General features: G+C 40.9%; 6 protein-coding genes across 13 annotated transcripts in view; 4 read left to right on the top strand and 2 right to left on the bottom strand.

The window, feature by feature from the left end:
• Positions 1-14,517: 14,517 nt before the first annotated feature.
• On the top strand, positions 14,518-59,011 carry LOC118793158 (lymphoid enhancer-binding factor 1-like). Of its 6 annotated transcripts, none has more exons than XM_036551194.1 (11): positions 14,518-15,453; positions 17,636-17,702; positions 19,617-19,744; positions 40,574-40,706; positions 44,258-44,348; positions 45,565-45,684; positions 46,700-46,862; positions 47,536-47,643; positions 49,303-49,342; positions 50,047-50,087; positions 58,634-58,711. In XM_036551194.1, exons 1-10 carry the CDS (start codon positions 15,250-15,252, stop codon positions 50,079-50,081), a joined length of 1,089 nt encoding a protein of 362 aa, XP_036407087.1. In that variant the 5' UTR covers positions 14,518-15,249; the 3' UTR covers positions 50,082-50,087; positions 58,634-58,711. The 6 variants fall into 6 exon arrangements, with proteins under 6 accessions (XP_036407087.1, XP_036407086.1, XP_036407085.1 ...); XM_036551193.1 differs by having other exon boundaries at positions 49,300-49,342; XM_036551192.1 differs by having other exon boundaries at positions 49,294-49,342.
• A 3,875-nt stretch (positions 59,012-62,886) lies between these two features.
• On the top strand, positions 62,887-65,566 carry LOC118793466. Its single transcript, XM_036551660.1, has 2 exons — positions 62,887-63,675; positions 64,204-65,566. Exons 1-2 carry the CDS (start codon positions 63,012-63,014, stop codon positions 64,755-64,757), a joined length of 1,218 nt encoding a protein of 405 aa, XP_036407553.1. The 5' UTR covers positions 62,887-63,011; the 3' UTR covers positions 64,758-65,566.
• Positions 65,567-65,666: 100 nt separating this feature from the next.
• LOC118793342 lies at positions 65,667-74,161 on the top strand. 3 transcript variants are annotated; one of them, XM_036551482.1, is made up of 5 exons: positions 65,667-65,863; positions 66,450-66,510; positions 68,865-68,999; positions 71,494-71,910; positions 72,291-74,161. In XM_036551482.1, exons 1-5 carry the CDS (start codon positions 65,783-65,785, stop codon positions 72,842-72,844), a joined length of 1,248 nt encoding a protein of 415 aa, XP_036407375.1. In that variant the 5' UTR covers positions 65,667-65,782; the 3' UTR covers positions 72,845-74,161. The 3 variants fall into 3 exon arrangements, with proteins under 3 accessions (XP_036407375.1, XP_036407374.1, XP_036407373.1); XM_036551481.1 differs by lacking the exons at positions 65,667-65,863; positions 66,450-66,510 and adding an exon at positions 67,646-68,179 and having other exon boundaries at positions 71,497-71,910; XM_036551480.1 differs by lacking the exons at positions 65,667-65,863; positions 66,450-66,510 and adding an exon at positions 67,646-68,179.
• A 355-nt stretch (positions 74,162-74,516) lies between these two features.
• On the bottom strand, positions 74,517-77,485 carry LOC118793341 (cytochrome P450 2U1-like). The gene is made up of 5 exons (XM_036551479.1): positions 76,902-77,485; positions 76,168-76,821; positions 75,510-75,671; positions 75,118-75,285; positions 74,517-74,963 (listed from the first exon to the last, which is right to left on the bottom strand). Exons 1-5 carry the CDS (start codon positions 77,344-77,346, stop codon positions 74,785-74,787), a joined length of 1,608 nt encoding a protein of 535 aa, XP_036407372.1. The 5' UTR covers positions 77,347-77,485; the 3' UTR covers positions 74,517-74,784.
• Positions 77,486-79,215: 1,730 nt separating this feature from the next.
• Positions 79,216-87,445, bottom strand: LOC118793381 (phosphatidylcholine:ceramide cholinephosphotransferase 2-like). The gene is made up of 6 exons (XM_036551541.1): positions 87,384-87,445; positions 82,292-82,920; positions 81,354-81,471; positions 80,862-81,015; positions 79,953-80,119; positions 79,216-79,509 (listed from the first exon to the last, which is right to left on the bottom strand). Exons 2-6 carry the CDS (start codon positions 82,768-82,770, stop codon positions 79,333-79,335), a joined length of 1,095 nt encoding a protein of 364 aa, XP_036407434.1. The 5' UTR covers positions 82,771-82,920; positions 87,384-87,445; the 3' UTR covers positions 79,216-79,332.
• Positions 87,446-124,593: 37,148 nt separating this feature from the next.
• Positions 124,594-133,555, top strand: part of LOC118793633 (dickkopf-related protein 2-like) — an 11,502-nt gene continuing 2,540 nt past the window's right edge. Inside the window, exons 1-3 of the mRNA XM_036551861.1 lie at positions 124,594-124,782; positions 131,779-131,929; positions 132,969-133,103. Of these exons, the coding sequence (XP_036407754.1) occupies positions 124,594-124,782; positions 131,779-131,929; positions 132,969-133,103 (475 nt within the window). The remainder of the gene's footprint in view (positions 124,783-131,778; positions 131,930-132,968; positions 133,104-133,555) is intronic.

Raw genomic sequence — 133,555 nt, 5'->3', positions numbered from 1 at the left:
TGTTGACAATTCTCTCAGAATGTCTGTATTTGTGTGTTGGGCACAGAACAGGAATGAAAACTATGGTTTGGGTAGGTATTGAAAACCAGGATTAGGTTTAAGGATTATGGGTTACAGTTAATGGTCTACTTTGGAGTGTACAGTAGGAAGCAGGCCTTTTAACGTATCTAGACAAGAAATATTCAAGGAGTAATAAGGCAGACAGGTTGTCAGCAAATGATAAAAAAAACATGAGTTGTAGTTAGAGTTAATAGTGTCATATTTGAGAAATTACAGGGTTATGAAACCAAACAAATAGGGAGAGAAACAGGCAAACAGAAAAAAAAAGAAAGTTGGCGTCCTCAAATGTCACAGCGCAACCACTGCGATACACAAAGGCATGCCAGCATCTGTGATCACAGCCTTTCTGTGGTGACTCTGGTATACTTTGCCTATTAAATGTCAATGTATTTGAAGGGTCTCTGGCTTAAAAGCAAGGAAAAAATGAAAACAGAAAACAACCCCTTGGCCCGGGGCTTCTGGAAATGCAGGCCCAGCTCTCGACTCCTGACTGTCACTGGCTGAGCTGATGCAGAAGGGCACTTGCCCCTGTCAGGGATCTCAATGGAGCGAGCTGAAGGCACAAAGACCAGATTAATACAGCTGCCAGTCATCTTAAGATCCTAAGCAGTACTCACTGCAGATCTCTTAAGTCTTCCTCTTGTGTGCTGGCACATCATTAGCCCAGAACAAATAGGTTGCTGCTGTTAAAAGTAACTGCAGTCATATATAAAAAGCTGTCAGACAGTAAAATACCATATACAAATTGCTTTTCCTCGCAGAGGGAGTAAGCAAGGATCGTCATTTTGTGATACTTTTTTAGACTCTTCCTGTAGGTTGTTATCACTTTTTTCACATGGTAGTTTTGCAAGGTGCATGCATTCAGGCTAGGTTATTTATCGGAAATACATGCTCAATTCATCTTCAAGGAATGTGTTTAAGATATTCAGATTGACTAATCAAGCACTACAATCATATCCATTATCTTCAGGAAGAGGAGCAATGTCCAGAAACCATAACTCATTTTTTACACGAATATCCATAAAGTTAAAAAAATTTTAACTTTTCAGTGGCTAACTCAAGCTACAGCAGAATTGTGCCATGTTTTATACTTTTTTCAGGAAGCATGTCTTTTATGAATAGATTTTCCACTGGGAATCACTTCTGAAGACATGGTCTGCTACATCATCACTAAATCATCTGTAAGTCATCTACCATCTGGGATCAGCCCAATTCCATTACCCTGGCTACTCTGGATGAATCAGGGTAATGACCAAGTACATTAAAAAAAATCACCATAAATATATGTTTACGACCAAAAAATGGAGTGTTCAGTTAGGGCTGATAGGGCTTATCGAAGCAAGTGATGGAGATGACGCCGCCGACATTAAAAAGATAGAGATGAAGAGGCAGAAAGGGAGAAGGGTCAAACATATGGGCGCATCACCATGATACACTCCTATCACCCTGGGGGGGGGGGGGGGGGGGGGGGGGGGAGGGGGGCGAGTGACATCCCATCATAATTTTCACAAGCCGTTTTTTTTTTTTTTTTGGACGGGGAGCAAGGGGAAAAAAAATGGCAGGTTTTTTGAAGCCCACGCAAATGTTTCCAGAACAAAGCCTCGCTCAGACTCCGCCATGCTGTGTCAGTCCATAAAAGCGGGCTCTCACATCTCTGTTCCATTGGGGGGGGGGGGGGGGGTAATGACGTAGGGAACTGGTTTTATGTTTTATGATACAAATGTCTGGGAGAGGAGCGGTGGGGGAGGGGGGGGGGGTACGTGGGGGAGCTGGGGTTGGGGATAAGGACATGTTCTGCTTGGGTGTGGAAAGGGAGGCCTGCCATGGTATTTTGTTTTTTCTCTCGTCAAGATTCTCTGCTGGATAAAACAGTTGTACTGTACTGTTGTACATTTATTGAACTGATTCTACAATTAAAAGCAGGGATTGTGAGGTAAGGTCTGTTATTCCCGTTTGAGAGGACGAGAGCTCGGGAGAAAAGCTTCAATGGTTTCTTCCAGGATTCTTTGCTCAAAAGGCTCATCCTTACTCAAAGCTATTTATCTTTAACCAGTCATATTGTCCTAAGTAGACAAGAGCTTCCTTTGTGCTTTAATGTATACAAGCTGATGTTTTTGGAGCAGGCACTAATAAAATACATCTTCGGTGTACAGGCAAACAAAGACTATCAATTAGAAATTTTAACAGAAAAAATTAGAAATTAGAAATATTTTTATCACTGCACTAACTCAGATTGCTTACAAGAAATTTCACTCAATGAACTCATAAATGCTGGTTTATTTCATGGTCTTTCAAAGGTCATGGACAATTTTACCTTGTGAGTTGTTCATGAACTTGTACATGTGATTTGTGAATAAATCAATCAAAATAAATTTGTTATAGCATATTTCAGGATTAGACTGCATTGCATTGCATAAGAAATGATGAATAGATAAAGATTTAAAATGCTATGTATTAATCGTGTCTATATATAATATCAAAGAAATATAATAGAGAGTATTTACGGCAGATTGCATTCATGGAAATTACATGTTTCTGTATTCTATCCCACTATGCACCAACACAACCAGTCCTTTTAAACCCTGGTGATACCATGAATAATATTAATACTATGAAGAGAGGATCACATTATATGTGAATAAAGAGAATATGTACAATTAGAAACTGAGAGCTGTGTAGCTGTGTGTTGCTCTTGTATCACAATAATGTAAATGTATCATTTTTAAGAATACTGAAAAACAATAAGTTACTAGTTAGGTTAACAACTGAAAATACAGTTTTCCTAGTAACAACTCAAGGGATTAAAGGAGTTTACGTTAAAATAAGAAAAAAAGTGAATTAGTGAATAAGTTTCACAGTCATTTCATTTTTATTCACTTTTCTTCTTTCCTACACACATTAATAAATGTTGGAGTATCTCAGAATAAAAGTAAATAAACAACCCAAAAAACCATGGAGTATTTCCTTGCAATCATTTTGCCAGCTGCAAGGACATAATTTCAGGGAAAAAACTCAAAAACACACATATTAAAGATAAGCTGAAAGTGGTGTGCCCTCTCAGTGGTGGCACAAGGCCCTGTAAGCGTACATGGGGAAGAGAATCTGATCTATGGGGTGGTGCTAGGGGGAGAGGGTCAGTGAGCCAGAAGGCGAGATCACAGTCTGGAGCTAGTGACCTCTCAGCGGGGTCACGGCTGACCTGTAACCTCACTTTTTTGCAGATCAGTACTACTATTGCTCTTTTCTCCAGCCGCATCGCAGTATGAAAAGACCCAGACGGCCCTGAGCAGCATGGTAGACTGGAGCATTTCCTCTTTCTCCCACACCCGTGGGTGCACAGTCAGAGGCTTGGATGGCTGCTTCTGTCACGGGGTTAGGTTGTATAAAGATACAGGCAAGGATTCTGTGCCATTTGTTCTCTAACTGGTACCTTATGATCAGTGTAAATGGGGCAACTGAAGATTGATTTTGATTTGAAGAGCTCAAAAGACAATATTGCCAAAATAACTCCCTCCTAAAATATCAAAACACACACAAAACTGTGGCTTTCAGTTATTATATGTTCTATTGTGCTGGAATTTGCTTTGGATAAGAGCATTTGCTAAATGCATGTAATGTAATGTAATAATAATATATAATATATATTTCATAATATATTTTAATCTGGGTCACTTTGGCTTAAAATGTTTTGTGAACCATGAATATTACTTTAATAAAACTTATTTTGCACCATTTATTGAATATGGACAATTGATCAATACAATATTGAAAAAATGGAATCAAAATAGCACCTTTTTCAAAATATATACCTACATTATTTTGATTCCATATACATACATACATATATATATATATATATATATATATATATATATATATATATACACATAACTTCTTCCTGCAACGTCTGTTATAGAGAAGACTTTACTTTTATATTTTTACTTTTATGCTTATAACTGAAAACCATAATACAATTTGGGAACACATCAGCTGTTGAGCTTCATAGGTAAATGCTCTCTCCGCCTTCTCAATGTACTCCTGAAAGAAATGGGGTCAGCCAAGTTTTAATCTCTGTATTCATCCTCATTGATGACATAAGTGTAATGAATGTGTCTTTACTGTGCGTTATGCTATACCTACAGCAGTGCTCAGACTAAAGAGAATTGTGCAGCTGTGGACATGCTCTGTCTGCTCCCCACAACACAGCCATGGTGGCGTGCCGGTGTTCCTGTCTGGAAGATGTAAGCCAACCTGTCCTGGGACAGAACGCTGGGGCATGATGGAAGTGATTCTTGCTCACACACGCACACACACATACGCACTGACAAAGCTATCTCAACTCTCTTTTTTTTTTTCTTCTGGCAACATGCATCATAAATGGGGTTTTCCAAGCTTTGGTTGGACTTCAGAGTGGGAATTTTGAGGCAAGAGCCTTTAGTTGTCTTTTGTATTTCTTAAAAAAAAAAGAGCTTGAGAGCTTGGTTGGCTGTCAAAGATTTTTGTATATAGTATTTCTATATAAAAACACTATAATGCCCAGCATCCTTCACTCCACAAAGGGCCAATAACATACTCCTTCTCATTGGATGGTTCTAGGAGGGAGCATGTGTAGAGGCCCAACAAGTTCAGAGGTTGCTAGGAATGCTAGCAGCAGCATTAGAAGTTCCTCTAGGCCTGTACACAACCTCTCCAGGTTTGGTTCCTCAGCCACAATCTTCACTCCAAATGTTACCTGAGACTCACGGTTCAGGTGACAAAAACCTGTAGCATGGCTCTGTACCCACAGAGGAACAGGCACCCCATCTTGCAAGGAGCTCCTCTTGGCAGGCTACCCTCAACAAAGAAGGTGGTAACTATAGACTCTTCCCTCATCCTTGAGAAATAGTCCAGGAAGTCAGATGTGGGGATGTGGAATTCAAGACTGTGTTTCTATTGGCTATATGCTCCATTAACCATGTACACTGCATCCCATAGCAGGTTTTGGTGTGGCCCTGTGGCCTAACTCAGCTTTCCTGCCAAAGGTCCTACAGTTGTTTGAACTGGAACTGGTTCACCATTTCACTCTGAGAAATATCAGGCTTTGAACTTGCTGTGCCCTTTTAGGGCTCTACAGCTATATATATATCTCAACCACACAGACACTCACATACACAAAGCTATTGATTTTTCATGATCAATGAAAACTTTCCAAATAGTACTTGCCTCAGTATGTGGCTGATTCCATATCACAAGACAATGGCCAGGCGTTTCTAACAGGAACGGCGGATCACTCTTTTAGGAGTGTAACTACATCCATACATTTGTAACTACAAATGTGTGTGAATGTGTACATGGCTTGTATTCATACACATACAATTTCATTGTGTGTGTGCAACAGGTTTGCTACTTAGGCAACTTGTGTTACTATTTAAGCATTTGAAGGGGAGCTCCTGTAAGCTGCACGGCAAAACCAGCCAGGACACCCTCTGTTTCCATCAAGCGGATAATTTATTTTTAATAACACTGTGTTTCTCTCCCTTTCTAGAGCTTTCATAAATCTGCTGATCACAGGGCAGGCCGAGATCTGCCTCACAAAATCATCCCCTGGAGTCACTTTCCCCAGCTTCAAAAGACTTGCTCGCTGATAAATTTCCACCTATCTTCTTTGGAACAAAAATGATCACTCACCTTAGACCTCCATGGTCTGATTTTTATAGCTGAGAAATTGCCTCTTTTTAAGTAACTTTGACTGAAAACCATTTTTATCTTAATTTGATGCTTGTTTCCTGTCTTTTATCAGGATACTGCTCGGAGCATGTGGCTATAAATTTAGATTACGAGAGATGTCATAATTGCAGCAGGTGGAATCCAGCCCTGGTAGTCTGCCAATACTGCACAGGGGGGGAGGAGGAAGACAGTTGGCAAAAGATGTGATTGACATCCTGGATCAAATTCACATTGCAACTGTGGCATTTTAACAGTGTAATATAACACCGTGTTGTAAGTATACTTATAGGGTGGCACATAATGGTCTCACTGTTGAAAACGCAGTAACAACTTAATATGAACATATTGCATGCATCAAACATATATGAAAAAATGCATCAGAAACCTTTTTTCTTGACAGTCCCAACATATCACAAAGACAGTGATGCTTACATTGTTATTTAATATTTCTAAATGATTTCTAAACCAGGGAACAATATTACAACTATTAAGGTGTATTTGAAAATGAAAGTTTATGTTAGATATTAACATGATGAGAAACAGACATACATAAATTTGTATAAATTATGTAATATTTACATATTATAGAGTAGTTTATGAATTAGACAGCATGCATTTATTATTTAAGGCATTTGTAACAAAGTTTATACTTTACTAGTATAAAGTATGCAGATGGAATATACCGTAACTATCATAATTAATAAATCATTACATTTCTGTGAATAAATTGAACACAATAAATCATTTACTAAATCTTTGTAATCCTATGCAATATATGCTTTGCTGAGGTAAGTTTGCAGTCACCCTATGTAGATGCATCAGTATGATACATACAAAATGCAATTAGGCCAAAATCTAACTCAAAAAGGTACTAATGATATTAAATTAAGATACATATACACATAAATGTTTCTTTTTAAATTATTAAAAAGAAGCCGTTTTGTTTGCCTTTTTTTAAATTGTTAACAGAAAAAAATGAGACAGAAGAGATAAAATATGACAAAATACCCAAGCATTTTCGAATGTACTTAAATTGTGACCTTCTCCATTTAGATTACATTCAAACTGAATTCTATGTGCCAAAGCTCACTCTTGCTCTGAAACTGGCATTACCTGTAATCTCAATAAACGTTCAGGTTCATGGATAAATTTATGATCTACATGCCTTTTCTGCAGACGTATTTGTTGTTTTATGACTTTTAAAACTCTTATGACTGTTAAAATGTGATAGAGCACCGTAAGGCAAATATAAGGTTATACAGTGGACCACCAATTGCTCTCCATGAACTGGAAAAGGAGCTGCCGTGACATAATTAATAAAACAAATGCAAGCAATTGATCTCCCCAGTGAGATTTGGTATTGATATGATTACAGTAACGTTTTAAACCAACAGCGTATTACTCCTCAGTTCCACGGAACCTGGAAGCTCACAATGGGGCATCCCGGCGCGTGTCGTTGTAAAGAGAAATATAGAATGGGGGGAAATAAGGAGGTATTATAAAACTCCTCATAAAGCTGAACAGGAGCGGAAATTATCAGACTATAAGTCATGACATGGAAACAAGGACGATGAACAAGCACGCTGCATTGTGTTGTGTGTAGATGTACGCCCGCGAATTCAAGGTTACACCGCACTTAATATTCCGCAGCTGAGCCCGACAGACAGAACTGAATTCAGGTCAGTGCGCAGCAGGCAAACACATACTTTTGATGCGAGATCCAGAGAGGTCATTCTTGTGAGCTCATTAAGCAAGGCAATGTGAAGGTTTTTTTATTATTATTATTGTCATTATTATTAGAAACCTTTGAAAATGGAGCAGCATTTAGACATCATTAGTCTGTAATCCTCAAAGGTGGCTATATTTTGAATCTTTTAACTCACATATGGGTACTGGATAGAAATACTCACAGTAACTAAGCAGAACTTCATGCCCTACTCCCAACCACTCATTCAATTTTTATAGGACACGAGTGTGTCTTTTTAACTGGCTCAGTGTTAATGGACGGCATTGTGCAGCGCAAGTGTCACCCTGTTCTTTCACCAGTTTTTAAATCAAAAGTATCTATTATATACCTATTTAGGCATCTATAAGCAACAATCTCTCTTCCAGCTAAACTTCTTTGCAAACACCTTAGCATCCAGACATCTGCATCACCATGGAATTACTAGTATATCAAATTTAAATAGTACTTTGCAGAAAGGTCATTATACGGGAGAGTGTAGTTTTCGATGCCAACTATTTCATTTAACTATTCTATTAGGCCACTTGAATTTGTTTGTTTGTTCGCGTCTTTGAAATCATGAGCTTTCAGCTCAGAGAAATCAATATTTTTCCCCCCAAATAATAATACCACAAAAGTTTAAATGGCTGGACTGTAGTTGATGATTTCTAAAAAACTTGTCTCGTGTAAACTATTTTTGTTTTGATTCAAACAATTCATCCCTTTTTATTGTTAGGTAGCTGACAAACACAATAGGCCTCTGTGTCCTCTTGAAAATATTCTGATTTGCCTTTGTAGCCCATTTCAAAATAACCTTCTGTGACAACTGTTAATAAGCATAAGGTCTACATTTTTGCTGAGCATAATGAATACAAGTGATACTGAACTTGTATGGGAGTAAGAATCACGCTATTCCAGGAATAGGCATTTCCGGCCATGTTGTATCTTCCACTCAGAAGAAAAACTGATACAAAATCCTTGGACAATACATTTATAAAAGTTCATTGATCTGAACATTACATTTAAATCAGTGGATAGGTAACACAGCTGAATCTCCAAATACGTCTTTCATAGCTGACTTTTTGTTCTAGCACAAATACTAAATACTGGTAAGTCAACATCCAATAAAAGTCTTTGTCACAGTCTTCTCTCAATCAGTTCTCAGTCTGAAAAGAGCCTTTCAAAGGATTTAGAATACATCCTGCACATGCCTTTATTCATACACTACAGCACTGAATGCCCCATTTCTATTTTCAGGTCACATCGGTCAACTTTGAAGTTGTGCATGAATAAGAATCCTGTGAGGTCATTTTGAACTCCACCTACACTGTGTTACTATTCAGTGTAAATCAATAAGAATGGACAGGCTTAATAAAATTGGACGCAACATCAGATGCAACAAGGTTAATTTAATATAAGCTGAGGTGTAACAGCAGTGGTGCACGAAACACACACTTCTTATTCACATTTACATCACTGCAACTTAAGCTGGTATTATTTCTCTGCCATAATCCCCACAGGAATGGTAAGAATCCAGAGGCACAAAGACAAAGTAATGGTTGAGTTGGGTGAATGAGCGGTGTGGCCGCTCGCGGGTGGGGGGTCGTCTTCCTGGATCCCCACCAGAAGCCATACTGTAAAAATAGTCTTCAACAGGGAGTGTCCACCACACAATTTTTCGAGAACAAATAATAAACCATTGCTGCAGACCTGAAGGGAAAGATAAACGGCCTCCACATACTTCCTGAGTGGGGAAAGGAATGCACCTCTCTGAAAAGTGCCCGCTTCCATTCCAAAGAAAACTAGGCAGGCGCAGCTCAAAACCAAAACCAGATTTCTGTGTTTTTTTTTTTCTGAATTATTCATTTAAGTTCCAGCACCGTGGAACTGCTGTGGCGAGGCTGTTTGGCTCCTGGCAGAAAGGTCATGAGATCAGATTCTGGGAGGGACAGATTGCTTGTTCTCTTCAACACAAATCTTCACATGGATCTCAAGATGTCTGGTTATCTAGCTGTGTGGAGGGAGTATTGATTTCAAATATTATAACAACAAATCACTGTGTTTTTGGGTGTCTGTTATGAAAATGAAGTTGAATTGAGGTGTGTCCTGAACTATGAATACAACGTTATTTATTTGTGTTTTTTCAATTCTTCTGGTCGACTAAAAACAATACCCTTGTTAAGACTAGGAAGGCACTAAAATTGACTAGGAACAATTAGCATATACTAGCCTAGCCTAATGTATATATTAGCTGTATGTAGATGGATAAAATAAACCCTAATGTTCCTGCCTCAGCTAAATAAAGTCCTCATCTTCCACTTCTGTTCAGCATGCACTTTTTTAGTTTGGCACTAGCATCTTTGCCACTGTTACTTTCTAACTAGCAAGTCTGAAAGGAAGATCGTTGCACTTTCTAAATTGTTAAATATTAGGCTAATTTTAAATTACTTTCTAAATTATGTAGCTATACTGTTTACAAGCTGTATTTCATATTCTGAAACAATTTCATGCAATTTGAATTCTCACACAATGCATGCAATACAATTGAAGTTAGGGATTCAGCAGTTTCCCTGACGATGAATATGCAATAAGTAAAAGCATTACATTTCCAGTTTTGTAAAAATATAAAAATGATCAACACAAGCTCTGTTAATTGGTAAACCACATGCTTATCACTTTGTAACCTATTCTAGATATCAAACAAAACTCTCCATACCAGGGAGGTTAAAACCATAGCTACACAGCCATGTACATTTTTATTAATTTCCTGCTATGATTCAATTGTTACACTTGGACTGTCTCCTCATATGCTTGACAAACCTAATTTCAATGCAAACTCTGGGGCAATACTTTGCCCTTTAGCTCAAAAGAAATTGTACACTGCACAAAGTGTCCAATTCTTTTTTCCACAGCAGAAAATAATTACTTAATATTGCCTCTTTTAAACTATTTCATTAGTATCAAATTCAGTAAGAGTGTTTGGTTGTTACTGAGGCTTAAACAAACAAATAAATCAGCATCTGAAAACCCTCCAACATGGCTGAAATAATCTCACACCCTCCCCTGGCTAAGGGCATATTTGGCAGCTGCAGCTGTTGATGTTTCCCCCTAACAGGATGGAGGAGGTGGTGGTGGCTAGCGTCTTTTTCAGAATCAAATATGCTCCTTTGGCGAATGTTCTCAAATGAAAGTCATGTATCATGCAGAAGAAAATGTGATCTAATCCCTTTACATTTGGAAAAAAAACAGTTGATGTAACAATGTTGTTAGCATCACAAGGAATATGCATTTTAAATTGGAATGGAGATGTGTGCTACATTTTGCCTGTTTTCCATCTGTCACAGAATTGTGGTCTTCCTTGCTCAGAAAGCCTTGTGAATAGTTTCCACCAGCTTTGTACTGTGACTTTTACAAACCAATATGCTTCACCTCAAATATTTAGCAGAATAATTAAAAAGGGAGTTCCAATACAAGAAGGAAATAAACACACATAGGCCTAACCTTTAAAAACATATTTCTTCTCAGAAAGATTCCTCCGTATTTGTCATAGCAAATATTAATATTTGGTGAAATACAAGACACAGTGCGGGGGTAAAAACAAGATAAAAATATGTTTGTGGATATGGTGGATGTTTGACTACTGTGTTATTCCTGCCTTCCTTGAGCTGGAATCATTTTCTTGTCAGCCTGTGTGTGTATGTGTGTGGTGGGCGTATTTATGGCGCGGCTCCCCGTTAAACCTTGGAATGTAGCCAGCCCTGGCTCTTTCCAATCCACATTCAGATCAAAATCCCAAGTCTTTGATCTTTTTCGCTGTCTCCTTACCCGGAAGTGAACCCTTGCCTTCTCAGCTGAGATGAAGCGCACGTGGAAATGCTGGCTCCTTTCCATCTTCTTACCAAATCTAGTCATACAAAGCCAAAGGAAGGAGAGAGGGGGGGACGCGGATGAAAGAGAAAGCCGCCAGACGATCAAAGGGATCCGCGGCTCCGCCTGCTAACCCCACCTCCATGCTTTATAAAGATCTACCGCCTGTACAAAGTTATTCTCACGCAATGTCTCCTCAGTCTCCGAACCGCTACGTTCGTCTTTTTTTCCCCTATTTTGTGTTGTCTTAAAAACGTATTTGTTTTTTTGTGATACTTACACATCTGCAGCAATATTTGATAAAGGATTCGGCAACTGCACAGCGATTAAACTGTTGTAACTATTTAAATTACACGCATTTTTGTTTTAAACCAACAAATCAATCTGAAGCTGCATTGCTGAAATTTGCTTATCGATTATATTCTCTATATATTTTATATGATTCCTTTTACCTATACGGGTACATGCTAGCTTCGTGTGATATAGCGTGTAAATAACCGTTGGTGCTCAGCGACTGTTTATAATTCTGATAACCGCAAAGCTGTTGTAAATTATAGATTTTTAGTCCAAACTGAATCACTATGTGTGCGCATTCATTTATTCATTCATTTATTGTTTCAAGATTTGGGTAAGTGAGGACCCCCCGCCCCCGCCAACACCAAAAAAAGTTAGCTTTTTGGAGTTGAGGTTTCATGCGTTTATCCTCTTGTCATAAATCATTATCCGCCTCCACGATCTTCTCTCCTTACAAAGTTTGCGCCAAAAAAAAAAAAAAAAAAAGACATGGGAAGTTGTCCAACCCACATAAAGGGAGCAGGCAGATGCAGAAAGAAAGGGAAACATTAAAAGGGACATATCTCTTAAATTAAATGCTGTGTCTGGAGAATAATTTGGCAGTAAAATGGTCTTCAGAGGTTCCTTTTTATCTTCAGGTTAAAGATAATAGACAGAATACGTGCGCTTCCTTTAAATTAGGGAAAAAATCCTTTAAAAGGATTTTGTCAATACGGACTCATTATATGAAACCAGTATTAACTATCACTTGGATGCCAGTAGCTCCACGGACAATAATGGTGAAAATTATTCGGTCGAGTAAACTAATTAACATATAACGATGCTTTATTAACATTAGACGCCTATTATGTCATAATAAATTACGAACCTCATCTTAAATATAAATATACCGGCTAACAGCTCTTGCTGTTTTACTTAAGACGTTTATTTCTTTCAAAATTAAGTTACTCATCTTCCACCAAAACGTGGCAATCTTGTATATTTACTATATGTCTGTTATTGAGATAAGACATATTAATATCCACATCCCCAGACCCCCAGAACAGATACATGAGAATCTCTCTCTTAGTTTCCTTGTAGGCTATTGGTTATATTGTAAAGTGAAAATGAAATTTCACTCAGATGCATTTAAAAATCCTAAGTAATACGTTGAGAATGCAAATACACAATGAAATATCGCTGTTTTCCCTTTCTTTTGCACAGTTTGCAAACAATGAGTTCACACTTGTCATCGTTGATGCTGTTTTATTTTCAGCCAGTAAAACAGCATTAATTTATTTCTGATACATGTTATAAAAATAACCACTCCCAAATGTCGACGGACAGGGGATTATAAAGTATTGATTTAAGTTCTCTGTAATTTCCACATAAATACCATCTAGCAAAGTTCATAGGCCTATGCGTTTGTTTTGCAGTTGCTTAACAGAAAAATCTATCACGCGGTCAGCAGTCATATGCACAGCCAATACCCATTACTATTAGATTGTTGAGTTCTCGCGGTGTGGCAACGTTTGATGACGTTTTTGGCTGCAAATTAGCTACCGTCGGCATGCACCTGGTGACATTCTGTTGTATTCTTTCTGAAAAAAAAAAAATGACTTACAGTGTTATTGGTTTACAGTGTTATTGACCACATTTCAGCTACGGTCCCATTAACTCCACACAGTCTTAGTCTTGAGCACTATTTCGATCTCACAGAAATTAGTATGGGTTTGGCGTATGTCGTGTATGTCCATCAATGTATGACGAAAAACATGCTTTAGCCTACTCATCCTTACTTTTTGATTCTTAATTGGATGTCATTAACATAGTCTTCTCTCACTATATTGTGATCAGGAAGCAGACACATGATTCCTGGACACGTTTTATGACATCTGATTGGATTTCAACATGGACTTTAATGATCCACTGTTCTGGACAGACCATAAAAACTCAGCTCAACACTCCAGTAAATGTTTTTGGCTTACAAGGATCACATGAGCATTCAATTGATTATAAAACGACGTTAGGCTATTGGACTAGTTAGGATTAACGTGATGTACCAACATAAAAGAAAGTGAACATAAAATATGGAGCCCGTTTCGCTTAGCCAGTGCCAAAAATACATTTTGGCGTTGATTTCACATTCACATCAATTAAATTCTAACTGATGGTGGTCAGTCAGGAAAAACAGTCAATGAGTCATTGTACGTGATGCCATCACACGGGGTCTTAGACAGACCACAAAATGTTCATTATGTGGAAGTGAACAATTTGTTTACGAAGGACTAACGTATGAATCACATTTCAGCTCTGGGTATAGATGACTAGCCTATTTTTTAATGATACTTTCAACATCACTCTCATACATTCAGTGAGGAGAGATGTGTTTAACTGCATTTTTTTTTCCAGCAGTCTCCTCAGTCTTCGGCAAACATAAAAAATGTGTGATCATCGACAAATAAGTGTCTGAAATGTGAAAACGGTGATTTTATAACAAAATGAGTTTACCGTAGCTTCGATGTTACAGCTGTGAGTGATGTTCAGCCTAACGTTGTCAAATCAAGGTCACTGCCATCTTAACTTGAATACGCGGTATATAATTTCCTGTCTAATGTACGTACACGACAGCCTAACTATCATATTCTTACCGTGTTCTTGCTACGCATCGGTATCAGGTTCAGAAACACTGCTGCTCCCGCCCATCGCCCCTTTTCCCCCTGCCTATCCGTTTTCCGTATGCGTTGTATGTATCTTTCTCCTCACTCTCTCAAGAGTGTCAATCAGTGCGGTGTCAATCAGACCAGCGGCTTCCCTTTCATCTCTCCCCCACAGTCATAGCAAGACAGAGGGGAGGGGGGAGGAGAGTTACATTACTAACACACACATACACAGACGCGACATTACCCACGGAGCGCAGCTCCAGCTTGGAACTCTACGACTGCGTTAATAACGCAATTTCATTTTTGCATTTTTTTGGTTTGCTTTACCGTTTTAGAAACAAGGCTCTGTAAAGATTTTGACTGCTTTTCAAGGACGTGTTGTACATGCAAAAAAACAAAGCCTAAGACACGCCACGCTCTGTGTAAAGCAGCGAAGAAGCGACAGAAGAGTTCGGCTACTTGCGGTAGTTATTTCCTAGGAGTTCGCACACACAGTGGGGCACGCTACACGTTGTTCTCGCCTTTTTTCTCACGTTTTCACTGAGAAGATATTTTTTAGAATCCGGACCACTGAAGAGGGGAATATTTGAAGCATCGTTTGTTTTATTGGTTTATTTACTTAAAGCTGAAGGCTTGCGGAAAATCCAGCGTGTTTATTTCTAACTTAACAGCACTTGCCAGTGAGGAGTTTGCTGAAAGATGTTTCTATTTTAAAGTCCTAATCAAAACTGGAGTTGTAGCAGGAAGAGCGTGAACTCTCAGCTGGTAACGGTAATTGCAGTTTAACTGAAGTTTTCAGTGTCTGAATCATACTTACACGTTTTTAACTAAGTAAAAGCAGTCTTGACTTTGCCGCTTGCGGTGAGTTACAGTTGCCATTGGGAATAAAAGAATTTGCCATTTTTACACTGGAAAAAGGTGCCTTTTGAAAGGGCGCTTTGCGGTACCTGGACCAAAATGCCACAGTTAGCAGGAGGCGGCGGCGGGGACCCGGAACTGTGCGCGACCGATGAAATGATCCCGTTCAAAGACGAGGGGGATCCAGAGAAGGAACAAATATTCGCCGAAATAAATCACCCAGAGGAGGAGGGGGATTTGGCAGATATCAAGTCATCGCTAGTAAACGAATCGGAGACTAATCCAAACAGCGGCAGTCACGACGTGAGTGTCTTTTAATGGTCGGATTTTGAGCGTTTTAGTGTTGATTCATAATATAATGAACTATGGCCAGGAAAGTGGCCACCGGGGAAGATGACCAACATCCGCGTCCCGGTCACACACTGGAAATTCATAGCATTAATATGATGCCCGTAATTGAAGATGGTCAAAAATGTAGCCCAATTGTATCGACAGGGTAGCCAATATAAACACGCACAAAAAATGCTGTGAGTATGAGATTTTTCACATCCACTTTAAAAAAGAAGCAAAGACAAAACTTGGGAAGAAAGTATAATATGGTATAGACATTTCCATAAATGTCTGGTTTATCTTCTGCTTTGAAAATATGCAGACACAGGGTATAAATGCAAGTGCAAATAACTGCACGTGATATAAATTGAACAGAACTATAGTTAATTGATAACACATCAGTCTGCTGCGTGCTCTCAAATTAAAGTCCGTCTGCGCAAACGTTTTTTGGGGGGGTTGACCATTTCACGTAAAGGTTTTGAACTGTGTTACCCCGCGCCTTTACGTAAAGGTACGGTTGTGTTCGCTATTGGCCTCAAGTGCACTATGGGATGCTAACTGCAAACAACACGAGTAATTCTTTTACACTTTCGGTGGGCTCGGATCATTCAAAAAATATCATTTTGTAATACATATGTTCAAATATTAAGTCCAATGTTTAGCATAAAATACATACCTAAACGAAGGAACAATGTAGTATTTTTTAATTACTGGAAGCTGCGTGGTTATGTATTCCCAAGTTCATATGATAAAAATGTATTCTTATTAATAGAAAGGGGAAAATGCTTGCAAATAGATTAACAGTTTAGAAAATTTGAATGGTATTTCTTTGTGCACATGGGGCCCATATTCGTCAAGCATCGTTTAATATTTGCAGTAAAATGCATTGTTTCATTTATAACTTATGCCTTCTCAAGCCATGGACTTTAATATCTGAAAATATGACATGGCATCCCCACTGAAGGATATGAACATTAGAATAAAGTAGCCAAGAAAGTCTTCATACGGCTAATGTATAAAAATAATGAGAATTTAAGATTTCATCGTTCCTCGCAGTTTTGAGAACCAGCATTCTCTCCTATGCCACCCACATGTCAGCATGAACCAGTCGACAGTATTTGTTTATGCTTCACATAAGCATTGCATTATAGAAAATATCACATACTTTAATAAATGCCGCTATTCTTTCTTGTAATAATATTACACCTGTTCGTACAACCGTTAATATGCCTATGTCGACCTGTTATTTCTGGTTTCCGATTAGAGAAACATTTCTGTAAAAACTGTCCTTGTAAATATCATTTGGGTGTCAGTGATGGGAAGGGCAGTGAATCTATTTGTATGTATTTATATTTATCAGCCATATTCCGTAGGTATATTATATATAATTGTCCCCACACGTGCATGTACGTCTGAGGACAATTTCATATAAATTTTCACAATGGCGGAATTTGAACTGAAATAATGATAATACCCACATTTTTTCTTTTTATTTTTCTGTATGCTAGGTAGCAGTGGGCTACTAGACCATTTATACTTTCTGCTGCTGTAGAATGAACAAAATTATTCTTGCAGTCTTTGTTAATGGAACATATCTTTTAACTTATATCTTACAATATTATATTGGCAAATGACTGTGGCACAACAGCATCGATGAAGTATAAAGTTTAAAGTTTAAAACCCGGGTTAAGGTAAGTATTCTGGAATCTGAAGAAATTTGGTGTTAATACATTCTGACTGTGCATGAAGTCAAAGGACTGATCAGCTGGTCTGTGTGTTCAGATGATGATTTTTTTTTTTTGCATCATTCATCTGATGCTAGAGAGGGAATTTGATCTTATTTCTGCATTCTGCCTTACCATACTTGGCTCAAGAACAGAATAAAAATTAAAATAAAAGGTCAAACAGCATCTAAAACTGATCTTTATGCTTCCGAAAAGCATCTTAATTAAGAGCATCTCTTTCAAAGAAGTTATGCTGTACTTGATCACTTGATCACGCTATTGCTGTACTACCATGCCATCTTTTTAGGCTTTAATGGGCACGAGCAGATCAACGTATTGTGTGGTAAAGAGGCAGGATTGATTAGTTTTTGTCATCTTCCCCCCATTTTCATTAACAGATCAGCTGGTTTCTCCTCTCTTCTCTCTGACAGGCAGCTAGGCAGTCCCAGCTACCCCCAGACTCATACCATGAAAAGCACAGAGATCACCCCGATGAGGGTAAGTGTGATTCAGGTTGTGGAGCCATTTCCCAGCAGCCTGCCTTACTGATGTGTGTATGTAGAGGGTGGTAACAGTGTTTTTTTAAGTGTATTTTATTCAAATCAAACCCTGCTTTATCGATATTGCTCCAAATCTGAATGCATGAAGTGCCTCTTCTCCTTCCAGTTTTCTTGTGGAATCCAAATCCAAGTGCCCGTGTAGCTTTACACATAGGAAGGGGCAATGATTGGAAAATAATAACATATTTATTCTTTATTATTATACTAACCCTTTAGTTTGTAGTTCAGGAAATAAGATGCTGTGTGGGTACCCTTTGACAAGTAAGATGTTGTGGGGGTAAAAGTCTTTTAGCTTTATTCCTGATAAAGCTGGTACAAATCTTCTAGAAAATCATGCGCTGGACAAAATGGTGAATGTGCATTTTCTTGAGATTTGGCAGGGTGATACATTAAAGTTAGAGATAAAAATTAGAATTAGAGAATCCATTCTATTGTTTTTGTGCATATGTGGTAATGGAGATAATTTTTCATGTTTTGGCTGGAGTTTTAAAATTTATCAGTGTTGAGGATCGTTTATCTAAACAATACCATCAGAGTAGTTAATAGTAGTTATGATGATGATGTAATACTACTGTAATACTGGAAGTGTAATTTTGCTAAACAAATTAATAATTAAAATGATGAACAGCAATATATCCGAGTCACATTTAATAAGGATATAGTGTTCATGCTGTTGTTTTGTAAACATATTCATTTGAACTAATTATGGTGACACCACAAACAGGCGCTCGTTCTGTGTGATGACATCACTGCCAGTGTAATGAGAATACAAGGTAGCAGCATTGTCTCTCACTGACAGAGCAGCCTGCTGCACGGAGGAGACAGCCAGGCAACACCGTGTCCCTCCGAAGTGTGCTGTTACAGACACACGCAAACTCCGCCGGTTTTTGTTGGCGACAACAAGTTGCTGCCGAGGAGGAAGGAGGTTATCTCTCTATTTCTCCCTTATCTAAGCGGAGGAGAGCAGAGGATGTGGATGGAGGCTTGGAGGGAGAGAGGCTGCTCTTTGTTCTCCTCTGAATAGACCCGCAGCACTCACCCAAGACTTGGCTTTGTATAGACCCACAGCACTCGCCTAAGACGCGGCAGTGAATAGGGTGGGCTCGGCTGAATGGCTCTCCTCCACCACCAGTGCAGCGAGTGCCAGAGTTAGGGTGCTGCCATCAATTTTCCCCTGCTCCTGGGGGCCAGCCTCCAGAAGTCACGCTTGCCATCTCTTTTAGTCGCCGGGGTGACCTCCGGGAGCGTGCCCCTGTCAGGCCAAAGGTCGACGCAAACAGTGGGGCGTCCTTGTTTGACATAATCTGTCTATTCTTCTTAATTGCTCCTAATTGGCATGGAGGGGGTTCCCGTCTGCCTGAGAACAAAAGGGAAAGGTTAAACAATGGGGCCATCGCGTACAAAGAGCGTGTGTCAAACAGATGACAAAAAGATGTTCCAGTGACACCTAACACAAATCAGAACATTACTCTTAACTAATGGATACGCTGCCGACAAAAAATTACATTTTTTCAGCTTTAGAAATATGCACTGTTTTCATTAGGTCTGGTCTCTCCTTATGTCTTGGCATAAAAATTGTAAAATCTTTTTTCATGTATTATACATTTCATTCAAAATAGAAACACATACTTCCACTGATGAATCTAATAATGATAAAAGCTATTAGTTCATCTTATTTCTAGAGTACCTCAGCTTTTAGATATTTTTTTCATCTGAAATGCTATCTCTCTGAGGGCCTACTTGTCAGTTACCAAAATGATAAGTGGTTTCCGCTCTGACCAGTTGTGATCACAGGTGCTGTGTTTGACTGGGCAGCAGGCCAGCGAGGCTGTGATGTTCTCATGTCTTGCAGGGAAGCATCACGATGCCTACAACAAGGGGCATCATTACCCAGGGTATCCCAGCTACATCATGATGTCCAACATGAACAGCGACTCCTACATGAGCAACGGCTCTCTCTCCCCTCCCATGCCCAGAACGGTAGGTTCTCTAAGATTTACCTTATAACATCCATGCAATTTTTTCCTGTAGTAGTCTCCCAGTGGACAAATATTGGCCAATAGGCCATCCCATCTCATGTATACAATACTGATATCTGGAAAAGGGCTGGTTATTTTTGTTATACTTACATCTGAAGTGGAACTTTGTGTATTGTGGGTTTGCAGCTGTTAAGGTAACCGAGACTTATAGTCCTAAAACATGATAAAGAATAATGCAGCGTCCTCAGAGCTGTATACAACACTAAAACCTCTCCTGTCAGTCTACAAAGCACCCTGTGTCTAGCATGGAGAAGCAGACTGAAGTGTTCCTTTTTCTATTCTCCTCTATTTTTCTCTCATTATGTTGACCCCCAAAGTTGTAAGGTGTAAATTAAGGACAGACTGCCATGCAGGAGGACCGAGTGGGAGTGAGACCGTAGTCCAATGCAAGTCTTTGTGAAATGCGTTTTGTGAGGTTGCTGTCATCGGGTGTGTTTGCTCTCCCCTCATTGCCTGTTTGCGCGGCTCAAGTGTCTACTGCCTGGCTTCCTAAATGCGATCCTCGCAAATGAAAGACAAAAAATAGCACGCTAGCAGCTGTCCGCCCTAATCCTTTTGGGTCCAATTTTATGTAAGGAAAACACCCAGACTTCTCATGACCTGGTGCTTCTGAAAGCCAGATCTATGCCTTGTCCTTACCATCCAGGCAGTTGAAAGCTGCAGAGAGACTTGCGCTCAACTTTTGACATATACTGTGAAATGAGCTATTTTTGCTCGGCTATTTGCTCGACATCCAACCGCCACAGTGTTGCATCTGGGCAGCAGTTTATTGTAAGTCTGCTCTGAGTTTAATTTGCAACGCTGTTGTATTAACCTGTGACTGGATACAGGTGTGTAATATGCAGGTTATCACACTGAGGCCTTTCGGTACAAAGACCGAGAGATGAGATGGCGCTAATTAACACCCATATGTCATTCACAAGCAACTGTTAGAGCGCCAGTCGGCCACTGCTGGGCATGGCACACTGTGGCCATGATCAGATGCCAAAGAATGGAGACCGAGAGCTGTTTTGTCAGGGAGACGCTCGATATAGCTTTGTTAGTAAGGTAGTTCGTTCTTCAGTTTGCCTTTTTGGAAAGTGTCCATACCTGCTTATTTAGCTGAGGTAGCGACAGAGCAGGGAGGCCGGGGGATGGGAGATGCTGTGGGAATGTGGACTGCTTCCTCAGAGGGGTCTAAAGTTGCTGAATCAAAGAGGAAACCCCGCCTTCCTTTCACTGCTGATATGCTATCTGATTTTTACTTTTAAGTGAAAGCTCTGTGTCTAAGCTCCGTAGGTATAATACATGCTGCCAAATCTGTGGTAGGTACAGGAGAGTATATTTCTGACTCACAGATATTAGTAAATGCTATGTAGCTGCTGTAACCAAAATGTTTTAAGATATTTCTGTGGGTTCACAGTGACTGGTTTACTATGACTACTTCAGCGTATGTCTTATTTCTTTTTGCAGTTTTTGATATCCTTCTCCCCACCTTAAATATGTAGTTTTTAAAATACATTACTTAGTTATACATAGTACTGCAGGTGTATGAGGGTGTCTGCTATTGGGATTGCATTTGTGTCAGAGGCCTATTTTGATTTATTGACATTTAACACAAGTATTCATTAACATTAGAAAATATTCAAACCTTACTTAATGAATAACTGGGACTTTAATAGCTGTTATCTACACGGATATCAACCAGATCTCCACTACTGGGCATGCATATGTTAAAACATTGAAATTTGTAGTTCAGATTTGGTTTAGGCTGTTGAAAAGTTATTTTGTCATGTGGCCTAATGCAGAAATCAGTGGGTGTGCAGTCCTTTTAAAGCTAATAATAATTTGAAGAAAGCAGACGTGAAATATAAACAAAAAATATCGGACAGATGCTGATGGGAAGTGAAGTCCAGAGGTAATTTAAATAGACAGCTAACTCCTGGACTTGGACTTCAACTCCCTTCACTTCCTGTCAGTGTGACATTATGTAAAGTGAAAAGGATTGTAAGACACTGGACAAAGAAAAGGGTAACTGGAAACAGAAAAGAACACAGTCCTTTAAAAATATGCATCTTTGATGATCCCATTTCAAAGAAAAGCTTGATTGGTCAAGTTTCATATTCATAGTAAGCTGTGTAATAGGAGAATAAGACCTGGCGGTTTCCTTTGCTTGGCTTCCTGTGTTTTCTTTGATTTTTTTGATTCAAGCTTAACATTTGAAGTGTTAGGAGTTGAATCTCATTCAGAGGCCTCATATGAGATAGCATATATATTAGAAACATGATGTCCTTAGTTCAGAATAATAAAGCAAAATTTAATGAAACATATAAATGGATTTTTGGAAAAATATATCTCATCATATCATCAGGTAATGTGGAACTAAGAGGCGCATGACCAATTAAATGTGTCATCAGTTTCAACCCATAGGTTGGTCATGTCTCTTCTGACCTTATATAATGGTGAACACATATGGGCTTTTTTGCGGTGGAAATGGGAAATGCATTTCGCTGGTTTTTCGTGGTGAAAGGCAGCCCTGCGGGACAGGTGGCATGTGTGCGGGGCGAAACCCCCCTCGCCCCTTTGATGTGAAAAATGCCCCTGATCCTCGGCCTTGCCACGCCGCGGAATCCGATGCTCCGGCTTAAAGAAAGGGATTTCCACGACTGCGCTTTTCCCTCAATGTCTGTGATGGATTTTTAGGGACCTTAACACTTTCCCAGCAGCTCTCCACAACGGCGCGCGCCTGGGTGTGTAGTATTAACCAGCGTCGCTCTGTGTATTTGCTTGTTATCTCTGGGTACAGGGGGTTTAACTCTAATTGCTGACAGTGGCTTTAGATATAACGGCGCGCTCAGAGGTGGCTGGATCCTGGGTATCCTCTATGGCGTTATTACCTGATCTTTGTGTGTGTGTGTGTCCGTGCGTGCTCTGCCTCTTTTGCCCCACTTCACATTACTGTATATCTTTTGCACGAATGTCAGTTTCTCCTCTTTGTTGTTGTCCAAGATCGCTGGGAGATTATAGCAACAACCTTGATCAGAAATAGGGGATCAGACCATTTTTATATACGATTTTGCTTCAGATTCTATCACACATGTAATTAGGTTTGAATATCCAACACTAGCAATTAACGAAACACTCTTCCTCCAGTCAGAGCGTTGATAACAAACTTAAGATTTCAAAATCTTTTAATGAGGCACTGAGTTCTGCTTGGACTGGTAAATTTCCCTCTTTGTACCCTCTCAGACTTCTTTTAACTACACACAGTCAACCTACTTCATGTCCACATTGTATTTGCGCCTTTTTATGGTCATAAACTTGGAAAGTACCACTGGGGCTGTTATATTTATGTGAAGCAGACTTCACTTATATTTTATTTGTAACTTTTGATGTCTTTGAAGAGCAGGAGATAATTGCAACCCCCAGATCCCCGTGATGGAGGCGTTTCCCTACCTGTAGCAGTCCGTGTTTGTGCAGATTAAGGTTTGCGCAGGCTTGGAATCTGATCTACGCAGGTCTTGGAAGTCGAGATGTTTTGGACCACACAGCGAGTTTTAAATTCCTGAAGTCGTACTGCTGTTGCCCAAAGCCAAAGCCCTGACCCGGCTTTAATCCAAATGTGTGACACACCGATGTTGAGTTTTATTGATGGGCCTGTTCATTTTCTATCTGTCAAATAAAAATAAAAACGCTCAACTAGATTTGCAGTTATTAGTGGCTGAAAGGACCATCATTACTATCTGTATATAAGAACGGTCTCATTGCAGGTCTTCGCTAGCTAAATAGATGGTTCTTGAAGAAAAAAACATTGATATTAAAGTGCAAAGTGTAAATACTTGGTCATAGAAGCATTGTAAAAATTAATATGTCTGTAGTTCTTTGGATATTTTACTGTGACCTGGAGGTGTTGAAATTAATAAAATTATGCATCCTGTAAAATAGGAGGTAATAAAATGAACATGGTAAAAATGTGGAAAAGCAGTTACTCTCAGGAGAGTCAGGCCCTGCTTCTTAGAATAAGGTGGCATTATGTGTGTGGCTGCTGCACAGACACAGGTTTTCCATAGCATTTATATCATTAGTCATTGAGTAGTATGTTCTCTAAATAATGAGTGAAGTCGAGGAGGGAGAGAGGGGTTTGCAGTCGAGGCTGTGAGAGAGAGCAGAGGCGAATCTGAAAGTGGTACAGTGTGTGACCGTGCCCCAGGCCAGGGCTGCAGAGAGCCCCCCGTGCTGTGTGTGTGTGTGTGTGTGTGTTGCGAAAACAAGCCTCCATGCGCTGCAGTGCACTCCAGCTCCTCTTATCTGGGGGCTTTGGAGAGTGGTGATAGAGCGATGAGAGCTCAGCTCACAGCCTCTGGAGAAAGCCTGCAGATCAAGGGCCCCTACCAAGCCCAGCAGCCCAGCACCTGCTGAGGGGGCTTCAGTCTGCAGCCCCTGCCCTGCTGGGGGGTGGGGGTGGAGGAGGAGGGGGCCGCCAAGCCTTTGTGTGACTGCTGAATGGGCTCTGGTGGGTGCTGTGGAGATGGGGGTGGTGGGGAGGGGTGTAGGGGGTTGGCAAGGGTAGGAGAAGAAAAGAGCAGTTTCTGTGTGTGCGTGTGTGTGTGTGCGCACGCGTCTGTGCAGTGTTGCTGTGGTTCTTGCTCTTCAAAAGTGACCTAAATGAAAGAGTGCAGTCACTAATATCCATTTAATTTGTCCTATTTGAGCTAAGTGAGCCGTGGGCCTCTGTCTCTCATGCGACAGCTCTGAAGTGTTTGCTCGTGCGCATTCACAGGTAAAGTAGCAGAAAGAGCAGGGATGGCTGTGTCAGTGTTCCCCGTTTCAAGTACCAACTTGCTTTAGTGGTTCCAGTCAATGATTCAGCTGCAGTAAACAGTACAGTCCCCTGCAATATGCATTAATAACTGCAATTGCCATCAATTTTGTGTGTCTGTATGTAGTAAAGTGTGTTCCTTCAGAACCTGGTCATTTGCACTCATTTCCTAAACTGACTTAATTAGCCCCTCACCCTAGGGTTTTGATGGAAAAAAAAATCCAGAACTATGGCACCGTGAACCACAGCTGATTATCCTCCTATACAATGTATGGAATAACCTATAGAATATTGTGATGAATTATAGTCCATTTTTCTTCTTTTTTCCTTTCTATTTTTCCTCAAACAAACATTCCAACTTTAACTTAAACTAATACAACATCAAGTTCCAAGATCCAACAGACTGGAATGACTGGAAGGGGGGACTTTAATTGTTCAAGACTTTCCCAGCTAGGATGGATCCCAGCTGTCTGACCTGTGACCTATGATGCTTTTCCAGTGAGGTGCAGTTGACAGTTTAGAGCGTGAGCGGGGCAGCCTTGCCTGATTAGCTTTACGTTATCATTGCAATCGTCAAAGACATCACTGTGAGCATTCAATTTCTGCGGTCCCTTCGCAAAGGTGATGTGGGAAGAGGTGACCCTCAGAGGCCTGTCCAGGTCATGATGTAAGGGAGTCACAGCATAACAAAACTGTGTCATCATGCAAATGAGAAGTTAGTTTGCGTTGCCTCAGTTACGGTGATAGAATAACGACTTTGTTGTAGCGATGGAGCCATGATCAATAGCCATTTTGAAAATGCAACTTGAAGGCTTTTTTTTATTTTCAGAAGCTCATTATTTTCAGATATCGTGGGTGTAAAAGAGTTTGAACCTCTCATGGAATCTGTATCTGACAGCTATGAAATATTAATGGTCCTTTGTGTATGAATGTGGTATACATCATTACATTACAAAGAATAGGGTCGCTTGCCACCAGGGTTTATTAGCCAAGATATTAAATGAGTAGAAGGCTGCTGTATAGATTTTTAGTGTACATCAGATCATTTCTTGTTCTGCACGTCTAGGCGCACATTTAGTGTGTTCTTGTCTGCAAGGGAAGGGGGGTCCAGGATAGCTATAAATTCATTTTGTGTGGTCTGCAAAGTAAAAAAAAAAGAAAAGCCAGTGGTCTTTGCATATGAAAAAGGCCTGCGTTTAATTTTTAGGAAACTCATAAAAGTTTGCTGTTCCTTTTATATCGGCCTCGGAATTGAAAACAAATGGGTGCTTTTTTCCTCTTTCTTTGAACTGCCCAATTATTGAGTTGTGAAAATAAAAAATCGGCCTGTAGCTGCTTTCTTTCTCTCTCTCTCTCTGTGTCCCCCCTGTTTTCCTCTCTCTCTCTGTCACTCTCTTTCTCTCCCTCTCCCTCTCTCCCTCCCTCTGTTTCCCTCTCCCTCTCTGTCACACTCTGTTTCTCCTTCTCTCCTCTCCTCTTTGGAGAGAGAGCAGAGGATCTCTGATGTCAGAGTCAATGCTGAGAGCATTAAGGAAACTGGTGAAATGCAATGCAGCTGCAATCCGACATGACGCTGGAAAATAGGGCCGCGGAGCCGAAAGCCCTTCCATATTCCCAGGGCGCACAACTGCTTGCGGCCTTGGCTTTGATCTCTTCAAAGCCTCCTGCCTCCTACTAGATGGAGAGTCTTGGCTGCTGTTCACTAGAGCTGGAAAGGGGGGAAAAATTAGAGGCGGGAGGAAGGGGAGGAAGGAGGGAGGGTGGCTTTTTTCCCCCCCTTTCTAGGCTGAAATCAATCACTGTGCAGAAGCAATTATGTGTAATTCAGCAGGGCTAGACTGTGGGGTGGGGGGGGTTGTTACCTGAGTGACTGAGACTGGAGTGTGAGGAGGTGATGAGGGGTGTAGCAGGGTCTGTAATCTCGCTGACATGCCGTCTCTCCATTGTGGAGAAGCCAGGGACGGGACGCGGGACCGAGGGGTGGGGGGTGCCGAAATCCGGCCAGTCACGCCGCCCAGCAGAGCAGAAAATCGCCGCACAATAGAGTGATTACACTTGCAGATGCACCATATTTGCCGTTCTATATTTTGCCACTGCTTTGCGCAGGGGGCAGAGGCTGCCACCGCGCTAATGAGGCCTTCCTTGTCAGCAGTGCGTGTGGCGCGTGGCGGTCCCCTCTGCCCCGTCACCCCCCCGTGCCGTATCTCTCCACTGCACGCCCCGCTCTGGTGACCTGAGGTGCCAGGCTGAGCCCCCCGCCGTGGGGGCCGCCTTGGCCCGGAATGCCCGCGGTGAGAGGCCGCTGGGCACTTCACAGTGACCTATGCAAACCCCCCCTCCAGTGCAGTCTGAAAATGCCCCCTCCGCCTCACCACCCCTACATATGGTAGACAAATCTGGACTCTCACGCTGAACAGCAAAAAATATATTTTAAAAATATGCTCTTTGATGTTGTCATTGTCATGGGACTGCACACCAAATTACAGTTGACCCTTTCTTTGTGCAGATGTGTGATTTGTTGGGTACATTCTCTATAGATTCTCCACAATGCCTTGTCATTATTGACAGCAGTCTCCTGCAAATGTTCAATATATTACATGTATTATGTGTATATTGTGTATTTATATGCACATGAGAAGACATCTTTGTAAGTTTTTTAATTGGCAGCTGCCTTTTATCAAGAACCTGTTGGCTTTTATAAGAGGCCATCTCATCATATTGTTCCTAATGACCTACTTGCTAACAAAGCAGTAGCACTGGCTGACAGGATGTTGCGTACAAATCTGTGTGTTTTGGTCAGGTGTGTAGGAAAACACTGTCAGAAGACTGCGCCCACACACCTACAACGGTCGGGCATTTAAAGGGATTTTAGATTGTAGTTCAGCTGGTTTTAGCACAAAACCTAAGCCTATTGTGCTCAGAGGCTATTTAGGTCTGGAGGTTTGTTTCTGTAAGCTGTATGATATTGTAGTTAGGATGGTCTTTGTTGTGGTCTTTGCGCCCTAGTAATGTAGTGAAGAGTAATTGAATAAGTTTCTCTTCCCTAAGTCACTGTTGATTTTTTTAAAAAAGTATTTGTTTCATTTAGTTGCACTGACATGTATTTTTCATAAAAAAAATCCATTGAAAAAAATTGAAAAAAAAACATTGAAAAAAAAAAGCAAAAAAAAAATATGTAAAGCACAAGGACATGTCTGTTCTATGTTAAAATAAGAAATGAAGACATTTTGGGGGTGATGATACACTTAATGCTGATCGTACTGAAAGAGGAAAAAAAAAAAGAACATTTCCCGGAGCCAGTCAAAGATGGAGTCATGATTAACAGGCTTCAACATGTCTTGAAAGAAACGATGGCGGGGGGGGGGAGAAGGAATCTGGAGGGAAGACGGCCATAAAGCTGTCATGTCATTAGCTTTGGAAGTTCCTGTGGCCACCCTGCGTGTGTGTTTGAAAAGGTCCCCACCCCCCACACAAGCCCTGGTGGGTATTTACAGTAAGCCCGGGGGCTGGCCTCTGTGCACGCTCCTCGCACAGGGCCCAGGTGAGGCTTTTCATGTCTCCCCCCGCCGTAGACATCAGAGGGGCGCGTGCCACTTTGAGTTCCCCCGTCTTCAAACAATAAGTCAAAACACAAAAATCAATCTGCCCGGGCCCCATGTGCACTGCACTTTGGAGATGAAAGGGATCGAATAAAAAAAAAAATGAAGCGGCGCTGATGGAGGAGGGGGGGAGGAAACGGAGAGAAGCTCCGCCGAGCGGAGTTTGAGCCGGGCCGAGGAGAGTCTGCCGGTCGAGAGGCGAGAGGCGACATCAATGAAGCTCAATTTATCTGATAGTTTCGGGGTGATTTGATCGAGAACCTGGGATCTTCAATGGCTCTGTGCGGTAGCTGGCTTCACAGGATTTTTTTTCCTCCCCCCTCTCTAATTTTACCATGCTGCCACCTTTTCCTTTCGCTTTGATATTTGCGGAAGCCGGGCTGCACAAAGGTTTGAATTATTTTTTGAAAGGGCAGGTTTGGCCATTGTAGCGATATATAGGAATACTGCTCTGGTATCAGACTCCTCCTCATTAGAGGACCCCTTTGTGATGTCATCGTCGACATCACGGGGCAGGGAAAGCCAGTGATGGGCATATGGGAACACGCACATTAAAGAGTCTGTAAAAAGAGACTGTAAATTGAAGCTGTTTTTTGAGATTGACATAACAAAGCTGAGCCTTGTGAGAGCTCTCCTTCCATGCAAATGGTAGCATAGCTTCGTTTAATTCAGAGCAAGGTTAGCCACCCCTGTGTATTGCTCTGTTCTTTCATCACTTCAGAATAATAAGTATCTTAGCATATTCATTGAACAGGGAAAGTTGTTCAGTGTGCAGTAAACCTCATTTCTTGTACACAGTAATCTCTAATGTAACAGAGTCAGTACCTTCTAATTGTCATTGTTTCTTTTAGCTTGAAATTGATTCTAGGAAAAGAAGCAATTGGCTTGTGAGAAAGGAAGAAGGTTGAATTTTTGTCATGTTACGAGTGAGTAATGCTGCTGTATTGCGATTGGTGAGGGTCTGTTATCTTGGACAGGTACAGTATAAGCACATTTAGCACTGTGATTCACAAACACAGCTGTATTTTTCCAGCGTGGCCACAGAAGTAGTTCTGTAATAAAATGCATGTGGTCCGGAACAAGCATAGGTACATGAGCACCTTAGCGGAAAGCTTCTGCTCCTTCCTTTGCAGTTGTCAGCTGCTACATTTTCAGTTTTCCCACCGATGTTCTGCTGTTTGATAACTCAGTAAAACGTATTGGTGGGGGCGTTCTTAAGATGAATATCACAACTTATCACAGGGGTTTGTTGGTTCTGGTGGAACGGGGCTACTGTTTGCGAGTGTTTGTGGACCGAAACGGGGAGGGGCCTCCTTGTGTAGGAGCTGAAACTCAAGTGGTTGCTGAAGTGCTGTGGCTTTAGTTTGGGGAGTGTTATGTTGTGAATGGCCATTTGTTCGGAGGAGATTACGGTGTGACTGGGCCACACATTGCATTCTGATTTGTGAAGGCAAATGTGTGGTAAGCTGAGAAAACACCGAAATTTGGGTTTCAATGGCTAATGAAAAGCGCTTGTTAAGTGTCTCACTGGCTAATCCGTCTGAACTTTGCTAAGCCGCCGCGTTTCAGCTCATTGGCAGTGATATACAATTGTTTGTGTGTGTGTGTGTGTGAGAGAGAGAGAGAGAGAGAGAGAGAGAGAGAGAGAGAGAGAGAGAGAGAGAGAGAGATAGAGGACCTTTCACATGATTAAGCTGTCAGGATTGAATAGGCGGTTATCGCCTTGGCACAACACTCTGTTGACCATGGAACAAGCTATCAGCAAATAACCCGGAATGTCTCAAATTCTGTGTATAGGTACCTGTCCACCTGTCTGGTTCCATTGTAAAACCGCTGTGCTATGCACCTTTTACAGAGATGCAAGTAACTGAAGTGGATATATGAAACTTCCCCATGTTCTATCCATCAAAAGAGGAATTGGCATAACGTTGTGCCAAGGACATGAGGGATCAGGGGTTTAAGGAAGTGCTTTGGATCAATTTTCTTTACCTAAATTGCTTCAATGAAACAATATTTCCTTAGAAAAGGTAAAAAGAAGACAAGTGATTAAAGTCATTTAATCATTGTGCTGTAATAATAAATGTAAATGTAATATAGACACAAGCACAAACCCTCTTTAGTCACATTTTCCAGTGTGCGATAGACAGTGCTTCACCATCTCTGCTGACTAGCCTGAAGAATTGATTCCAGCTTGTAGCTGCAATGCCTATTGCAGCACTTTCCCATGCGGTGGTTGGAAGTTGTGCACTGATGCGAGAGGAAGAAAAAAAAGAGAAAAAACTAGGTCACTCTGCATCAGCCCAGAAACTCACCTGACTTCATTTTACACTGTGTGAAGGGTCCATTCAGACCTGTTCATGCACACATTTCATTATGCGATTGTTACACTTCCGAGAATGCTGCAAGCTTGCACCCCCCCCCCCCCCCCCCCATCCAGACCACCGCTGCCCCACGGTCTCCTCAAAACGTCCCACAATGCCAGCTTAAAATATTTAGCCTGTCGGTTTTATTCACGAGACCAACATTTTTTTTTTGCTTGTGCTGAGCAGACACAAGAGCGCCACTAGCAAAGGGCCTCCACAGGTAAAGCTACAAAGAGAATGAGCGCAAACCCCCCCACCCCCATCCTCTTTCAAATGGAAACCAACAGCCGTTGATGGGGGAGAATACCTGCCGCAAAGCAGGGAGAATGCAGTCGAGGTGGAGCGGGCAAATCCCCGCGTCCGTGGATTGGAAACGGCGCGTTTCCACAGGCGCTCAGCACTTTTCCTCTAACACAGTGCGGCCATTGGTGAGAGGGGGCGGCGAAGGAAAGATCCGGTGTTGTTTTTGGAAGCGCGCGCTTGCCAGGACAGCACTCCGGCGGACCCCCCTCCTGGATTGGCGAGCGAGCTGAAGCGCTGGCCAGTCAAAGCAAGGCGTTCATTAATGCGTCCTTGCGGTTTCCGCCTCCGCAGTAAGCCCCCCATTCCCCTCTATGTTGATGCGCGCTCTACCACAGTGTGAATTTCGGTTACCGGCGGTTTATGCCACACAGAGTGAGACTCTGAGGTGAAAATAAAACTCAAATGACCTTAAATATAAAATATGTTAAACATCCTTTTGAAAGAGGAAAAAGTTCCCTGGTCTTTTTATGAAATGCTGAAAATTCTTTGTCCTGTTGAATAGTTTCTCTTAGTTTGGTTCAAAATCAACATTTCAGGACTTTCAGTACTGTCTATACTGTAATGTAGATGTGTGAATAGAATAGAAGTACTCAAGTTATTCCAGTCATTAAATTACTGGTATCATTTATCACTTGAATCACCTATAGTCAGACAAAAACCATAAAAGTGAGTCATATACACTTCAGCAGTGTATTCAGTATTGCTGCCCAGTAGAAGAGTTTTGTTTTGGGTTTTGGAAAAGTCCAGAATGTGCATGAATCAGAGTTTCATAAAGGGGTTTGCTGGGTGACCTTTGTGTTTATCTGTGCTCTTTCTGAGAAACCCGGGGCGAGGGAGGAGCTCTCGGTCTCTCTGCATACCTGTGCTAGCGGGACAATGACTCAGCGCTGGTTTCTCCTGGTTTCTCTCAGCCGTATTTCTACAAGTCTGGTGATTCAATGAGAGGGCTTTGTTTACTTTTCACCCGGAGAGAGGGAGTGAAGGAGGGAGGGTGCGGAGAGAGAGAGAGAGGGAGAGGACGGTGGTTCGGGGGGGGGGGGGGGGGGCTGCTGACAGCTGAGTGTCACATCTGTGGAATGTTTGACCTTTCTGGGGGCCTTTGATCTGACCGGATACCCCTGGGATAATGAGCACTCCTCCCAGCCGCAGGTAAAGAGTCCGCCAGGCATCGGGCGCGCTGCCAGTTGCACGCTCCTCCCATCTACCTGGGCCAACAGGCATGTGGTTTTTTCACTGGGGTTTTCCCCATTCATCACACACAGGCACACACCCGCACACCCACACACCCACACCCACACACCCACCCACACACACTGCCGTTTTATTTAATCAAACGCCGGAGCCCCACTGCACTCTCACAAAAACACATGCAAATAAAGGCTTCCCCGCTCTGAAAAAAGCGGCTTTGCTGAATCTCCGCTTTGATTTTTTTTTTTCTGCTGTTTGCAGAGTTTGTGTGTTACTGCTATTAAACCCTGATCCTGCCTTTTCACTCTGTACAGAATTGGAAAGGGCCTCTCAGTGAAGTTGGTAATAACGCACATCAAAAGTGAAGGTCTGCGTTTTTGGATGGCTGGCTGTCGATGCTTGAAGAAAAAAAAAAGATTTTGAAAACACATTTGCTTGAGGCAGCCCTTAAAAAATCAAAATTCATAAAATGAGCTCTACATCTTAATGCTAGGATGTGCCGAATTTTGCTTTACCTCACACTCTTTTTGATTGTAAAATATGAAACCGTCAGAAATGAGTGTTACATATTTAGTAGCTGAGAGCACTTATGAAAGTGTCTGATTTCACTCATGTTATACAAATACCTTACAATATGGTAAAACAGACCAATTAAAGGACAGTAATGTATGGGAGCCAAGACTAATGTTAACGGAGCAATGAATTATTGTGATTTTGAAAAGCTCTTAATTTTTGTGGATTGTTTGGATCGTTGTGGATTAATTTTAGTGAATGGCGCCCAGTAATTTGTATGTTCATTTAGTAATCAGTCATTCATATTGTTAGAAATGGATGTTGTATCTGTTTGCCTGTGCAGACCTCAACAGTGCATAGCCCCTGTTGAGTAAATGTAAGAGAGTTCATGCATTAATGTAAGGTGAAGGTGTGATACTCCGTGTTCTCCTCACTCGCACATCAGTTAAAAAGCCCTTTCAGCACGCCTGCATTCACCTGAGACCCTCACAGCATTTTTACTCTCCGCCTGCGAAACTGTGGTTATTTGACGGCAGGCGCAAAGGGTGACGGAAACATGTGTTTCTGGTTTAAAAAATCCAAACAAAGTAAGGGCTAATGGGCTCTAAGCGTTTTCGCCGAAGGTACAGGAAATATTACTAATGTGCGCTTGGCACATTTGAAAACGGCCCCGGCCTTCGGAGGGCCCGGCTCTGTTACTTCGCTCTCTGCTTAAAACCGTGAGCAATCAGCTTCAGACCTGTAAAATCTTTATTACTTTCTCTTTGATATGCCTCAGCCTGAACCCATTATGCTCTCGGTGATGGGGGGTGGGGGAGGAGGGGTGTACGGAGATGTAAATTTCACCCCGGGGCAGGCTTTACTACCTTTTTTTTTCCACTCCTCCAAAATTTCATGGCCGTCCCCTCTCCCGTCTCATTACCCAAGGCACGTGGCTGTTGCTGCTGGCTGGGCCTTTCTTCTCCATTAATTGGGTTTCGTTACATTTTCATGCCCAAAGGCCAAAAGGCCAGGCTGCTGGCAGAATGTAACATTTGCAATGCTTAATTGAAGGATCCAAGTTCAAACCGTGTTTGAATTAAATGGATGTTTTTAATTCTTATTTACAGACATGGATTATTTGCACATGGAGCTCCATGTCTGTGATTTTAGGACACTGAATGAGGTGAAAGGCATGCGTTTGTGTACCGTCTGAGAAGGAACACCTGGTCACATGTGTGTCTAGTGAGCTTTAACGCAGGGTGTGTCTGGGTAGGGCATCCTTTTGTGCTTTCATATGTACCCTTTACAGGTGACAGTTTACCCTTAAATCTGTAATCTGTAATCTGTAATTCAGGCATTGTTGTAAATCCCCTTTGTACTCCTCATCAGTGAAAACAACAGCATTTCAAATGTTGTTTGAAACACTGTAATATTTTTTCATTTTTTGGCTGTCGAAAAAATCTATTTGAAGCTTTCCAGTTTAACCAAATTTTAATGCCAGGGCTATGCATTCATGGATAGTTTTTTCCCTCTTTTATCTCTTTATATTCTCATGTCAATTTAAGCATGTCAGTGAATGAGAGTGAGGATCATAGGTGTGGTCCATGGTCAGAGTGTCTGTATGTAGGCTGTGGACCGGGTGCAGGGGTAACCAAGACATCCAGGAGGGGTAGGTTTGGACCAGACGGGAAATGGCAGAGCGATGCAGCAGCCATGCCGAGGGGTGATGTGTGTGTGTGTGTGTGTGTGTGTTCCGCTGCGGCCGGGGTGTCTGATCACAGCACAGGGGCCCGGGAGGTTTCCGCTGCAGGCTTCAGGTGTTGGTGAGGGCCCCTCAGCCACCGGCCTCCTTCTGATAAGCATCAGAGAGGCTGGGCAGGGTTGCTCAGCGGCCCCCAGGCCATGCTGTGTCTATCTGTCCATCACACCGGCCCTGCACCCATGGCACCATTGCCACTTCTCTTTCATCGCTCTCTGCTTCTCTTCCCTCACTCTAGCAGAAGCTGATCTGTGGAGTACTGCAACTGCTGTGAGAATTCAGTGTGTTTTGCCTGAGTTGCAAACCCACACCAGTCACACTTGCCCAACGATGCAGCCACGGACCGGTACGGCTCTCTCACGCAGCCCTGCAAGCCCCGTGTCATATCTAGATTGGGCGTATTACTGCAGATGCATGATTAGATAAGAAAATGTGTTTGCATTTTTTACATCTTAACAAAATCCTTATGACTCAACATTTGAGTCTAAACTTTTGAATCAAGAATGCAGCGATTTAAGATTTTAAATGAATGACAACCGGGATGGAGCAAGTGTAGGGAGCAAAAAAAAAACAATTTATGAAAATGTGAGGGCAAGGCTGAAGTATTGGAAATATTTAGCAGTATTGGGATAGGTACCTGCTGTAATTTTCCATTTCCCAGACTGTTGGGAAAATACTTCACATGGTTTAACATTCTCCTGATTGCAGCCACAGGCAAGAGGAGTCCTCATTGCATATAAATTACCAAAGTGGGAAGTAATTATTATTAAAATCCTGCTTCCCATTTCCCACTCTGCAAAGTATGATAATTGAGTCAGGCATAATAGAGTGTTAATGGGGGGGAAAGTTTGAGACTCAGAGGGGCATCTGTGGGAAAAGTTGCCCGGGATTGTGGCGGCGTTCAAGCAGCGGCCGCCCTTCCCGCGGCACGTCTGTGATTGAGCGCCTTCAAAAGAACCTCCGTCAGCTGACCCTGATCCAGTTCTGAGGGGCTTAGCCGTTCTGATCCGCTCCCCTCGGAGCCGCACGGCACTCCCACTCCCCACACCCACTCGGGACCGGTGTGCCCTCGATGTGTCTCAGTGACCGGACCTGCCCGAAATCCTAAAAAATAATTTCCCAGGAACAATCGGCGATCTGCACGCAAACCGATTGGTCAAAAAAAAAAAAAAAACCTGTCGCGGGGGATTGTCGTCCGAGCTCCTCGGTGGTCCTGCAGAAGATTCCCGAAGCATTCGCGGAACAGTCCGGGGCCTGTGTGTGCCCGTCTCTGCGCTGGCCCCGGCTCAAACACTGCTTTGTCTGCGAGGCGGGGTTTCCAGCCGGCAATTTGCCAGCTCGAGTTCCGCACAATGAATTTCTTTTTAAAACCACATCTGAACCCTGAAAAAGGCTCAGCCAAGCCTGGTTATAAAATATGAAACGGAACATTTCTTTTCAGTCTGTGCCACCGCCTCTCTGAAAATATGAATAGAAGAACCTAAGCCTATTATTTTGTCTGGACAATAAAAGGGACCTCCAGTATGGGTGCAGAGCCAGTGAAGTTGTGGACGGGCCTTTTTTTAACATGGTATGACCTCAAGTGGAGGTCTGTTGGACCCATCTAACACCTATCTCTGGGCAGCTCATAAAAGAGTACCTTTAATGTAAAGTTCCTCTGGCACCTCTGGTGGAAAAAAGGGGCTGCATTAGAAGAAGCCTGGGAGAACATCGGCTCCTCAGTTATTGACCTGAATGGTGTTTTCCATCCATTCAGAAACAAATGGGCCCTCATCATTCCACAGCAGTGTGTTATCTGTCCACAGTATGAGTTTCCTTTCATCAGCGATACCTTTTAAACCAAATCATAAACAGTGGTAGCCTGATTTTCAGCGCTGTTGAGCAGTAAAGCATGTTGGAGGATGGGGACTGAGAGAGTGAGAGATCAAGAGACAGAGAGAGGGAAGGAGAGAAGAAAGGCGCAGCAGTAAGGCTTCCTGATTCCTCCAGCTCCTTTAGGCTGTGTTATTCTCAGACTGGTGATGGCATGACCAGGCTTGCCCCTGTAGTGCATCAGATGGCCTGTAGAGGGCAGGCTACCCTGACATTCAGCACTGACAGACTGGCCCGGAGCGAAAGGGTCTTCATCCTGTCATCGCACCAAGACAGCCCCGGGCAGCACCGCCACTGGTGGCCACCAAACCAGTCCATCTGGTTCACATCAGACCGGGTATGGCGGAGCGGGGGCCGCTGGGATAGCACCAGCCCCAGGCCTTCCTCTGATGGCTGACTAGAGTGCTAGAGTAACACCCTGTTTCCTGGGGGGAAGTGGGGAAAGGTCCAGGCTTCCTGCCTGGGCCAAGTGGTTGCAAATGGTCAATGCTGTTATTTTACATCCTAGACCATCAAGGCAATCTGGATGAACTGAATGGGTCCTAGATCCATGATTAATGAGGGTATTCACAAATCATGGTTGAATCCAAGAACTTGAATTATGAGCCATAACATTAATGTAGATGCAAAGTATTGCAATCCCTCTATCAATGTAATGCCAGCTGGTTTTGTGATAGTCATAGATTTGTAAAACCTAAAAAAAAATATGGAATAACTTCAACCATTTTACATAGCCTGGCGTTTGTCCATAACACTAATAGCCAATGTTTGTAGTTTAGGTCAACAGAAGATAATTTGGAGAGCAGCATCTCGGTACAGTGTGAGACTCCTGATGCTAATGAGAAAAATTGATGTAAAATGTATTAATGATGCTTAACCTTTTTTAATACTGTTTGCAACTGTAATGAGCTGTTCAGCATTAGCATGGTGACATATTAATCTGAAAAGCTAGGTGTTTTTCCTCCGTTTGTTCTACGCCAGTAAAATCTGATTGGGGGGGGGGGCGTGGTGGGGGTTGAGTTGCATATTTGTGACCATACTTTTTTTTTTTTAATGCTCTATTGGTCACAGAAGCCTGCAGGTTTGCCGGTGGATTTTCCATAAGTATGGCACAATGCGGGGAGTTTATTAAGAAGTTGAGTAAAATAGGGCCTGACAGCTGCGACGGCCGAGCACAAAAGAAGCCCCCTCAAGATGGTGAAATGTGAGACCTTGAGCTCAGGCGTCGGAGAGCCAGCACCAGGCCGTTATTTTATACTCTGCCTGCTTCAGGTGGGGGTGGGGGGGGGGGGGCAGTGACGGTGCCTATAAGCTGTGTCAAGGTGTGTGTGTGTGTGCGTGTGAGCGTGTATGTTTGTGTGTGTGTGTGTGTGTGTGTTTTCTGGTGCCATTTTATTCGCAACTTGGCAGACGACTGGCATGACGCTGAGGATCATTTGCATGTGTGCTGTTGGAAGCAGAAGTCTCCCTCTCTCCCTCTCTCTCTCTCTCTCTCTCTCTCTCCCTCCCTCCCTCTCCCTCTCCCTCTCCCTCTCTCCTCAAGCTCCCTTTCTTTCCCCAGTCAAAGACAAGACTGGAGCTTAAATTAAAATCCCCAAGGTTCTTATCTCCTTCCCACAGGAAAGCAAATCTGAATTGAAAAGCGTAAAATTGAAAGAAGAGCGAGGATGGTATCATTTAGCCAACTGGAGTCATGGCTGCGTGGCTGTGCGAGTTGGCTGCAAGCGCAGGTCAGACATTAGGGGGAATAGCTGCTGATACATTTTCTTAAGGTAGGATAAGACACATTTAAATCCATTTAGTTTTTAGTTTTGCATAGATCACTCAAACCCCCCCCCCCCAAAACTGGTTCATGAGATTTTGAGTATTTTATCGGCTAGGTTCATAAGTTTCACAGCTTGTTTTTACCTTGCTACACATTTATAAAGGAATAACTTAAATTGAACCCACTGTTTAATTAACATCAACTTCACTCCTCTTTATTGTCCTTCCTCTTCATTTTAGTTGTTTCTGGGATAGTGGACTCTGCTGCACCTGTACTTAGTCACACTATAAAGCTGTACCCCAATCTGTAAAAGGCATCCAGACCATCTGGACTAAAAGCCTGGAATGGGAATGACAGTGTCTCAAATCCACATCTGATTTGGAGTCTGAGTTCTGCTGAGATTCATCTTTAAAGCATCTGCACCCACAACAGTCTAAGAGATAGCGCTAGACTGAAACACCAGCAGATAAGCACAGATAAGCATCTGTGTCTACTGAAAAATTGTTTTAATTATGAAGTATTTTATTTAAAAAAAACTTTTACTGGAGAGATATTTATATTAAAACTGTCCGAAAAGTGTATTTTTACATGTATTAAGAAAACTGTGAAACAGACCTTTAACTCACAGACTACACAACTGGATTTTGACGGGATCAGGAATTTGAGGTGAAGTCATTTCAGATGAAGGATTGATAGAAAGTCAGGTCATTGTTAATCGTTAAAGACTTGCAGATGCAATTGTGAAATAATGGGTCTCTGTACGTTTTGTAGTACTATCATGGAGTGATACTAAATGGCTGTTTTGTTGGGCTCATTCATATGTGAGAAACATTACTTTTTATGGCATAGAGCCGCTTTGATCTGCTGCTCCTCTGAGTCAGCTGTGTCTGTGCTTCTGTGTTGAATCATAACCTATAGTGGAGAATGGTGAAAGGAAATCTGTCTGCCTGATGAATTGAGTGCGTTTAATGATAGCATAGTAACCACACAGACAAGGTGAATCAGACAGGTGTAAATCTCTCCATTTGGTGCCCCAGAGCAGCCAAGGAATCTCTGGCATATTTCAGCTTTGAAAGGAGGGGAAATAACTTAGGTCTGGTCCCGGCCACTTCTTCTTCCTCTTCTCTCTCTCTCTCTCTCTGTCTCACACGCACATACAAACACTCTCTTTCTATTGTCCTCTCTTTCTATGTCACAATGTATAGTTAACAAATAGGGAAATGAAAAGCTAACTGCATAGTTGTGGGCAAGTTAAGTTAAACTAATTCAGCGAATAAGAACACAATAATTACTTTCAACAAATGTGACTGCTGCTCTCTCTCTCTCTCTTGCTCTGTCCTTTTCTCTCCATCTCTTTCTGTCTACCTCTCTCTCTGTTTATCCTGTATCTATCCATATTCCCCTCATTATGTTTGCGAGAATTTCTGTGTGTTTGCCTACACCTCAGCATCAGCATCTCTACCCTGAACTCCATTGAAGGGAGAACTGCCTTTGTCAAAAGAAAGTTGGTGTTTTTCATTCCATTTTTTAAATGCTTAATGTTTTGGGTGCAGAGATTACTTATTTTATAGATGAATTACACAATGGGACATTTGTTTGCAGGTTTGTGCATATCCATACCAGATGTAGCAGTCTTGAAACGATAAATATTTTCTTGAAGTTATCTGTGTTTTTCTCTGTAGTAGATAAGCAATTAAATGTACAGCACTTTTGAAGAATATGTAATGTGACTTATGGAAACCATTAATGTTTCTAGCAGGGTTTGGTGTGATATTTAAGGGTTTCTTGTTTGCCATTCAGCCCAGAGACATCTGAATCTAGCCAGGCCAGGGCATAAATCTTTTAGCCTCCTTAGTTGCACAGGAAACGATCGTTTAATAAACCAGGTCTCGAGTGCTGGACTGGACTACAGTGATCACCATCAAATAACTTGCATCAAATGACCACAGACCTGAGACCTCTGCTGTCGCTTTGTCTTCTGGGTTTTCCCTTCCTCAAAAAAGTTTCATTTTTCGTTTTTTTTTTTAATGGCACCAGTGGAGGGATTATTCTGGATCATGACTAAACATCATTTTGAGGTCCAGGGAAATGTTATTGCATATGTATAGCCTTTACCAGCACACACAGCTGTCGCGGTGTTGCAGATATGTCTAGCCCCTGAAGAAAATCTTTTCAACAAAGAAAAAAAAAAACATTCATGGCAATGAATTCAACTGAATTTGAAAGTTGTGCGTCTCGAAGCATATGGTCGTCAGACCAGAATTTAGCTAGACTTTTTGCTCTCTAGACTTCACTCCTGAAAAGTCTGTCAAATGTTTGATGTGCTGTGTCTGTTTTGGTGCATTAAATTACATTACATTATATTTGGCAGACGCTGTTATCCAGAGGGACTTACATAGGTTACAATTTTTATATGTTATCCCTTTATACAGCTGGATATTTACTGAGGCAATTCTGGGATAAGTACCTTGCCCAAGGGTTCAGCAGCAGTGCCCCTGTGGGGAGTTGAACCGGCAACCCTTCGGTTAAGAGCCCTGCTCCTTATTGCTATTCTACACTGCCCCCCTTGGTGCATTGCAGGTATGTGTACACTGTCTCATGGTCAACTGTTGCTTCTGTGTCTCCCAGTCGAACAAGGTTCCGGTGGTGCAGCCGTCCCATGCGGTCCATCCCCTCACCCCTCTGATCACGTACAGCGACGAGCACTTCGCCCCGGGGCCCCACTCCGGACACCACGCCCAAGACCTCAACTCCAAGCAAGGTGAGCAACACTCAGGCTGGACTTCATTCCAGCTGCGCATGGACCTGTCCTTAACTTTCAATAATGGTCATAATAAGAGTCACTTTTTATGGTGCTTCCACTGCAGCAAAAGGCTAGCAGTCTCCTCTACGAGCAAGAATGATTTATATGAAATGAAAAACGCAACTCCTTAAATTTCTTTTCCAGCATTTGCGAAACACGGGATTAGATGAAATGCAGGCCTAAGCTTTCCTCTATCCCTTTTGCTTCGGCAGTGTGCGCAAGTTGCACTTAATTCTGTAGTATGACAGTCAGGTCTTGGGATGGATGCCGGAGAATATAACTGCATCACAGTTGTTTGCAGTTAGGATATTAAGAAAGCATTAGACACCGGTTTTGAATTTAGGGTCACTGCAAATGTGTTCATTCTGAGGACAATGAAACTGACAGCACAGTTGTGCACAACGCGGAGAGGGGTTGATCATTTAGATGCATTTAAGGCAGAAAACAAACATTTTTTTCCCAGTTTATGGCATGTCGCACGTCTTCATGGAGCAACCCCACATCCCAGGAACAGCATCTGCGGTTTACTGGGCAAAACAAACACACAGGACTTTTCTGTGCTTCTTGTTTTTTTAAAAGCAAATGTCAAGGTGCGCTTTGGAGGATACCAGAGGAGCACGAGCCAAGGGCTTTTTCAGAGTGGTGGAGGGCGATATTTGGCACGAGTTCATACACGCGAAGCAGGCTCCATATGTTCCTTTTCCTTCCGGCTGACATTCAGCAGCACACAGCACTTAAAAGTAGGAGAAGCCCGACAGGATGTGATCTTGCTGCACCGAGGTTCAGCTAGGATGTAAATAACCCCAGAGAGCTGTGTGCCAACCAGACATTAAAAATGTCTTAGATATTACCCAGAGGCCACCAGGCGCTGTTTTATTTACAGCGTATCGTGGGATGAGGCAGGTTTTCCGTGGTGCTCCTCACTGTGTTTAATGGATCGTCCTGAGACATTTGGGCCTGTAATGAAGGCCAAGATGCTGGTGTGGTTTACTTCCTTATCTGTCTATGTGTGGGTGGTGATTAGTGGGGAGGGATCAAAGGTCATCTCTAAATGTTTTACTTTGCCCTGACCAATTATTGCTGGTGTCTCTTCAAAAACATATCAGAAGCTTTTCCCTCATGGTTCATATAAGATAGTATTTCTTCTCTTTACCACAAATACATTCGAGAGTTTGATTACTGGCCTTGAGTAAGTCAGCTTCAGTAAAAAAAAAAAAAAAAAAAAAAAAAAAAACAGAGTTCATTTACCTTAGGATGCTTAATGAACGTTTGTTTTATGTCTTTACAAAGTAATTGGGTAGTTTAAAGAGTAATTCAGATTCAGTTATATTGTCTCTGTTGCTCAGCAGTGTTTAAATGGCGGTCCAACCTAAAGGCGCCATGTTGGAAGTGTTAAGTTTTGAATTACAGGAAATGTTATTTCCCAGGATGTGGTATGTGTTTGCAAAAGGTTTCCCCAATGGTAATTTCTTATTCTGATTGGTGTCTGTAGTCATGGTGATTTCAGAGCTGGTGATTATGAGAACAGGAAGACCCAAAAGAAGTTCTCTCGCTTTTGATCGATCGACATCAGCACAGCCTCAGCAGCCTTCAGCTTCAATCGAGACTTCGTTCAAAAAGTCTTTCATTGGAATTTGCTGCAAATGAAGTCTCTAGATATTTATGTGCCGGGTAGAGTCAAATGATTATGAAATGGAATTCAAAGCCTTTTAAATAGTTAGAGTTCACTTGTTTAGTTTTACTTTTTCATGGTTCTGTTAGCCTTCCTCTTTCAATTAGGCCGAGATTCACAAACAGCCATCCATTTTCCATCCACTTAAAAAGGAGTAACGAATTTGATCAACTGTTTTTTTTTTTCTTTTCATCCACAGCGTTTCTCAGTTAAACTAAAAGGGAAAAAAAAAGGTTTAGAGAGTTGGAAAAAAGTAACTTCTTTCACACGCTAAGTTCAGGAAAAAGCACATTATAATTAGATTGAACAGAAGCCATTCTTATTCATTTAAAGTCCCTCAGCAAATGGCAAGATCATTATGACGAGCATAAATGTCTGTGTTCACTTCCCCCATTAGGGGTGATCTTGACAATCGAAATTAAGAGAAGAAATTCAGGGAACTCCAAAAAGCTCTGGTAAGTTTGAGTCTGAGCGCTTACCTTAAATCTCATAACATAATTAAAAAGGAAATCACTGCTTGGGGGTGATTTAACAAAGCACTGGGATGTAGTTTGAGATTCGGGGGTGGTTTGAGGCTTTGATTTCGTCGCGGGCCTGGTTGCTCCAGTTTCAGACACAATACACCAGAGGCTTGTTTGTGTTCGCTCAGAAGTGGGTTTGGCATTAAAGCCGTAAACAGCTGCTCCATTGAAGCGACATTCCAGATGTCCTTACTCCGTATGTGTAGGTAAGAGCTGGCTGATCGTAATCTAGGGGAGTGTTAATTGGGGCCCTGCACTTGGGAGTTGAAAGACACTGTGACGTTGAGGAGCTTTTTTTTTCCCCTCCATTGAGCCCTGAGGAGAGGCACTGCAAAGCCAAGCTGGGGATTAGCAGGCAGGGGTTAGCTCTGTATGGAGGAATCCTAGGCTGCTACAGTGGCTTTTCAGATAAATGCCCTTGGTATGCCTCTCCTCAGGGGTACGGCCTTTGAGTCAAGACTGAAAGGGAAGGGGGGCTTGGCTCCATTTGGGATTATGATTTGGTGTTAATCTCAAGGCAGCTACTTTTTTTCTATAGCTGTACGGCTTTGTCGTGTCAAGGGGGTGTGGTGGTGGTGGTGGTTGGGGGGTACGCCAGTTGACGGATCCATTCAACGGAGACATTCTTTTTTTTTTTTTTTTTTTTGGTTAAACGCTACAACAAGCTGAGAGCCCTCGACCTTGAAGCCCAGAGGACTGGTCTTAATGAAGAGCTTAGCCAAAAAATGGAGTGACAGTCATGAGCCAAATGAATCATTGCATGGAGAGCGGGCATTACCGGACCGGGACACCACTCTTAATTAACCAGTGATCCGCTTTGGCGATGATTTTCAAAACCTCTGTAGATTTTTTTTGCAGCGGAAGGGGTGAGAGGGCGAGCCGCTGAAAATGGTTGCGTTGTAATTCTCTCTGCTTGCAGCCATTTTGCATGTGAACTCCCCCTCCTCCCTTCCATGTACCCCTGATATCTGCTACATTTGGCTCCAATAGTACTTATCACACCTCGTCTGTGGCAGTGATACAGCTTCTTTCAACACAGGGAATCAAAACTCTATTAACTGTGATTCATCAGTCTGTCTTCAGGAACAATGGTACTGTATGATAACTAAACATGAATGCAGTATGCATTAATGTATCACGCTGGGCCCAGTTAAAGGGTCAGATTTGTACATTATGCAGAATATCACTGCATTGTTCATCCCTCTGGGGTTGCATCTGGGTTGTGTAGACGAGTCCAAATAGCGCATACAGAATACTCAGGTATGAAACTGTGAATCTCCATAGCCTTGCCCACACGTGCTTTTGTCTTCCTGTAGGCATGCCGAGGCATCACCCTGGTCCCGACATTCCCAATTTCTACTCGCTTTCTCCTGGAGGAGTTGGACAGGTCACTCCGCCATTGGGATGGTGAGTGTTGGGAGGATCTCCCAGTTCCCTCATACACAGAGCGACAAGTGGAGTCATCATACCCAAGCAGCTGCAGAGATGAAGACTCTGCTGCTAGAAGGAGCCTGCATGAGCCTAGACCAACGCCCTGTCCATTTGACCTATGTCCAACTGACAGCTTGAGTTAGGGCAGAATTAAATATGTATTTCAATGGCGCAGAGTTAAAATTTCATGCTTAATCATTCAAAAAGCTTAGCTGAAATCTTCATTTCTGCCCTGGTTCCCTCTCCTAGCACTTGTGTTCCCCAATCACAAATACACACACAGGGAGGGGCTGTGGGCATATGACAATGAAGCAGCCTTTACTCATGTTCACACTATACCCAGCTCCCCTTGGTTAAAATTGGTGGCAGATGCTTGTATCAACAAAGGTTCATCATGGACAGTGAGCTGCTTTCATACAAGTCAGAAGTACATACTGTAAATCATCCATTTTACTCCATTCAAAAAAGTAAAGTGGTTTTCCCTAGCTTTCGTTCCACTTAAAGCTGAAGAGTGGCCCATGGTGCGTGTGTGCGTGCCTGCAGGTGTTTGTGTTTGGCTGTGTGGCAGAGAGAGTGAGAGGCTGTGGCTTTTTGAACCTGCACGGCTGTGTTTTGGGTGATACCTCACGCAAATTTAATTAGCGCTCAATGAACTCGTCGCCAGAAGGTGTGAAATGAAGTCCTGGGAGAAGCCCATGGGAAAATGCCCTGCAGGGGGTGGTCTTGTGGATATTCGACTCGGTAAATGAGGAGCTGTTGAAAGATCAGGAAAACTGTGCTTGCAGTTGAAGTTATGCCGTGCTACAAAAAAAGCAAAACACTTGCCTTGAGATTCGCTGGTCTGTGCTTACTTATACTGATACTTTAACTTTTTTTCCTTACCAAACTTACTGCCTGGAGTGACTATTACAATCCGGTATGTGATGAACATGTAAGAACATTAATGAAATTCTAACTAAAGAAATCACAACTGGATCTCTGCTTACAATATTGAGGTTCTTGGCAGTTACATTTATTGTGGTGAAGTAAGTATTATTGTGTATTTATTATGGTCCCCAAAATGGTGTATGTTATATAAGGGGATTATTTACAGTATATAAAGTGAGTGTAGTGTCACGTGTTTTCTGTTGTTTCTGTGAAGAGGACCAAGTTAAATAATAGAAATGTGAGATGACACTGTCTTTTATTTCAGGTTTTCGCCCCACATGGTTCCAGGCCCCCCTGGGCCCCACGCTACAGGAATCCCCCACCCCGCCATTGTAAACCCCCAGGTCAAACACGAGCCCCAGCACGACAGCGACCTCATGCACATGTAAGCAAGCCTCCGCACACACGCAAGGGCATGAGCACAATGGTTTCATTTATAGGCCGGTTCTCTGAGGTTTATTTTAACTCTGTTTTATTTTTGGTTAACACTTCCCATTCATGGGAAATGATTCATCCAAGTTCTCCTGTTCTGGTTAATGCATTGAGGAAAAGGTATATTTTTGGAGACTTAGAACTTTGAAAATCAGTCTTGAATTGTAATGTTATATTCTGGGGTGGCAGTGTAGCATAATGGTAAGGAGCAAGGCTTGTAACCAACTGGTTTGATTCCCTGCTGGGGCACTGCTGCCGTACCCTCGGGCAAGGTACTTAACCCATAATTGCCTCAGTAAACATTCAGCTGTATAAATGTAAGTCACAAATTGTCATAAATTTTAAGTCACCCTGGGTAACAGTGTCTGTTAAATGACAATACTGAAATGTATTCTTTGGTGGTAAGATAATGGAAAATGTGTAGAGAAGAAAGAATATCATTTAATCACACCTTAAAATTCAGATCAAATAAGGATGGGTAGGCTTGGCTCATTATATTAATCTGTGTGTATGCATAGCTTCAGTCACTTACAGCCTTTGCCTGTCAAAGCCAAGAACTTCTGAAATTTAGATTTTGATTTTAATTCTGTTGATGGTGCCAGAAAGGCTTAACTGCTCCGCTCAGCTGATAACAGCTGATATCTTAATTTCCCTACAGGCGTCACCATGTTCCCAGAGATCTGAATCCAGAGATCATTTCTCTGTGTGCAGTGGAAGTCGATGAATAGAGCTCTCTTTTTAAGCACTTAATCTGGCAGCGTTCAATGGTGGAAACTTGCTTGGCGGCACCGTAGTGCACATATCTGTATACACCACAGGGGTGACGCTTAGCTTTCCAGAGCTCATGGGGGTGGCGATTGGGCACAGAGGGACCAGGGCCTGTTTCCCACTGCAGCGGATCCTTGTCTTCACCATTTGCCTCTGTATATTCTATGTACCCCTCCTCCCCCCCCCCGATTTTTCTGTAGGAAACCTCATCACGAACAGAGAAAGGAACAAGAGCCCAAAAGACCTCACATCAAGAAGCCCCTGAACGCCTTCATGCTCTACATGAAAGAGATGCGGGCCAACGTGGTGGCCGAGTGCACGCTGAAGGAGAGCGCCGCCATCAACCAGATCCTGGGCAGGAGGGTAGGCGGAGCCGGCCACCAGCGTGCCTTCTGTAGCCTGATGCCGTAGGATTAGCCTCTGACACTTAACCTGCTAGCAGAATTTGCCGCTAGAACAGATGTTTCTCTTTATTTTGCGTTTTGTAACTTTTCAGTCTTAAGCTGTATCAGATTCATTCTAGGAGGTACGATACGAACTGGACTTTTAATGGTGTGCTTTGATAGCTAGTCATAGCCCCTGTTGTTTCATAGAGCATACTTATGCATGAATTACTTGCTACTGCTGAAAACATGACTAGCATTGAACATTTTTAAGAAATACTTGCAGGAAGCATTATGAGATATGGCTGAGGCTATGTGAGGATAGGAATGCATTTCATATATCCTCAATATTAACTAACACGTTTTAGATTGCATCCAAAATATCTATATAGGAGCAAAGCAGAATTTCTGGCTATGTGTAATAATCGCTCATTGACAGAAAAAAGTGTTGGAATGAAGTTTGATATGAGATCAAATTTTTTTCACTCTGTGTGTTAATCTGTACATCTGTTTCTTTTTTTTTTAATACAAATCGTTGGGAAGTTAAAAAGGATTTTGCCCAAGTACTTGCAGGTTTTTCTTTGGAGGGAACTTGAAAGTGTGTACTGGTAATTGACTGTTTTTTTTTTTCAATCTCTCTTGTATGAAAACAGTGGCATGCGCTATCTCGCGAAGAGCAGGCTAAGTATTATGAATTAGCCCGCAAGGAACGACAGCTCCACATGCAGTTATATCCCGGCTGGTCCGCCAGAGACAATTATGTAAGTATCAACAGAACAGCCTGGCAGCTGAGAGGTGTGTACTGTGAAATTGTACGTAGGCCCCCTGAATTGTGCTGAGGTGCCCCCCTTTGAGCCAACCCAATAAAGTTTGCCTTCCCTGTCCAGACTCCTCCCTCATTGGCCCCTCCCCCCAGAGACTCCTCCCCCCCTGAGGCCCAGAGCACTGCACAGGCTCAGTCTAAGAGCTCCAGGCTGTTTATAGCTTCCCTTTTTAACTGCTTATTTCTGAGAGGAATGATGCTGCCAGAAACAAGGATTGCTGAGCTTAAAATATGCAGAACTTGGAGGCTTTCAGCATATCTGTGAACAGTCTCTGAAAATATAGTGGTCTGCAAGTTAAGTGTATATAGAGAGCAGTTAATTATATGTATTCTGTTATTTCTAATTGCACCAAATTAAGAAAATACAATCGCTCCTGAAGAGGTTGTCCTAAAAAAGTGTGTGTCTGAGTGTGTGTGCGTGCGTGCGTGTGTGTGTTTGTATGTTAGCATGTATGTGTGTGAGTGAATGTGTGTGTGTGTGTGTGTGAGTGTGAGTGAATGACCAAAGTTGTTAAAAGTGTGGCTCCAGCACTCATATCCACTGCACCACTGAGGACAGTTTTGTGTTACGTTTATCTCCCTCTCCTCGGACACCTCTGGCTTTTCCTTCATTCCGCCTTTGATCTGCCGCAGTGTTTTTCACCTCACTGGGAGATGTTAGAACAATTTGGATCCATCATAGCCCTATTTCAAGTTTTGTGTAGTTCATCCACTGTTTGGAGGTTGTTGAAGTGAGGAAAATAATGACTAAACTATCACTTTGAGTCTACCACATGGTAACATCAGTAAGCACTGTTGTGACTACCACTGTTTCCCTGTCTCATTGTGGAACAACATGATGGAGAACATGATGTTAACCCTGGCTTTCTGCAATACGTTCAGTGGAGATCTTTTTTTTTTCTTCAGACTATTTCAATATGGAAGGTGACAAAGTGCAGCGTGGTTTTAATGGCTTTGACTATATTTTCTCACACTGTTGACATGTCAGTACAGCATTAGATGCAGCTCTAGACTGAATCGTTCACATTGTTCCCTGGACTAACTGTCTCTGTCTGACGCATGCAGCTATAGAAACACAGATTAATTTATGAATAAGTGGATTATCAGACTTTACAGCAGGATACCAAAGCATACTTCACATTTAAGGCGATGTGTCTTTGTGCTGTCCTATCTTTACCTTTACCAGTTCCCTAGGGATTGTGGTAAGCTATAAATCTGTGATTGAATCAGGCAGCATAGTGGAAACACACACAGATACCTTATGCAAATGGGTTACTTGACACCATCATTTGCTATTCCGATTTTGCTATGTGGCACATTTGCTCATTTTAAGATTTGACTGGAGGTTTTCTAGGAACAGGACAGGGAGTTCTGGCTAGTAATACAGTACAGGCAGATCCTTATCAGTTTGGTTTGTGGGTGGGCGGCTGTTGTGGGCTCAGTGTGTGAATGGCCAGAACAATAGGGACAAGGCCTGAGGTGTCCAGCAGGGGTTGAGCGGGGGGGTCGTGGGACAGGAGGACAGAAGTGGTACAGTAGATATGAGTGCTGGAGCCACACTTTAAGCGTTCACCTGGATATTTTACAGGGAAAGAAGAAGAAGCGGAAGAGGGAGAAGCTCCAGGAACCTGCGCCAGGTAACAGATCCCCTCGGCCTTTCCTTGTCTGTCTGTCCTCTCAGCATCTCTTCTTGAGGAAATGCACCACACTGACTACACTGCTGCAGGAAAAAAAAAAAAAACATTGTATACGATGTACACTTGCACAAAGGACTGACAATGTAGATTTGCAACAAGCTACAAACTGGAAATGCATAGACTAGGACTGTAGGACTGTATGCAGACATTTTGTGGAGCTGGGTGTGTAAAGTTGCATTGTGAGGTTTCCTTTAGCCAGGGTCTCCCTCCCTGCTTGGCCTTGATGGAACAGGCGCTTGGTCCTCATTGTGGAAGTGCACAGTGACACCCGGGGCGTGGTGACATTAACCACTAGCATGCCCAGCAGTGCAAAGCCGTTCCCTGTCATCTCCGTCCCCCTGTCCCCTCCCTGTCCTCCACATAACACCCTGACTTTGGGATTAGTCTGTGAAGAGGTCACTCAGGGGGCAGACAGAGGGTATTCTACTGCCTCTTGATCTCAAGCCCTCTATATCTCTGTCTGCCTACCATGTTAAACTGAAGACTCTGTATTCAAACTGTACTGTAGCTTAATGTAGATACATAAATTGAGAGATAATTTCATGTCATCATTTCTGAAGTTGGCCTTGCATAAGCAGGATTGGAGAACTGATGTTTTATAATACTATAGGGGGGAAAAAAATTAAAGCTGAAATCTTCTACAGGTACAGGCCAGAGAATGAAAACTGCCTACATCTGAGCTATGGTAAGAGAACTTCTGTCACGTTATACTTTTTATTCATTACTTATGCAAATTATTAAATTTCATAACACTCACAAGTGGGAAAGCTATGTGTTTGCAGACTAATCCTAATGGTCTGTCATTTCCATTCTTAACTGTTTGAGCAGGAATTGTCAACTCACATTTGAAGCACCGGTCACCTTAACACCACAATTTATCTGGATGGTAGTGGGAAACCCTGTGAATGATGGTGGTTGTTCATGAGATTATGGATGCAGGAAATGTGTATGCATGATATTGCAGGGTATCTAGCTAAAAGCTGTCCATCACATTTCATTTCGGCAATGTACAGAAAACTGTCTGTGTTTTGTCCAATAGTATTGAGTATGTAAATGAGAAAGTTGACCATAAATGCAATATTGATAGCGACACTCAGCTCACAACACAGGCATGTACAGTGATCTGTAAAGAAACATTTCTTCATGTTTTGTGGCCTGTAACAATGGCGGTGCCAGCCATTGTCTAGAGTGTCCAGCAACATAATATGTTTGTTTATAATCCTTTTCGTGCAGTGTACCTTAACAGTCATCAAAATGTACAGGCACAGTTATGCACGGTCAGTTCTTAGAGTTTCATGCTAATATTGTGTATTTCTGTCTTTAATGACACTCGTTGGTGTTGCTGATCTTTGGCAACAAATGCCACAGTAGCTGGAAAACCTCCCAGTATATGCTTTTAAGTGTCGCTAAACAACCTTATCTGTGTTTCCATCAGGTTCAGCATCACCATAAACTTTCATGCATACACCCCATTGTGTTTGTACAATGAGGTTGTTTAATGTTCAAATTCCTCTTGCGAATTGGGATATTTTTGTAGTATCACATTTCAGCAGAGCGAGGTCATTTTGTTTTCTTCATTTGGAAATGGTAATTCTTCTGTTGCAAACCGAAAGGATGTAAGCGACTTGTGTTGGTAAAACACAGCCTTCAGGTTAAATTCATTTCAAATGGGAATGTCTGGCTAAATGTTTTTTTTTTCTTACCTTGCCTCATTTACTGAGCCATACCCCAGTATTAAACCTTTTAAACCTTTTGTAGCTCTTGTGCCTGAGATAGAACCTCATTCTTTCCCTTTGCACTGGGCTGAACGCTATGCAAGGCCATGTGGCCTGCATATGTGGTATATGTAATACCGTGGGTCTTGTGTTCCATTGCCAGGATGTGTGTTCTTAGCTGTGTTCTCGCGTAAGAAGCCATGTGCCACAAGAATGGCAGCAAAGCCATAGAATTACTCGCGGCCTGATGGTAAAGTAGTTTAGAAAATTCCTTTCAAACGCACAAAGAATGTTGGGGAAGAAGATCTACTATGGGCCAATTAGTTTGGGAGAAGCCTTCAGAAAACGGTCAAGATTTGGGTTTTATTGTGCAGATTGGACCTCGGCATAGTATGTCTCTCTTATTACAGTCTTTCATTACTGTGTTATTTTAGTATAACAAGCTAACATATTGGCCGTGTTATACAATAACAAACAGCTGAAATCTTGCAGGAGATGGAGTGCGCGGGAGTTGTTCTCTGCAGAACATATGCATTTTTACAGTTGTAAACAAAAGTACAGTAAATTCAACTTACCCAATAATTAGCGGCACCTAGTCGAGGTTGGACTGACACCCTCGCTGATTCGTTCTGACAACCTTAAACTAATATGCATAATACCGAGAATACTGGAGCAATTTAAAAGCACTCAATTTATGCATATCCCATGAGCTGGATTGAGGTTAGCTTAGCTTAGACTCCAGAAAACATTTCTAAATGAACTTATTTGTCGATTCCCTTTATCCTCCATATTCCATTTCTGACTGTAACATGGATTTCATAAGATGTGAATGCATTTTCATATTATTCGTACATCTGGAAAAAGTTTTACATGCCTTTTCCTGGGTAACATCAGTGGTTATAAGCCTGACATTTACGATCTTTTAACAACTGTGGCAAGTTTCTGCCTCAGAAATGCATTGAGCACTGAACAATGGTTCAGCTTATTAAGATGGAACCAGTTAAGACCATTAGGTCTTACTGTGCTTCCATAAAAGCAATTCAGAAGAAATCTCTAACTATGCTTAAAATGTGGAACCATATAGATTGATACAATGCGTTGACCCCTAATGACACAAAGCACATAGCAGACCAATGCCATGCTTTATATCATGGACATATTCACGGAGTTCCATCCTGCCATTGTTGCATATTGATTCTTTTCTAATGCCAAGGACCAAGCCAGAAGTGATTGATTTTAACCCTTGAGCTGCCTTTCCACCTTTGCTGTCATTTAGGAAAATGCAGATACGGGATTAGGCGTGACACTGGGAAAGACCCCATGACCATTTCATGTGCGTCAATGCGGCGACCACATGGGAATGACATGATCAGGCCGAGGGCAGAATGATGTCTTCAGCCTGATCACTCTGTGTGAAAGGCCTCCTCCTCTCTGACCCACCTCTCCCACAGGGTCCGAGTGATGATTTGGTCTGAATGAGCTTTTGTTTTTAGACTGAGATATTTGTCTCCACAGGACATATGCCCTCAAGATCAACCAGATTCTGCTTCTTTTACCTCATTCCACTTTTTCCCCAGTGGAAATTAACACCGAGAGAAAGCTGATTTATTGGTTAAATAACCAATTCATTAGCCTGGGCAAAGAGCTGGAATTAGTCGTAAAACTAAATGTGGAGTAAACCACACCTAACTCCTCCAGATGTGTTACTTTTTATAGTCCGCTGTAATCGGAGATGAACTTCCTTCCCAGTTTATGTTCCACGTCTTCTTTCTTTTATGTGAACTGTGGATGTGTTTCTATTGTTAGACGCTGTCTGTCTTGACTCTTTAAGTTACTTTTTTTTTTCTCTGCCTATATGTCCAAGTGAGTTTGGGCAGCTTAAACATACTATTTTGTTTAGCACTATAAGTGTTTTTTGGTTGCACTTGGTGCCTATTGAGCTCCGAGAAGACATCACCAACGATGCTGCAACCGTGGAAATATGCCCATGTCTTTGAGAGAAAGAAACTGCTGTTCTTGCAAGAACTCTGGCACTGCGTTTCAACTGAGCCGGGCTCCTGTGATGTGTGTGTGCGTAGATTCCGGCTGTCAGACTTTGATGGGGAAGAGGAGAAACAAATCCCTCCTTGTGCGGGAGAATTCCATTCGTTCTCCCTCTCCCTCCGAGCGCTGCCACACACTCGCTGGCTGCTCTCGCTGGCTGCAGTCAGGCCGGGTCCACAAGCCTCCTCCATTTCCCCAGCCTTTTTCAGTTTGGAGCTTTACCTTAAGGACGCGGTGATGTGCGGCCGGCCGTGATCCTCTCCATTTGTGACCTGCAGTAATTGGGATTGAAATGTGTGAACGCACAGTTCTGAGACAGGCTCACAGAGATCTGTTTCTTTGCTATGAGCATTGCCGCAGAGATGAGACTGGGAAGCAGTCAGACAAACACACACACACACACACACAGCTTGCATCTTTCACCAGCAGATATCATCATACTTCAAGCTCCACCAAGACAGAGCCTACATAGAAATCAAAGGATGTATGCCAGTGAATATTACTGATCAACGGCTCAGTGGAAATGTTTTCCTGTTTGCCACTCTGTTACAGAAAGGCTTCTTAAGAGAAAACAAAATGTTTCTCTGGAGTTCTGCAGATTTTATTACGAGCAATCTTCAGTACACAATAAAAAGTAAACCTTGAAGAGTGCAGTGGAAAGGTATCTTGTGCAATCACCAGAGACTGTATAGAATAGATTCAAATAAGTGAAAATCATTGGCTCTGTTTTTGCATGATACTTCTACATTCAGCGTTTGGGGCTCTTTTTCATACATCTACAATAGTCAAATTGTCTGTGTTGTAGGTTTTTGTTTACACTCAGCTCAAATCCAACCACAGTCTCCTAGGGTCTTAATTTTGACAAATTCATGCATAGTTTAATATTTTACAGCAGCATTGTGAAGTTGTTAGTCACTAATGTTCATGACAAAGGTTGTATGAGAGACCTAACGCCCCCCAACCCCCTGTGGTTTGCTAGAATTATCTCCTCTAATCTGAGGTGAAAGCACAAGAACAGTGGGATGAATGTAGCTTTCTCTTCACCCCAGTTTCCAGAGGCTGAGACATATTGGTAACATAAGGCAACACAGTAAAACAGACTGTCTGCACATTAAAGGTAAAGGCCACCGCAGTGTGGTGATGTGATCTGCACCCCCTGTCTGCAGAACACAGGCTGTGGTGAGATGCTGTGATTGTTTCTGCGTGAAAGGTGTCCGGATAAGGTAGTGAGAACAGGGGGACAGGAGTGACAATCGGTGAGGTCTCTGGGAGACCTCTGCTGTTTTTTTGCACCGGAGGTCTCTACCCACAGTATCTGCGGCTCGTGTTGCAAACGCGGGGCCGAGCACCCCTAGTCACCCCCCTCCCCCTCCCCCACCGCTTCCCCTTAGCAACCCCCCCCCTCCCCCTCCTCCTGCCCGCTGCTGCGCAGAATGCGAGTCTCAGCCGCCTCTTTGAAGCCTGACCGCAGCAGAGGGAGCAGTCGCAGGCGCTCTTTGATTGTGCCGCCCCTGGCCTGCAGCTCTGGCTGTGCAGGGGCATGCCGCGCCTGGCCAGACTTCAGCTCCGCCCAACCCCAACCCCCAACCCCCCACCCCCGCTCCCCCCAGCGACGCCTTCCGCCTCAGATGTGGGCAATCCCCCAGTCTCTCCAGCCCATGCCTGCGGTTTGGTGCGCAGATCCTGATGTGACTCGCTCGCCACCGTGCTTATGTTCCTCCGGCTCCAGCCTGGCTAGCTTCTCTTCCTCCATTTTTTTCATTCTGTTGTTTCTGAACAACCTCCCCCCTCCTCCTTTCAAGTCTGGTAGTTTCCAAGTCCCCCAGTAAGCCCAGGATTGCCTTTTCCCCCAAAATTTCAGCATTAAGACATAATTGTACAAGGCTTTCCTTTAAATTTGGATCTCTTAAGGCTGAAGTAATTGCTGACAGAATGAAGCAGTTTGTTTAAAGACTGTGGCCACATCAGATGTGGCTAACCAACGAGTCCAATCATGTTTGCCTGAACAGAGGTTCACTTCAGTACCTCACATACATCCCTGCTGCATGTTATGCTGTTTGCTTACAGGTATGAATATTAAAGAACGTGACACGTTTCCTTATGTGGCTTTTGTGTCAACATAAGTATTTTTCGGTTAATCTTGATGAATCAATGCAGTTTTATAACTGCAGTTTAATCTGTTAACCTTAAACATTCTGTACAAGTACAACAGGGGTAAAATGTGTTGCTGTGTGACCTCATTTTCACTGGACACTTTTCATTTATGCAACATGAATGTAAGAGAAGTTCTGTATAGTACTAAACAGTAACCAAGCAGCATTGATTAGCACAAATAGGCCCAATTTATGGATCTCAAAACCACGAAAGTCCTCTTGTTTCATGTTTCTTATTTAATTGGAACTCTAATAGAATTCTCTGTAGTCTGATTCCCATGATGAGGTGGGATGTGGGGAAATAAACAGACATAAAAGGCAAAGCACCATCGGAATTAAGACAATAGAGGCATATGTAGGACATACAATCTTAAGTGGTGGCATGTAAAAAAAAAAAACGACTGCTCTCTGCATCTAAGCAATGTGTGCGTTTCTAGCCAGTGAAGCTAGCGAGTTCCCCTTTTACTTGCTAAGACCACAGGGTGAGATAATGGGCCTGTCAGGCTTCTGTGGCAGGGTGTGGTGGGGATGTGCTGAGGGACTTTTGACTGCAGATGTTTATAGGAGTTAATCTACTGCTTTTCATCGGTGTTTGGAGGGATATACTGCACAAAGGGTTTCGCCAGAAAAGTAGACTGATGTTCTGGATATGCGTGCGATAGAGACGCAAAAGCTCGCTAAACCACTTCAGTCACACCGCCAGAATAAACACCTTAGCTACCTGGATCCATTGTTTGGTTGTCCTCTGTTTGACATTAGCTAACTGTCTGCAGCATGTGAAATGCTCAGTTAATGTCGTTTAATGGTATCCACAACCGGACCCCCTGCAGAGGAAAGAAGCTGTGCATCACCATCCAGTCATGAATGTGGCGATCTGAAGGAATCGGCATTATTCATAGGTGGCTATGAAAGTGGATTAATGTTTCACATTCCGGAAGTATGACACATTATTCTCCTAAAATGTTTTGATTATGAAAAATTGGAAATGATAGAACTTCTGCTCTGAGTAGCTAATACATTATATTATTGTCATTTAGCAGACACTCTTATCCAGAGCAACTTACATAGGGTACAGTTTTACATATTATCCAGTTATACAGCAGGATTTTTACCGAGACAGTTCTGGGTTAAGTATCTTGCCCAAGGGTACAGCAGCAGTGCCCCAGCAGGAAATGGAACCGGCAACCTTTTGGTTACAAGCCCTGCTCCTTACACACTATGCTATACTGCTGTCCCAAATAATGATATTTTAAGTTTAGAGGAATATATCAATTGATTTATTAAGTTATCAAATTATTTTTTTGTCATTGCAAACACAGTTATTATACTAAATAGCATAGTATTAGCTAGGTCAAATTAGAAAGCTAGTTTAACTTGTAATGATTACCTAACTTAGGACTGCAGCTAGCAAACAGTCTTGTTTGACCAGTTTAATATTTAAATTCAGGTACACAAACAAATTAATTTTCAAAAGCCCACACTGTGTTTTTGTAGCAGGTCTCATTTTGTGTTATAAGCCTTACTTCAGTACTACACCCTTTAATGTATACATCCCTGTGCAGCATATCCAGTGTAGTCGAACTACTGTTTACCATTGAAGAGAGAAACGGGGTAGAGAGAGAGGGTGTCAGAGAGAGTCAGAGGGAGAAAGGGCAAGGGGGCGGAGTGGGAGTCGGAGAGAGGGCCGGGGGGTGGGGTGGGATCCGGGGGGCAGAGGGTAAGGGGGCAGGTGGGGAGCAGCTCAGCTGGCGGCGCTTTGATTTTTCACTGCGAGGTGAAGGCTGCGATCGGGAGACGCGGGGCCGTGCCAGTTATCTTAACCTCCCACACTTCAAAGGAAGGCCCGCCCGCCCACGCCAGGAGAAGCCTGCCCTTGAAACAGAGGAGTGTTTCATTTCCTGCGTGTCCAGTGGACATTCCTGAGTGCTAACGGGGAGTAGCTCTTGAATCCCGGCGTTTGTGTCGGCGGAGGCTGTGAGGGCCCTGGTCTGGCGCCCCCCGGTCTTCTTCCTCGACAGGAAGCCCGCTGTTTTTCATCTGAGGCCGAAAGGAAAAACCTTCCCAGGAAGAGCCGCTCGGAGCAGGGGCTTTGAAATCCAGGGATGAAAAGGGGGAGAGGAGGTAAATAAAAGCGACAGGGTGCTCGCACCGGCGCGGACGCCCTGTTTTTCCTCGGCCCCGGGGTCAGCCCTCCCAGGGAAAGCTGGCCCCGGCCCGCTCCCTTTCATCCACATGTGGTAGAGCAGTCTGCACTGGGGGGGGGGGGGGGGGCAGGACTCCACAGGGCCTGCTGCTGGCCTTGCAGAGCAGACTCCCAAACGCCTGTGCACGGCGGGTGCGCTTCAGTGAATCCGTGCAGACTCATTGCTTAATTACACCAACGTAGCGCTGCATTGTGAGGACGGTTTAATAGCGCACGGTCAAAGCCACAGTCTTCGCATTTGACTTTGATAAAGTATTAAAGTATTCCATTTCATTTCCAGTGCGTTAAAAGAATGCGGCTTAGCTCATTAATTGAAGCCAACTCTATGCTGCATTCAGTGCAGACGGGATCATTAAGGCAGTTCATGGTCCATTTTTTTAAACTCACCAAAACTTTTTTTTTAGCCTCAAGTAAGATTTTATTTTGGGCATTTCTGCCATCACATGTAGGCATGAGGTCAACTTTTGAAATTTTATCATGGATTAGTAACTCTTCCAATACATCTGCTTCTCAGAAATATTCATTATGGTCAATGTATAGCTAGATGCTGAGGATATACATTTGTATGGAGGGAGACTGCTGCTGGGGTGTACTAAACAGCAGTGTTGGTGCGCTTTTGAACCCTCTTTGTGCCTCTGTGACCCACTCTGAGACGCCTGCTGTAGAATCCTTAAACACAATTCCACACCTCTTCTGGTCCTTCTCACACTGGTTTCATCCATAAACCAGACACTGAAGTATGAATGAGAAAATAGGCCTTTGGTTTCATATGATGGGACCTGAGGTGTTGTCCACCTTTGGGCCAGTTATTCTTGCCCCATATTTTGCAGAGATTAAGGCCAGAGGATCTTTGTGACTACAGGTATAATATTTGACGGTGAATGATTGTGAGCACATTCTGTCTGATATTGTGTTGCCCCATATAGTATGCACTATATGTGAGGGAGATTTCAATCGTTTGAAATCTGTAGTTGCAAAACCTAATGATCCCTAATTCACTGTAATTGTCGGGACAGGGGAATGTTATTTAGAGAAGACTTGCATGACCTCAGGAGTCTGTATTTTACAGTATGTCCGATTTTGGCCATTAATGTTGCTGTGGTTCTGTCTCTTGTAGGAGGGAAACGAAACACGTTCTCCACATGCAAAGCGAAGTCAGCAGCTATGGGCCCCCTTTTGAAGATGGAAGCCTGTTAAATTCTACAGCCATCAACCTCCCCCCACCCCTCATTCTCCTCTCCATTGAGGGACTCCAGTTTTCCAGTTCCTCACATCTACAGCCCCCTGCTTCAGACACGGCGAACTGTGAAGGCAGTCACACCTGTAAAAGACGCTCATGTGAACACCGCACTCAAAAAATAAAATAAATCGATAGTTCTCGGTTTTCCTTAGGCCATCAGTCACCGGCCCGCTTGAGCACATTCCACGCACCTGTTTCTGCGTTATTTCTGGCACCTCAGTTCTTTTGTTCTGTCCACACCCCCCCCCCCCCCCACCCCCCACTTCGTTGTTCAAAACCACATCCAGGGAGTTGTGCCCATTTGTATTCCTGACACACGGAAATAGTAAGGGATCACATTGTTGTCAAGGAAATGTCTGCTTAAAAGTGTTTTCGAAAAGGCACGGCGGCGCAAAAATGTTCAGCGTTTGTTAGCTTTCATTTTGGGGAAACTTTTATTTTGAATGCTTTTTATATTTTAAACTGTTTTTTTTTCTTGATGTACATGTTGTGGTGGTTCTTAATTTTAATTTCAAGTTTTATTTTTATATATATATATGAAACTGAAATAAGCTTTGGAGACAGGGAAAACATTTTTTGTCTTTTCCTGTTGAAGCGTCTTGTAGAAATGAGAAAAAATAAAAAGGCTTCTTTTGATAACTATTTGTAACAAATAGTGACCTCTCAGTCTTTGTCAGATGTACAATAGATCTCAATATGTGTACTTTATAAAACAATGTCAGGACATGTCAGTTACACTTTTCTTGATATTTTTACAAACAATATAAGGACAAAGTCACAAGAGTAGGTGCTCTGAAGCCTATATTTTCTTGTTCTAAATGGACAAATGGAAAAAATATATATATATTTATCACAGCACTTGGCGGTCTTTCTTTAATTGCAACGTAATTGTCTTCTGTTTTGGTAGCTAATAGTGTGGTCTTATGCCATTTCAATTCCATGAAAGCATTTCTGTAATTCATTGATTTTTTTTTTAGCATTAACAGACACGTTTTCTTTTATTTTATGTTAAATTACTGTCAACTTGGTAGAGCACTTTGCTTCCAAGTGGCTACATTTTCAATGTGTTTAAACATGTTTTTTTACAAAAATAAAAAGGCAGCATTGACTGATTTTTGAGTTTGAATTTGAGTTTGTAACTCTGTGATATTGAAAGTCTGTGTCACATTTACTGGATGAGTACATTTTGATTCACCAGCACTTAGCAACAACAATGTATACACAAAGTCATGTACAAAGCAGACACTTACTTTCCTAAAAAAAAAAAACCTGAATACAAGTCTATACATTGTGCCATAGTGTATTTTATTGTACTGTATATCGCAGACTTCAAATGAACTAGCAGCCTACAAACAGGGTTAAGGGAAGATTGAGAGGTGTTTTTGTGGCACTAAATGCAATGCATTTTGTATGGAAAGGGTGGGACCTTTAATGAAAATAGAAGTAGTGTGGCATTCATCTTTCACCACTGGTCTACCTCAGATAATGCTAGCAACCATCAGACAGCATGAAACAATAACCTTACCTCTTTCTACTTTTCATCTGGATCAAAAACACACCTGATGCTGAATTAAGGTCAGGTCATGAATTGTATTTGTGTTTATCTTATAAATTGACTAATTAAAGACACCACACTTTTTCTCATTCACATAACATTTAAAAAATAACACCAGAAACAAGCAATAGATTTAAAGTTCTGTTTTGTTTCATCTTGAGATCAGTCACAGCTGAATGGGATAATGAAGAGGTGGAAAGCAGTCTGTCAATAACAAAGGATCTGAGTGAATAATAGGGATTACAGGACAAAAGGGCTGTCGAAGACACAGGATTGGAACAGTGGATACTGGTAAACAAGAACTGAGGCGGCAAGATCCAAGAAAGAGCCAGTCAGAAGGGGCAGGGCCACAGACTGCCTCCATAGGAGTGATGGGAGAAAGTATGTGCAGCACAGAGCCTTGGGGAACACTAGAAGAGAGGGTAACTGGCACAGAGAAACTATGCAGGAGACCTAGTGCATTCACTTAAGGTAAGAAGAGAACCAGTCAGGAGCGGTGTGAGATAGACCACTCCCACCTAAGTGTAAGTTGAAAACAAAATGCACTGATCAAGCTTAAAAACTAAAGATAACTCCCTCAACAACTGATACACTGCAACATCTATCTGTAAGAAACACTACATGTACTGTATTACAAGGATGCAGTAAACATGTTGCAATGTTCAAAATGAGTTCATGCTCACGTCTCATTTTTTGATCAACTCAAGTTAAGTGCTTTACTTTAGAGCAATACATTGAATACAATAGTCATGATAATTCATTTTTGCCCACTATTTTTTACATTGTCATTACATGTAATGGTAAAACCTCAGTTACTGACGGACCAAAAATTTTTAAGTAATCTTATTTTTTGCTGGATTTTTTTGCAAGGATTCTTTGTGGCCATCTACCAAAAGCCTACACCTGCTGACAATTCTACTCTCAGCGGTCAACACTGTTGTACTGTTATACAACCACTCATTCCCCTGGCAATTCCTAGCCGGCCTTCAAAGAGAATAAATTATTGCATACTTACGAGCTCACCACATACAAACTCCAGAACACTGACCTTAACAGAGTTTCTTCCACAGCCTCCTAAAACTTATCCTTCTCTTCCACACACTGTGATCCCAGCTGATGATATAACGATAGAACTCTTTCCAGGGTATACTGTATTTATGGATGCGGAGTTTCATTTATCAAGTGGAAGCAGCTGATGAAAGAAGATTCAAATTCAGCTGGATAATGTGGGTATATTGAATTCATCAATCTTACCTTTCTTTCCAAAAACATTCAACGTATTCTGTTGTACTTCCCAGCTGTGGTCATGTTTTTTTAATGTTTAATGTGTAATGTGACCCTCAACTATTCAGGAGGGTCCAATCAAATCAAACAGTGTGGTAGTGCACAACACGTGGGGTCAAATGCAAAGAGCACAGATGTACTGTATTCTCTCCTACAGATGCTTTTCCTGCTGTATAACTGAGATGACAACATTCTCTGAAGTCTCCAAACAGGAGCAGGAATAGAAGAGAAATATCTGCAGTTGTCTCGGGGGAGATAGTTACATGTAACCATGTACACCAAATTCTAATTCTAATTCACTGTACTTTACAATTGCACATACCCTATATTTTGACTCATTCTTAAGTTATGGATCAATACACTACAGAAACCACCTCAGCAGCTACCCGTCCATTATTTGTGGTACTACGGCGCCCTCACGTGGAAAATGAGCAAACTACATTTACTAAGGCTAACATCCTTTTTCTTTCCTCTTAACCGTTATTGTGTGCTTAGCATAAGGCTATGGAAAAAATAACTGTGTAGGCTACTCATTCCTGTTACCACGCATCCCCAGATAATGAAGAAATGCTTCCTCCTTTGTATGCAAGTAGCATACTATAACAGCTTCACACATCTGGAATGCAGCCTAAACCTAACCAAATTTTCCCCTTTAATTCCAGAACACATTCTCTAATAATGCAATACGCACTCAGAAGGAGCATTGGAATGTATTAGGAAAGGCAGATACCAACAGTCCTGGAACTGAATTATGTTTTCTTCAGCCACAGTGTCTTTAAATTGATAGATTTGGTGTTGGTCTGCTTACGAGCACTCTCAACAGACACGCATAGCTGACATGCATGCTTATTAAGTATAGCAGAGGCCCCTTATTAAAATATAACGTGCGTAAATTTTGCCTTTGCGCGGTCAGGTTTTGATTCACGTGAGATCTAGACGTCCTTTATTGCGCACTGCTGTGCTGGTTATGTGCAGACATTTGTCATTAAATCGTAGACATGATATATTCGCTCTGCCATTTTTATTAGCCGATCTATACTTAACGTCGTTAAATCCGCGCAGCACCACGCCCTAAAAATGACATATTTTGAACAGAATCAGCACAGAATCTGTGCCTTCTGATTCCAAATCCCTTTGTTCTAACATTTATGGCGTGTTACCTTTTGCTTGTTGTAATTCATACTCTTAGGCTACTCCCTTTCCACTGCAAGGCTGAAACCAGGCTGCTGGCCCATTTACGATTCCTTTTGACTTTGCAGTATATTTTTATCTAGGCAAGCAAGAACCAATCGCGAGTTCTGGTGCTGGCCCCGCTACAAGCAGGCCAGGGGCGGAGTTACAGAATTGCGTAATGACGTTGCTTCAGTCAGCGGCAAAGCTGTGGGGAAGAAGGAAACCAGAAAGAAGCAGAGGACAATGGCTGCATACGCCGACTTTACCAGAGAGAAAACGCATTGGTCTGCGTACGAGGTCCAGGTGCTTCTGACTCTGTGGGCAGATTCAAGTATCCAGCAAGAGCTAGAATCAACAGTCAGAAACGAGAGAGTTTACAGTCGGATCACCACAGAATTGGCCGCAGTTGGCATCCACCGTAGTATTAAGCAGTGCCGAGAAAAAATAAAAAAACTCAAACAACAATACAAAAAGTTGAAAGACCACAACAAGAAAAGCGATGCCGAGTGGTATGTCACTATGGATTCGGTGCTTGGACACAGACAGGGATCCAACTTTGCGTGTGACGTCACGTATTACGGCTCAGACACTGCCATGGAAAACAAAGATGCGCTTGCCAGCACGACCGACTTTGGTCCAGACAGCGCTCTGCTCGACACTGTTTCGTCTGTGGAAAATGGGTACAAGACAACCATGCAGCAGGCAGTGAGAAGATGGAATAGTCAACGGCGGCGTATTTTGTTCAAAGCTAAGCAGGCTGCTCTGCGCAGGCGTGCACTACACGGAAGAAATGGTCCAGCAGCATCACACACTACACGTTGGGAGAGGCAGGCGAGGAGGGAACCCCATACACGACAAGAGAGTGATGTGGATGTAGGAACACTTAAACACCAATGTCCTGCAACAGGTCAGTAATGTAAGAAGGTGCCTTAGTAAGTACTGTTGACCAGGTCTTTAGTCTAGCAAGTCGGCAGATACGCTGCCATGGTCAGTTGGGGTAAAGTTGGGGAAATGTAGCATTTTATCTGGATATACTCAAACATTCAGGGCCTTGTGCCATGATAAACAAGTAAGTGCCACGTTTACCTGGCAAAGAAAGTGATTTCTTGGGTTACGGACACATGGTAGTCGCAATGCCTGGTGGCAAAATTGCGAACTTGGACATTATCACTTTGGTGGTAGGTATCTTGTTGCTAGTCTCCATAATTTTGTCCGAATAAAAAAAATGTCATTTTATACAGTATTGGGACACTGGAATAGAGGAATTGTTTTCTGATTTCTTTCAAGAAGAATATTGATATTGCCGAATGCACATTTTTGGTTCCAGCTGTGGGTTAAATGCTTATATTTATCAGTAGTAGTAGTCCTTTCCCTCCTACAGGTAACAAGAAATCCAAAAATGCAACTTGTGAGTTTCTTGTAAATTTTGTTTCAGAAACACATGAAGAAGACACAACAGAGAGACACTGTATGATAAAAACTGAGACAGAGGAGTGTGTTGTCAGCCCACAGAAGACTGATGTAGCTCCCTTAACTTCAGCGCCTATTCCCATGCTGTATGAGGAAGGCCAGGCTCACAGCACTACACAAGACTCCACAGCAGTCACTGTGCAGCACGCCTTCCTGACAACTCAGCGAGAACAGTGTCGCCTGATGACTGAAAATAACGGTATCCAGCGGACGCTTGTCCGGGCGGTATCCCGCAACAACAGGTGCATTAGCGACCTGGCAAAGAGCATCAGGGCTCAGACTGCTGTCGCTGCCAGTGTCCAGGACAGGATTGTACAGTTATTGGAGAGGCAGGAATGGACCAATCAGCTGCTCACTATGAAGGTGATGGGCGTCTCGTCTACACCGTCAGAACGCCCACAGGAGGCAAGAGGAGAGTCTGCCCGGCCCAGCACTGTACCCCAGTCTGTGTGTTCAGACCATTTCTCTGGCAAGGAGGCCACTGAACTCTCTCCTACTTCTGCAACCTCAGATCAGTAACACACATATTTATTGCCAGCAAATTGCTAAATTACTTTCTTTTCATTGTAGCCCCTCCCTTTACAGTATTGGGTTTGTATGCATTCCTTTAATTTCAAATTCTGCATGGCACATTACCTCATCCAAGTGCCCGGGATCCTGTTTACTACCAGCATTGTTAGGAAAGAGAAGTTGTTTCTGAAAAGGGGGAAAGTGGATCAGGATGACTGTATTTATGTTCATCACACTTGCTGGCAATTATGGGAAAGGCTCTTTCCTAACAAGACCTAACAGGTTATTTGTTTTTGTGTTTTTGGGCAAAGAGAATGGATTGAAATGTTGATCTGGGTCCTTGTTGGTAAATTATAAATTAAAACTTTAGCCATGCAGTGAACAAAATAATAATAAATGAAAAGGCACATCACAACGATACACTACTGACACTGAGTGGACCTATGTTTTGATGTTTTGTAGCATTAACTGTAGATATAAAGGAATTGCCAATTGAAAACTACATGTTGTGAAATATCAAAAATGAACAACAGTGGGTAAAAAGTGCAAAATGTGATTTGTTCTTGGTTTAGTATTTTTCTTGAAAAACGTATCCCACAAGGTGCCATTGTTATTCAGTCACAATTGAATCACAGAGCAATATTATTGTCATGGAACGTTCTTTAAAATTATGGTATACTGAGATAATGGGAGGCTTGATTCTCTGGGGAAAATCAGTATGTGTACATATACTAATGAATAAACCTATACATTTTCAAGTTGTAGTCTAGTTTTTTAAAACCACATAAACTCAGCCCTACAACATGTATGCAAATGTACAAACCCCTATATTATTAATTTTTGAAATACTGTATGTAACCATTTCAATGTGAAATAATGTAAAATGTAAAAATCATTTATTTATGTAACTTTGGCTGTGTACAATGTATGTGCCATGTTCTTTATAGCTGTTGGAACAAAGATGAAACATGCTTCCCATACTTTCTCTTTGTATGACAGAGTATTAAACCAAAACTGGGGGGCAGTGCAGTACAATGGCAAGGGGCTGGGCTTGTAACCCAAAGACTGCCAGGTTGATTTCCAGGTGGAAGACTGCTGTAGTACCCTTGGGCAAGGTATTTAACCTGAATTGCCTCAGTAAACATCCAGCAGTATAAATGTTTTATATATGAAAATTGTAAGCTGTGTCACTTGCTCTGAGTAAGAGGGTGTATTGGACCTGGTTATTAATATGGTTTCAAACTGTTGTGAATTGTGTGAAAAAATTGAATCTTCCTGTTTTTAAAATTGTTTTCTTCTTTACATTATATTTAAAGGACTATGCAAACCAGTGAGTCTGTGTACATCCACACAAGTACAGATATCCATTATATACTCTAAAGTATTCCTCTTGATGAATTCTTTAAAACTGTAAAACACTGGATTTTGAAAATATGTAAACTGTTTCTCATGAATGCTGCAGCTGAGCTTTGTTAATTTATAACTTCAAAATTAATCAGATCTTTTGTGTCAACATCCCACTAGAAGCCAGAGACTTTTGTTAAACAACTGTATTTACTATTGCATGTGTCTCATGACTTTGTTGTCTGTTTATAAGATTAGTGCTGTATAGGTTTGGATGTGCCCTGCTAACCTGTAATGTGGTGAATGGCACATTAACATGGGTTCCAATTGTATAATGTAGTTTCTCTTTTCTTACAGGGATGGCAGCCTATAAACTGCATTGTATGCCTGGAACCCATGTTAATGCGGGAAAAAAATGGTGAGCATACAATCTAGAAAACCATTTTATTCATGCTGGAATTATGGTGCCAACAGTTTTTGCATACCATCAGCATGGCTTCATTAACCTTCCTTACTCAGTGACTGTCTGAAAATGAATCCTGAGACGCAATAGTAGATGTCATTGCTGTTGGGTCGCTTGCTGCGAAATTTTCCATATTGGTACTCCGTGAACATTACCTGACGGAGCATTTTTTTTTCTTGCGACCCAGTAATGAGAGGAAGGCGATCCGCAAGAGGGGTAGAGAAACTGCACTAAATCACAGTTGCAGTTCACGTCACGCGTATCTGCTCCAAAACCTGATAAAACCGTGACTTTACATTGCGGAGTGAGAGAAAGGCTGGCGTGAAACAAAGTTAAACAACACACATGGAGCGTCGTGTTGCGCTGTTGGGTACTAAAAAAAAGAAAGAGTCGATAAACCGATCTTCACTTTTAACGCATACCAAACAAACGGACACCTGTTAATGCAAACCGCAGACGTAGCCTATGTGGCTGCAAGCACGAGAAGAACTGAGTGGACTGCACAACTGCTGATGCTGGGTACAAAGAAACCAGGGATTTCGCAAACTGAATGCTGAATTCCAGTTACAGGACAGCTTGCATGTGCATGTACATGTGTTGTGCATATGTCTGTTACTTACGGCAAAACTGTAGATCCCACACATTGTCTTATCTGCAACTTCAAAAAGGCTTAAAATAGGAATGCAAGAAATTGTGGACCTAGGTTGTAGGTATCCAGGATACTGGAGAGATTTCCCCCCTCATCCTCTGAAACATAGCAGAACTTCAAAGCATCATCTTATAGTTTTGGATTATTGATATATCCATTCTTTATAAAAGCTCGGAGGTCAGGATTCCTCGGGTTCGGTAAGAGAAGAGATAAGTACAAGACAACCAGCTATGTCGCTACCTTATCATGTAGGCTAGTATATTTTTGCAGCCAATTCATATTATTATTATTGTTGTAATGGAGATCCTGTCACATTTTAAATTAACAGTACTGTCGGCTCTGCTTTTCCATGGGCTGATTTCCCCACTTGACGTTTTGGGGGAAAAAAAAAAAACTTTGCCGCCCTGGGCGGAGTTACCGCACAGTGCAATGACGCTATGGTAAAGCAATGGTGCCTGGGAAGTCAAAGCTTATTGCATCAAGGAACACTAAAAAATAGCTAGCTAGCTAAATAGCCTACACGAAAGAAAGAAAACTGCTAGTTATAAGCAATCACAACAACAACAAAAAAGAATCTAGAGATGGATTCTTTAAAGGTTTACGACGGCGTGCAGCCTTGGACTCCCGAGGAGATCCAAGCAATGCTGTCCATTTGGGCGGATTCCACCGTCCAAAAAGAGCTCGAATCGTCTGTGCGGAACGAAAAGGTATTTTTGCGGATCTCCTCCGAACTGGCTGCGGTGGGATTTCTTCGCAGTGCAAAGCAGTGCCGTGAAAAAGTAAAGAAACTAAAACAAGAATACAGGAAACTCAAAGAACACAACAGTCGAGGCGGTCCGGACCGAAAAGGGGGGAAATGGTTTAATATTATGGATTCCGTACTGGGCAATGCTAGACCTGCAACATCGGGGGGTGGCGTGTTGAACTCCGCTATGTCGATTCTGGAGGCCATGTCGTCTCCGTCTCCAACCTCGGGTAACTGTACTAACGGTTTGATAAATTTATTTCCATTAACATATTACTAGCTAGCTGTCGATGTAGTGCTACTAAAAAGTCTGTTTTGGCTAGTTGGTTATTGATGCTAGGTAGGTAGCTAGTGAGCTGCTTGCTTTGACTTGGGTTTGCTGGCTTGTAGCCAGCTAATAATTACTCGTTATTTTGGCACAAGTAAAGGCTGTCTAGCTGACATTAGCTAGCAGTTTACAGTCACTAGGTTGCTACAGTTAAGCTTGCTAGCAGGCTACGTCCCCTCTGAAAACAACTGTGAAGTAACTACTTAGATAGCTAAGTTGTCTTCTTAGCATGTGTGCTGCCTATTAGCTAGGATAGAAGGTAAATAGCTTGACATTTTTCTTTACTAGATCGATTGCTAGCTGGCTAGATTTATTTGCTGCTGCCCTTATTATAAAACCGATCTGTTCACATCAGAAACATAACATGAAGTAGCCACGTTGATAGTTGATACTGATAGTGTTGCTTTTATTGGAGACCACTTTGCTAGCCAAATGTTCCCAAGTGAAAGCAACACAAGTGTTCTCCAGTAAAGTTTTTTTTTTTAATTTCTCCTTGTAAATTGAAGGCAGTAACTACGGAATGGATGAAGTGTTGATTGTCTCATATGGATTTCCCTTGTTTGAAACGTATACACATCTTGTTTTAGAGGATTCAGCGTTGACTTGTGACGAACCCATAGTAGAAGTCCAAATCCTTAGTGAAGAACAACAGCCAGTCATGCAAGCAGCACCCGAAGTAAGGCCCCGTTCGCCTCCACCAATCATCACAAGGCCCCACCAAGGTAAGCGCAGGTTGTTCTTAATGACTGATTGTGTTTTGATCATGTCTGCTCCATGTAGGGATGGCCATCGAGAACCTGAACTAAATTGGTACCCGTTCCTGACTGGTCAGTACCGAAATATCGATAAGCTCCTGGACAAACGGTGCTGGTATCGGTATTTATGTAACGTTTATTCATTCTAACATAGCTGGCATTTTCAAATGGCTGGTGCTAGATTGGATCAGCGGGAGGGACGGGACGGGAGGGACCATAGGTATGGGAGGGACGCTCTGCTCCGTGTGACGAAAGCGTTCGCATGCCTCTGATTGGCTAACCCTAACCATAACCGTTTCGAATTCCGAGCGTTATTCTGTGCTCTACAGTCATGGCTGATAGGGTAAAACGTTCAAAAGTGTGGGCTCACTTTACTAAATTGAATAAAAATGCAGCTAAATGCAATATATGTAAAAAGGTAGCTGCGTGTAAAGGGGGTAACACCAGCAACCTCATGAAACACTTAAGAATACGACATTCTATAAATCTGAAGCAGTGCAGCGTGTTTGACTGCTTTAGCAATGCGGCTTCTGCACCTACGTCCTCAGCGGAGCCTCCCAGCTCCGATGATGATGGGATTTGCCAAACTAAAAATGGGACTCTCTCGACCTCGTCAAGTCAAGGTAACACTCGTTATCGTTATAAAAAATAAGTCTGTAGTTCTTAATTAGTGGTGGGCAGTTAGATTTGTTTTAGTGAACCGATTCTTTCGAATAGTTTGAGAAACGGAACCTGGTTTTGAGTTTTGATTCATTTGAACTTCCGGTACGTTTCCTCACTCGTTTCTTCAGCTTACAACACTCGCTGAAGCTTTACCTTGAATGCAAAAGGCCGTGTACAAATCTGATGTTAATGAAAAAAAAAATACTCAAGCACTACCACCGTTTTTTCAATTTCATACGTTTCAAAATGGTAAAATAAATCAATGTATCGATAAACGTGTATAGCCTAAAACACGTCAATTTAACATCATACAATTACGTGCATGTCCTTAAAAATCTTTTTGTTTTACTCATTTGGACAGTGCTATTGTTTAATTGTCGAGCTGTCCGAGGTCGAACTCCGGCTTTTGCACTCAGGTTTTCGAACTCGATCTTCCTGGCTACTGAGCTGCAGAAGGTTGATGGTCGAGACACTACAGCGGTGTAACTAAATCCAGATCCTTTTGTTTACAATACAAAGATTAAAAATAATTATTTCACTGGGGTAAATTTAGTAAGATAATTAGTCTATTTTCTTAAGAGGCGGACGTTACTGCGACCTATTTTTTGGGCGCATTAGTCCACACGTTCTTGCTCTTTGTGGATTGTTATTAGCCTATTGCTGCGCGCACTGCGTAGTGATACCAGAGGTTCCCGACGGATTGCATGCAGTTGACCGGGAGCAGCTGAATTGGAAAAAAAAAGAACGACTCGGTTGTGCTTGTGAACCGGTACGAACGACTCACTAAAAAGAGTCGTTCAAAAAGAACGGCTCGTTCGCGAACCGCACACCACTATTATTAACTCGGGACATAGTTAGCATCGGTTTTAAGCACTTCTAATTTATGTTCCTAAATAATTCCATAGATAACCATCAGTCAAGCAGCACCCACAGCTTCGTCAGTAGATAGCAGAAACCAGACTCCCAAGTCCAACCCATTCTCCATCGCTAGATGAGGGAAAATGACACGGGGAAAAAACAGCAGAATGTCACAGGGCTGTTGCCAAGTTTATTGTGAAAGATTTACAGCCCTTCACTACAGTGGAGTCAAGTTGGTTTAGGTATGCTTGGTAGCCAACAGCATAAATCGCTAACTGCTAGGTAGCCTAAGTTTGAGCTTAGTGTGAGCTGTCCTGACAACCAGAGATGAATAATTTTGTATTGCTTATGGTTGTTAATATTTTCAACTCCAGAAACAATTAAACTTATTTCTGTAAAAAAGTAATAATAAAATAACTGTTGAATCTTTTAACATCTTTAAATGTCATGTCTTTATTTTTGCACCAAATTATGGAGAGTAGTATCAATAAGAGTACCGATAAGTATCGGTATCGTTAAGCAGCAGTATTGATATTGGTGTCAATAAAATCCTAACGATACCCATCCCTAGCTCCATGTTCATATGAGTACCAGCAAACTGTCCCAATTTACTTCGATGGAGAAGCAGTGTTAGGAAGCCAGTAAAGAGTGACACTACTATAGGTGAAGAAATGGGTCTGAAATTGGCATCAGGCTGCATGCCAAATGCTGTTAAACTGTTAAATGCTGTTGATGGTTGACTGGATACTTAGTTTTTAAGAAAGTGGTGTACATAGTTTGCTCACGTGTGCTTAGTAACATTAAAAGTTGCCTCACTAGCCAGTGAAAAACATTGAAAATGCTTTGCAGTCAAAGACTTGCAGTTAGTAAAAGCAACTGTACAGTAGGCCTACTCCAAACTCTGGAAGAGTGTACATGAATAAATATATCTTTTTTTCAGCAGTCAAAAGGAAAAGAGCCTCATGCTCAAGCGACGAATGGAAGAAAATAATTCTGGAGTCAGATGAGCAGTACGTGGGAGTGCTCCACAAAATGCTGGAGAGCGAAACACAGCACAGGAAAGATGAGCTGCTGCTCAAGAGGGAGGAGATCCAGCTCAAGAGGGCGGACGCGCAGCAGACGAGGGACGAGGCCAGCACCTCCGCGGCCATCCAGGGACAGCTAGTCAGTGTTCTGGGGCAGATAGCCGAGCTGTTCAGAGCCAAGCAGGCGGCGCTGCACGCGCGCGTGTCGCAGGGGAGGGGCGGCCCGTCCTCCGCAGCCTTACAGGCTGCTCCCCTGGAGAGGGAGACCAGGAGGGAGCGGCAGCAGGGTGACGTGGATATGGCGGCAAGTCAACACCCGGCTCCTGCAGCAGGTCAGTGATTCCAGAAAGGTAGCCTCGCTACTCTAACAAGAGTTGCCGACTCTTCAGTCCTAAATGTCCTTAATTTATCATTGCGGAAATATCACTTTAAGCATTACATTACAGGCATTTAGCAGATACTCTTATCCAGAGTGACCTACATCAATTGCAATGTTATTCATTTATACAGCTGGTTATTTACTGAGGCAATTGTGGGTTAAGTAGCCCAGTAGCAGTGCACCTGTGGGGAATTGAACCAGCAACCTTTTGGTTACGAGTCCTATGCCTTACCTGCTATGCTACACTGCTGCCCAAAGAGCTGATCCTCTTTAATGGGCAAGAAAAATTACAAAATGAATGTACAGATTATTATTTTACATTTTTTGTTTCAGGATCCCATGAAGGGGCTATCAGAGAGACGCAACACATAATAAAAACCGAGTCAGAGGAGTCTGTTGTTGGCCAACAGAGGACTGATACAGTGCCTTTGCATTTGGAACCCATCCCCATGCCGTATGAGGAAGGCCAAGCTCACAGTACTACACAGGACGCTGCAGCGGTCACCATACAGCAAGACCTCCTGGCTGCCCAGCAAGAGCAGTGTCGCCTGATGGCGGAAAACAACCGCATCCAGCGGACGCTTGTTCGGGCGGTATCCCGCAGCAACAGGTGCATGAGCGACCTGGCAAAGAGCATCAGGGCTCAGACTGCTGTCGCTGCCAGTGTCCAGGACAGGATTGTACAGTTATTGGAGAGGCAGGAATGGACCAATCAGCTGCTCACTATGAAGGTGATGGGCGTCTCGTCTGCACCATCAGACCACCCACAGGAGGCGAGGGGAGAGGCTGCCCGGCCCAGCACTGCACCCCAGTCTGTGTGTTTGGGCAGGGCCTCCGGCAAGGAGGCCACGGAACTCTCCTCTACTTCTGCAGCCTCAGATCAGTAACACACATTTGTTGCTAGCAAATTGCTACTTCATTTTTAATTCCCATTTACTGTACTCCTTTTGCATACATTCCTCTAATATCATTTTATGTTTAAATTAGTTAGTTTTGGTAGGGAAGATAAGTTGTTTCGTAAAAGTGGAACGAGATGTAAGATATCAGGGGTGCCACATCTGCAACCCTCCAGTTCTTCATGTGTGCCCCCTGATGTGAGAGTGAAAGAAAAAAGATTACATCTGTTATGAATTACACCAATGCTGTAATTAAAAATGTCATTGTCTTGCAAAGTATGTACACTTGTTATAGTGTACACAAACTTGAGGGCTCTTTGGCAAGCAGTTTATGGCTGTGATTTCCCCACAAGCCTAAAACAACTAAGTAGCCATTGGTAGATGGCTAAGAAGCCATCACCTTCTTTTAATGTCCTCTTGTGTAACATTAAGATTTTATAAACATATTAACACAGATAACATTTTGGCAGTTCTCAGTGCAATTAATTAATTGGATATAAAACACTGAAAAATGTTGTATTGCAGTACTTTGACAATGACAGGCTCATTCTCAAGACTGTTAGTACTACATTATAGTACACCCCAGTACTATAATGAAGACCCTCACACTTTCCCAGCCTCTGTAAGAAGCCCCCCCCCCCCAGTTATTGGTTTCTTATTACTCAACTTCTTGTTATCTGGTTTGCAGAATGCTGCTTGGTATTCAAAGGTACACACTGTTTAAAAGGTGGTATTAAATTTTGCAGCCATTAAATGATTTGATAAAATAGTCTGTTTCATAAGTGCTCACTACAGCTACTCGCTACAAGCCAGCTACTTGTATCTAAGCAATGATACATGGCAACAGTAGCTGCTACTAGATTTCTTTTTAATCTTGTATCTTGTCTTGCTACATGTATCTTGGAAGCAGAGGTCCTGTATTTAGTACAGGTTGTTTGGTATTCAGCTAGCAGTCCTTATTTTTTATGTAGGTTAAAGTTAAATGTTATCTGATTTACATTTGGCAAATTATCTATGTTTTAGATGGTCAGTGCCAAGGTTCCATCTGTTAGCCCAGATAGTTTGGAGTTGACTGTATTTGGGGGGAAAAAGAATCAATTTAAATGTTGACGTGGTTTCTATAAATTCTAAAATAAAACCCATGCAGCCAGCAGATTAATTGTTCTTCACATTTGTGTACTACAAGAATAAGCTAATAAAATGGAATGGACCGGTGGTTTTATATATGGTTTGTTCCTAACTTGGTAAGGTTTATATGGAACTCTTGATGATGTGATAATTTTATAATATAAGAGACAAACAGATCAAAATGGTTCATAGTTGTGAAAGTACAGCAGCATATTCTAAAGGGCACAGCAGATAATGATTACATTTAGTCACACAGCAATATTACTGACACAGAATGTTGTCCCTCCTACAGATGGTGTTAAACTGACATCATAGAGGGTTCATTGAGAATAATCTGTCCACATAAACCTATTCGTCTTCAGACAAGTTTCAGTATTTTAGTAGTTTAAGTAATAAACGCATAGTCTTTGTACATTTAGGTGTTTCCTATGTTTTGAAATATGTAGCCATTTCAATTTGAAATCATCTGTTTCTGTAACTGCTGTTACAACTACTGTATAATCTGTGTATAGTGAGAAGTATAGTGGATTTTTTTAATTTTAATACTTTTTTCTTGCTCTTTCCTTTCATTGCATTATGTGTGAACTTGAAATGAGCCTATGTTAATTCTCACAATTACACACTGTAAGAGAATGGAGAATGAAATGTCAGAAGAAACAGGACCGGCTGCACTCTGCCAGGGAATGAAAACTGCAACCTTTCTACAGGATACAACAGGTTTCTTCACAGTGTCCCACTTCCACCCACCCTCATTACAGATATAAAGGCCTTTTTGGACCTTAGCCGTGATGTGTCACTAGGGCTCAGCGTGGAGTCACACAGACCGTGTACGGACATGGGGCCAGCGTTAGGCCGAATCTTCCGTGCATGGGTGGCGGTGGGAGACCCTCTGGGAGTCTGAAGGTGAATGCTTGCATCAGGGTGGAGAACATCAAGAAGAGCTCCATCTTGGCCAGCTGCTCGCCCATGCAGACCCTACGACCTGTAAACACACAAAGGATATGAGCCCGATTTCTCTGTGCACTTCAGTGTATTCACCTCCCGATATGCAAAAAATGACTACAAATCTGGTTTATTCATTCATGTGAAATAGTCATTTGTCAAATGTATGGTCATTGGAAACTGGAAAATGTTACCTATGCCAAACGGAATAAAGCATTCTCTTCTTAGAAGTTGTCCGTTCTTGTCCAGGAATCTGCAGGGATTGAAAATGTCTGGGTTGTCCCACACTGTGGGGTCTCGGTGGACTGACCAGAGATTGGGAAGAATCACTGTGCCTTTCGGTATGGTGTAGTTGCGGAACACTAACAACACACAGATTTTGTAGTTAAAATTAGCGTGTGTCCTATTTGAATTAGCAACTTCCAATCAACACAAGTAAACTGTGTTCAGTACAGATGTCATTTACAGACACTGACAAAAATTCACAATCTCGGAGGCATCTTGACACCTCTCACCTGTAGTGTTATTTTGCCTCTTGCACACCTGTACCCTTTACGCTGTCACAGGAGCAGTTGCATGTCCTCACCTGTAGTCTGTGAAGCCATGTGGGGTATGGCCAAAGGGACCACCACTGTCATTCTCTGTACCTCCATGATGGTGGCCTCTGTGAAGGGCAGTCTAGCCTTGTCTGTCAGTGATGGGACCCTGTCTGGCCCTATCACCGAATCAATCTCCACTTGAACCTTCTCTGTAAACAGCAAAAAGGCCACATCAAAATACAAATAAAGAATCCAAACCATGCAGTTAGCTACAATGTGCACTGCTTCTTTGTAAAATGGGGTGCATAGGGGTACTGCTGATTCATGAGATATAGTTCTTGCCCTTGTGCTGAATTGCATTTTCTTTAGAAAGAGAACAACCAAGATTGAAACTTGAAAAACAACTTGCCAACATTTAAAAATCATCAAACTTTAAAGTGTATGGGGATATGGGAAGATTTTAGATTTTATCAAGACCCATAGTGTGCAATTCAACCGTTTATCTTCCCTTTATTGAACTATGAAAGTTAATATTTTGTTCAATGAGTAAAATAAGACCCTCTGGTCTTGTCTGTTCATTTGAAAAAGAAAAACAAAACATTGAGTAAACATGTCGATAACAATTAAATTAGAAATGTATTAGATGAGACATGCCAACTGAATTCTAAAGTGCTACAAGGCAGCGCGCAATTATTGGTTTGATACCTTGAATATCTGGGTACATGCACATGTACAGGAGCGTCCAGAGTATGGTGTTGGTGGTGGTGTCAGTCCCGGCGACGAAGAGGTCACCGATGATATAAAAGAGGTAATCCTCAGAAAAGCTGGTCTCTCCAGCTCCTACTCTCTCCTTCTGCTGAGCCACCTCCACCAGGTACATGTCGATGAGGTCGCGCGGATTGTCCGGATCCAGACTGGAGCTGTGCTGGGCGATGATACCCTTCAGGAAAACGGTGATATCTGCCTCCGCTTTGCGGATTTCCTTGAAGATACCAAATGGTAGGTAATAAAGCAGGGGGCAAACGTTGATTAGGACAGCCGGACCGTCAACAATGATCTGCAATCCCCTGGCCATGAGGTCGAGCAACGTGCGGAACTCTTGGTCCTTGTGGTCAAAGCGACGTCCAAAACTAATGGAGCAGATCACGTTGGAAACCGCATTGCTGACGAGAGGAGCCGGGTTTAATGCCGAACCGCTTGCGTCTTTGCTAAGTCTCAGTAACTCCGTCTTAACAAACGCCAATTCCTCTTGGATGCAAGGCTCCAAGCTCAGTTTGCCCAGCCCAAAATTCCTTAAGGTTGCGTGGCAGAATTTCCGTTGCTGTCTCCACACGGAACCATAGGGAGCAAACACTATTCCTGAAAATTTGCCAAATAAGAAAAACGCACATCAAGAGAGGTGTAAAAAGTTTCAACTTTAGAAGATTGTGTTGACTTACCTCTACGTTTTGTCATAATTGTAATGATGGGGACATCGGGTCTGTCGGAAAACACGTCTGCTCGGTTTGCAAGAGCGTCCCGGACGATTTCATAGCCCGTTAATATAACAACCAGTTGACTTCCAACAAAAATGCTGTACATATTGCCGTATAGTTTGGATTGTTCCATTAGAATAACTTGTGGCAATACTGGCGAAGAGTCTTTTGTCTCGTCGTTTCCACCGTGACACTTTCTTAACCATTTTAAAATAAAACCTGGAATCAGAAAATGTCCACAGTTGCCTACCAGAGGCCACGGTTTAGGACCGGGAGGAATGTTGGAGAAATCTCGGCTGCTTTTAAGTTTATGCAGCGCATAGTAAAAAGCGCTGAAAGCAACCAAGGCCACAACGACAGTGCTGACATTGAGGTGTAATACGGCGCTCTGAAGCTCCTCTCCGGGCATGACGCGCACTTCTTGCAGACGACTGATTAAAATCCTAAATCCGTACGGAATGCTTTTACATTAATAAACCGTGATCCTCTGGAAACGTATCTCCACATAGTCCGCGAACATTTAGGGAGGATTCGCTCAGGTATGGCCACGCTGGTTCCGTGTTGTTCTGACTTTGTAATGACAAAGTAGTTGACAACATTGTGATCTCCGCTTCCCTATTGGTCAGCGAAAAGTGGGTGGTGGCTGGCAGGGTGTTTTGGAAAACACGTGGGTGGGAACTAAAATTCTAAAAGTCTGTGGCACAGATAAACTCGGTCTGTATAAACCGCTTTTCTGGTATTAATTAATGAAACCTGTTTTTTTTGCTGAGCCATTTTGTTTAGAAAGTACGAACATGAATCAATAAATGACAAGGCTGAGAGCAAACATCCTGAAGACAGAAACCTACACAGACAAATCAGTCCAGCAGTTGTGGAATGGAGTTTGTGAAGCACAAAAACATGTAAGAATGTCTGACATTGTGTTGCAGAAAGATTATTGTATGTGTAACAGACATCAAGGTATGGTAAGGCATGGTAAACATTTTATTCTCAAATAGTTTACAGACACACATAAATAGCTTGCAAATGCAATATTTGCACTGACAGCTGTATACATTGAAATAAAATTAAAATATTAAAAAAGTGCAACTGCACAGGTATTTAAGGCACATGATGTGGACATCACTATAGATTAATTTCCATTGTTTCCAAATTCCATAAATATTTCAATAAAATCACAAGCATATCAGTTTCAAGTTAAAGACAGCCCCTCAGAGCACATAACCACCACTAGACATGGCAGACACTTACAGAACAATGTATGCATATTAATTGTAGTTCTGCAAGATGTTCCTCTACACTGAACAACACACACTTCTTAAAAATTATTACAGGTTGTATCAAACACTTAAAATGCCCTCCTTCATTTCAACATGATTCAGATGAGCTTATGACACAAATGTGTTTCTGCTTGTGTGGCAAGATATTGTAGAAAGTATGGCAGTAATGGACATGAAGCGCGGCAGTTCCAGTATCTGCTGGTTTATGTTAGAAGTCATTATTTGATAGGAACACAACTAATCCAGTGTAAGTCAGATGCCTGCTGAAAGGTCACAAAAAACTGTAGGGGAATGGAACCACCCATCCCTGAGTAAAGACCTCAGCTGTTTTTGTTAATGACATTTTTCCCAACCATATTGTTAAAGCAATCATTCCTGACCATGAAGCTGTAAGGGGCTAAGTTTATATATAATCTTGAAACACTGAAAGTGAAGTAAACAGAAAAATTCAACATTTCTGTTGCCGACAAATCTGAACACTCATTTTATTATGTAATGCGTGACAGTAGGTAGAAATGGCCTCCGTGTAAACGTGTGAATAATGCTCTACAGTTAGACTTGGCAAGGCTTCTGCAGAGGTATGTCCAATCTGCTTTAATGTAACAATATCCCCTGTATACCTAAACCAAGACATTATTATATCAGACCAGATATCATGACTGAAAAACAGCTTTGATTATCATGGTCTGAAGCAAGACTTTCATTGTACCTATCCTCGCTGTGCCCAAAGCGAGGATTTGGCAGATGTGCATGGTAAGAGCCCATGAACTACAGTAACTTTTTTTTTTTATCAGGGAGCACAGTGTACAAAAGCATCACAGCATGTTGACTTTGGTTTTTTTCAATCAATAGCAGATGTCTACCTGATAAATGCTCAGATGGACTCATTTGTGCTCTTAGTTGGGAAATGCACAGAACGGGGAAAAGCAGACTTTCCCTGAAATCTACTCGTTTCATGTTCCAGAACCGTTTTTCCCATAGTCTTTTCCGTAGGCCTCAAGAGTCATGGTGTAAAGGTCAGCCCATTAACCCCTTCTTTTATGTGTGAATGTAGAAGGTGGACTGCAGATGGATCGACATGGCTGGTGAATGGTGGGACAGATCTCTCATTACTCTTAAGGGCTCTGCACCATGGTGTACCTCTTGCAGGAGTTTTTGAAACAAGATGGCGGCCAGGATATGGGCCAGCTGAAAGTACACGGCACCTGGGTCTGCACATTTTTCTCAAAGAAGCTGAACATGGGGTTCCACCAGGTATTCATGAGGTAGTTATGCGGAGAGGATCTCAGCTCCTGTTGACCCACAAACACAAAAAAACAATGAACAAACAATGGCTAGTATGGTGGTAGGTGGTACATTTCAAAACAGTATTCATACCTAAATTGATCAATGTTACCAAACCATAAAAACAACTAGAGTAACATAGTCCTGAAATTATAGTGGCATACAAACAATCATCCCTCTTATCCCTCATCAATTGCAAATACTTTACAACTTGCCTTGTGAAGCAGCACAACTTATTTTACTCAGTTTGCCCAATCATTAAACTGGCATTCATTTCTCCTCATTACTATAGTGCAAAAAAGTCATTTCCCTCCTCTGAACAAGGACCTTGTCAGGCAGCCATTTTTTCAGCATATGAAATGGGCTGCACCTCTCTGCTTAGTAGTCCACAGGCTGTGAACACTATGACAGTACAGTTGTAGCTTGAGGTACAGAGGTGCTTGAGGCTCACCTGCACATTGGCCATGGTGTGATACCACCAGAAGAGGCGCGATGTGATGAAGTAGGCCACCACGACATCCACGCTGTAGTGTTCATGGGCCACCAGGATACAAACCACACCCACAGCGCTTAGCAGCCAGCAGATCAGGTGGTACCACCAGAGAGAGCGCGGAGAGTCTGTGGGAAGAACCCATAACCCTTATTCTCAGTTGTCTTTATGTCATCCACTAACACTAATTGACAGCAATTTCCAGTGCTTACAGTTTTACATTGTACTCAACTTTTAGAAGCCATTTTTACATACATTTGACATTCAACAGCTTGTCTTGCATGCTTACTCCATCACCCTCATGTCAAAAGTCAGTTACCCCAAGTATAACTTCAATTTGCTGCTGCTATACACCTGATGACTTCAGTGCTCATTAGAGATAATTCAGATACAGTTTTATTTGCAGGAGAATACAGAACTCCAACTCTGGATCTTAAGCCCAGACCCCCCCCCCCCCCCCCCAGTAATGAGCAAAGTTTGCACCAGGCTTGCTGCACAGAATTACGTCAATATCTTTTAGGAAAACAGGCAAAGATGTCTCACTTTGCAATGATCAATTTAACAGACAGGGCTTTATTGATGGAATGGAATGCGTTGCATAGGTCCACTGGAATTAACTCAAGTATGTGGTATACCCATTTTAGTGTAACACTCCCTGATTGTTGAAAAGAAGCTTTCATGGCCAGGTCATGTCAATCTTAAAAAAAAGAACTTGATTCTAAACAGATACATACCACCCACTGATTGGGCTAAGAGACTGTGAGGTGCACTTCTGATTCATTGAATATTGAGATATTCAATCTCAATATTCAGGCACCCTATTTTGCATTTTCCAAGCTGCAACACAGCTGGGTCTGCTGCAGAACTTACACTCCTTGATGAACAGGTAAGTGAGCGTGAGCATGACGGTGTGGCCACTGTACAGGAAGTCGCCACACATGAGGTTAGAGCTGGTCATGGACAGCCCTCCTCCTGAGATCAGCTGCAGAATACGGTGCACTTTGGCCTGGGAGTCTCCATACACCTTATGAAAGCACAAAAATAACAATTAGGTAAGCTCTGTGTAGGCATTGTGTGTATAAATATATATAGTATATAACTGTGTTAATGGGGCACTTGCCAAATCATACAGTATCATTACAGCCTTATAATGGTTGCTGTCTGAATAAAAAAATCCATGTGAAACAATATTCAAAGACAGCAAAAACGTTTGGTCTTCTCTCTGCATGCAAATGTCTGCAATGTTTTAACAACCGTTCAAAAGAATACCTTTTCATTAATGTCTACATATTAACCGGTTAACCAAATCAATGGGAAGAAGCTTGAATCGGCCCAGCTGCAGTCCCACTGGGAGGTCCTTACCTTGGGGGCACAGGTCATGTGCATGCCTGGGACAGGCAGGGTGGTTATGTACATAGTGACACAGCGGTAGAGGTACAGAGTCCCCATGAGAAAGAAGAACCTTCTGCCTGCTATCGCCCTGTGAATGTGAAGCCAAAGAGGCACATTAAGATGTACCTGTGCAGCTCACATGGTAACATAATATGATGCAAATAAATGATGCAAATCCATCTTCTGGGAAAAATACAAACCTGTTACTGTTTTAGCACAAGGGTGAAACAGTCTTCGGAAATAGAAAATGAACCACAACTGCTGTGATCAGAATGCGTCTCACAATTTCCTGTAGCTTAATGTGCTGGGTTTCTTAAGATGGAAGTATAAGGTAATGGATCCAAGTTTAGGACTTTCCATGCTGTAAAATGTGTGCTTCTCCTCTATTACCATATGAATCCACAGTTCTGCCATAGATACCAGAAATACCCCCAATAGCTCAGAATTGTTTTTCAATCCAGTGTAGGATAGAAGACAATGACACAGCAAGACATTTGTATGTGGAGTCTAGCTGAGCTGCTGTCTGTATTTGGCTAACTGTCCAAAACACTGGACATTCAAGCAGGCCAATGACAAAACAGACCTATTTAGGCAAATATACACTATGAGATATGTTTTAAATACTGTTGATACATTTTAATTAACACAATGTAAAATGTGAAGGGCTGAAGAGTGTGCTTATGTATTACATAAACATTAAACTCAAAAACATACAAGCCATAATTTGGATACTACTCTATAGACTAAAGGCAGGTCTCACAGGCACAGACAAGCTTTTAAAGATCACAAATCTTTAAAATAAGTCACACATTCAAACAACTTAACTGTGCAGCACCTGCTCGGAAGTAATGCTAATGAACAAGCTGTAAAAGTGAATCAAAAAGTCAGGTGAGGAGAGTCACACTTACTTGTATCTGAGGAAGAGCCACTGCACAAACCACAGCCCTACCAGTACCATCCCATTGATTTCAGCCACAGAGAAAGCCCACGGTACACGGTCGATGTAATCAAAAAACTTATCAGGCAAGGGTGGGCTGCTTTCTTTATCTGGGACCCTCTCGTGGACTACTGTGATCATAACCGTGGTTAGGATCAGGTTAAAGGTGGCATAGACAAATGCAATCCCAGTCTTCCACCATTCCAGAGGTAAGCGGTTGTTCTTGGAGTCAGGTACTGGGATCTTGATGTAGTCCCTGTGTTTCTGATTGCCTTTCCGCAGACCGAGAGAGAGACCTCCCCGTTTGGTGCGTTTGACCTTGCGGTCTTCCTCCACAGCTGTGAGGATGGTGTGTTCCAGTCCGTTGGGCAGCTTGCAGTTATCCTCCACCACACACATGTTCAGGACATCTGCAGAGTCTCCTTCGCCACAGAGATGGGTTGTTGCCATGGCTGCCGTCACAAACTGGGATTGCAGGAAGTGGGAAGAGTGTCTTATCTAGCGACCAAACATCAGTGTCTGTCTCCAACACCTGAAATCAGTCTTTATTGATTGGCAAATGCAGGTCTCGGAATCCTGTCTGCTGGTCAGCCAAAAGTCCTGCAAGTAAAGGATCAGACAGCAGTTTTAATAACTAATAACACAGCCATTAAAAATTAAGTAAGCTTAAGCGTAAGCGAGTCAGTCAGTCAATTAGTAGCACTTAAAATAATGATTCACCGCATCAAAGTAGGTCTTCATGATTATATATGACACTTATTGTGGTGGAAATCTGCAAACTGAAACTAAAACTTTGCTCCTTTCCCCCTCCCAATTAATGGAGACATGCAGCTATTTAAACACACTCAACAAGCAAGTTTCTAGTTCTGTTTTGCCTGAGGCTGGACTAAAGTCAAAAAGGCCACACCATTCATGTCTAAGATACAGATCTGTTCCTGAAAAGGAACTGAAGTCTGACACAATGACACCAGCTGTGCTGTCTAACCAGCCCATACAATAACACACTCTCCACCTGGCAGCCACCAACTATTTCTCTGTACCAAAAAAAAAATTATATATATTTTTTGTGACAAAGATCCATGCTTAACGTTATTTCTGTAAATGTGGATAAAAGACTCAAATGTATTGATGTGTTGTTCACTAACAGCAATATGCTGAAACATTACATTTAAATTGGAGCTCCTCTAAAATGTTAAATTGAGTGTAAATATTCATTTGCACATACACAAATGGGTATTTGTTATATCGTTTCTATAGTTCAGTTGCTCTGACAGGAAAGTGTTTTCAGGGCCACCCTCTTCTAGGCTTATGAAGGGAAACATCAGCAATGTACAGCTGCAGCAGGCGTGGCATGAGAACATGCCCTAGCTTGCTAAACTTTCATGGAGTTCATCAGCCTTATTTTGTCTTCAAGTTAGTGTCCTCAATCCCGCTTTGTGAGCTAGATACTCTAGGGTACTCCAATTAATTTTGGTTATAACACACTTCTATTTATTCACATTGGTTAAGGCATTTAACAGTCCTACTTTAAAGACTTTTTACTAAAAAAGGAAAAAAAAAAAAACATTAAGCATGAATCACTGTCATGAATGTCATGAATTTGGTTCCTGCTCTAGGATAAACAGCCTGCATCAAAAATTGAAGAACCAATAAGCAGCTTATGCAAAATCAGACTAGACATATATTGATTCTTTTAAATGAAAGGGTATTTCGACATCAAACAATTCCTCCTCTTAATGCTTTTCAAAAACAATGCCATTCTTGTAAAATGTTAACTGTACTATTTGGACCCCAGTGGGCATTCAGTTCAAAGTAGCTTTCTCCTGCACACAGGAAATCAAAGGCAAGACAAGGCCAACCACTCTACCAAGGAGGCTGCCATTCTGAAACGCAACCCTACAAGAATAATGAGGACCATAACTTTGACCACATACTTATGCAATGGGGTTTCACCTCATTTTCTTACTGATGAATGAATGAACCATTTTCAGTAATTGATTTGACATGCAAGTCACTGCACGCTTGTTACACAAACACTTATACTGACATGACAAATCACATAAAAAAGACGAGAGACTGTGCATTGTCTGAAAATTCAATTGAATAATTACTGATGATAATATCAAGGACGAAAATAATCCCCTTTCAGAATTATGATTCCAATTCAGTAATGATTATTTCTATGCTTCTGGGCACAAACTAGCATGGCTTTGTGTTTTGGCAGCCAGCTGGCAGTAAAACACATTCACTCAAAAAACTGTGGGTAGAGCCAGTCACAATGCTTTCCATTAGGTATGAAATTGGTCTCAAAAGGATTTGAGGTGTTTGGGGAAAAATGAAGCCATTTTCCTTGCAATTCTGTCTATTACAATGCCACAATTCATCATTGAGCTGTTCACAGCTTCTCTTGACTAGTTGAAATTACTTCTTCTAATCTTCACTACCTACTACCTGGAAGGCATGCACTATCCTATATGAAGGCAGCCAAGGACATTAGGTCAGGTGAGCAGCATACCTGGGAGCAGCCAAGGCACTGGGTGGGTGGATGACTGAGAAACCTGAGACGACTGCTAAATGAAACCTGTTGCCACACCCTCAGACACACATTCTTCTCACTACACATCCCAGCGTTAACACACACATCTATTCAGTGCTAATCAACTGAAGTCATTGCTGCGATTTGTTCCCACAGATACCAAGTATGCTTTAGAGCACATAGTATGAAACTAAAAATGATTATTACAAAGATCTCAACATTTCAGTGCAGTTAGATCCATTAGATCACACTGCATGTTTATTTTAATAGCATATTTTTAATGGTTTAAGAATTCGTCTTTAACTTTTGCCAGGCTAAACATATTTGACAATGTAATGTGGCTATTCTTACAGCAGTGAATGACACATCTACAAAGCTAGGTTGGTGTTACTAGCAATTTAAATGATGTATTTGAATAACAAAACATAACACCATCACACTACACAGGTTTCTCTGGCTTGTCTCACTCTGGATTTGCTAGTGCCAAGAAGGCATTTCTAAAATATCTCTTTCTGCTGTTCTCAGAAACATTCCTTCCTTTTAAAGCATTATCAGTATTGAGCATGAAGCCAGACCTCCATTTTAATTTACTACAACAGTAGTGAGATGTGCATCTACAGTAGCTACCCCTGATGTACAGCTTATGAATGAAGCATAGAGAAGCATAGGCATTTTCTTCTTTATAGATCTAAACAGAAAAGCGTCAAAAAAACATCTTGCATCACACCAAGTGGAAACTTCATAAAGACTGAACAGTAACACTCCTCTGTGGTCAAACGGTCGTAACAATGTCCACTGCTTCAGATCAATCATGTTTTGTGAGAAATCCACTACTATAGCTACTTCCCACCCCACACCGCAATACACACTTCCCAACATTACACATCCAGCCAGCCTGTACAGCTTGAATGCAGGGAACTCACACACAGCATTACGTAAATCAAGTAAGCAGTAAGCAAACAGCAGTTTGCTTTTAAACTTTGGGGAGCACAGTATAAAGACCTCATCACCAAGGCAATGAAAATACTCCTTGTGGGGCTAACTGAGGCATGAGTGTAAACTTTAGCAAAGGGTTAAAGGCAACCAAGTTCTTTCCTATGGTGACAGGGGGTGAAGGAAGCCAGGCACTCCCATCAGTGTAAATAGTGTCAATCATATCACAATCTTACCAAATCACAAGCCACCTCGATACAAACAGCATTGACCTCAAGTATATAACTTTTCCTTGGAATAGGTCTACAGTGTAGTCTTGCTTGTCTGATTACACTGCAGCAAGCACCATAGGATTATTATGAAATACTGTAAAGTCTGTAAAGACTAATGACTGTAGCACAGCTTTCTTCAAGCAGATGATGCGAGAAAAACTTTACATTGTTCATTTCTGGGAACAACAGGACATCTTATTTCCGTAAAGTCCCTGATGTCAGTCTTCTGAAGTCACTGACCTTTTACCAGTGACTTACAGTCTCACTCAGATAGTGCTGAGAATTTTGGAGAGGTATGCTGCCACTGAGTTGTGTCGCTATTATCTGTGTCATATACTATAGTAATGCATCAGACTGTTCTAATAAGGTTTTTTTTCCGATCAGATGAGAATGATGTGCAATCAAATAATTCCTCTAAAAGCACCACTAAGAAGAACTCGCTATGAAGTCAGAATGACCATCTCTTTACTGATTTTTGTGTCAACTGTTTTACAATTTACATGACAAACATCATACATATTTATCAAGTGCTACTGAATGCACTTACGAACTTTCACTTCACCTCAGATCAAAGCATTCATATTTGCCTTTGCTGATGTCAATGGGTGCGTTAATGGCTGTGTATTAAAAAGGTTGAGGCCGCGTCATAATAGGTAATATGATAAAACGCTTTACGATAATGGACACGTTACCATGGAACAAGCAATATTTTTCACTCGATGGCTTCCATTTAACCGGTTTTCATGAATGCCACAATGTATCTTGAAAACATCACAAATCAAATATAAAGCGCGTTTTCGACCAAATTCTGTGTACTGTCTCTAGTGTAACTTGTCATGCTATGGAGGTGTGTTCGTATTTTACATTAATATCAAGAAAGGTGCTAAAAGTTGGATACAGAATTATTAAATCTAAGTCGTCTAACCCGTCACCTTTATGTTTTTGTAGGAGGGAGAAATATGTAAACATGCAAATACTCAAACGTGGGAAAAGTAGGCTATGCTACACAGAAGTGGGGATAAGCTATTATCGAAATTTCATTTTCAGGGAAGTGAGGTGAATAAAATATGTAAAAGTACATGTCAAAAGTGCATTGTCTTACTGTAGGGAAACTATATCACATTTGAAATGTGATATGTGACGAGTCAAATGCGAAACCTTGTCATCTTTATCCGTCTCCCTACTACTTCGATCGCTCAGGTCGCGTCCACACAACTCTGCATACGGTTCCCAACGTGTCGTACAAGTACGAAAGACCATAATAATAAACAATATTGTACCTAAAATAATAGTTACAAAAGAAAAACATACAACAAACATACCTTCTATTCTTAGGGTCAAGGCTATGGACCCAATCTTGATTCTTTCCGCACTCACAATCCTACAACTCCACTTGTTCTCACTCCGCTGTAACAAGCGTGCACTTATTTGTTTCGGCGCTCCTCCCCGACAATTTGACATCATTGTTATACACACCCCTGAAATAACCGATTACATCAGGAAGGCTGATGAACCGCATTGATTGCATTAATAGCAGAAAACTAATTGTAGCGCGTTTTTAGTTTCTCACCCCCATGTATTCCCTGACGGCAATGTTTATAGAGAGGCTGATATTTAGACGAGAATAAAAATAAAGTTACTTAGACAATTATTCAAAATGATCCCCTCCCCGGTCTGAAAATAAAGTGCCAGTGTAATAAAATGTTTTAATAGTATAATACAGCACCCGCTCCAACAGCCTCTACACACCTGATAAAAATGAACAATTAGGATGACTAAACTGCTATAAAGGAAGCACCGCGCAGGGACTGGGATGTGTGTTTGCGGTGGTGTAGCGAGAGTTAGAGGGCCCTAGACTACGATCAGCATATGTCAGGCTCTAAGTGTGCAGGGATGTTTTAGGTTTATTGGTGAATGTTAGAGTTTTTCTTTCAAGAGGTTATTACGTTGAAGTTACAAACTCGTGATTGTGCTGTAGGGTTGATGTTAGCCATTGTTTCCAAATCCCCCGCGGTTAATGGGCGGTAGCTTCGTTCCGCGGTGCATACCAGGTGCACGTGTTTGGTACAGGTGTGTTATGTAGAACTGAGACAAATCAGCCAACGCATCTGAATCTTTACCAAAATTCAGACAGATGCTACTTTAAAGCTCATCTGCCAAATACGTCTGAGAGCACACCTAATTACAAACGACAATTTTTATACTAGATCAAATGTAGGCATAGTTTAACATTCTTGAGGTCCCCCCCCCCCCCCGTGCGTTTAAGCAAAGAAACCACCGCAGAAATGTATGCAAGTGTGTACATGCATCTTGATTGCCTTAATACTTTCAACACATTTCAACACTTTAAACATGCAGGTTCAGGTGTGGTTTTTTTTTTTTTTTTTTTTTACCACAAATTTCAGACAGGGTTCATCCCGTTTCCGGGTAGAGTTCAGTGGGTTGAGTCTGTTTCTCTCAATACGTCCAGAGGCACTTGGGGAGCTCTTGCCCTCTCCTGTATATATGCATGCGACACTTTATTTTATCGTTTAGTCATGAGTCTGAATGACTCTGAAGAGCCACGAGATGGCGCAAATATGCACCTATAGACAAAGTCCATTTTTCCTTCGGGTTTACAAGCTGAACGCCTCCTGAACATCTGTAATTCAAACATTATTCACCTCCCTTATGAACCATCTACTTGTTTTATTCATATGTGTTGAATTACAAATTTACAACAACTAAATGCATGTTTAAACAAATGAGCAATACTGAATAAACAAATTCCATGTAATGAATAAATAGCCATTCCTGTTCATTTTACTTGCTATTATTTATTGAATAAGGCAGAGACAAGTGATTATACTAACTTATGACACCAGTGCCCTGAACATACAGAATAATGTTTTACTGGTGTTTCAAGACATGGCAAATTGTGACACATATTAAGTGTTAATGCATAACATACAATATAATTTATTTGTTATTGTTTGTTAATCATCAGAGGGCCAACATGAAGTCCATGGAGGGCCACACTGACACCCAGGCCACTAGCTGAGTAGTAATATGTAGAATTATTTTATATTTATGCACCTGTACTTTACACTAGAGGGTGCTCTGAGCTCATAAAAGGCCAAATTTGAGAAAACATAGGCCAAACAGAAATGTGCAATATTACAGTGAGAAAAAAGTATTTGGATGTTGAGAGACACGGGATGATCATTATTTGGAATACAGATATTCCTCTGGCTTTAAGGCACAAAAACAGTGTCATAAATCTGATATTAGCCATGACTTTTAAAAGCATTTTTTAAAAAGTACCTTTAATTGTGGAAACTCATACTCAAAGCCATTTCTGTAATCCTTTCTTTCCATTTACAGGGCTGTGTAATGGCAACAATTTGCAAAAGTGTAAATGCCTCAAATTAGTCAGTTTTGATTTTATTGTCCATTAAGTGCTATACTTCTTCGGAATTTTGTATTGCCAACAATGATGGTACAAACACCCTGGCGTCCAGTAAAACTCTAAGCTAACACCCATGTTTCAGAGGTGTTAAAGCCTTTGCTTTTTCCTTCCCAGTGCTTCATTACAGTGTGGCAGAAATCACGCAAATTTAAATAATATACTAACCCATTAATCTTGTGAGTTTCACTGAGTTTAACTGTAGTGCAGTTCTTTGGCTTGAGAAATATCCAGTGGAAAAAAAAATGGCAAAAAGTAATATGTTGCATGCTACATGGGGTGCAAGGGCATCCATTTAACACAAACAGTATTTTCAAAGTCTGTGTTTCTGTGTGAAATAGACATTAGGCATTTTCTCTAATTTTCAACTCACTATACAAAAACTGCATCTACCTGTGTTTAAGATGCTAACATTATATTTCTCATTGTGCAATCATAATTATTGACCCCCCCCCCCATATTTTGCTGCTCTTATAATTGTAAATATGTTAGCATTATCCCATTTTTGTATCGCATGACTGAGATACAATAAAGTTTCTGAAGTATGTGTCCAATGAAAACCATCTGTGTGTGCTATTTTGTCATAGGAGATAGAGATCTTTTTTGGCTAAATGTTTAAATTGGATATGATGTGTGGCTGTATTACTTTAATCTAGGTGTAGTACAAATAAATATGTCTGATATGCAAAGACTGCTGTTCAGGGAGGAGTGAAGGAATGTTCACAGGACAGTTTAGACTGGTGGCCACTGCTGAATGTTTCTTTCCAAATTTCATTTGGCACTTAAATACAGAATCGTTTAACACCTGTTTAAAATAATAATGAAAACAATGGCCATGTTTGTTTGAGTGGGGTCATCTGAATATAGCTTTTTGCATAATATGTCTGAATAATGGGAGAAAGTGCTGTTTCTCCTCTCTGACATTTAATGCATCTTGATGGGAGTGCTTGTGCAGCCTCTGTAAAGATTTCTGTGTCTGCTTCTGAAGCTCATCTCATCCTTCAGATTAAGAGAAGAATCCCCTCCACTAATGCTGCCTCACATTCCAGGAAGTAAATCCATCAAGAGAAGATAACAGAAGCAACAAATCTCCACTAACTATATATCATTTCCAAAATACATTATAAAGGAGGCATAGTCTCTTTAATTGTAAAGACATAAAGAAAATGATATGTTAAATGTTAAAGAAATGAAATGTTAAAGAAAAACATTTAAAAATGTTTAAAGAAAATGCATATCACATAGTTTAAGATTTTTTTTGTAGTGCTTAAGTGGTGATATAAAGGTGTTAACTAAATTGCTCATTAAAGAACAGGTTGCAACTTGGAGGACTCCTTTTTTCTTGTAGAAAAAAGAAAGCAGTGGTTACCCAATCATACCATAACACACTCTAGGCCTAAAAGCCCTGCCATCTCTGTTATGGTATTATCCCAACTGTATTTAAATGTAGTCAAACTGCAAACCATGACAAACCATTTGCTGAAGTTATACAAATATTTGTCATTTGCAGCAGGGAAGCCAAATAATGGTTTTAAGAGTGTTGCATCTACTGTGAACTTTGTCAGCTACCCTCTGTTGGTCATTAAGTGTAAAAAAAATACATAAATAAAATCTCTTTGGCATGTCTTTAAAGTAAGGGAGTAACATCATGTTTTCACAACTTTGGGCCATTAAGCATCATTACCTTATTCCATACTTTTTCTTTTTTAATTACGTGTTGGCATTAGTTACTTTACAGCCTTTTTGCTGCAGAGATCTAGGAAATTGTGAAAAGTAGCAACATACAATATGGTCCATAGTACAAATTTACAGAAACAACAATTTAAGTGTACTAATTGCATTGCTTAGACAATGTGCTTCATGTGCTAATATTTTAGCCCCTCAGTGGTACTAGTCAATCTGAGCAATTACAGTGGACAGGCAGGGTGCCTGTGCTGATCTCCCATTGGTGTATGGTAGCTCAGGGGCCCGATCTCTGGAGCCTGAGTGATTTGAGTATTGGAAGGGGGAAGTGCTGCTCCAGATAGTGGAGGATAGCATGCATGGAGCTCTGCTACATCAGGGTCAACACTATACTCACACAAGCCCCATCAGACGCTGAGGCTGGGATGCTAACAGCCCTTATTGGCACCAGATGGGGAAGACTGTATTTTTGTTCCATCTCTAAGACCGTAATCTCTATCCCAGCACTTTTGTTTTTAGAGATTATTATGTTCTTCTGGCTGAGATGCTAATGTTCCAAAGTGTGTTTTGCCAATAAAACTGCACACCTTCCCACTCCAAGTATACTGGAGCAAATACTGTGCGATTGTTTCCATGTGCAAACATCTACTATCAGCTTAGATAGGCTTGAGGGCTATTATGGGCCCAAAATGCACCAAAGTTTGTTCATGTTATGCCAACGTAGGAGGCGTTTAAGATCTCAAGATATTGTATCGTTCCAACCTCAGCAAGAGGATTCTGAACAGGAATCCCAATGAAACATTACTTTTTGAAAAAGAGGTCTATCACTAATATATCATTTTTGCTTTTATGTTCTCATGAATCTAGGGCTAATTTTTAGGTCCATCAGTTGTATCATTTATAAGTAAGCACATGTAAAGTAAAAGGGAAAAAAGATTAGCATCACTGTAACTTGCATAAAATTTAAGGAAGCCTCTCTGTGTTATTGGCTTGTCACATTTCATTAATTAGATTTTACTTTTGAGCTGCACTTTTATGACTTAGGCCTGTCACTGTTGAGTACATGTACAGCTTGGCATGATTAAGGTGTCATTCTTTAAGGCGGTTTGTTTTTAATTCAGTGACCAGATCAATCAGTCTGCGCTTAGCAAAGCTGCACTCTGGCACAGTGACTAACCTGGTCTATATTATGTGGTAGATCCATTTTCCTGTTTACCAGCCTGTCAGTGCAATGGGTGGCATTCAGCTGGAAAGCCTGGTGTCAGAAATATTTATTCAAAGAGTCTTACATGTTACGGGAATTCCACAGAAGACTGGAAACGGGAAAGTCATGCATTTAAATCTTCTACATATGTAGCTTTCTTAAATGCCGCTTTTGGTTATTCCAGAAACCAGGGACACAATCATTTTCCTTTCTACTATGCTCCAAATCCATATTGTTTATCTTTGATACCTCAAAACATGTGACTATTAATATCTACGTCTGATCTCATGCCAGTGTCAGTCAATTTGGATATGTGCTGCAAAACCCCAATTCAAACCATATTACTGGGAGCCATTATACCTCATATTTTGGCAGTAAATTATTAAGACTATAAGCATCATTGAGGCTAATTGACTTCTGTAGTGTACATGATTCTAGAACTGTTCTGGACAGCTAGATCTTTAAAATATGTAGACTTCCTTGTCAGTTGTTGAAGCAAAGTAGTGATTACTTTTTAAAAATTTTACATGCACTAACAATATGAGAAGGCATAAGAGGAAGCAATCAGATCTTTGCTGCTGCAGTTTGTTCATATAAACTCAGCGTTTGGTAAATCCTTTCTGAACTGTTTCATTGGTAACTGTCACCAGTGTTTAAATGGGCCAACTGGGAACGCTGAAGTTATAGATGACACTGAAGATTGACTCAGACCCAGTGTACTGCACAAGTTCCAGTGTCTGAAGAAACCCTCTTCAGAGTGCTTTGGCCATGACTGTGCACACAATGTGTGAGTAATAATGAATACACTTTTCCACTGTGGTAAAGTAAGACTCAAATTCCCACACATTCATAATCTGAGGTTGAAACTGTGGTATCTCTTTGTAAACTGTTGAATGTACGAACATGTTTAAATGGTTCATAGAGTGCCAATTAAGATCTTTAAAGTGCTCTTTAAAGACCAACAAGAATCATATTGTGAAACAATCAGTGGCATTTTCTGGATTAAAAGTGCTGTTTGGGGACTAAACAGTTTTTGTGGGGGAGTGTTGCTTCCCATGTAGTTATGACGTCATAATATTATGATTATGTGGAATGTGTTTCTTGTTTTTCTTGAAGACAGAGGTGTAGCCATGGACTAGTTTTAGAGTTCTATCTTTATTTTAGGACATGTCTCATTCTTCTTTAAATGTCAGTGACAGTGAATATGAACAGGATGAAATCATCCCCTTATTATCAAAATCCTAGATATATCAGAATCATGGACTTTTATACTGACTAAAACTGTCATGGTGCAAAAATTAAAACCTTTTGTCACAGTTTTGGTGTCATTTGGGTCCAAATGTGACTTTCTAAAATCAGATTCAAGTGAATCTCACTCGATTTAAATGTGGACAGAAAAAGGCTGCTTTAACTACATGCCATTTTACCTAAGTACTGAACGTAACTGTTTAAATAGTAGTGGAATGGGCCAATGCCAGTCAAGGGAACCAATATACATGACTTCTGATTTGGCACTAATATTCCCTGTGGTAAAGGCCCACAATCAGCTCTGTTTTCATTCTAGGTCTGGCAGTGAAATGCTGCTGCCCAATTTTGTCACTAAGCCAGACAAACTTCTGTTCAGACATTTAAAGGCTGCAGACTGTATTATGCTCCCAGATGATGGCTGAACAAGAAGCTGTTTCAGTAACCAACCAGCAGGAGGCTCTTGCTCACTCATTTGCTAGTGCACTACTACACTTCTGTCATGACTCCCTCTGTAGATGATGATAAATAAATATGGTATTGAAAATATGGTTTTAGTAAAATGTAATTAGAGCCCATATGGTGATAATAGATTCCATAACATATGCTATGGTCCCACGTACAAAATGTGCAAATACAAGAAGGAAAAAAGAACATGGACCAAGAACATTGCTGTTCAGTGGAGATCCATGGAATTTCTTTCAACAGAGTTTTTTCAAATTTTAATGAAAAAACTCCATTTTTTCTTTAGAGCCACCTATTGGATGGGAACACTATCTACTAGTTCTAAGCGTCAATCATCACCTGGTTGAAAGGCATCTCTAAAGTCCTTGGATATCTCTAAAGTCCTGGAGTTGTCCGGGAGTGAACAACTCCATGAAAGGATGAAGTTGGATTCACTGGTACATATGTACATCACAGACGTTCTACAGCAAGGAATGTCTTCACTGTGTACATTTGATTTGTTCATCTGAAACTCTGAGATCTCCTAAACAAAGCCAGCTTGCCCAGCAGATTCCCATCAACAACACAGATAACGCTTTTTAGAGTAAAAAAAAAAAGAGCTGAGCTGATTGATCGAGTTCTTTGATTCTTTGTGCTCGAACATTTCCACTGACACAAGCCCATGCCAATAAAGGATTGAATCCGTTTTTGAAGTCTGTTGTCCTTTAATCATTTACTAGGGGTCATTTGGAAATCATTGGGACCAGATTTGTTTCTGTTGGACAAATGGTGTACAGAAAAACAAGCTATTAGCCTGTGTGATTATGGGCAGGAAGAGCGGCCAGGCTGCGCATCCGAACGTTTAAGACACACATGTGGAGGAGCAGCTGAGGCCGTGTTAGTCCATGTCTCTCTCTCACTCTCACTCATCTCTCTCTCTCTCTCTCTCTCTCTCTCTCACTCTCTCTCACACACACACACGCACACATACTCTTGATGCCTAACCTGGCAACTATTGACTGTATTGCAACTTCCTTATACTGGAGTTTATTCAACAGACTGCTGAACTGAACTGAAGATCACAGCCTAAATATGCCGACTTGACTGAGTGACCGCACTATAATTATTGCTCAATGACACTCTTTCATTCAAAGGTTCACACTTGGTGCCATAGTGAGTTCTGCACACTCTATGGATGCTGTAAAAGTACATGAGACACACTGCTGACGTATTGGCACTGCTGCTGCTGCAAATTTATTTACAGCCCGCACCTCTGACTCATTGATTCAGGCAAAGTATGAAAAACTAAAATGTGGAATATACTTACCCATATAATCTAGAGATTAAATTGCTTCATTTGCAGGGAGGAAGGGATGACAGATGCTCTCTTTCATAGCTTGCAGTGATGCTGTCCTTTTCTTGCACCGAGGATCTGAAATAGCATCCTATGGTTAATGTATCCCACATTGTTGAAATGCTGAGTCTCAACAGCGTACAGCAATTTGTGCAATGCAACATTTCCTTTTTATACGACCAAGTTTCATATTAAAAAGTTTAGTATGGAGCCACACAGCACACAATTTTATGTTCTTCCGGCCATAAAAAATGCAACCATCTTTCCAGACATTGTAGTGTCTGAACTTTTAATTTCTGTGAGCTGCAATCTTCCCAGGCCGTAAGGGATGCAGAGGAAATGAAAGCTTGATCGCATAATTAGATCCATCATCATTTGGAACCTCCTAACACATTTTTTTTATTTACTTATTCATACAATCACAAGAGGCATAGTAAAATCTGAGATTTCCGTGGTAATAATGGGGGGAACTTGGTGTGCTCTGCAAACTAGTAACTGACTCCTCTTAAAGCTAACACGGCAGTCTGAGCGCTTTGTAATTATTGTAAATGAGACCATTATGGGATGTAGAGAGCATCGCCGAGTTTCATTCATGCAGGCAATGTGTTTTGAAATTTCTCCCTAAATCTAAAACTAAAGCCGCATTTCATACAAATGAGCCCATCTTAGTCTTCACATTTTTCATTTTAGACAAATAGGTCCAGTAGCACTGCTGCACTCCTATAGGTGCTGGGGCCAATTTCTCCATTGTGGGTTGTGGGAATTGTGTATCTATTTAAAGCTCAATGAGCTGAGGCCTGAACAGGGTGCCACTGTGAAGGGTTCTATTTATTTCATGCCCCTGTGAATCCTTACCACTTTATTGAAATACTGCTGGAAAATGCCTGCAGTGCACACATCAAAGGCATTACACAGTATAGTTTAAGACAAAAAAACATGCCAAAATTATTCTTTGGCTATGTTTTCACACCAGTGTTCAAAGTGCAAGGAGTCTCTTTGGCCTTCAGTGCCAGACCCAGCAAGGTCTAAACCAGACCAGGCTACCACGTGCTGCCGTTCAAGTGCCTGTTTTTTATGTGACACACCATTTCGAACGAGCAGGGCAGTGCAGTTGCTCAGCGTTGAACTATTTAAAGAAGACTGAAGCTGAAGTTCTGTTGTCAGCACTCATGGCTTCAGCTAGCGGTTTCTTCCATGTCTGAGCCTGGGATGGTTAGAGCAAAGGCTAATGTACAATTTGAATTTCAAAGCCTTCAGTTGGCGCCTTCGGAAATTTATGGCAGGCCGTCTGCTTTCAGCTGCCCTGGTGCACACTGCCGGGCTGTGCCAAATTTAAAACGTATATGGATGCTAAGTCTAATTGCCAGGGCCTCCCCCTTAAGAGACTCAATTAAAGTGTAATGGCTCAAATCAATGCAAGCTGTTTCTCATTTGACCACATATTATGTTTTCTTTCAGGAATATGGTTTCTGTATGATGGCTTAACCTAATAAATACGATCTTTATAATATACTGGTGTCCACAACATAACCCTCCTTTCAATTTATTGACATTGTTTTTTTTTTTAACAATGATATTGCTTCTGTAAGAACATCAACACATTTTTAATTAGCATGTACAGTTTTTTCTTAAAAAACTTGAATCTTTCATTGCTCATCCATGTTCAAGTTAAAGCAGAAAGCACCAGTTCTGAGCAGCATATACTGCTTAGGAACTGGGCATCTTTTCCAGTTGAAGCATTTGGAAGTGCAATACTTTAATTGTGAGATGCGTAAAAATTTCCTAGGGCGAGATCAACTTGAGGAATTCACAGACAAAAGCCAGAGACGGTCAACAGACAATGCCTCACACGGGATATACACAGCAGAGAGCGGAGTGACTGGGGTCAAAACGAAGCCCATCATTGTCAGTGTGGGCAGGAGTGATTCTCATGTGGGCGCTGTGATTGCCGCGTATGAGTCATCAGTGTGTGTCTTCTGGCACCCCCAACTCTGCCTGTTATGGGTGTGGCCTGTTGCCTGCTGGAGATACGGAGGATGAAGCGATTCTCGGGGAGCTCTGCGGATCACGCAACAGCTGACAGATCGCTGCCATCTGTCCGCCAAATCTGCAGAGCAGCCCCAGAGCCCAGAGAAAGGCTGTTTACACTGTGTAGAACATATTAACACTCAGTTGTAATAGCAAATACAATATGAATGGACTGACAGGAAATGCTGTCGTACCACAGTTCTCTCATTAAAAGGTCATGCCATGTTCACCGCGCTATATACTATTCTGCAATGGAATATAGACTTTGGTGTGGTAATATTAATGAGTTTTTCCTTTGTTTTATTAAAAAGGTGCACTTGACAGTATGTTCCACATCTGCATCTTAAAACAGTAAAATAATATAATACTATGTTAATATTTACACCTGTGCAGAGTTAGGTGGGAATTTATTTAAATTCATGGGTTTAGGTGGTAGTTTCTAAGTTGTTTTCACTTAGTGTAACAGAATGTTTGAATTTAATTGGTTAGAGTCTGAGTTTCAGCACCTTTTGTATTGCCTGTTACTTTAAATATACAGTAAATATGAAAATGATCCCCAGGAAGTATCTGGTCAGATGTAGCAGGTACACACCAAGTCAGTGGCCCTTATGAGGTAGATGAGGTATGGTATGCATTTGGTACATGCAACGAAACTCTTCCCTTTGGTTATATTTCCTCCCAGAGCCACCCTGGGTGCTTTTTGAGTGAGGCCCTTTGTTCTCAGAATGGATGCGTTTCCTCACTGTGAAAGCTGAGTAACCACGCCACTCACAGCCAGCTGCGCAGAGTCTCCTTCATGAGAGAACACCCATTTTGTCTTGTCTCTCAGCCATCGGGACTTTGGCTTCACGTCGGCGATCGGGCGCTTGCAAGAACACTCTTGCAGGCTGGGGTCCTCCCTGAGGCCTGTGAGGAGCCCTTAGCCTGGGCGGATCTGCGGGAGTGCTACAGGACTCTGGAGACGGCTTAGGTTTTATTAAGTGCAGAGCAGCTCTTTAACAGCCTATGAATTAAAACGGGGGACCACACAATTACTGTTTCCACTGCTTTGTTGTGGTCGGTGTCAGGAAGTCATTCCCAAATGCAGACTCTTGCTCACATGGCCGCGATGGCTGTTCTCAGTCTTATGGGTTCTATTTTATACTGGCGTGCTGTCATTTTATGGCTTTTCTTTGACGCACCATATCATTTTTTCATTTGAAAAACAAAACTGTTTTAAGGGTAAGTTGAAAGTGCAGCAGGGTTCTGAATTCAGCAAAATATGATCTATTGAAGGAAATGGATGATCCATGGTGTATTTCAAGTCTTCAAAGCAAATAAATGCAAGATTTATTTTAATCAAAAATTAATGGGAAATCGAGCTGTCTCATTATATGAAGAGCTTTTATAGCATGGCTATAATAACCATGTGAGGAATTGAAAGGTCTGGTATAACACAAGTGTTTATGTTTCAGCAAGTACAAAAAATACCCTCTTTCTGTCTACTTAACTCTCTTGATAGGATGATGTATATAGCAAATCCCTTGACTGATGAATAAACAACATTTCATAATATAATTTTAAATAGAAACAACTTCATGAAAATGTTTTTTTTTTTTTTGAAATACTTTTTTTTTGTGTTTTTGTGAACTTATTTTTTCCATCGAGAAAAGGGAACATTGCAATGGCTGTCATAAAACACGTAATTCTTGGCAACATGGAGTGTATTCATTGGAAATCTTTGATCGCTTGATTTCATATTTGATGTCATGTTATGTTAGCCTGTGAACTTTTATAAAAATTGTACTCATCAACATCTTGAGCACAAATTCTTTGCAAATGTCCTTTTTAACAAGTATTCATGCTCTTTAAATTCAGGAAGAATTTTTGAAGTAGCTGACATTTTGTATGAGGGATCAACACAGATGGCAACCCAAAAGACCATTCAGAGACACCTTCATGCCCTTGCAAATTTTTACACCTTTGTCCCATTTTTTTCATTCAGACATCATTTACAAAACTAAATCATACACATATAGTGCAACTGACATTCCTGTCTCTAATAGACAGTCACATTCTGTTGAGGACTCAGACACAGTGCAGAGAAAGGTTTCTGTGTGACCCCCCCCCCCCCCTACTGTAAAACCAATGCCCATCATATAGGCCTGGCAGTTTAGATTAAGCGGGGGGGTCCGGGCTAAATGCTTCCAGCTGGCTCCCACGAGCGCGGTGACTATATGAAAGCAGAACAGCGAGGGTTAATCTCACGCATTATGCAACCTGCCCTTTAAAGAATACCATGGATATGGATATAGCTTTCTGTCTTCCTCTCTTTTTAATCTGTCTCCTAGATGTAATGTAGAGACATGCCAGCAGCATCGATACTTGTGCCAGATCTTGTTGAATATCAAATCATAATCAAGCTTTGGACCTTGATACCACTTCAAAAGGAGTACTTTGTGTCCTGAACTGGGGAGGGAGTGTGGGGGGAGGGGGGGGGGGGGGGTGCTTCAGGGAAATGTACTTTTTCACTGTCCTTTCTGATTGCGCTGTAATAGGACACATATTACTTCCTTTCAGATTAAGCTTGTCACAGGAATGCTTTGCTGTATTAGTGCTGATGCTCAAAGACATTGGACAGGCTACTCGGATGAGGAAGTGGGCCATGAATTCCCTCAAACGATTTAAATATATATATATATATATATAATGTTGAATTCCATGTAGCATATTACGTATTACGTGATCTTTTGTAATTGAATACTTCCATTCAGAATGTTTATTAAATAAGTCTTATCTCTTGAACCATATATTTACACAGCCATTGGTTTTGAGGTAAACATATTACTAGTGTGCAGAGAACTTTCTGTTCTATTGGTAAGTGTCTTTATAAATCTGTACTGGTACACTATCATGCTATGATGTACATTATTATATTTATTTGATGCTACAAATCATTTTGTATTATTCAAAAATCAAAACTACTGAAAGTATAGTTCAAAGAAAATGGATCCATGATGTATTTACCTCTTGACTGAAAGAAAATTGATGAGGTGGATGCAGAATGTCTTCTTAAGCCATGGTGTGATATTCTACATTCCTCTAACTGGCATTGCTCTCACAGTATAGGATATTCTCCAACCTGTGGTCAAACTGTATCAACAAAAGCTTTGGGCTGTGTCATTTGAAAGATGAGTCACTATGTGTACAGTATAAATCCTGATTATGTGAAAATGGCATGTTCAATATGTTAGAACTCATTAATCTGTGTAAAACAAATGTCTAAAAACTCAAAATATGTGGTTACTTCACTCATGCAACTTTGGTTTGATACCTTATTGGTAAGGTAAATATTAAACATTAAACATTAAATATTAAATATTACATCTCAAGTGAAAGATGAGAAGTTTTCTGTTGATATGCACATATGTGAGTCAGAATTTTGTTTGAGATCAAACAATCCTACTGGTGACTCACAATTGATCATCACTGATGATGTGTCCCAGCGCATCTAGAAGATGTATCTATATACCTCAGTAACATCATTCTCAGGTTCAGAATGCTTACATAAAAATGGACCTCATTAAATACACAAATTATTTTACTGAGGTCTGTCAGTTGCTGAAATTAATGATAAAATTAAAAATAAAGATCCAATGGATCCACACAATTCTCCATGCTAATCTCTTCTTCACAGCAAGATGGTATGATCAATGAGAACTCTTAATGCTTTGTAGTAGCAATTCATGTACTTATTGGTCATTGTCTCATAATTCACAAGTTTTCCGACAGGAGCTTAACTTCACAGACTTAGAGGGAAGTACCTCCTTGATCACTTGGGCCTCACATGTTCCTGGTACGATCAACGGCACGATACTAGGAACACAAAGATACTTCCATTTGGATGGCATCAAAGCCTGGTCACGTAGCAACCTGACTGATCCCCCCCTTTCGCAGTAATCCTCGTTCGCCAACGGGAAGACCATCCGTGCACTTGCGATGTGACCCATGTGTGGCACATACGATGACATCATCCCCCCGCTTATAGGTTCAGTGCTTACATGGACTCCAGCTGCATTTATCTCCAATTTCCCTCCATCTGGTTTGAATTGCATTCAAAGCGACTCATGATAAAAAGAGACTTCTTCGGCAAAATGCAATACAATGGTACATACCAGGATGTCTGGATACAAAAAAATGAAGAAAAAAAAATCAAAGAAAAACAATGAAAGGCTTTAAAATAAAATAACTGAATGATCACCGTCTCCTTTCTTGATTTAAATCAAGTCCATACCATCTAGTTTCTAATCTCAGCTCAGACCTGTGGTATGTGCAATCAGACTTTTAATGAAAATGAAAGTTCTGCTGAAAGAGTACTTTAGCTGCAACGCAGGCCTAAACAAACATAGTTTCTGAGTGCACTAATAACGCTTCATATGAACTAATGATGACAGAAATGAATGTATTTGACATCTCCTTCTTTAGCCTCATTAGCAATAAGTGTCAGATTTCTTTTGAGATCTGCTGGATGGATGTTTTATAGCTACAAGAATGTTTTCAGTTAGTGGTCTAGTCTGTTGATTGCAAATTATAAATTTCAGAGCAGCATACTGCAACAGCCAACATTGCCATGGATTACAGTCACCAACATGACTAGGCCCTCCCTTCCTTGGTGAGAGTGTTGATTGTTGTAAGAGTGGGAGTGTTCCAAGGGAGTCCAGGGAGTCAGAACTGGCATTTCTGGAGAAAGGCCACAGTGTTACCTGGAGTATATTATAATATGGAGTTTGGGGTGTGAAAAAACTTAGAATGACCACCAACACAGTCCATTCCCCCAACAACTGACTCCCTGCTCCCCGGGCTGTGAGTATGTACAAAGCAAGCTCTCAGCAAGCCCTCAGCCCACCTTTCTTCATGCTCAGTAGTGTAGTGACAGCTAGTGCGCACATACACACATTGGAATTTTGATGGAACATGGCAAGTGACTCTACTGTTCTTACTGTTATGGGGAGTTCAATCAAATTTACAGTATTGAAACTCTTGAATAAGCTATATCTTAGTCTGTAAATATCGGCCAGCATTTTTGATTCCCTTGACTTGCTCAGCCTTCCCTTCTTGTCTGTATCTGTCCATCTTTTACAGCTTCTGTACTTCAGACATGCCCTCCCACTGAGAATAGGGCTTTGGTCCAGCCACTCCAGCCCTTCATTGCTGGTTTGTTCCAGCTGTTACCCCACTATGGAGGTCTAATCCACCGCTGCCGGTTTTGACATGCACTGTGGTGGCCCAATCAGTCAAAAAATGGTCCAGATAGTAGCTCAAACATTGGGCTTGTTCAAACTGAGCACTGAGTTCACTGATTCTGTCATCATAGATGCACTCAGCTTGTTCTGGGCACTGCTATCACATATCCAGACAATTTAGCAGATCTATATACAGGTTGAGAATGCTTTACAGTTCATGTGCCCTCTATCCAGACAAATACCATAGTTACTGTGACCTCACTGGCAAGTACAAAGTGTATTCCAGTCTAACACAAAGGTTTTACTAGATTCATACAGCTGAATATTCAGGCAGCAATCAAACAATTGTCATAACATGTTAACCTAGTTAATTAGATTTGACAAAAATGTAATGGTTGCTAGTTGATGACATAATTTTAGTTTTGATCTGCATTACTTCAAGAGCATTGTATTAACTCCATTGTGCCTCTGTATTGCTTTCAGTGTCAAAAGAAAAGCTAGTAATTACTTTTCAAGGAGGTGCAAATGGTTTCCATAGCCATGTTAACATCACTGAAATTTAGAGTATAAAACAATCACTGGAGAGGAAAACGAAGTGAAGGGTTTAACAGATCTCCTAAATCACATGGAAGGAACAAATGTGAAGGAGTAAAGGTGGCGGCAGCAGGGGGCAGTGTGGAAGATGCTCTGGATTACAGTGGAATGCAGTAGTATTTATTTATTAAACCTTGCCAAAGTAAATTCCTGACATTATATTTTCAAAAGCCTTCCAAGGATTGACCCAAGTGCTTCATAAATTTGAGTGGAAACAAAACAACAAGTTGTATTTCATACAACTGCGAGAAACCTTCTCTCTCCTTTGACATGGATGTGAGAAAAGAGATCTTTATTCCACAACAGTCAGGTGCATTCCCCTGCATGAAGCACAACACAGACCGACAGCATGCATAGTGGGGTAAGGAGGCTGGTCTCTCTGCAGTCTCGTGTCCTCTGAGTGGTCAGTTTTCTCTTTAATGCACCTCTAATTTCTCTCCAACCCCAACTACAGGCATTGTGTTCAGTGTGTACAAACCTGATGCAGAACTGTTTCCATTTGGGTGTGACAGCCACAATCTTTGATCATCTATGGAGGTCTTTAGAGAAGAGAACCAAATGTGGAAATAAGGATGCAACCTGTACAGGGGACATTTATCAAAAAGTGAATTCCATGTATCAACTACAAAGGGCTTATTAAGGTAATACTGTAACAGACCTACCACATGAGCCACAATATTCCACTACAGCACTGCAAAGGATATATTATATACTAACCAATGGGAAACAAAAGAGAACACAATGTATCCTTCAATCCTTTTGATGCTTTGAAGTGTGACATTTCATTCACCATGTCATTTTTTCATTGCATGGTTTGACTTCTAAGTAGGCTACATACAGTTTGCCAACAGTCAACGGTGCCACCATGAGTAGTTTCATTTATGTTGAACCCAGTGTGGCAAAGGATATTAAATGACATGATTATTAAATGCCAAACCTGTTCTGTGTTAGTTTTTTTCAAGGAAAGATACAATGATGGTGTTATTTTCAAGCAGCAATCATAAATAGTTATAAAGCTTGGTTATAAATAAAGTCCCTTTTCTGGCACTCCCACCCACCCTTCCAAACTTACCACTTTGAAAGGAAATTCACAATTTATACGGGCCTTGTCATATTTTCATATTTATATCGGTTAGTAGAATCAAGTACAAGGTAGTTTTTCCTTGCCATCAGAGAAGGGGCTACTTCTGAGTTTCCCTAAACTTTCAGCTGCTTGCAGAATACCTCTGATTTCCATTTTTGCTGATATGCTCCAGACAAGCACTAGCCCTTTGCATTTGTTTTAATAACAGATAACTGCATAATGCAGAAAAAGTAAAACAAAAATGTTTTAGGAGATGTACTAATGCCCTCTGAATAATTTTTTTGAGACTTGTCTGATTTTTTTTTTTTTTGCATGTATTTTTGACATTATTGTTTTCATGTATTACAATCTCATTCATGAAAATCCTTGCACACCACAGCCATCTTGCAATTCCCCGCTTATCCTCAGTCCCACAGTTTCTGCCCTTGTGGTAAAAAGGCATGCCTGTCTCGGGCAAGCTGTTACCATGTGCTAATGCTATCAATTGTCATTGTCATGATAAGGTATTACCTTCATGTGTATATTACATATTTTACTTTTATATCCCTTTGCCATCCCCATATCTCAAACAATCTACTGTCCAACTAAAGCATTTCTGCATTTGTGGTACTGCTGCCTATGTCATAACCTACTAGATAATTCCTAGAGTATACCTGAGTCTGAAGCATCCTGGATAGGTTGGAACTAGGGTACGTGGAAAAATTTATGTTCTGTCAAATTCACATGACCTGGTCTCCCATTCCAGCGAACAAGATGTATTATGTGTAATGAATGAGCAGAAAAGCTAATCTGATGTCTTATACGATAATCACAGGTCAGGGGACCAACATGCGGGGGAAATCACTCTACAATCAGAAAACATTCCCTGCTTTACACAACGGGGCTGCAGGTCGCCTGCTTATTCCCCACATTCTTCCCACCGGGGGCTTTTTAGGTCCCGATTAACCTCTGACTCGGGCGTCTCTGCAAACAAGGAAATGCACATCAAAGGGCAAATGAGCTCAAGGCTCAAGGTTTTGATGCAGTGTATATGTTGGAGGGGGGGGATTGAATTAGGCCAAGCTGCACTGACCCAAAAGCCCAGAGAGAGAGAGACAGCCCTTGTTTGCGATCCGCATTTCGTCCTGTGAGGGCTCTCAGATCGTGCAGCGCATGACACCCCTTGCCAAGGGTGTTCGTTACCGATGCCGGGGGTTTGCCGGAAAGGCCAACACACTCGGAGAATATACAATAAAGTAGCTGCACAGGTTTCATGCTCTTCCACAGTCAATCAAGCGTTCATTCAGCCAGGCTGTGGCCTGGGGCTGTGGATGAGATAATGTTGCCTCCTCGGGTCACCTGACAGTCATTTGAAAGGAGATAGAGAGGAAGGGAAGAATACCTTTCTCAAGTATCGTTGGAAATTTCCCAGACGCTGCTAAATATGTATTTGTACATACCTCTTTGATGTTGGCTCTGTTTAGTGTTTACTCGATGGGGAAATTGAGTTATACCTCTCAACATCAAGGAATAATGCAGATTACTACTACTGATGTGTTCCACCAAAGCTTTCTTTGTGTAAATGTACACATCATTAGTTTTGGCCCACCTTTGCTGGTGGGAAAAGCTATAGGAAACCACGCTATAGAAGTCGTTCAATTCATTTGAATCCTTATCTGGTAAAGGGTAACACATATTTGTCTGGAATTCAAGACAGTAAATTAGAAATTAAATATGAAGGTAATTAACCTGTTGTTGCTCACATTTTAGCAAAAGAAGTAAGTTATACAAAATGTTTACAATTTGAGGGGCTCAGTCAAAATTTTTCCTCCCTGAACAATTGTTATATCAGCCTTATTTGCCCCTCAAACAATCACTGGATTAAGTTTTATCAAAATCCAACCCTAATCTTTTGATGTATTTTCACATATAATTCCATTTTAGAGAACACAGTTTAAAGTGAAGTGAATACTAGAGTGGAGAAAAAAATGCAGTTTTTTGCATTGACATTGCAGAACTCAGTTCCTCTTGAAAGAAGTTATCTTTGAAGCCTTGCCTCAGTGTTATTGTTCATTCTTTGCATTCCTTTCCGACTCACACTGTTTTTTTGTGAGGAACCTAAGGTTACATGACTTCATTCAAACATAGCCCTACAGGTAAAAGAAAAAAATATATATACAGTATATATATTTATATAATATACACAGTATACATATGTGCAGCTCTTCTGGGTTTTTGTTTTTATCAGAATTCATTCTGTGCTTGTGTCCCCCTCGTGTGAACTTGAATTTAACTCTTGGGCAGCCATATGAAAAATACATATTTTACAGACGTCCCCAGAAAAATCTTATGTCTTAATTTATGAGACTATAGTCCAGTCTTAAGTAACAATTTTCTGGTAAGGTTCTGGGTTACAATGATCAGGTCAAGTCTGGAGTAACAATTGTCAGTTCTCAAATAAGATTTCACGTTACAATGGTCAAGCCAAGTCACAAGTCACGAGTGTCAAGACTCAGATTCCCAGTCTCAAAGTCCTACATTTCAACTGGAATATTTCCGAAATTTTAGTATAATGTGGTGGTCATGTCTAAGTTATCTCAAGTTGTCTTTAAAAGAATGGTAAAACTGCTCTTATTCTGTCAGAAACTGTTATTTCCAACAAAATCAGCTTAGGCTTTTATGACATTTCATGTGAAATGTAACCACAGGCCACATCATGTACAGCAGTGATGTCTTTTGGGTGGACACTGTGCTGGTTTTCCCAGCTTTTAAGGTTTTTGAAAGAATGTGACTGCAGAGCATAAACGTCACATGCGCGTGTTTCACCAGTAAAACACATTTTTCTTACATGTGTGACCAGACCTCATTTGCAAGTCAGAGGTATCTCCTTTTGTGAAAGAATATTGTTTGATCAAAAACAAACATGAAGAAAGAGCATGCAGTTCACATGCCTCATAGTGACAGTTTTGGTCTTTCAGTTAGTGCAAAGTGCACATGCTCTTCCACCTATCCTTACTGATATCTGCTATAATACACATGCCTAGGTTTTGGCCAGCTCTAGGACCAGTTTAGGAAGCAAGAGTTATTGTATTAACTTGTAGCTGGCTGGCTACGTTTTCAACATGTAATATATTTGATTTGCATGGAAAGACCACTACTGTTACTGTAATAAATCTTTTTATATAATTGGCTTATATACAGAGGTCTTCATTGTAGTAGATCTAGTATTTATTGTATGTTCTTACTGTCAGCTAAATTAACTGTTTGCTTATAAAGACACTATCTGATTCTGCAGATTCTTGATAGATTTTGACACAAGGTATAAAGTGTTCCGTACTGACAAGGATTCAATTTGTCAGCTAATGATAATGATTAACTTGAATTTCATAATGAAAATTCAGATAGGAAACAATTTGATCCTGACAAATTGGTCCTTGTGTGTGTGTGTGTGTGTGTGAGATTGAAATATAGTAATGCAATTTCAACCTTTTGACAAACCAGTCTTGGAAATTTCAAATTCTCTTATATCATCAGATATCCTGTTATCTGATATTCCAGTGTATATATGTCTTTGTGCATTGTGCTTGCTTTGATTAGAAATCACAGTAGTTATTCCAGTTTCTATACTTTCCTCTGTGGGCAAACCATGGAACACTAGAACTCAAAGCTTATACAAGTTCAAACATAATATGTATGAGGTAAAAGGTAAGGAGATAAACAGCCCAATTAGAGGGGTCTTTTATATTTTCCCTCAACAGCGTATTTCGCAATCCTGCACCTTGTATTGTGCCACGTCTTTCAAATTACCAGGAAATCCGGACATGTAAACGGAATGGATGAAATCGAACCAGTTTCTTTTTCTGCCACCCTCCCCCCTCCTTCTCCTTTCATCACAACATCCCTAAACAAAAAGGGAAAAAAATAAAACAAAATAAAACCTGAGATGTGAATAGAGAGGATTGTTCATTTAGAGATTCCGGCGCACAAGTGCAATCACAATTCAAACACAAATGTGAGTCATCTGGCTTCTGGTCACAATCCCAGGACAAACAGAATGAGATGTTTAAACTGGGTCTCATTTCCTGCTGATCACGTAATGCACCCGCCCTGAGGCTCTGACACCATGCCTGGAGGACAGGGAGGCCTCAGACAGATGATAAATCATCCTTTCTGTGATCTGTTGTGCGATTGCTGGATTTGAATTATATCATGGAAGGCACACCAACCCAGCGTTGTATTTTTGCCATGGTGTGAGGTGACATGCCTTATTTCAATATAAAGATGTGGACCGAGCTGTTGGCTGCCTTGTTGCATTGTATGTGTGGAGGAGTCTGCAGCAGGTCTGGCGCTATGCACCTCAGTGCACCCCCAGTTATCTCCTTATGTCCTGATGTCTACATACTATTTTTGACTTTTTGTGCACCCCCATGGATTGCAGTTGCCCCCCTCTGTATTTTCTCCTGGTGCTGGTGCCACATGAACAAGCATACAAGCACATAGAAGTCAGCTTTTATTTTGTGCTTGCATCCCATGCACATTAAGGCATATTTTGCACTTCATATGTCAGCAACTGAATTGACATCATAGGCTGGTGCAAGATCTCAGAATTCTTCTAAATAACTTGTGCCTTTTGGGTTATGTTTCTTATTGGTAGTTCACGTTTCAAGTGTCTGTGATCAAATCAATGTCTGTGACTTTCTGAATGATGGAATGGGCAGGTGTGAAGTCTACATTTTGCTGTAACATACTGCTTTAATTGCTTCATGTACAACCTGACATGGTTTAAATTTGGATGTGGCCATTACAACAACGTCCTGCAACAGTGTGTGCAAGGCCCATTAATAGGATTAATGCTTACCACTTGAAAACTTTTGGTGCTGTAGTCTGTAAGCTTGTTTTTACTTTCTGTATTGAAGCTTTTGGAACATAACATTGTTTATTTAACTGCTATCATAAATGCATATCATGTGAAATCGAGGCTTCATGAAGCTGCACTATTCACCTTTGTATCATTTTATTCATTGATGAAATGAATGTGTAAAAAAAGTTCCATGCAGACAATACAGTACATACATGGCCAGGTCTGCCTTGTTAGATTTTGTATCTCAGTGGTGGTTAAATAAAGGTAAAATGCATCAACTCAAATGACACAATTCTATAATTCAACAGCGCGAGTAGGAGTTCATAAAGATATGCACTTTTCTATGCATGTATTGGTGCACTACACCTGCACAAATCTTTATCTGAGGATCCAGAACATGCACCTTCTGTTTCCTAATGCTTCTGGTTAGTGTTCATGTGCTCTTGCATCTCAGATCCCACAGAGCAGAGACCAATTATAAACACATGTTGCTTTATTCGGAACAGTGTAAACTACAGGCCATTACCCTATCTATGACCACAAAAACACTATACAGCAGAAAAAATCAGAGTAAAATGAAATGCTTACAGAACACCACATTTGTTGTGAAACGAGATGGACAATGAAAATGCACATTGTGATGAGTATTTGCTTCTAATAAAAAGAAACCTTATTAAGGTCAAAATATGGACAAAAAAATGGATGGACAAAACCAATGTTTTCAAGTTCCCACAAGCCTACAAAAAACTTTTCAATTGAAAAGAGGCAACATGCCACCACAATTATGAAACAAACCAGCTGGGTCATAAACTGCCTTTTTAAAGAAATAAATAAAATATGTTCGAATAAATGGTGTCCAGTTGAATTAACTTTGTTTGTGATCTGAGACAGCAAAATATATAAATTAAACATACAAATTTCTCAGTGCAGCTAAAAATATTGCATTTGGAATTGTGGAATTGTGACCAATTTTAGTATTGCTACAAATCTTACAAACCCTTCATTCAAGTCAGCACGGCTATTGATGGGAATCCTCTTGTCTTTCCAATGATATGACTAACATGTGAAGGGTATGGTACCATGAATGTGTAACGTCATTGTATCTTGTGAGAAGTGTATCCAGATGGCAAAATTGAGATAAAGACATTGCATTACATGTATTCATTTGGCAGACATTTTCATCCAAAGCAATTTACAAGTGAGGCAGAGTAAAACACAAGCAAAAAGCCATATAAGGAGTCAACAATATTAGAAGTGCTGCATGACCAGGTTTCAATAGTTGGCCAGACAAGGTACAAGGTACACTGCTACTGTCTTCATCCAGATATAGGCAGTAATTAGTTTATCTACATTTCTGTATGTATTTGAGTGAAAGAGAGCTAGTTATTCTAAAATATGGCTTTACATGTTAATGAAGTAGTGCAAATAGATGGTGAAAGCAGGCAAATAACTTTAAATGACACAATGTTACACAATTAAGGATGTCAATTTAATGAGATACAGCTTTGGTGATAATATCAATTAGAATTTGTTTAGAAAAATAACCAAATTAATCTGATTTAACTAGAGGCTTAGGTTATTTTTCAATTTAATGTAAAAAAGGAATTGTAATAGATGAAACATTGTGGCCAATTGGAGGAAGACCCCCCATTGGACCAAGCCTGGTAAGGCTATAGGTTAAAGGCTATCACCATCATCATGAACGTAGACTCCTCTGCTGAAAGAACAAAGAGGGACCAATGGAACAGGTAACACTCAATAACAGACAAGAGGCGAAGCAACAGGAATCTGGATTTCTAAAGAACTTTGCAAGGATTCCATGACAAAGCATTCCAAAGGAATCCTGTCCCATTTTCTTTCCTATGATGTGTCCTCAGATCCTAAAAGAATGCTCTCTGGGGAGGAAGTGGGAACTTGGATGGACCTAACAGGAAATGAGAGGAATATGACTGTTTGGTGATATATTAATGCATGTCACACTGTAACAATTGTAACTTTTAAAAATATTAACCATGATGTTCTGCAGTTTCCTGTTTTATGACGATCACAACGAATAAAAAATACTGTGTTATGTGCTTTCTCAAGGTGATGAGGGAAAGTACTTTAATTTAGCTTCTGTGATTTATTTGCATATGGTTATTAGGCCATGCATACCAGTTTGCTCTCTTTGAAAATATTACTGCATATACTGTCTGTAATGATTTAAAGTTGATTGAAAGACCTCAAAAACTAATTTGTAAATATTAAGTATACATTGATGCCCTTCTTAAATTTAGAGGCTGCTCAATGGTTAATCCGATCCCAACTGTAACAACACAAAGTGCAAGTATTATATTCTGTATATTTTATACAGATTTGCATTGTGTGGGGTCAACACGCTAAAAAGAATGAAGATTTCTTGGAAATATTTTGACTAACAAAAGATGCAAAAGATATTTGACTCTTCGGAGAGTACGTTTTTGTGGTTTTCTGCATAGATTTCCACCATCAACCACAAACACTTTATTCATGCGGAATTCTGACCAGAGTGAAGCCTTGTGCAGCAGGAGTATATAGCAAAACATGTCCAATGCGATTGGTTCCCACAACGCCCCCCAATCCCCGACAACACCCAGGGGGCATGTGGGTAAGCTTGCATTCAGGCATTTTCGGGACCCTACCAGCTTCACCTTGGGCCAAACCGCCATAACAAATGTGGCACACACCAAAAATGAGATCCAAGAGAACAGAGTGTGACAAGTGTTCTGAAGTATGTAACAAATGACTGCATGGATAAATGAGTTTATATTCTTGGTTTTGTGCAGTGAAATGCTTATCTAAACTTCTGCCCATTCTCTGACACTTTGTTTGCATAAATCATCCGTTCTAGTAAGCTGCTCTTGTATCAGGCGAACAGTGCAATGAAATGAGGCAGATGACAGACTCCTGGAAAATTTCAATTTAGCATAAATTTCTCAGATTAACAGGTCTCTGCGTGATCGTTAGTTGGATTCTTACCACCTTCTCAACTTCCGAAACACCATTTATTTCAGTGGGAGATACAGTTGGAAAATTGCAATTTTGTATTTATGTGTCATGATCAGTGGTGGGGAACCACAATGGGAGGTTGTACAAACTGCTCCTTTAGAATAACGAAATGCCCTCACTAATTTAGTGCTGTTGAATATTTGGATGAAACTTTCTGAAAGCCGGCCAGATGGGATTGATTACAACTAATGCACACTATGTGTGGATAAATACCCTGTCAATGCCACAGCAGGCCTTCCCTTTACCGATGGATTTTATTTTTGAAGGACTGCCTCCTTATTAAAGTCATTTCTTTGAAAACCAGTAGTCGCACATGAGGTGTTAAGAGCTTGGTCTACACAATACAGACTTTAAAAAAGCACACCCCTTCTCCTTCAGTACATACACGCAGACCCCTTACAAAGGGCTGTGCTTGGAAGAAATCACAAGGTTCAATTGACCTGTCAGATTGGTTAAGATCCGCACCACTAAAGCCAGTGCAGACGTTCACACCTGAATCCTTTATCACATGCATGTGGTGTGTGTGGTGTGCACATTGACATTATACTATAAATCAGAGCCCTTTTATACTCGCAGCTAAAATGTTTGAAAACACTTTCGTGTAATTGAAACCAGTTAAAAGATTTGCAACAAATGTGGCACTTTAATGGTCAGAGAGCAATGTAGCGTGACCCAGTAAAATATTGTATGGCAATGTTATGGAGTAGTTGTTTTTCATTGTTCACAGTATACATTGTGGCAAGGATGTTGTTACTAGCACTTGGACTTTATGAGGAAAATTATGGACTTCTACAACCATTGGCACAATTGTTTCAACAATACTTTACACCCTGTCACAGTTAGAATGAAAACTGTGATGTAACTTTCTGAATATAATGGCGTATTACATTCAGGCAACATTTTGCTGAGAGATGTCATATTTGGCGCGGTTGTAGCTTCGAGGCATACAATATGTGGTGTGGTCTAGCCCTGTTGAAGTCAAGGTGATTTTTGATTTTCACATTATGTTTGGCTTCATATATAAATGTAGATTATACAAACTTGTCTCTACGTCAAACACCATTAGACCACAAGGACTTATTCTGTTAAATGAAATGGGAGCCTCTGGTATTTTAAGCAATTCTTGCCTTTCTCCTTCCTCTGAATAACTTAGGAGTCCTCTGGGTTTCCAGTCCTCTCATTCCCATTTAGTCATCCAGTATTGACTCATAAGTTAACATTTTCACTCTGGTTGTCCCCTTTCTGTATCACATTTAAGATTATGAGGATGACTATCTATCTCATAGTTGAGAATAAGTATGGAAGCACATTTAACACATGCTCCACCTTTAACTCTGTGCCACTCAGCACCCAAGGTGTGACAGTACCTCTAAAGTCCCCCCCCCCCCCAAATATAATATTCAGAAAGAGGCTGTGAAGCAGAAACTGAAGAAGTGAAGACACTTTAAGACACATTAATTAGCAATTTGTACCAATCTAATTTACTCTATGTGTCTGTAGTCCTCTGAACAATGACAGCTTAGGCACATCATAATTTATCATGTGTGCCCAAATCTATCATTATTCTAGCAAAAATGTACAAACCCCTTTCACTTACTTGATTTTATTTTTGAACTGGAAACAGAACTTTGGATATGATCCATAATCTTTTCAAGTGGTATTTGAAAGAACACTAAACAGACTTACCAGATAAAACTTAACACCTGAAACCATCTGGAGCTCTCATTTGAAAGTAATAAAACATCAAGGCACTCATCAAATAAGTCATGTCCAACTTTCCCTTTCAACTGAGATTTTTCATTTCACTGGCACAATATTGTCGAGCCGCAGTTTTATTTTCAAGGCTCTTTGTCCTTCAGGAACTTGTTTTCCAATGAATATATCATGGGACTGTCTATTGTACTATTAATGTTCTTCTGTTGAAATGGGATTTGTGAGTTTAGGAAAACAGAAATCTGGGGCAAGGGATGTTGGAGCCAGGTGTTGCCCAACAACCCCAATACCATCCTGCAGGTTGTTTAGTCCGTAGGTCTGTATTCAGAGGTATATCCCCTCAAATAATTGTTTGTTTGGAAATAAGTTAAACGGGGTGTATTTATGAAAATGGATACAGCAGGCAGGTGTCATTGTGAGCCACGGCCTAATGGCACTTAAAATGCCTGCATGTGCGTTTTCTGATCATACAAAGCCAGTTCTTGGTGGATACACATGGTTGAAGAATGGGAATGCTGTCTCTCCTTCTCAAGTACAACTTCAGTTACTGGAATGACATGCTAAAGCTATTATTTCCCGGGGTTAGGTCAGGGCCTTGATGTAAGAAAAATACATGACAAGCTAAAGCATTTCCATACCCCCTCATCTCCATCCTGTGGAAGAGGAGGGGATTTAATTCTCTCAGAATATATCTCCCACATAATGCATATCCCTTGCCTGGCTACTTAAAGGCAGCACAATGGAATTTTGAAATGATCGCATCCTCCCGTAATTCATTAACTAAAGTCTATACTGAGTCAGATATGGGCAAGAACTGTATAAATATGCTCAGGTTTAGTATCTTAACAATAACAGTAATACAATAGAAATAATTACAGTATTCACAATCACTGCATTCACTTCACATAAAATAAAATCATGCAGTGTGCCACAAAATTCCTGAGGTGAAATCAGTCAGACATCAATCAGTAGACATTCTAAGGGTGTGATTAACACTTCTAAGTATATATATATTATATTGAATACTATTAAGTGTATGTACAAGTTTAAGAAAGTGTATTTAAAAACAACGACAAAAACTACTCTGTCTCAAACCTGTTGTTCAAGGTCCTGGATGTGCATATTAACATAAAGTACCATTCTGTATCCATGTTGTTTAGTGTCTGTGCCTGCTCTCATTATAGCATCTGTGATGTAACAAGTTATTGAAATTCATGTCACTTACCGTTTACTACTCATCTATTTTCCTTTGTTAAAATGCACTGAAAACCCTCTGCTGCCACCCTACAATTGATGCAGGCAGCTGTTAAGTCAAGTGAAATATTCTGATGAACAGCTATGCACGGGTACATAAAGTATTGTCTGTGGCAAGTGTAAATGTGATCTTATATGATTCAATAGACCTTAAGCCAATATGATTGACTTGTCTATTCTTTTTCAGAATTTAAAGCCACAGTATCACAGCTTGTAAATTTCAACAGAAATACTCACAGCAGAATGGTTACAGACAAGGTTGCCATTACTAAAACAGTTTAGACTGGCTAGCAGTGATTGTGGAACCACTTTGCTGTCTTGAAATTTTGCGTTGAGTAAGGATATCTGTTTATTTAAGATAACTCCAGAAAGTACATTAAAAATGATAGAATGACACAAGCGGCAAACATCTGAAACCGGATGATGCCGCGTGAAACTGAGACCTGAAATCGGTACACCCTTAGATTCCGACGTGAGCCCTACGAGTACCTGCTGCACAAGTTTGGGGACAATGCCGCATTGTGCATCAGTCATTCAATGCCATGTTGCGGAGTAGCATTGACAATGAGTGATAAAATAAAAATGATGTCACCACTGTTTATGAAAAAGAACAAAGAGGTGCCTAAAAGCTTCCAGATTTATGATTCAACTCAAGTGAGGAATCACACAGAAAGAGCAGCTTAGATGGGATGAAGTGCATGGATGCAATGATTAATACATACAGTATATTGTCATGTCCTATAATAAGATTATTTGTGTTTCTGTGTGTGTAAACACATATGATATAACATGCATCAGCCCTACCCCAGTGCCAGTATATCTAGACCATATTCATGGTAAACACCTGGCTTTTATTAAAGCACAATATCAAATGAATGTCTTCATGCATCATTAATGGAAAATTGAAAGCACCCATGCTTTGGCAGATCTAAAATGCACAATTAAAACTATAAAACTGTTTGTCAAACTGATTCAAAAACATATTTTGAATTTCAAGAAAATGTAACTTTTAAAGACTATTATGTTTAGCTATGTCATAAATCACAACTCTTAACATGAGCTGTATAACCTTAGTGCACCCAAAATACCTTCAGTATTTATCATTCATTGCTGTTTACATTTAACAGTGTGAAAATTGGTGACATATTTGGGTCACTGCTTAGAGGATGGTATTATCTAATATACATTTTTGGGGATGACGATGAAAATATCCAAAAGGTATTACTTGAATAAAGCTAAATGTATCATCTATTGTTTTCCCCAGAAATGTTAGATGTGGCCCTGGGAGTATGTGCTTTCAAATCTTTCTTGGTTGCATGAGACATTATCGTGGAATGTATGAGAATGGAGAAATGGCCTCAGTACAAATACTCTGTCTGTTGTTTGAAATAGATTTTACGACAATGTTTTATGCGATTTGGTTTCTGCATTTTTAAATGTTTTGTCCATGGCCAATGCAGGACAGGAACAACTGGCAGATGAACCAATGTGGTTGTAAAGTTGTCATATCAAGATTTTAATTCAATCAACCATGCACTCAACCATGATGTTTCCTCCTATGTCCTTGTGAGGCACAAGCTGATGTTTGCCTCACTGCCCTGGGCAAGAGGATGAATGACAGGAGTCACATTTACCAGCTGAGGACAAGGAAGGACCTGTCAGCTTTTGATTTACGAACGTCTCCTTTCATGTGGCAAACATTTGGCAAAAGAGAGGTTGGTGTTATCGCTTAAAATCTAAGTCTTTCACGATATAACAAGGAACATTCATTTTCCCAGGGTAGGTCCAGCTGTGGCGTGACTCCTCAGAACTGGCCCAATCCGTCTTCTGGCACAATAAGAGGATATAGCCAGTTATCCAATGGGCATCACATCCTCCTTAGCCTGAATTCGCCTTGTTTCAACCACCAAAAGTTTACACTGGCTACTGTTTAGGATGGGATTTAGGTTTTGGTTATTTTGAAGTAACAGATGTTATTAAAGGCATTTTGGTAATATTTTTTAGAGGAATTATATAATATAAATATTTGAGAATATTTGACATTATCCCACAATTCACACTGCTTCAGCATTGTGAGCTTAACACATCACACACTGTCACCAATGCTTAGACTAGAATGTCCAAAAGTCACATATCATATTTTAGAATTTCCAGGTGCCACGGTTTCCAGATACACAGTTAACTGGGAGGAAAGCTATCATAGACTGATGGTAAAAGGTAATTTTCTACACTACAGAGGGGTGGCCATTTGTTTGAACTCATCGAAAGAGTCCATTCTAAATGCATTGTTGTCATCTGCCAGCCAAACATACTGAGAGGAAAAAGCTTTCCCACAAAACTATACAATGACAATATTTCTGCACAGGGCATTCGGCTGAATAAATGCATTATTCCAGCCATGAAATGTAATTCTTTTCCTGGGGAAAGAATCCAAACATGAAATTACCACTGACGTCTTATTGATCTTATGAGTAATTAGTCATAAGCTATGTCTCAGATTTCCAACATTATACCTTGGGCCAACCGTCATGGTGCCATGTTTCTTTGACTCTACTGTCTTGAAAGAGAAACATGCATGTATCAATTGACATAGACATTTTACCTTGCATTTGCTGGTATTCCTTCATGAACACATGTAACACTGAAACCTTGTTCGTTCCATCTTACCTTGTTTGACACTGTACTAGTAGTGACTTTTTAATAAATAAGGGCACTCTATACCCAAAATAGAGTAATAGTTTTATTCCCTTGTTAGAGTTCAGAACTACACTGATCAGTCGCACAATGTGGTCATTGGTATTTATAGTATGGTCTTGCATTGACATAAAGCCACAGTTGTGAACAATTATCAGTGTCATTGCTTGGCTACCATTTGTTGTCAATTCTTTTAAATTCTTCTTTAGATGCTTTGTTTCTTACAATGGTTTAAACTGTTTTAATTTCGTTTAATTTCATTGTACCGAAGCCCTTGGGGAAAATAATGACAAATGGCACGATATTAAATACATTGTGATTAACTGACAACTTCTCATTTTATTGCCCTGGAAACTACCAATAAAAAAGCATTTAACCATACTAAACTGTACATATTCTTTTGACCTTTTCAAGACATCTTTTATTGCTGGAATATGTTTTTTATGCTGTTGATTTGCTTTTCATGAATTTCATATTAACTGAATTAACTGATGTAGAATATCTACATCAAGATAAATCAATTACTTTGGCAGTGGATTGGTAGAGAGTAAGCTTACAACATCAGTAGTGTGTGTATAATATATCTGTTGTTTTTCAGGCCAGATGAACCTAATCCTCCCATTATTTATATGCATAGTCGGCCAAGATTTCCTCTGACTCTCTGCCAACTTGACTCTCAACATGCTCTGGCTCTGCAGATGGAAGGTGTTGTGTGTAAATCTAGGCAGAGGAGAAAGATAGCTGCTGCCTGCTGAGATACCACAGGTCCTGTGACCTTTACACTACTGAGACACCACAGCTCCCGCAAGCTTTACATTATTATTGATTACGGAGTCCCACAATGCACTACACACTAATGAAAGCCAACTGGAAAGTATGTGCATCTCTCACAGACACCAGCTGCTTAAGCTGTAGTTGCTTGAATATTGCTAGATGGCGCTGAAGAACAGTGTAATAACAAACTGGCCAACACAAACCATATTGTACCTTCGGGAAAAGAAACCGAAGCTGCAAAGTTGAGGAAATTTAAAATTTGAACCTGTCACCCTGGCCAATGGGAGTACCAGGAATATGTGGATACAGTGAATATGTGACAGCTTCTAAAGCCTTTACATTGCTGAGAGTGGTAAACTCTGAAATCAGGGCTCCAGAAAGGCTTCAAGGAGACAGCTGAATATTTCAGTCTGTCATGAAGTACCCTCCCTGATGTATTGAGTTCTACTGCTTTGACAATTTCTGCCCATCAAAACGTGACAAATTTTTCAAAATAAGTTCAATTTCAGTGTTACTTTTTGGGTGAGATTTTTTTTTTCCAAAGAGAAATGAAACAAAAATACCATTCAATTGACGACCAAAGATAACCCTTGTCAATGTGTTTCTGATTAGAAAGGATGTTCTTTGCCCCTCTGCTTTTCAGAATGGTTTGTATTGGATTGTAACATCAGTGAGGTAAGCATTGTCCTTGAATTTCATGGCATCATCTAAATTACTCAACTGCATATGCTTTATGTGGGGGGGGGGGGGGTAGTATGAAATGAATTTCACTTTTATTGCAACAATTACAAATATGCCTTTTTGGATGAACAAGCGGTTCAGAGTTTTCATTTCATCCAGCTACTTCAGCATTCTAATGTTTCATATTCCAACATTCAAAACTTTGCCCTTATACTGCTGTGATGCAAATGGTTTGCCACCTGCTGCACAACCAAAGCTATTAAATCACTCTCAGTACCTCTGTGGTCTTCCAGATGGAAAAGAATGGTCTGAATCACTGTTTATCATCCCTTGTGGGTGTAACCCATCTGCATCTATGATTCAACATGAAAGCCTAGGAGTGTGTTTTCACCCGGTCAGACCAGGGACGATAATGATTTAAAGACATCTCTGACAGCATCTGACTGTGGGGGGGAAAATACACAAACACTTGCAAGGCAAACCTTCTGACTTTCCAATCATAACCAATAAAAAACCAGGGTGGGCTCTATAAAGAATCAGATCTGCCTATGTCAGTTCAGATTGAAGTGTGGGTAATGTTTCAGAACGGCGGAGCAACTTCAGGGTAGTTGTAGGATCTATTACTAATAAAGAAAGTGGCTCTCTCACTGTGGTGAGAGACATTACAATGGCACGCTTTGCTTCAAAGCTGTAAACCACACGTGTTTAATCGTGCTCCCATGTTGTTCCTCTGAAGTCTAAAGGGACTGGAAGCATCATGAAACTGAACAGACTCCCCTTGCTTTCAAAATCTCGCTTCCACCACAAACACTTTGTAACAGCACTTTCCATGTAATAATAACTGGTTGTAGATATATTTCATTTAATTTAGTCTGTGGTTTTGATTAAACATATCAAAACCACAGACTAAATTAAATTAAATATATAAACACTTGAGTCTTGTAGAGGGGGAAAAGGGCGTCAGTTATACGTATCAACAGAGCAACAATGAATACATGAATACTTGGGAGGAATCATGATCTTCTAGAAAATGGTTTCCACTCTTCAAGTGGATGACCTTTGCTGTACTTTACATCAAGAAGTTAGATCCTTTTGATGAAGGTATGCAAGGTTTCATTCTCCCTTTAGAGTTAAATAAATGGAGAACGTTAAGTTAAAACTAATGAGTAGCAAAAATGGAATTTGGATATAGTGGTAACAAGTACTCATATTTATTATCATACTCTAAGCAGCTGAAATGGGCCCACTTCAGCTAGTGAAATAACTTGACTCAGCATTTGGATCAGAATGTTTTTTTTCCCTACTTATTAGTGTTTTTTTGTCTGTATCATTTTTTTTTCTTCAAAATCATGGATCAGGCAGTACTCATATCTTACCCTAAGAACATTTTGAATAATGAAAACAAGATGATGTGTTGGAATTCACTGGCTATGAAAGAGACACGTCTGGTCAGATCACTTAAACATGGATTTAGTCACGCCTTCAAACCACAAGTTGTGCCTGCACAGCATCCATTCAATTAAATGGATATTAGACAATATAATTTGTGTAAATACTTAATGTCTGAGATGAATAAAGGTTTTTATTACCAATTATCCAGGGTCTTTAAGGCACATGAAAATAATTTCTTTAAATATTCATTTGGAATGAATCTAACTGATTGACTTGGCAATTGCTTCATTACTTTTCTAACATGCATTGATAAAAAAAAGCAAGTTAGAGGGCTGTAACATGAACAAATTATTTGCAGTTAGTTTCTATATGATCTTAGGTGGTTAACATGTATTAAAGCAGCATTGTCACCATTGGTAGCATAATAAACAGTGTGACACATTGCTTGTTAGAAGAATTGCTTTCTCATGATGTCATTCATGCCATGAATAGAATTTTCTGTCAATGAAATATCAGCTGCAAATGTATGTGCCTAATTAGACTGCATGCTTTGTTTCTTGAGATGCATATCACTGTGCTCCCCAGTTGAGCAGTTGGGTAATTTGCTTCCTTTGCAGTACTCTGTGGGCTGTATGCACCCTTTAACAAGGGAGTACTGTTTGCATGAGATAGTTACTTGATGGTTGCCCAAACATGAAGTGAGACATTAAAATGGAAAATTGATCTTGGCTGGCAAAATAGATCTTTCTAGATCCTTTAGAAACACAGGTTATTTACCATGACAAGAAAACAAGCAATAGAAGTTATAGCTGGATGAATCTGATACAAGCATCATTTGATCAGCAAAGTATCAGAAAAAAAGTCACATTTACTTTCTTTTGTTTATTCCTACTCTTTAAAGAAAACTAAATCTGTCCATGTGCTAGCTAAATGGAAAGGTTAAGGTTGCTTTGATGGAATGACCATCATGTAGCTAAAAATGAAAAGGGAATCACCCAGGCTACTCTATTGGTCTGTATTGTGGACATTTATTATATGATGCTGTTGATATTTTGACCCTTTGGCTTATTTGAATTGTGCACAGGGACCAGCCAAATCAGTAACCAACTTAAACGAGGAATGCATGTGATTGAAAAAAGGCAGACCTAAGTTTAAAACACTCATAAATGCAAAATAAATGCATGAGCCCACATGGACATTGAACTAGACAAGGGCTAGATGGGAAATGGCCAGGTGCCAGAGTTTCACCTTAAAGGAGTGACTCCTAAATAAAGAATCGGCACTTGCAGTGCCCATGTGCAAGACAATAAATGTATTATGATTTGTATAGCTGAATCACATTTCACAACTGCCCAAGCTGGAAGCCTTCCAATGTTACAAAGTGCCCCCGTATGAATGAGCCAGACTGTGCCAAAAGGAAACGGAACACCTGATATTCAACACACTTTTTGTTCCTTACTCAGTACAAAGCTTCCAATAGCATCTACATTTGATTAATTTCTCTCAGTGTTTGAATCATGCTCTGTAACACAAGACCTACAATTGCTTCAGAACATGAATGCTTATGTTTCCCAGCAATGCATTTAGTGCAGTAAGATGAATATATTTTGAAAAGAAGAAAGTGACTGACCGATTCAAACTGGAAACCTACAAGAGTATTCATCTCACAGTATCTAGCGATGACATGAAGCACAACAATCCACATTTCTGGCTGTTTACTTGAGTGCCAATATTCTGTAAAAGGGTAATTAAAAATGTAATACAATTTGAGATTCATTACATTTAAAAATAAAAAATGACATCTGTATGATGTACATTCATTGTATCCACAGCACATGTGGTGAACCTTGCATGTCTATATACAAAAGCAACCATGATTACTAGATTACAAGTAAATTTACTTTAAGCAATATATTCATGTTCTTTCATTTGTGTATTCATTATATAGAATACTCATATTTATATATATTCCAGCTGTGAAACTGTCATTTTACTTACACTATTCAGTAAGTAAAAGCAAGAGCTGATTGAGGCTGTGAAAATGAATTTATTTGTGACAATATGTGATACTAAAAGTCCATATATATATATATATATATAAATTGATGATTCTGAATGCACCCCAAGACTCCTCTACAATCAGCAGCAAAGATGATTATTACAGTTTAAAGCATGTGCTCACAAATCAAAACTTTCAAACAACAGCAACAAAAAAGCATTCAGCACTTCCTTGTTTGAATTATCTCAGTCTGATTCCATTCCTCCGTGAGGAGTGTTTAATGAACTTCTATTGTGGCTGCTGCTGTAGCTGGTGTCATAGTTTCCATTAGCCAAATGAATGGAACTTGACAAAACATTACTTCTGCTGGACCACATATCTGAGCTGACTCAAGTCTTGTGTACCATTTTCTCCAAAAATATTGAATGCAATTTTAAGAATCTCAACTTGGCTTGGAAAAAATAAATTTTATTTTAGACATTTATTTTAGACATTTTCCTGCAATATATGAGGCCACATTGTTGACGAACTTCAATAACATTAGCCTTGATTACCAGTGATGTATCAGGCCTGCCTTGTTCAGCAATCCTTATACATGACAAGAAATTACATAAAATATATGGTCTGCACCATACATGTTTGGGGTGAGGTGCATATATTATCTTAGTGTAGAGCACTTTTGCCAAAAATTGCTCTCCAGCTGTAGCATGCCCCTCTATCCTGGCACATGCATTTGCATGGTTTTGAAAGCAGTGAACATGGGAAGTCCTGTTTCTGTCTGTCAGTCACACACACACACACACACACACACACACAATATGAACGCATGTATAATATGTCATGTAATATGAAATAAGTCTCTGTATAAGCCTGGAGTCCTTTTGAGGAGTCCCCCCCGTCAAATCGATGCGACGGTACGGGCGCATATTTCACAGGGGACTTGATAGTAACGATGGGGCCCCGGATGTGAATTTGTGTTTTCGACTCAGTCCCTATAAAATATACATTTATTCATTGATTATTAATAATCATTATTTGATTTCATTTTGATACGCAATGGCACAACAAGTTGAAAGGTATTTTATTTCCAGAGTGCTCATAATGCTGATCATTGCTTTAAGGGTTGAAAACCACCAAATACGTTAATCATCAAAATTCCATAGTGCAAAATGTTTACGATTACACATAATTAATTGTACTGCATCACTTAAGGCTTACTGTCGCACGGGGTTTGCCTACTGTTAACCCTGAGAATTGCTTTCCCCCCATTACCCGCTGTTTCCATTGCATCAAACAGTTTCACACTAAAACGGGTCAAATAAATTCTTACATATATAGTGTATGGTTTTATAGGATTTCCCCAACGGGGTTTCGGGTGTCGGTGTCTGGACGAAGGCGCTCAGAGTACAATGAGTAGCGCTACAGCAAGCACTGCCGAGAGATCAGTTTCACTCTTTGTCAAATCTGAATAGGGGCGGAGGAAACAGACCCATTAGGAGCCTATAAAAAGAATGTATCAGAGATCATAAAATACTGGGGCTGCCACACGAAATGCTCACATGTAGTCAGAGACAGACTGCACTATCCTATGGGCATCCATACCATTAATCCGTTAAACCTCCGTATTTACACTGAATGCATTCACAGCATTGCGATACCACCTCAACCAACTTCACAGTAGCTCTTCGCAGTTGCAGTATTTGATACACTGCATGGGCAGTAATCTGTTTTAAATTGCCCATCTCTTTACTAATAATACGCACAGTTGGAAAGTGTGGCGCTTACGCTTTGACCAGAATTGCAACGTATTTTTGTTTTGAGATATAAGCTACACCAATACTGTTGATTGCTAAGAATGCTGGTACTGGTGTGGACTAGATGCTGGTGTTTTTTCATTCTGCTGGTCGCACTTTTGAGGATGGGAGAAGTGGAGGCTAAGGTAAACTCAATCAAATCGGCTTTGCTGGGAGAGCCTCCGACGCCGACAACGAATCGCTCAGCGAGCTTCCAGCCTGGAGTCAAGAAAGGCAACAATCCTATACAGGTAACCAAATGAATCATCTTGCATGCTTTCGGCTGTTGTCACGCGTGAGAGACTTTTTTTTTATTAGTGCTTGTATGCCCGTAAATAAAGCAGACTAGACCGTCCCTGTCATCGGAAAACAACACAAAACAAAAAATTGCATTACACCGTGATGAGCCTATAGTACCTATCAAGAGCGACAGTGTTAGGTTGAGTGTCCAAAGCCACTTAGAGTATATAGTGTAGTTTTATGAAGTCCCTTTATTTGATTACACGAGATGGGGACAGCTTGTGCTTTTGAATTTAAAGAGGTAATTAAAAGCCATTTTCCGTGAGAAACATCAGGGAATGTCACCAGTTCTACAAATGAGACGATGAGGCTCGGTTCTTTAAGAGAATGCCTCCTCATTTGCAAAAGGAATCAACTGCTCGGAAATCGTAGATTATATTTAGTCTATAGACCCCGTGCATGGCTACTCAGGGAACTTTATTTATTTAACTGCTTGGGAATTAAGAGCTGGTGTTGTTCTCACAGGCATTTACAATCACAACCTACATTTCTGAGACTAATTACTGTTTACGTTGCAAATTTAACTGTGGGGTTTAATTTGACTTTCATCAAGAGCGTTAAATGGAAAACACGAGGCATACTCGGGTGCCCCACATTTTTAGTAAACGAACATCCACCACACATCCAATTTCCGAACGGTTGCGCAGGTCATTCTATCAAACGCGAAACTTGCTGCGCAGGACTTTTAATACTTAAAATACATACGGCATCCAGACTGATATATTTAACTGATACAACACAGTGTATGAAATGACAACACAACGCACGAATTGTAACAGATTTTAATGGATACCGTCTACTCACCTTGCGTTTTTATCTTAGCATGTGGCAGCGATTGCCTAAGAAATTGAAAGCAAATGCGGCCAAGCAGTTTACGCGTAAACACGGCGTGTGCAAAAGTACTGAGCGGGCAAAAGGCTTGTTTCTACCCATACAGCAAAATATTGCGCTTCATGACGTTGACAACTGATATCACCCCCAGTTTAAGCTCTAAAATGAGTGGGTTTCTGAAGTATACCCTAAAAAATCTGGATTTAATTGAGCTACTGTTATAAAAAGATACAAATACTCTAAATTGTGCGGTTACTGTCACAAAACTTCGATGTGATGGCTTGCAGCATACTTCCCTCGACAAACAGCAAGGATTGCTTTCAGAGGAGAACCTTCACTTGCCGAATTACAGCTACCTTCACACGGAAACAATAAATCGTTACCATCGTGTGCACTGTTGTGAACTCAGATTAATTTCTCAGTGGGGCCATCGCAGAGACGCGCCGGTGTTAGTAAACTAGGCTGTGAGCGGTGCTAGAAACTATCACTGCATGTGTTACCACGCGTGATCCCTCTGCCTGTTCTGTTACCTCATGGCCCTGGGGTTTCATTTTCATAAAGAAAATGCTTGACTCGGTATAGTCCTAACCCAGTTTCTTTTAATAGCCTGTAAGTGACGCTTACCGTGTAGTTAAATTAGTTGCTACATACAGTTGTGTTGCTCATTTAAATAATTAATCTTTCATGTGTTATAGGTACAGTTAGGTAGCAAATATCCAAGGACCCCAATTGTAATAATATCTGGCAACCGCATGCTGTAAATGTCGTCATTAATAAAGGAATCGTGAATGAAATATATCTTTAAATGTAGTTTTTATTTTGTATGAAAACGTACGTCCTGAATTCCTAGGCTAGAAACACTTCGACAAAATGCCTTTCTCACTAATCCAAAACTGAAAGATGAGAGAAGGGTGGCAGCAGGATTGCTGTGTTCGTGTGTCATAATGATGTAACAGTCTTCTCCTCTACAAGTCGTTAGTGGTCATGTGCTTAAGGGTCCCAGATGTTCATGTATGACAGTGCACACCTTTAAAGTGGATAGTGGAAGATTAATTGGAAACCATAGTGTATGCCAATGACAGTGAAGTTATGTGAAACAGAGCTGGAGTTACTTCACATTTTTGGTGGGGAATTTCAAATCAAATTCACTTGTTTGTAGGGTAGATGTAATCGGAAAACTGAGAGGGTTGAAATAAAGTTTCATTGTATGGCAATTTAACAAATAACTATGTTATACATTTGCTTGGACTGTTAAGATGTATACTAAAGTGTAGTATTACTAAAAAAATCATTGTACTTTGATATGCCTCTGACGTTGATAGGTTAGGATTTGTCATTATGATGTTGGTCAGTTTGCTATTGCCATGATGTAAATGAATGTGGTAGTTTATCAGATTTTGGTTTAATGTCACTTGCAATATTTCAACTGAAGTAAGCAGGCAATGTCTTAAGTCTTCTGAGTGGAAATATTTCCAATAAGAGCGCTCTGCCAAACCTATTTTAGAGGAAGGCTTACAAGCTTGTCCTGCTAATAAACCATAGTGGTTCTCATGAATGGACCACAGGAGACATGAGTGGAGACCAGAATATTATTATTGGACATCAATGTCGTGCCACATTTTGCATTGAAATGATGATCACTAAGAGCCTCTAAGCTTTGACTAGCACTGCTTTTACAGTCATTTACAATCAAACCCAAAGCACAACCATGACAAGCACCAAGCCCTCAGATATTCATGTCCTGCGATTACAAAAAAGATTTTGAATTAATGAGTCCAAGTCAAGAAAACATCATTGATTATCCAGTGGCTAAAGCTTAAAAAGAATATTGTATTTACCAGTGTTGGGTGGGTACCAAGAATAGGCTCTGTATCCGTTGGAAACATTAGAAAATGTGTGACGATGTTCTGAAGCAGCCCTAATGTCTGACACGTTCCAGTCCTCATGACACATGTCGGACCACTCTATTCAACAAAGCCATTGCATCAGCTTGTGCCTAGGAAAATGGCTACAGTTCAAATGTTTGCCAGTCCATACTTAAGCATTCCCATAAACATCAATTGAAATGTGTTTGACATTGACTGTCTGCACGACTTTGCATGTGTCAGTACAGTAGATTCATAAAGCTTTAATGAATGTCATTTCAGTGTAGTTTAAAGTTTTTGGCTTTTTGGATTGAAGGGCTGACTACTGCTTTCTGACAGGCCCATTTTTATTACTTCGGGGTTCCTAAGATTTTGATTTATGATATTAAAATACGGTTTCAATTAGTTACTGAAAAGGCTAAGCTTAAAGTTTTGACAGTGGCATCTTTTAAAGGTGTTTTGCATGCTCTTCCCCATGACATAACATGGTCTTGAATACTTAATGATGTTCCACCTCCAAAAACTGGCCTTCCAGTAGTTGAGCAAACTTATAACTAACTAACTGAATGTCTTTTAATTGCTGCTAGAGGTATCCTTGTAAAGAATCCATCACCAGTAGTTTTAGTTAGGTGTATTTACCCTTGGGACCTTGCTGCCTACAATAGCTGTGAAACACATATATTATGAATGAGAGTACTGTTTCACATCCGAGTCAAGGCATACATTTTGACAAGTCCAGTGTGTTTAGTTTCATTCAGAGATTACTCAATAAACTGGAGATTACGGGCTGCATTTATTCGTTATAAAAGAGGCATGTTTCCATCCCCCTCACTCCTGCCCCCCAGTGAATTGAAAGTTTAGTGATACTAACAAGGTAAAAGGGTGTAATAAAAAATGAAGTGTGACTACTTGTTAGGACTCTGGCCTCTGTTTGACTACAAGAACCTTTCTATACATTTTAAAACCAGTGAATACAAAAAAGCTTTGGATTGTGTGGGTAAGACATGGTCCACCCTGGTAGCATTTTAAATGACGTGTTTAACATGGCTGCTGATCAGTGCTGGAGTGTTTAGGAGTTGCTCATAGTTGTATCAAACACATTCATAAGAAATCTGTGGGACAAAAACAGTGTCTAATGGTTTTTTGCAACACTTTTGGGTAGGTGCAGGAGAACTCTAGGTGGACCACAGCCCACCTGTGTCCAGGTTCTTCCTATGTCATCAAAATACACAGAATACTCTGCTCTGAAAAACTACCCTGCTTAAGGACAGTTATGGAATTTTAATGTAATTGTGTCATGGCAGCTTCATCTGTCAGAACTAGACTTAGAGCCAAGCTGGATTGAACCAGGTTAGTGTTTGGATGTGAAGGTGCAGAGGAAACTTTGGCTGTTGCTGGTTTTTGTGTTAATTATGTGATTAAAAATTCTCAGGAGAGAATCAGAGGAGCTGCTGTCTTTGTGAAGGAATATTAAAAACTGAGGTCATGACCCCATGTATTTATGAAGATATAATGGCCCTGTTCACTGAGAGCAGAGGTCATAAACCCAGTTTCCTGTCCAAGTCTTAGCCACCTATTCATCTCCCAGTTTCCTGAGAGGAATTAGCTCTGACTATTCCATTCTAACTGAGTCATGTTTTGTAGACTCAAGCAAACCCCACAAGTCACATGAATCAGTGATTATGGAGGACGTCTGTGACAGTCCATTTGATTGCAGTGATTGTCACATTGTTTCCATGCCAGACTGTTAGGGCGAAAGCGATGTACGTGCACTATGACACATACAGTATTTTACTAACTGTGGCTTGTCTGTCAATTGACATTACATTTATTTTGAGTGATTCACACTTGTTGTGATTCACACTGGAAAGTAATGTCTGTGTTTCCTGGCTATTTCTGTAGTTTTGTCACATTTTGAAATGTAAACATTTTGGCAGAATAAAACTACTGACAATGTACATGTCTCAAGTACATTGGTAGTGTTACTTCAAGACAATCCAGGTGACGTGATTACCCATGATAATGGATAGGACTATTACTCTGTATATTGGATTGTAAAACATATAGCTGAAATCTGAGCACATACTGTTTCTACAAACTTACTGTCCAGTAAATTAAACATAGGAAAGTTCATTCCTTAATGGATGCAATGCATGCAACATGATTGATTTGCTGTTGCCTTGCTTTGCTGAAGATCAGCTTGTGCGCAGATGTTGTTACACTATGTGAGAGTTATCTCTGCTGTAGGTCTTTGCTTGGTGGTTGCGGGGTGAAATGATGTAGGTGTGAACATTGCAGGAGATGTTTGTGATGTGATGGTATAAAATTCCTGCAAGAGTGACTCCTCAAGCCAAATATGGTGCACTTGGTGTTGGGTCTGTTCAAAATCACAGAAGGATATTCCATTGCTTGATCTCCAAATACTTATTGATGAAATGAAGATACTTGCAGTCTCACTCCATAGAATTATTTCAGTTTGGTAAATACTCAAAGGGCTACTGTTTGGGGCCCACTGATTGTGTTTATCCGTTTGCAAGGGAAAGTGATTTTGTTTTCATATGCTTTTTGTAGACTGCAGATATAAATTAAGGTGGGACTGAGGATAGATTGCAGACATTGTGTTATGTTGTATGGTTGGACTGTGGATGACAGCCTACCAACATCCTTCAACTGGCCTTAATTGACACCAAAGGCTTCAATGTAATTAGATATTGTATTTGCAGCACAGTGTGACTGTTAACACTGTTATCAATTAACATATTCACTATTTTACATTTCTGTTACATTTACACTATACTCCTTAAACTAGTTCATGTTATTTTTAGCTATCCAGTGGCAAAAAAGGTATCCTTTTTGAACAATGTAAAAGGATTGCAGCAGTTTCAGTAGCATCTCCCATTGCAGTTTACTGTGGATCTCTGTCCATGGACAGTGGATGATGGAACTTATCATTCACTTTGTACTACTAAGTGGCTAAAGGATCTTCTGGATAATACAATATAAAGTTAGTAGTTTGCTTTAATGTGCTTAGCAGAAAGGTAGAGAGACATCCATGCAGTTTGATAATCAATTAATACCCACTGAATCTATATTTGGGAAAAAAAGATAATCTTTATACTAGAATAGAACCCATTACAAATAGTAATGACCCCAAAAATGGTGAATAGCATTCAATAACCAATACAAACTCAAGGGATGCCATTAAGCAATTATGCTTTAATTCTCTAATTAGGCCCATAAATGAAAGGCCCTGCGAAACTTTTAACAGTGATTTTCTGTTGGGAAATGCAATAGTTCCATTGTACATTTTCTGAAATATTCCTGGCAGTCTTTGTGGCAAATGCTGTTTCAGCAGTTCCAAAAACAGCCTACTCCCAGCTTTCTGAAATCCTATACATTTCTAGGGAATACATAAAATATTATATAAATCTGGCTACCGTCTGCTTTAATTTCAGTTCATTTTTATGGATGTCAAATAAAAATACCATTAGAGGTTGAGTAAAAAGTTGTGGTAACTTGTTTACTTTATTGTTGGTGGCACCACACCATTTTCCTAAGTACCTGATAATCATTAAAACATACCGCTTTATGGTGGAGTACACTAAGGAGTAGATGTTTTGACATATTTCTTTTATTTTCCAATAACCCTCTTCCAATGAATCTACTGATGGTGCTAAATTCTATATGTATTATATGCATTGTTCAGCTCCATTTATGATGTCTTATTTTGAAATAAGCAAACCTACCTTGTAGTATTTGTTGTTAAAAAGAGTATTTGTCAAAGGGCCATTGATTTTATTGCACCTTCGTGGCTCGTTCCTCCTTTTTTTCCATTCATTTTATGGAAAGGTAAGTCTAAGACCCTTTATTTCTTTACTCCATATTTAGACATCCAAACCAAATGGAGGGAATGATGCAAGTGAGCAGTTTGTAAAATAAATCAACTGTATTACATCAGGACATCTATAAAGCAGTGACAGGACCAATGGTTAAGGGAGTATTATACTGCGCTATGATTGGCTAATGCCAGATGAAGTTTAAGACTTCACTACGAGCATAAGACGACTGGCCTAGCGTGTGAGTTATATTAATAGTATTTTTTAATATATTCTTAAAATTGCCCCAAAGCTGTGGTCAGTGCAGATGTCTGTCATTGGTCATTTAGTTGGATGAGATTTGGTGTGGATGTGCTCCAGTCTTGATACTGCAGTAGCCTGTGTCTCAATGTCTTTCCTTTGGTTGTCTCTGCAGGTATACCCCTGCAGTACTGATAAGGAGTGCGGTGTCGGTAGCTACTGCCACACCCCTCACCACGCCGCCTCCCGCTGCCTCAACTGCAGAAGGAGGAAGAGACGTTGCCACAGAGACAGCATGTGCTGCCCCGGCAACCGCTGCAGCAACTGTATGTCAGTCTTGGCTTTTGCTGAACATATGTCATGTATCCACAGAGGTCACTTTAAATCCATTTATATATACCTGTACTGCATTTAAAGTCAACACATGATATGGCTGAAGACATATTTGATTATTATGTCAGAATACCACTACACAATCCCATTCTAAATCATAGTATTTCTGTAAGACATATCACATGTGCAACAATATCACCTACCCTCTGTGAACAGTGTGCCTAACCTCATTCCAGAGAGCTCTCTCAAAGAACACATTCTCTTTTTCTTCAGTTTTAATAATGATGCCGATATGGAGTTTCATTTCCTCATAACTGTAAAGCTGCCTCCTCTCCATAGTCAATATCTGTTGTTCTTGACTTCTTCCATTTATTTTGCTGTCATTGCTGGAAGGGTTCACAGTGTTGCCCAGGTTTATCCAAAAGGGGGGTGCCAAGCCCCTGCTGTTCTGTTCGCCTCTCATGTGGCATTGACTAGTTTGAACTGTCGCTCGACACTACTCAACATATTACGTTAAGAGTCTAATTAAATCCAGAGGTATCATATATCTAACCAACTGAAGGCCATATTAGAACCTGAAGTGTTACACTGAAACCAGATCTGTCATCGCAGCATCTACTCAACAGTGGTCATGTACTGTATGCTTACAGCTTACTGCTTACTGCAAACTATCACTTTCCAAACCTGACATCTTAAAGCCAATACAGTTGCTTTTCTGAGTTTGACTGTTCCACTTCCCTCAACATGCTGTGAAGGCTTGGTTTAAGATGTGTATACTCTCATAGCCATATACTCACAGTGGTAAATGCAATGACTTTTTATTATTTTATTATTATTATTTATTGTCATTATCACTTGAAGTAGTGGCAACAGCAAAGAAGTTGTTTAGTTATTAGTTGTCAAAAGTTCATTTCTAAAAACAGAAAATTTGACAAGTTTATTGTGTTATCATGAAAGTTCCATACTGAAAGAACATATTGTAACTCGCTCTTTCTCTCTTTCTTTCACCCTCACCCTCTCTGGGGCCTGCAGATATTTGCGTTTCTCTCTCCGAAAGTGTCCTGTCTCCACACATCCCAGCATTAGAGGAGCACAACAAACTTTCAGTCAAGGGAAACGGCTGGAAAAAGAGTGGGAAAGCACAATCAAAGCTCTCTCTCATCAAAGGTTTGTAACGTTCTAACCATCTAGAAATTTCCTCTGAAATTGCACATGCTTTACATTAAATCTGCATTTCAAAATTCATGCATTAAAACTGGACTTTGTACGTTTCATTTGGAAATATCTAGATGTAAATGAGATGTGGTGAAATAACTTTGGCATAGGAGGAGCTTTTGTTTTCCTGTTTTGAGGCTCCAATGACCTTTTGTATTCATGACCGGCACTCAATCAGTATCTCCGGGTATTCATTGCTGTTAGCCACATGTTGTGAGTCAGACACCATTCCACAACTATTCCAATAATTATCTGAGCTGAAAAACACAGCAGTCTGGATGCAGACTTAACCACATTGCATTTGCTGTTTTGGGACATGTATAAAAAAATGTAAGGACAGTTCTTCTCAACAAACGGTATTCAGTGTAAAATTAAACCGCATATTGGGATATGGCATAGCTCTC

This window comes from Megalops cyprinoides, chromosome 18 (assembly GCF_013368585.1).
Source record: "Megalops cyprinoides isolate fMegCyp1 chromosome 18, fMegCyp1.pri, whole genome shotgun sequence".
Taxonomy (NCBI): Eukaryota; Metazoa; Chordata; class Actinopteri; order Elopiformes; family Megalopidae; genus Megalops; species Megalops cyprinoides.
Note: the sequence above shows the minus strand (reverse complement) of the source record. Positions and strands in the feature narration are given on the sequence as shown.

Bases quoted from the DNA above. Each gene is read 5' to 3' on its own strand.
- LOC118793342 (XM_036551480.1), top strand. From the start codon at position 67,786: ATGGATTCTTTAAAGGTTTACGACGGCGTGCAGCCTTGGACTCCCGAG. The intron at 69,000-71,493 runs GTAAGCGCAGGT...TCTTTTTTTCAG, and splicing joins CATCACAAGGCCCCACCAAG to CAGTCAAAAGGAAAAGAGCC. The intron at 71,911-72,290 runs GTCAGTGATTCC...TTTTTGTTTCAG, and splicing joins ACACCCGGCTCCTGCAGCAG to GATCCCATGAAGGGGCTATC.
- LOC118793381 (XM_036551541.1), bottom strand. From the start codon at position 82,770: ATGGCAACAACCCATCTCTGTGGCGAAGGAGACTCTGCAGATGTCCTG. The intron at 81,472-82,291 runs GTAAGTGTGACT...TCACATTCACAG, and splicing joins TGGCTCTTCCTCAGATACAA to GGCGATAGCAGGCAGAAGGT. The intron at 81,016-81,353 runs GTAAGGACCTCC...TGCTTTCATAAG, and splicing joins ACATGACCTGTGCCCCCAAG to GTGTATGGAGACTCCCAGGC.
- LOC118793466 (XM_036551660.1), top strand. From the start codon at position 63,012: ATGGCTGCATACGCCGACTTTACCAGAGAGAAAACGCATTGGTCTGCG. The intron at 63,676-64,203 runs GTCAGTAATGTA...ATTTTGTTTCAG, and splicing joins ACACCAATGTCCTGCAACAG to AAACACATGAAGAAGACACA.
- LOC118793341 (XM_036551479.1), bottom strand. From the start codon at position 77,346: ATGCCCGGAGAGGAGCTTCAGAGCGCCGTATTACACCTCAATGTCAGC. The intron at 75,672-76,167 runs GTATCAAACCAA...TGCTGTTTACAG, and splicing joins CATGTACCCAGATATTCAAG to AGAAGGTTCAAGTGGAGATT. The intron at 75,286-75,509 runs GTGAGGACATGC...GTGTGTTGTTAG, and splicing joins CATGGCTTCACAGACTACAG to TGTTCCGCAACTACACCATA.
- LOC118793158 (XM_036551188.1), top strand. From the start codon at position 15,250: ATGCCACAGTTAGCAGGAGGCGGCGGCGGGGACCCGGAACTGTGCGCG. The intron at 44,349-45,564 runs GTGAGTGTTGGG...CTTTTATTTCAG, and splicing joins GTCACTCCGCCATTGGGATG to GTTTTCGCCCCACATGGTTC. The intron at 47,644-49,293 runs GTAAGTATCAAC...GATATTTTACAG, and splicing joins GGTCCGCCAGAGACAATTAT to GGAAAGAAGAAGAAGCGGAA.